Source organism: Diadema setosum, chromosome 5, assembly GCF_964275005.1.
Source record: "Diadema setosum chromosome 5, eeDiaSeto1, whole genome shotgun sequence".
NCBI lineage: Eukaryota > Metazoa > Echinodermata > Echinoidea > Diadematoida > Diadematidae > Diadema > Diadema setosum.
Window position 1 is genome coordinate 15,714,217 of NC_092689.1, and position 139,283 is coordinate 15,853,499.

Consider the following 139,283-nt stretch of genomic DNA (forward strand, 5'->3'; position numbering starts at 1 on the left):
CTATATTTCGGAATCTATATTTTCGGTATATAAAACAAATAATGACTGCCTGATATTCAGGGCACAGTTAAAATTATGTAGGCCCTCGGTGATGTGAAAACCATAACCTTGGGCCCATAATTTTAACTGTGCCCCTCATAGCAGTCATTATTTGTATACTATTTACTGACAATTTATACAGTGGAAAACATTACGTTCTAACATTTTCTCTCACAAGTATACACACACCTTTTACAGAGGCACTATGTGGGATTGAATAGGCCACATGTGGGAGGTGACTTTCCATTCTTGCGTTAACGTACACATTGTATGCATGAGTGAAAGCAAAGGTGTAATATCACTCTACTGTGTAGTCCCACAAACTGGATCTTCCTGCGAAATGGTAACTGTTTACATGGCAGAATCAGCAGAATCAATCCAGGATATGTAAGCATGTGAAACCCCCGTGATTGCTCTTCTTGAAAATTAGTTACAATTTTTGGATACCAAGGGTCCATTTTATGAAGTCATCACATAAATATCTTTACATAAATCTCAGAATGGCCAAAGTTGCTCATATTATGTAGTTATGAGAAACTAAGAGGAGTGTTGTAAAATCCTATGTATGAGGTGTCTTATAAACGTGTCTACTAAGCGAAAAGTCTCTCATAAGACTTTCATGAAATGGATCCAAGGTATGAACAAGGGACAATGGAAGTATTTCAGACAAGAGATGTCATGATTATGTGGGTTGTGGTTCCATTAAAAGTAGGGAACCCCGTTTGCATGCCTTAAATGAAGAGTTGTATAAATACAGTGGTATGTTGAAGAGAGTATCATTTTAGAAACTCCCATAAAGTATTGAAAGTGGAAGGTAACATTTAGTACATTTTTATTGACCGTTAGATTTTGAAATGAATTTTTTTCGGGGCTCACCGTAAATTCCAGTACATTGCTAGGCTACCTTTGCAGACCCATGCACTGCATGTGTGTCCATCATGTATATTTTGTGAAGAAAGTTCATCAAAACTTACAAACATTTCTTTATAATGTACATTCTTGCCACACACTCTATTATGTTATTACATCAGCTCTTATACTTTTAGATTTGTGTTTATAGATGAAAAAAATACAGAAGACTGCAACAAAAAGGCTTAAGTGTGGCTGACACACAGAACTACTGAGTAGTTGAGTTTTGTGCATTATGCAAATTGTAGATAACTGTTGACTTCCAAATTTCTCAGCAGTGGCCTAAACAAGTCCCCTGAGGTTCATATTTAATGTTTTGCTGCATTTTGGGAGGTCTGTAAAAGGTAACCCCTACCTTTAAAGGGATGGTGTAGTTTCGGTTTAGAAGGGAATTCAGGTTTTAACATTTTGCAAGATAAATACATAGAAGCCATATTTATGAAATGTTAAAAGAGCATATAATTCTACGAGGAATCAAAAGTTTACTGATGAAAATCGGTTTTGAAATGGCTGAGATTTCAAAAACAGCATAAAACAAAGGGGTCCTAATAAAAGGTGGGTCACACCTTTTATTCAGACCACTTATTTATTCATCATTTTTTAAAAAATATCTCAGCCATTTCAAAACAAATTTTCATCATATAAACTTTTGATTCCTCTTGGAATTGTATGCTCTTTAATATTTCATAAATATGGTTTCTATGTATTTATCTTGCAAAAAGTTCAAACTTAAAAATAAAACAATTATTTACATTGCATTTCATTGTACTTATACACAGTGTTCTTCTAATGTGGGATGTAGTGTATTTCTAAGACCCTGGCTCTTTGTTACATTCACATTACCACAATCTGTACCTCTTTTCCTCTCTTTTTTTTTTTTTTTTTGTTAGCCTCTACTCTGGAAGTAGTTTTGATAAATAGTTTTAATAAATAAATAAACACACACACACCATCAACCGTTTGTGCAAGCTCAAACAGAACACATGGTGGAAACAACAATATATGTAATAAACAATACATCCTTTATTTTGAAAACTCTGATATATTGATGTACACGGATTTGACATAATTGATACCGTATGATTTGCATTTGGTGTTTTCCACACATCTATGAATGCATGTCATCACACAACAGTACAGACTTTAAAATGAGATCTTATGGAGTTATACATTACTAAGTATGTGACAGTATACACTGCAAAGCATCCTTTCACATGAATCAACTAGTGGGAATGAGTTAATCCCATTAATGCATTACTGAGTAATTCATAATGTAAGTGTGTGTGATCATTTACTTTGTATGCCAAGTACCCCAGCCTTCCCCGATGAACCAACCTCATGTACAGTATCTGGGGATAGCATTAAAGAAAAGCACCTGTTCTCATATAACACAACCTCTCAAATTAGGTTTAGAAAGCAGTACAATTAACTTGTCAATAGGGATAGACCACAGACCATAGATTAGACCACACTGTCTAAATGACAATAAAAAGGACACATTATCCCCACATTCGCATTAGTCCCTGCGACACTGGGAAAGTCCAGCACTGTGGGACTTTCTCCTCAAAAACAATAACGTGAACGCTTGCTGGGATATGTCCCCTCATCCCCGCTAACCAAGTCAGGTTGGTCTGGGTAAAAAGGGAGAGTGAGAAAGGATTGGTGAGGAAACAAGCTTCATTTCATTTTTCCAACATCAGGTACTGTATGTAGCATAAATTTTGCTGGGTTTTCATTTTGGCAAATTTCGCAAGTCAAGGGCCATTCAAGAATTCAGCAACATGCAAAAATACTGACTCTGACCTGATATGAAAGCGATGCGCACGCGAACATTTCTCCATTCATTACCTTCCTCCACGACTGTGAACTCAACCACTCGCAAAATTGTCGTGAAGTCCCGATTCATGAAAACTTTGACTCCCTACACACAGCACTTTACTGTGCTTTTGTTGCACTTGATCTGCAAGTAATGTTCATTCATTTTATTGTGTGGACTAGCACTTGACATGTAACTCTGCTTCAATCAACTGGAAGTTTCAGTCTATGCACATTCCATCTGCATGAATTTGGCATGCATATTCTCCATACAAGACATACGACAAGACCCCACATAAAGAAATATGGGACATTTGCACCCCCAAAGAGGTTCCCTAAAGGAGGGAGAAACAAAAATCCACAGTACAAGACATTTCCATGACTTACAGCACATCTGGTCAGCCTGCTTGACCAACACTTTAGACAATTAGTTGCTACACGAATTCCAGTTTCTTCTGTTTCTTTCTGTCCTTGTACTGTGGTGCAATAATTTCTGGTCAAGACAATCTACATATGAACTTCAATCTGTACTATCAATGCACATATGGTGCAGGAAATTGATACAGCTTTTGTAATCTCTCCCAGATGAACACCAAGCTGGTATGTCAACTAAAACATTAATAGTGTTCAGCTTTGATTCCAAATTGATCACAAATTTTTCAAGTCCTTCCTACCTGCCATAATATGTGTCAGAATCAATGAAATGCTTTGAACCCCTGCCCCAACAAGCATTCAAAAGGTGACAAAACACATCCAGAAGCTGCTAATAAACTAGCTGGACTGCAGTGTGAATACGGTATTCATTCTAGCAGAGATATTAAGCAACTTGTTTAAGTTGTTCCTTTGGTGTACCAAAAGCCTTTAGTGGGTTCAACTGCTGAAACAGCAGCCATGCTGCAGAAGGGTAGATTAAAGGCATAATTTACCATTTGCAGATGAAAGCATTAGTGCTTTAAAATAGTTCTAAAATGTGAGTTAGGGATAGAAACAACCACTGTCAAAATTTGAATCCATATAATCGATGTTAAGTGTTGTTAAATACACAAAATGTGAACAATAGTTATAATAAAAATGTTTCCAGACTAAACCGTATACAGTTACGGTTTACTGAGAAAAACCCTGATATTTCCTTATATTTTAGGTTTTATTGCAAATATTTCATATGGTAGGATGTTTTATGATACAACAGACCTACACATATGCATCAAATGTGATATCTTGAACATTTTTGAAATCACTGCTCCCAAAGGTAAACTGGACCTTTAAGTGATATTGCATAATAATTTCTTTTCCCAAAAAATAAAACAAAGTTGAACAAGAATGCAGTTGAAACTATAAGGTCCTTTAAATGGCAGACTGTAGGTTAGGATTTTGACTTTCATTGAGCAACAGTAATTATTTCAAATTTACTATATTTACACAAAAGGAAGGGAAAAAGATAGAACTGTGCATCCAACACACCGGCAAGCAAAATTTTTGTGTATTTCTGACATCTCGAATATATAACAAAGTTTCTCAAGCTGTCGGAACATGGTGTCAGAGGTTACATGCCTACATGTTCACTCACAGCTCTCGACTGTCCCAAAGTTCTGTCCAGGGAACAACAAAATGGCAACAATTTACTCTTTTTTCCACATGAAACACTCAACCAAACTTTTAACCCATAATCTCACCTTTAATTTTAGTACTCCACACACGCAGGTATAAAACATAAACAAAATTCTGAAAGTAATATACTCTGACAATTGATCAAACCTGCTGCATTCAAACAAAAATCAAAATGTGTGATGCTTTTTTTTTTTCTCTCTCATGGTGTTGGCACTGGCAAGCTAAAAATCTATTATAAACTTCTTGAAATATACTTTGAAATCTATTATAAACTTCTTGAAATATACTAGGAAATCTGCCTTTGAAGACATGATATTTGTTAAAAGCTACAATGGCAAGAAAGTGATATTGGCTACATGTGAGAATCCATGAAATACATACAAATGTGTGAATCGGTGCAAAATAGGAAAATCTCATATATACAAGCTCCATATTCATAGCAAACAAAATCCTTTATGACACAAGAACTCCCCTGTGTCAAATATACATAAAATTGTATTCTCAGTTATACATAAAAAAATCAACAAATGTGCTTCACTTTTCATGCAAAAATGACATCTATAAATAAACTCTATAAATGTTTTATACAGTTGGTTTCTCATGATCAGGAAAAGCATTACACATATACTATATTTGGCAATCATAGGCACAATTTTTGAGTGAGATTCATTTACAACTGCTATATCAGTTATGGCAAATTTTGAGATAAAAACACTGAAGAACATAGTAAGTATGTCATAAAACATATTGATTTTTGAAAGTTTTGGCAAAGGTGTAATCTCTCCACACACGGATATTATGTCCAACAGAGTGTAATATTTCAATAGGTAATGCACGGTTCAGAGTTGAACTGTGATTCAATGCCTTTCAACAATAGGGTGAAATGAATGGTCCCATCTGGGTTTTCTGATGTCTTTATATACTGTAAAACAAAATATTTTCGCGGCATGACATTTTCGCAAATGGGAGCCGATGGCCTTATTCACAGCATGAAATTTTCGCGAGTTGCCTCTAACTTCAATGCATATAATAGTGTAGACAAGATCTTTAGTGTGCATTTTAATTTTGTGAAACTCTGCATTCGCCAAATTTGAGAAATTACAATGCACGCCAACATTCCTCGTTTTACAGTACATCACGGAGTACTACCAGCAGAGATCATCTGCCACCATCAGGTAACTTTCACCCAGACAGACATAGAGCTTCTATTACAAGTTCATCTTCACTTACAAACTGAGGACCTGTGTCTTACATCACTTTTACTCAATGGGACATCACAAGTCATGTTCACATACATATAGCCCATATCGCTGTCAAAAGAAAACAGACGAAGCAAGTGTCAATGAGCACCGTGCGTACACCAGTGGCAGCAAACAAGAGAGATAACCAACATTACACTATTAAACACGTGCTGTCCTAACTGGCTGTATGTCTTCTACACGACCATTAACACCAACTGTACACAATGACAGACACTGTATTCCAGGCAAAGAGAGAAGTGTGATTGCTGCACTACGCTAATCACTACACTGAACCATTTCACTGCTCATGGAGGTCCTAAGCCAGGAGCTAATCTCAGCAGATTGTTTTATGTTGTAGCTTTGTGAGCTACTTGCAAACTCGTGATTCACTTTATCTTTCAATTTCTGCTATGGAGTCCTACATTTAATATACATACAAAAAAACCTAATCATCAAGTGCCCCCCCCCCCCCCCACAGAAAATGCTGACGAGCAAAAACTGAAAATCTTGTGCTAGGTGGGCAGAAATTCAGAGCAACCAAGTCTCACGCATTCTGCATGAGACTCATGCATTTAGGGTCTGTCTCACGATCTCACGCATGGCACCCATTTTTCTCATGCATCGGGTGAAGTCTGCAACTTGGGCCAAAAATAAGGAGCATAGCTCAAAGGATTTAAGTGATAGTTGCAATTGAAGGTATATTTCCCTTTTGTCTCTCAAAATAAGTAAAAAACAGTCACTTAAGTATGCACCAGATCGCATCAGTAAGAGCTAATAATAAAAAAAAGCTCCCTACCACGGGAGGGGGAACATCCCCCTCGTTCACGAGCACCGAGATGCCGAGTCATGAAAATCTCACTCATAAAACCTTTTTGAACTTGCCATCTCTGGAAATGTAGTCCACACTGTTAAACCACATTTTATCATTTAATCGTACGAGTCTCCATATGATTGGGTAAAATCTTTTTTTAAACCAACTCAACAGGTCTTTCTTGGAATAGATGAGGAAATATGACTACCAGTCACATGATAATACCCTCTTGAATGGGGGGGGGGGGGGGAGGAGGAGATGTATCAGCTTGAATATTTGAAGGGTTAGGCTCAGGATATACCATGGTTTTTTTCTGAGCAGAAGAAATTCTTAATCATGTTGCAAGCATGAAGAGTGGGCGGTACATTTCTGGGAATGAGTTTTCTCAATTTCCCATTTATGAGGATATGTATGTTTGTATATAATATAGTCAATCTCACCCCAGCTGACCTCACACAAATTGAAAAATTTGATTAAGCTGAAGAAAAATTCTATCCAGGATGGATAAAAACATGCATAAATCATATTGTTCAAGTAAAAATTCACACCAGTCGAAGAATTTTCTCCGGTTGCTTTGGATTTGACTTCAGGTGAGGTTGACTGTATATACACAGTGGCGGATCCAGGGAGGCGCCCACACCAGGCGCACACCCTCCCCTTATATTTCTTAAGAACAAAAGAAATAAAAAGAAAAAATGGGGGTAGGGGTGCATGTGCCCCATCTTTACAGAATTCCTGGATATGCCACTGTGATGTACATATTCTTTTTTTAAACAATTACATATAATTATGTGCATACACAGAAAACATCACTGCGTATCATTACACTACAATGCTCTTAGATTTTCAGGCACTTCTAGCATTTCCCATTGCATATATATGCCATCACCACCACAGGTCGTAATACAGTCATATAACAATCTACAAAATTCACCATGACCCCAAAAACTGCAACAGACGAGGAAAAACAAATAACAGGAAAGAGGGTTTTGACCTGTCATCACCACACAGCATCACAAGTGGTGTATAGTGACTGCTAACTCACATGACAACCAGAAAATATAACACAACCATACACTGCAAAGAAGTGTGTTCGTACAAGACACCATCCTCATAGATATGTAATAAACATACACCACAAAATAATATGTGGGCAGCTTAGTAGATTGAAGCATTGGAACTAGTCGTGCTTGCATCTCTTGTGGTACTGGTACTCCACTTTGCTTCATGTCACAAAATGCACAGTAACAAACACACGCACAAACGTACTACGGCAACTGCAACTGCAGCACATGGGTTACTCCAATATGATAGTGGAAGCTTTGTGAAATAGAAGTTTCATTTGCTCCCACTATCTTCACAATATGTGATATCATACAGATGGGGGCTGATCAATTTCATCCTCTTTCCCACTTTTTTTTTTCTTTCAAAAACTTGAGAATAAAAACATGCCATGATTTTTTTTTTCTAAAAATACAGCTGTTTGTTACTTCCTTTCGACTTTTTTTTTTTTTGCGAGGAATTACATCAGATAAAACATATAGAGTAAATTCTCACAGCAAAATAAGTGACATATATACACACACAACACCCCCCCCCCCCATAATTTGGGTATAATACAGTCAGATAACTGAAATGTAATCTTGTAAGTTTTCATACTACCTCTAAAGAAAAGGTTTCATACTTGTCAATTTGATGTCTCTGTGCATTATGCACAAACGGCTGACTGGATGAAACATAGATATCAACTTTATTTTACTTTGCACTGTTTTGTTTTGTTTGATCGTTCACCTCAAATATTTTATCCTAGGTTTTCTGACTGCCCAATTTATATTGTAAAATGAAATGCACAGCACATAGATATGTCAACATCATGTGCTTCACAGGCACTGTGCTACCATCAATATTGGTCCAGTCGAGCTTGTATGAATCTTTACTTTAGACTCATATGCCACTGCTCCTTATCTGCAATCTGCCTTGACGTAACTGACATGGATAAAAAAAAAGTAGATCTGGACTACTTCTTTTTGATTATGATCTATAGATATTAGTTCATTAAAAAATGCAGCAAACATCTTTGGATACTTAGCACTTGTCAGCAAGAAAGATCTTACCCTCACACCACAGCTATCATCACAGAAAGAACATCTCTGTGTTTCATTGTACAGCACTTTTTTTTTTCTTTTTAGGGGGAGGGGTTCTTTCAGAGTAACATGATAAAAATCTTGTGGTCATATATTCAAAACCATGGTTGTGAAGCAATACAGGGATATTTTCCAACTTTTACAAGCTCCCACTTCTGGTTACAATAGAGTCTACAGTTGTTCAGGGACACAGCGCATGTGGATTCTCTTCCATTTCCTCCTTCCTGAATTCATTAAAGGTAACGTCACCCTGCCCTGGCGAGCACATCAGATTTCACAAGATAGCAGAGCTGTAGATTGCATTTGGTATTAAAATCAGAGGTGTCAGTTTCAGAATAAGGTTGTCACTCAACCACAGACCATCCCCCTCCCCCCCCCCCCCAAAAAAAAAAAAAAAAAAAAACACCTACACTTGTGCACCAAACAAACAAACAAAAATAGAAACCCCCAAATCTGGCTGTGAAAAAAGATATACAAAAACAAATACAGCATTCTTGGAATTTCAACAAAGTCTCTCCAGTTGCGGCTTTTGACTTTAAGTAACATGATTGTGTAATCATGACTCTTGCTACTTTGCTATGTTCACCCACTATCCTAACACTGTGTGTTACATTTTGATACACTGAACTTATTTCAATTTAATAGTGTGCACTGACAAATTAGCTAGAAAAATTAAAGCTTTGTTTGTCTGTCTTTGTTAAAACCAAATAACTCTGAGAAATCATCATCCCACAGTCTCATTTTTGAATTTGCAATATTACATGCACCACAGGAAAAATGTAAAGTTTACATTACTTCAACTATGTGCATTCTCTGGCTAAAAGATGTGGCATGGGCTTTCCATTACTTTACCGTGAAAAACCTGCAGTTACATTCTGTGACGGAATGCATAGATCACAGTAACGAACCAATATCTGACACCGAGCGGTGCATGTGATGTGCATGTGATGATCTAAATTAACTATAAATATGTAGAGTGAAGCAAACTTATGAATACTGCATGACATTTGAGCAGGTGAGCTGGTACGTTCGGATCTTATGATAACAAGGATAACAATTTTGCTGCCTGAAACCTACTTTGGCCAACAAGAGACATTGTGACCACACCCACCTGAGGCAGAGTTTGTAGTCCCATGCTTTGGGATTTGTGTGTGTGTGTGTGTGTGTGTGTGTGTGTGTGTGTGAGCAAATGGCAATGCAAAAAGTGTCACAAATGGGTGAACTTTTCCATAGGCTAAGTTTTCTTTCTCTCTCTATACCTCCTTAATGAAACTCATCACTGACATTCTCATGTTAATGTAGCATTGAATATGGTGACACAAATATCAGATGACATAATGCATATGGTCATAACAGCTTGAAGAGGTTTGATATTAATGAAGTGAAACCTAACAGCATTACTACAGAAATACAAGGCAGAGGTACAGTGTACCAGTCTTTCATTGTCAACTTTGTAAACATGTCGGTGTTGGTCACATCCAAAGTGCGATGTGTCATGATGATTCTGACTATTTGAAAGACAGGGAAAAAATTTGTCTCCTGTTTGTCTGTTTGTTTTTTGTTGGGGGGGGGGGGAGGGGGGAGGGCTGTGATTGACCGTCAACCATAACGAATTAACACATACAAAATTTGCAAAGACATTTCAAAATATTGACCACAAATCCAAACCTATAATCAATGGTAAGCTCAGCTTGAATTGGAATTTGAATTCCGACACTCATAATGTTCACAATATTCATACAATGCATATAATATCGTTTCATAGATTGCCCACGGTTTTATGCAGTCCCTGCACCATGTAAGAAATGCCCTAAGAATTCCAGAGCATAGATCCCAGGATTAACAGAGCCAGAAGAAGGAAATCAAGCGCTGCTGAAAAATTTAGACTGCACACATCCTTGTGTACCCAATGCATTCAATTACACCAATCGATTGCTGGTGTGGATAGCCAAGACTGGCGGCAGCAATTGCTATCAATTCCTTGTCCAAAACTTCCTTTTATCGAATCTCTCCGCTTGCAATAACCACACCACAGGGTGAAACGACGAGCCTCAACACCTGGTCCCGTTTGGAAATGACATTTCACACCCTCCCATCCCCCCCCCCCCCACCCCCACGACCTTTGCATGTGCCAGTTCCAGGCAAATCTCTGAGATTCGCATCAACTGCCGTACAGCTGGAGAATGCACCGCGGGTCGTGGGCGAACACAAGATGAAGAGCTATTGATGGCTTGCATGCTGAACAGAATGGACGACGATATTTGCTCGTAAAAAATACAGCTGGGATAAGTGGCTTGCCATACTTTCGAGGGTAGTCTGTTTTTCCGGCCATAATTTCTTGTTATTCTTTTCATTTGCCGAGGTTTGGCAGTTGGGAGTGCTGGGCATCATTTGATTATGAAACACATGTTGAGGTCTGTGTACAGTGTAAATGCTATACCTGGAATAGAGATCACTGGACACATATACTGTACACGTATGTATTCTGCTTCTCAGCCTTTGGGGGAAAATGTACCCATAAAAGTCTCCAACAACCATCTCATTCCTACTCGTAATCCCGAAACCATTGAAATGATCAGAAATAAACAAATTAAACCTGCTTAGATTGATATTTCAATGTGGTTGTGTCGATATGCAATATGATAGCAATTACTTTATGGAACACAATGTCTACCTACATCACGATCAGTGCTTTATTTATCTATTTTTTTGTATGAAATACTGTATCATTGTTCACTAATATTAAATACAGCGCACTCCCATTATAACAAACATGATTTGAACAAAATTCTGGTTACAACGAAGTAAAAATTCGGGTCGCAACGTTATCCACTCTATGCATTTTTATCGTTTATTTGTTCGGTTATAACAAAATTTTGATATAACAAAAGAAAACTGCCAGTCCCGAGGACTTCCTATTAACGGGAGTCCACTGTAATACAATAAAACATACTGCAATTCCAATTATGTTTACTAATACAACTATTATTGTCATCATCATTATCATAATCCTTATCGTCATTATCATCCAGAACAAGCCAATCACATTCGTTATTGTTGCATTTTTTTTGCAAGTTTGTAAAACTTCAAATCATTCTGACCCTTCCACGATGTGGGGGGGGGGGGGGGGGGGTGGGGGGAGCGGGGGAAAACGGGGATTGGGCAAAGGATCGCAAATCAGATCTGGGTGCAGTCTCTCTCCATGTACATGCACTGCATCCATCGACTGCCCACCAGTCATGTCCCGACATCAGACTCCCATCATGACAGAGGAGTTCTCATGATACCACAGCAGTGGCAGATCCAGGAGGAGCGCCCCCCCCCCTATATTTTTTGCTGAAACAAAATAAATAAAAAGAAAAATATTGGGGGGGGGGGTGCATGCGCCCCCCTCTTTACGGAATTCCTGGATCCGCCCCTGCACTGGGCATCTCTCCAGTACATGAAATACTAAATGATTCAAAAGTATTGAAATGCTTTTCAACTTCTACTGCTGAATGATCTGTGACATACAGTGGACTCCCATTATAACAAAGTCCTCGAGACTGGTAATTTTTTTGCGTTATATCAAAATTTCATTATAGCGAACAAATAAACAATAAAAAACATAGAGCAGATGACGTTGCGGCCTGAATTTGTTGTTTTTTTTTTGTAACTAGAATTTTGTTATACCGGTAATCGCGTTCATGATAACGAGAGTGTACTGCAATTTCATTGGCTATTAGACATCAACACTGACGGAGCTACTATGCAATGGTACTATATTTATAACTGTCCCTCTGGACTTGTTTCGATCAAATATGAAAATGTATCCGATTCATATTTAGTTATCTGTAATCATTAAATGACACTTCCTTGTTTGTTTGTCCCATGTTCACATGCTTTTGCACTTTTCAAGACAAAGCAGAGTTCAAATAAAGTCGAACCATCTTGCCACTTTAATGCAGTTGCAATGTTGCTATCAATATTCATATTTGATTACTGTGGGCAATACTCCAGTTGATATTGAATGATTAGATTTACTTTCTGTTGCGACAAAAGAAAGTCCTTAATTCCATTTTTTCTTGTTCTTTCTTTTCTTTTAATTTTTCAATATTGGCAAGTTCTAATATGTACATGTAACACATATACTACACACAAAACAAAAAACAACAAATGTCCTTTGAGCAGTATTTGCCTATGACTTCTAGATTAATCTAAGGATCCCCTAAAGACTTCAGGATGAGGGAATGAGAACTGGCTGCTGAAGTATTTGCACTGTGCCTAATTGAAAGATTGTACTCTGTACAGCCGGAACTAACATCATAGCACTCAAGGACATGCCTTGAAAACTGTTTCTGACCAGCATATCAGTTTCGATGTATGACGGGGCTCATTGTACCGACTGGCTGCAGTGAATGTTTGGTAGCTATAATTGTCTTTAATGGATCACTTCTTTGTGGGGTACTCGGCACAGTACATATCAAGATATTGGAAGTCATCTGCCTGCATCACCAAAAATACAGGTATTTCCACATTCTGTACTTGATGAAGATGATGCACTATTCCTCAGCCACCTGATGGTCAGCAGTAGTTGAAAACACAGGAAATCTCTTCCTATATCCTGTCGAGTGATGGTATATTAATTGATTGGCCTGTTTTTGAAACGATGGTCTTAAAGGTGAGACTAGCACCACATCTCCCCCCCCCCCCCCCCCCTCCTCCTCCTCCTGCCAGTGAAACCGGAGGACTTGAGTATCTGTGGCATGCATCGACTCCAGGCAGGGAAGAGCTAGCTGGTAGCTCAGCACCAGTCCATAAATACCTCCCGGAACGCTGCATTGCTACCGTCGTCATCATCACTGACTACACCAAGAGTGTCTGTTACACTGCACATGCAGTCAGATGTGCCTCTGAAATCCAATCGCTACATAACAGCAACAAAAAAAACCCAGCATGTTCTCATTTCTCCCTAGTGGATCAACACTCCACTGTTATCGAACAGCAATATTACAAACAGGGTATCAGGTTACCCCTTGTCCCCCTGATGTTTGAGATGGTGAAATAAGAGACAACAAAATGAGAGCTAATGGTTACATTCTAAGTTAACAGCCGGTAGTAAAGCTTAAGTCTGCTTGGTGATGCTGGGATGCTAATTATTCTCTTAAAAAGATAATATGTAATTGAAAATACAACTTAACCCAAGATGAACCACACAAGAAATTCAGTGTACATGTCCACCTTTATACATCTTGTTATCTATTCATGCATTTGACTGAACTTAAATACTTGTTGCCTCTAATATCCTATTTCATATATATGTGTGACATGATTTGAAAGTTATTGCACTATTCAATCAAATTCTATGGTATGCTTCTGACACAAAAGTTGTTTTCCCCTCCCACCATAATAATTCCAATGATAATGATACACATGTTTGTATGACAATGATACTCACACTAAATGCTCCTGTATGCATTTAAGTAGTTTAAGGTATATTAACCACATTTTTTTTTTTTTCCAAATGAAAAATCTTCAAAATAGTGGGAGGGGTGTGATTTTTAAAATTATTATCATCCATATAGGGCAATAGACATATTAGAAAGATATACTAGCAAATCTCAAAACCAGCAAGCCATCTCTGTTATCTTACACACAGTTTGCAAGAATGCTGATATACAATGACTGTTTCACTGTAGAATCCAGAGTATTCTATTTTCTTATCCAAGCATGGAGCCTTGTGACACACAACATGTGTTAGAACTATCACTTTTCTGCTATTTGATTCAAATGCAAAGAGCCACAATACTTGACTCCGAGCAGGTCATGGCAGATGGAGGCAAAATTTCGTGACAGAATATTAGCAGCAAAATCTTACAGTAAAGGCAACAGAGTATCAAAGTGAGATGTCATAGCCATTTATCACCATAGAAACTGCTTCTAAACAACCTTATCTGGGCCCCGTTGCAAGAAAGTTGCAATCAATTGCAAATAATTGCTAATTTTGAAACAACCATTCTGATTGGCTCAGGGTCTGCCCTATTAAAAAGACATGCATGCAACAATGATTTTGATTGGCCAGTGACAATCAGTTGCAAGTTGCGTTTAAATGCAAAGTTTCTAGCAACGGGGCCCTGGTCTGAATATCTGTGAACACTATTGTTGCTAACCAAGCTCGCACCTGGTTCCAACCCAAGCTATAACAACAGACTGTGACATCATCACTTTGGTACTCTATTACTATGGCAACAGTCTGTTTGCTTCAGAAGTATTTGTGTCCATTGTCATAGTAGTGGTACTGTATTTTACAAGTGCTACATGTCACAGATGGCCAATTTATTTCCAATTGAAATAACTGACAATACCTGCAATCAACAATTTCTTGACAATGGCACAAACTTTGAGAGTGTAATGTGATTGTACAATGAAAATAATTGCAAAAAAAAAATACAGATTTTAGATGCTGTCTGTTCATTTGCCTAGGCAGCTTGAACAAGTGAACACGACATGATACAAAACATTGCTTTGCTTTACCTCTCAATAGAAAGCAAGGAAGACAAGACGTAAGTCGCATTACATGCTCTGTAGTGCACAAACCTTATCACGTCACATGATCTCACATTCTGAGTACATCTTCTTCTTCTTTTTTATAATGACTTCCTCTATTAAAAAAAAGTTCATAAACTTGGCCATCAACATGATTGCACAGCATAAACTCCTATCACAAAATGACACTTGTCCACACAGATACCATATTGTATATTTGCAACAAGTGAGAAAACACAATCTTCTCACTGCAAAAATTTTAAACGATGACTTTTTTTTTTCTCAATGACAAAATTATTTGAAAAGATTACAGCACGAAATAAAAATTACACCATTCAAGGGTGATTGTGGTGTTGTGTTTCTTCACGAAGGTTCAGCATTGCATAAATCAACTTATTATAAATGTTCCAGCTGCCAATTTGGCACATCTTAATCATTTAAAATACCAGTCTGGTTGTTCTTTCTCATCCCAGGCTGACCCGGGAACGTCTCTGGGTGTGTCCCTTGGAAACGGCTCTGATGCGAGGTGAGGTATCCAAGCCTGCTGGTCCCCTCACAAGATGATGCAGCGCCTGCTTGAGTGGCCCACTTTATTCTTCTCCGGGATGGGGGGATTCTGCTCCGCCTGGAACTTCCTGCAGATTAAACAAAAGCATCAGAGGTTGTTTTCACACGTATCTAGAAAGGTAGATTGTAATGCCGAATGACAAACATGATTGCAAATTATCATTTGAATCATCGTGTGTTCACACAACTGAGGAAGCTTCACAGATTTTGCGGTTTTGAATTTTGGAGCTAGGAGGGGAGGTGTGGCTTCTTTCCGAGTTCCCATCAATGACACATGAGCGGTATGTAACATGCACTCTGACTGCAATGTGCGTATTTGGGGAGTGTGGTCTTTTATCTGTAGAAGTGGTTGAAAGATCACCATAAGCTCAGCCCCCCAAAACACTATTGGAGATCAATCCATTCATACTACTGTTCCATTCTGTAATTCTGACAAAGCGTGACTATAGAAAACACCTCCGTACCATCATCTGAAACATGATTAGAATTACAAATCAAATCACCCTCTGCAATTCAAATTTGCATTAACACGGCAAGAATACTTAATTTGAAACACTATTCTAGTGATGCATTATTACAATTGTGTTTCATATTAAACACTCTTGGTATGTGAGAAAATAAGGAAAGAGAGTTCGACCTCAGTGCGTCTGCCATGACATAACAGACACCCCTTCTTCTGGAAACCTCTGGTTCCTAGTCAGTCCAAGCTCGGGGGAGAGTAACAACTGAGCTGTGTGAGGACAATCAGGCTCATTTTGCACTGATCCGTACTCTTTGCAGCATTGTGTTTTTGCATTTAATTACAGTCAAACCTGCCTTAGCGGCCACCTGTCTATAGTGGCCACTGAAAAATCCCCCGAGAGAAAATCCCTGTTAAAGACCCTGAGTATGGCGGCCACCTGTCTAACGCAGCCAGCAGCCACAAATTTTGTTTCCTGCGGTACAGGTTTTAACCTGTCTATAGCGGCTAAAGAGCCGATAATTCAGCATGTTTTTCTGCTTTGTAGCCGTGCCAGTCATTCATGGGCAACGTTTAGTGATCGCCAGTATTATTCGCCATTGCTGCATTCATCACTCATTCAGCCATAATAATGCATAAGTGTTTAGCTTTCTTCATGACTGTACACATGCTGATGTGCAACAATTTCATAAACACCGGCATTGTTCAATGCATGAAACACAAGTGTGCAAAGTACTTATAGATGTATACAACGATGATACATGTACATGTAGGCAATGCACACAAAGTTGGATGACCTGTCTAGAGCTGCCACATGTCTATAGGGGCCACTTTTTTCGTCTCCCTTGCGTGGCCGCTCTAGACAGGTTTGACTGTACTGGCAATCTGTCAGGATGTGAAACTCTCACACCTGAATTTTACATCTAATAATTATTCCAGAAGTCTACCAAAAAAAAAAAAAAATTCTCTCAAACATATCTTTGAGAAATATCATCAGCTACACAGCAGTGTTGGTATCAATCAGTAAATTCTGAAGATGCTCATTAGTCGTCTTCACCTTCCAAGGACTGATGAGAACAATTTCATAGTTGTTGCCATGGCAGCTGCAATTTATGTCAGAAATGATTCTCTGCTAATCAGAACCTCTCTCTGATTTTCTTTTACGCAGCTATAATCTTTGAGTCATCAAAGTGACAGTTAGACCATAATCAGATAGGCCTACTCATTTGGAATGGCAGTCATTGTCATGTGAAGGAAAAATAAAAGTGGGATTTCAGGAAGTAAAAAAATTATGGTCAAGAATTCTCTGTCTGTCACATTCTCCAACGTATAAAGATCAACACACTTCCACTGAAGGTCAAAGTATTTGGAACAATACTGCCCTTTGAGAAACTAGCAACTGAAATAAAAAAAAAGGTCCATCAATGTCATAATTTGAATCCTCACGAACTCTTCAAAAATGGCACAGCTCCAGAGTACCCATGCATTTCCTGATTTTCTTTCACGGTTATCATAATCAATCAGGCTGGGTAGGTACGCATCCTCTGTGAAGTTATTGGTGTCTTTTATTGCAAGGAAGATGCTCGGTGTGGAAACACATGGTATTTGACTCATATTCCTTATCTTCACTTCATTACAAATTCTGGCTAAGCGTTGAACTTGCTCGGTTTACATTCCTGACAATTCTCTGATAAGATTTTATAGGAAAGAATAAGTTATCAGGCTGCCAATTAAAGGCAAATGTCATATTTTGGCTTAACCCGTCGAGGACGGGCTGATTTTGCTATTACAACATGCATTTCCCATGTACACCTGCCCGAGAATACTCCGGGCATGTCCTCAACAGGTTACCAAAAAAAAAAGAAGGGGGGGGGGGGGGTAAGAATAAATACACATCTGCAAACTGCATCATTCCCACCTGCCAGCATCGAAAACTACCTCCAAGCGGGTCCATACTAACCTTATTCTCCTTACAAGCTCGTAGAAGGAGTTCTCTACATTCATCCTGGTCTTAGCACTGGCTTCCAGGTAGTGCAGTTTGAGTTCCATCCCAAGCCGCTGTGCCTCGTCTGCCGATACCTGAAACATACAGACACGGTTTATTGCCACTTGGTCTAACATCAGATGGTCTACTTCCTAGTTCGTGTCACACCACTGCGGCTAATCTCATGTGGTCTATACTATCAATTTCATCTAATGCCTGTTTGGTCTAATCCTCACTTGACCAGTTTGGCTAATTATCATTTGGTCTAATGACCAGATGGTCTAATTGCAATTTTGCCTCCTTGGAATTTTTCCAATTTAGTCTAATAAACTGTGGGTATTAAACGAAAGACCAACTGATAATGAGGCTAAGTGGCAATTGGACTAAATGGTCATTGGACGAACTGGATGTAGACAAAACGGGATTAGACCATGTGGGTTGAGACTACGCGGCTATTAGACTAAGTGCGAGTAGACCAAGTGATAGATCACCCCAGACATGTATACGGATGATCCTGGCATTCCGCTCCACCAGTAAAGAACTTGACTTCTTTTAAAACTATTTTTCTCCTATAATAATCCTTATAAAGTGAAAGTGACTTTTGTGAATGGGGTACAATCCAGCTAGTGCGTAACTAAATAAAAAAAAACCCAGAAATTTCTTTATGCTCACTACAGGGAAGTTGACACAGAATTTTAAAGTTTCACAAGTTTTATGTATTAAAGCGGTACTATTCGCAATGAAAATTGAGATGATACAATGATGTCATCATCCCACAGTCTTCTGGTAAGTTCATAAAAATAAATATGTAAGAAAACTAAGTTTTGGTTGACAATCTAGAAACTATGTCCCATTTCCTCCTAAAAGTTATAATTGGCAAGCTGCCACAACTATTTGACAGTTTGATCTGAAGGAAATGATAAATCTTTTTCATTTCATTTAAAAAAAAAGGAAGTTGAGTGCAAATTTGCATGCAAACTAACAACAGTGTGGTGAGGCAATGGCATTGACACCTCATATGATTGATATTACTTCTTTTGTGGAAAAAATGAGAAACTTCCAACATCCCATTACATATGCACTTTTTTACCTGCTTTATATCCAATTAAAACAAACAAAAACACAAGCAGACTTGAACCACTCTGCATGTTTGATGAAATTTTTGCGAATTGGAGCTGATGGCCTTTTTCATGGCATATAATTTTCAAGAATTGCCACTAGCATTCAATGTATATAGTGTAGAGAAGAACTTTCAAGTGCATTCTAATTTCACAAATCTTGGCTCTCGTGAAATTAAAATGCACGGGTACATTCCTCGTTTTACAGTATTATTGAGCACAATGAAGATGGAAAGGTTTTCATTTAAATTTTCTCTGCAACAAAAGCACGGCACGGCAAAATCTGACCCATTATGAAGCTTGCAGCCGAGTGAGAAGAGTTTATCAAAGTCTATTATCGACGCAGACCATGAAATGACTTACATGTCTGTCAGGGGCATTTCTTGGGTTTGTTTGTTTCTTCAAGTCATACTGCAAACATGGCATACTTCAGCGATAGGAAGTAGGACCGACATCGAAGGGCATGCATATTTACATGACATCTGCCAAGAATGTTTGAGCCTATCCTTTAACTGGAATAATCCACCAAAGACACGTAATATACACTGCCTGCCATGTGGTTGTGGTATTTCATCAGTCTTACAATTTCAATGTCATCTCAAAAATATCTACAAAGTCTTCCTGGCTAGGCTTACTTCAGGGTCCAGCTTGATTTCAGACCTCTGCATACTGACTTACACCCACACACGCAATCACATTAAAGAAAAAAAAATAGATATGCATAACACCCACACATATATGCATGAGAAAAAGGCTCAATGACACAGCTCTAAGCTGATAATACATGCCAAACTGTCATACAGTGTTACAAGGAATATAAGGAGAAAGATTTTCCCCCGTATCAAGCACTCATTTCGAAAGAGATACAAAATACACATGCACACACAAACACAGGTTCATGAATTATGAGCAAAACAAAACATTACAAGGAGTTTGGTGGAAACAAGCCAAAATAAATCTCATTTAAGATTTTATTCTCCATAAGCAAGTGGATTCCCATGACACTGGCCCAGAGTAGAAGTTTATAGATAAGAGTGCCTACTTTCGTGGCCTAAAATTCATGTTTCTTTGTGTTATAATGCCCAGAAAAATGGGTTTAATTAAAGGATAAGAGTTTATTCTATCACCATAATCCATTATGCTCTCTTCCTGTTGGAAAAATGTGTATACCACAGCATTATTACGTTTTCTCTGATTTAGTTTGCGCCTGCTTTGCTATAAAACTCGTATGAACATGTACATAGCGATTGAAGCTGAGCTAGAGAAGATTTCTGTGTAAATATAGAACTTATCTTAAAACCACCCTAAATAAAGAGGAACGAATATCAACTCTGATAATTGGAATGGGAACATGTTTTTACTTGTTTTAGCTAAAGATAAAAATTTTTCCAAATTTCATGCAAAACATACATGAAAAATTGTGAGGATATGACATCATCAACTTGCTCATTCCAAATCCATTCTATCTAATTCCTCTCCAATATGAAAGAGGCAGTAAACTTCAGAGGTACAAATTCAATGATCACAAAATGATGATTTCTGCAGAAAAATCACCTTCAGACATGATGAGTTAATGGCATGAATATAGGCATCATTATCTCAGTCAGTGCCAATGAGACAAATATGCAAAAATTCACACACACACCTATGAAAAGACCTGTGATTAATGTGTCACACAGAGAGTTAGATATTACACCCATCTACTATCCCACAGTGACACACAGAATGGATCTTAATACAACAAATAATGACTGACAATAGGAATAATAATGTGACAAGTGAGTCTGACACGAAAGACTACACACCTATTTAAATACCTAATAAGAGAGAGTACTCCTATAAGCAGAAAATGTTATATAGTCAACAGTGGCGGATCCACAGGGGACGCAACCCCCCCCCCCCTTTATTTTTTCGTTAAAAACAAAAGAAATAAAAAGAAAAAATGAAATGAAACCAAGAATTGGCACCAGAAATATTAGTTGCGCCGCCCTTTAAATAATTCCTGGATCTGCCCCTGGTCAATATGCCAAGTTCACCACAGAATACAGTTATTTCCTGATTAGACTGTGACCCGTTCTCAACATAAACAGTTGTTAATCATTGTGACGAGCATAATCAATTATGGTTAGATGTACAGTAAAAAAAAAAAAAAAATGGGCTACTTACCACTCTGCCCTCTTCCAAATCTGCCTTGTTGCCAATGAGAATCATCGGAAACTCGTCCCTGTCTTTCACTCTCAAGATCTGCCGGTGATATTTGTAGATCTCATCAAAACTAGAGGGGGGAGGGGAATAGAAAGAGAAAGAGAGAGAGAGTGTAAGACTGGTAGGTGCACAAAGAAAAAAATGCAATAAATATTCCATGGAGAATATTGGGAATAGAAAACTGGAGCAGCTCAACCGCAGTGAACAGTTGACAGAATGCCTTTGCTTTCACATGCAATCACGATAGTTTAATACCTCCGCCAAGGAAGGAGGAGGTTAAAGGGGAAGGCTAGTAACTGATCAGTGGGAATCAGTGGAAATGCTGGGAGGTGATTGTTCCAATCCTTATGGGATTCATTCAAGAGTTCATTGTATATCTATTGTTGTGTGAAAATGATTTGCTTCAGAATGGTCTCATATTCAAGTAATGTGCAGTTTAATGCTTCCAGGTTAGCGTCCCTGGTCGGTGACGGAGCATTAATCTGCACATTACTTGAATATGAGACCGTTCTGAAGCAAATCATGTTCACACAACAATAGATATACAATGAACTCTTGAATGAATCCCATAAGGATTGGAACAATCATCTCCCAGCATTTCCACTGATTCCCACTGATCAGTTACTAGCCTTCCCCTTTAAGTGATCATTGGTGTTGGTTTGTGTGTTTGCAAAATAACTCAAACAGTTGTGAACAGATTCGAATGAAACTTGCACAAAAACTTGATAATGACACAGTGAAGGGAGGATTCAATTTTGGTAATTATCCAGGAATTTTTATGGATTTTTGAAGGATTTTTTTTTAAATCTCTTTGCAGATAGGGTCAATGAACTTGGGGGTTCAAGCTGCGCATATTTGAGGCTTGCATGCACGCTCTGAAGTGTGTGCACTGCTTGGGCGAGGCGGGGCGTGGCTGCAAGCTGATGATGTAAATGAATGGCTTCTATTATTGGACATTGGACGATTTTCAGCATGCCTGTACAATAATGGGTGAAAATGAGCTGCTTGGCGGAGGTCTGCGCTCTACGAGTGCTTTTCTAGTTCATTCATTTATGTTTCTATGAAGTTTATTTGGCATGGCCACCAACCAAGCACTCACTTGCAACTCTCTCTGTGTAATGTAATTCATCCCAAATTGATTTCTATCCATCACACCAAATAACATTGTGTAAAACTAGCAATTACGTTATTACATTGTACCTCCTCTAAATAGCATTCGTTTTGTGAAAACTGATGAAAGTGTAACATTTTATATAAACGTTACATATTTCATACATGTATGTAATTTTGTGAACAGGATATTAAAGGAAGAAAAGATGAGGACACCTTTGCCACATGGCAAATGTTGAGACTACAGGCTTTATAAGATCAACAGAACAGAAATTAATAGCTTCTGTACTACAACATCACTACTCAACTTTAACACTCACAATGAAATTACTATGTAATTAAGGCTGGTTTCTAATGAACCACTAGTTGAAAACCACAACAGATATCCACATTAATTGACACATTAAAGGCATTTCAGAAAACTTTGTCACGCGACAGACGCACACAGCAAAAGGCATCTTAGTTTGACTGGCCATGTCACGGAGGGCAAAAAAAAAAAGTTTGGAGGTCTGTTTTAAACCATATGAATTGCCAAATATATCTAGCTGTTTAGCTGATATCCCCTTGACCTCTCGACATGAAAACCCCAAAATGTTCTTTAAAAAGAGATAGAAATTGATAGAAAATGAAAGCCATTATTGTTAAGTAGTCTAGTGCTTTTAATCACAGTTATTACGGCAGTTTCTGAAGATTTCAATCAGTTTCATTAAATCAATAAAATAGGTAATACTCCCCCAATCCATTTCAAACAGTACATCACAGCCAGACATGAATGAACCCATGATGCAATGGAAACTTCCAGTTAAACCTAGAAGTGAATCCAGAGTGCAGTTCATGTGATGGGAAGAAATAAGTCACAACGAGACATGAAAACTCGTCACATTGAGGACGAGTTAGGTGATACGCTTGTGGTCATCAGATGACGGTCATCTGTGATCGACAAAGAAAAGAATGTGATATAGGCACCTTGAACTTATATTGAGCGTGCATGCGAAACCGTTTCTGTAACCACTCGGCCACGGGTCATCCACGGAAATGGTAAGACAAAAAAAAAAACAATGTATAGATATAACAGGGGGAAAGTCAATGCCCACTCAACTAACGTGGCCTGGTGAACATCTATTGCATTGCTAGACGGAGAAGCGGCCCTGTAACGACTGAGGTCACTATGCCATTTCTGGCAACTTGGGAAAAATACGTCCCGCAGACATAAAACCTATAATCGGCTGGTTTTGATACCTTGCCTTTAATCACAATTTTCAGTGTAATGACGTCATCAAATTACAAAACAATGACATCGTCTTGAAAGACAATTGTTCAAAGTACAACACCTCAGTCGTCGTCATTACATACTATGATCGGTTTGACAAAGTCAACCTGCAAAATGTTGCTGCAGTCGAAGCAATGTGGTCTCCAACACACAAAAAAGAGGGATATGGCGTGTGTGTGTGTCTGTGTGTGTGTATAGGTGCGTTTATATACGAACGTGATTTCTACATGGACGAATATGAAATACAAAATTGAAGAAAAAAAGTAAAATAAAAAAAAAATGTTTCGTGATCTTGTGGGGTTCGAACCCGCAATCTCACGTCTCTGAGACGGCGCCTTTAACCACTCGGCCATACGTCTCGACGAGAAAATATGGGGAACGTAAACTTATGTATGTGAAAGATACATGGGGAATCGTTTTGTCCACATTCCATTTTCATTTTCAGTTTTAAACTGCAAAATTGTCAATCTGATGAGGAGATTTCAAAGAATAAAATGCATGATTACTGCAGCTTATTGTCTCAGCTACAACATATTAAAGTTTCAGAGGAAATGAAGCAAAATCAGCTGAGATAAAGGTGCTTAAACGTTGTTAAGTCAATTGATGCTTTAAAAAAAAATCACCTCCCATAGACAATAAACGTAAACTTGTCCGATTTTGCGTCTTTACCTTTAATCACAATTTAAGGTATGATGACGTCATTAAATATCAAAAGCATGACATGGACTTAAAAGGCAAATGTTCAAAGTACAACATATCTAAATTTGGGATAATATTGAGCTTAAACAACAGAGATACGAGCAAATGAATGTCAGAAACAGTACCTTAAAAAAATTAATTCCACTTTTTTGATTTCAGATGACGATATGATGACGTCATATTTTAATTATGGAAATAATGATACTTGAAACGTTATTTTCAATTCATATGCTTTTGTAATATGCAATAAAAACATAGGGTCACCTGACGTTTTAAAGAGCTATGGCGAAATAAACAAAGACATGTTTTTTCACTATATTTGCACATAGATGCGCACGCGAAATTTCAACTTTGACGCCAGTGCATTGCTTTGTTATTTGTCAAAATCTATCAGAAATCAATGGATATTGTTACTCAAAGTATCAGGAATCCAGATCAGTCAAAAAATGTGCATTTTCATGTTACTGACGCGCTGTGCGCGCGAAAATGCGCGGACGGACGCGCACGCGCAAAATTGTTTGAAACGCTTAAAATTGTCTGAAACTTCGAGATTTCCCATTGGAAAGTTGTTTTGAGCCTTTTAAATGTTTGACGCGCGCTTACGCGTCCTAGATGACGTCCTAGGTAATTAGCATCTGAGAAAGAAAGATAGAGCGTGACCTGAACTTTATGTCCACAAAAACTGATACAGAAAGGACCTTTAGTTATGAAGTTATGATCGATCATGTAACATGGTCCGAAAATCACAAAATGGCGCCTAGATGACGTCATAGATACGTTACTGTCATGAAAACCTTATTGTGGCTAGATATTGTCATGAGACATGTTGACTGAAAATGTCATGTTACTCCGTAATGTCATTCTTGAGATATTGACGACACAAAATAGGCCAGAAAGAAAGAAGAATAAGAAAAAAGACAGATTTTGACAATCACAATAGGTGATACGCTAAAAGCGTATCACCTAATAAATGCGGCTGTCTAGAGAAAATGTGTAGGTGATTGGCTAATCGTTGCCAACAATTTACCATGGTGGAAACTGTAGTGCCAACGGCTCTATGACATAAAGCCTAGGACCATTGTCATGATTGAAGAAATTACAACTACAAAACAGAATACTGCTGCTGGACTCAAAACATCTCAGGGATGTTAAAGGACAAGTCCACCTTCATATACATGTGGATTGAGTGAATGCAGCAATATTAGTAGAACACATCAGTGAAAGTCTGGGAAAAATGGGACAATCTGTTCAAAAGTTATGAATTTCTAAAGTACAGGCCTCGAATTACCTGGGGGCAAAAGGCAATTTGCTGCAATGCCCTATCTACTTGCCGCAATGCCTCTCTCAAAATTACCATGCTTACTGCAACTTTTCCTTGCTGCCCTTAAAAAATTTTGAGAGAGAGTGCCCCTAAAACCAAAATTGCCTGTCCCTAAAACTGGCGAAATTCGAGGCCTGAAAGTATCTGTGTAGTCACTGCTAGATCAGAAGACTACTATAGTCTATGATGTCACATGCATAGAACAAAAATATAAAGATAATTTCAAAATATTTTATCATCAGTTTTTTTAATATAGTGCACATTTCCTCGACATATCGCTGATGTATAGGAAGAATGATATTATTCCCCCTGCCTTCTTGAAGAGGCAAGTCAAGCATTCTTTTACTATACGTTGAATTTTCTTTGGAATGGATTGTCCGATTTTTCTTAAACTTTCACTGATGTGTTCTCATACTATTGTTGCATTCAATCAATCCACATGTCTATAACAGTAGACTTGTCCTTCAACCCGTTGAGGATGAGTCCCGGGTATACTCTGGGGTCTATGGGAAATGCATGTTGTAGCAAAATCAGTCCATCCTCAATGGGTTAACAATTACCTCGTCCTGTTGATGAGGGAGAAGACAAGAAGGAATCCATCCCCTGTCCTCATGTACTGCTCTCTCATTGCACTAAACTCATCCTGGCCAGCTGTGTCTAGAACTGAAGGCAAGAGAGACAAAAAAGGAACGATTAAAGAATTATTTATACACTCTAACCTTTTGAACCCTAGTGCTGTACTCATTCAAAAAAAAAAAAAAAAAATCATATCACAATATCCACAGTCACATCTTGACCAGTTTGCTCATGCTATGATCCTACATGTCATTGTGTACACCTGCTGAATAATTAGGAATTAGAGTGGAATCTCACCCCCTTTCAGATGAGTGTTTTTGCATCTAGATGTATAGATGTATAGATATACAATTTTTCCCTCAGCAACAAGCAATCAATGTGACCTTTGAACCCTCAACCTCAAAAATTCAAACTTAACAAAGAAAACCCCCAAAACAAAACAAAACATTATGACAGAATTGTGCTGTTACATCTTGCTCCAGATTGATATGTGGTATTCTCTGCAATGGGGGCACTTTTATTTTCAAACCTTATCCTCTGCTCCTGAGACATCTAGGGTCAGGAACCCATCTTCCCCCACGCCTCCTTTTCCTTATGTTGATGCCCTATCCCTCGACCCTCGCAGACTACGATACAAGTGTATTTTATGTATTATTAAATTAGAGTAATTTTTTTTTGTTGAAGAAAAACAAAATATGCACTTTATATATGGTTTGTTAAATGCTGATCATGTGATAAAAAAGGCATGAGTCAAGATGGATAAAAACCATATGTAAGTTGTAGCAGAGCTCAGAAATTATACATACATACATTGTAAATTGATATGTACATATACCCACACATACATAAATATGCTTTACGTACATACAATACATACATACAATAGGGGGCCTATAAATTGTACATGCTGCAAATTATACATTTAACAAATAAATACTTATTGTATTGTATTGTATTGTATTGTATTGAAATATGTGCGCTACATGAATGTATGTATGTGACCCTGCACCACAAAACAAACAAAAAGTCGCCAGACATGGATTTTTAGTTAAGAGCATATTCTGAGAGAGCAGACTTCAAGCTTTAAATTGATGTATAACTCAAATCATACGGACTCTCCCAAACTATCTAAATATTGGAAAGAAAGCACACACTTCAGAAAAGTGAGGCTATAAAGCACAGGGTCTATTCAAGCGTTTAAGGGCAAGTCCAAGATATCGCGCACCTTACGTATGGGACATTCAGAGATTTCAAACCTCTGAAAAGTAATGAAGGAGCACTTGGATTTTACTGTTTATCATCAGGAGGACTGGTATCCCTGAGAAGAATATTGTGTTTAAGTTTGATGTCATTTGACCTTGGGTTAATTATTTTATTAAGAAAAATATGGCAACTTACGTATGGGACCAGAGAAAAACTGGATTTTTCAAAATAAAGTTTGATTTGAAAATTCTCTGAAAGTACCTAACTGATCAAGTTCTGTTTAGAAGTGAAGAAAGGTACAATACTGAAGTATCTTTCAGCAAAGTTTCACTGCAAAAGAATGGCGCATATTTTTATGAAGTTCATTCAATTAACGAAAGTACACCTTACGTATGGGACATGGCTCAACTTACGTATGGGACATTTGTCTTTAGTGCACAAGTGTATTGATGGGAATGACTTTAAATTTCCCCATAGTGTCATATTCAGTTCCACAAATCATGCTACAACATGTAACAAATGAAATAGACTTCTAAGTGGGTACTTTCCCCGTTCAGATACATGTACCTAACAAAAGCTAAAATAAGACAAAAGTAATTACCAATTTACAATTAAATGTCTTAGATTGGATTCCGTCATGCATTAACACTGTCCTCATGATGTCTACACATACAGATACTGTATACTGACACTCTATTTCTAGCCCATTTGTAATACTCTGATCAATATCTTTTATCAAATGACAAAAAAAAAAAAAATGTGCGAATTCCAGCTTGCGACCTTGATGTAGCATACATGCACATGTGCCATGCCTAATTTGTAGTCTTGATCATTTCAACTGTAAAATCAAATGTCATGTACAGTGTAATTTGCAAATACAGTTTGAAGTGGGTACTTTCAGTAGTTCTAGGCTAACCTTGCAAGTTGTCTAAGTTTTTATAGAGCTTTATAATTGTTTGAGATGCAACACAAAACAAAACAACAAGAAGAGTGATTAATTTTGCTCTGTAATCATCATGTTTTGCCATGTGAATTTTAGCTTCAGCAAAATCAATCTAATTTTAATGAAACTTTTAGATTTTAAAAGCCGTGGTAGAACAAAGAGATTGAAGAATGTATGTGCCAATGCTGGCTTTTTTTTTTTCAAATTGTTTGGCTTCAGGTCTATGAAACTAAAGACGATAAGATTTGTGTTTATACTTTGTACATACAGTATACATGCTTGTGTAGTGATAAAGGAAAGATTATCATTTGTACATTTAAATCTTAAGAGAAAATGTAATTCTAGATTTGAAACACTTAAGTAACTCACTGATCTGAAACTTACAATTTTGATAAATTCTAATAACCTAATTTGATCATACACTACGAGATTGCAATGCTTGTTGATGATTGTGTAGATGTGGGGTACAAAGTAAGTATGAATTGATGAAGATGTCTCAGAGCACATCTGTCTCTTCAAACACAATATAGATAAGAAAATTAAACTCACTATTTGTTTGTGTAATTTGTGTTATTAGCACTCCAACCACAGAACCAGTATTGATATTGTGGTTCATGGCAAATGTAAACTATAGTCTTCATTTTACAGGATTTTCAGAAATCATGTTCATGACCTTGATAAGTCATGACATATTCTGAGGGTGTGAAGTTGAAATATGAAACATCATATCAAAATAAGAAATATTCTCGTAGGGTTTTTCCTTTGCTATCAACTCAAGTAATGACAAAGTTACCTACTGTCACCTCAAGTGATATTTCTTTTCAGTAAGACCTGTAATGTTTTCATTGATGAGCGCCACAAGCACAATTGTTTTGATTTCCCTTTTTAGACTGTACAGCCTGTCAGCCTGTAGTACATGCTGAACAGTGTACTGCACCTAAAATGACACTCAGAGAATCCCATTCTCTAGGACAAAGTCATTTTGTAGAGAGGTAAAGTTGAAAATGATAACTGAATTAAGAAAATGTCCAATATCAAAATGTTAAAGGGAGGAATGTTAATTGAAGACCAGCTGCACAGCCTGTAATGAAAATAAGAAAATACAAGTATAAATGAATATTCTTTATTTTCCTTTCTTAATCATAGAATGACTCAATAATGCTGTTCTTACACTCTCCCTGAGGTCAACTAAGTAGGAGAGGTAGATATATAGACATATCCTTTAGAGTAGGTGCAAAGATAACCATTAACCAAACAAATGTAAGGACATATAGCATCCATGTCAAAAGGCGGTTTTCCCATTCACTTTGCATGTAATGTCCCATACGTAAGGCATTTGTCCCATACGTAAGCAAACTTTAATTAGTTATAAGATGAAGGACTAATTAAATTTCCACATTTAGTTTTGCTAATCTGGAGTTAAAATGAATGAATTAGAACTTCCTAAAGTATGATTGGTCAATGTTACAAATCTTCAGAAAAAACTTAAAAAAACATACTCAAATCCTTACGTATGGGACACTTCGTTCTGGGAAAGAGCATAATTTGCATAATTAATGTACTGACCTTGTCTTACCTATTGGAAATTATACTAGCTCATACAGGGGTCATGTCCATGAAGGAACTAGGTCAAGGACAAATTCAACTGATTTTAGATGAATATTTTTAATTTGTCCCATACGTAAGGTTTGTTTTTAATTTATGCAAATTAAGGCCATATTTCTTTCATAAATTTGCATAATTCAATATTTTCTTTGCTGGAAATATATGATTTAACTCTTTGGCTACAACATGATATCAATAACTTCTTGATTAAATAAAGATGAATTTTGAGCATCTGAGGGGACATTATCTTGGACTTGCCCTTAATCTTCACCAGGACCCCATTTACAGTGCGAGGCTCGGCCGTGGCCGAGCCGCGGCCGAGCCCAGCCCCGCTTCAGTGTAAACGCGCCAAAGGCCAAATGCGAGGCCAAAATTGGCCTCGCATTTGGCCTCGCTCTGGAGGTGGTCTCGGCCGCGGCTTGGCCGCGGCCGAGCCCTGCCTCTCCTTGGTGTAAACGCAAACTGGGCCAAATGCGCGACCAATTGCGCGGCCAATTTTAGTCTGGCTTCCAAACCCTCTGCCTGTATCTTTCGCTATTCAGGATACTAACCCCCTCAACGTCGAAAACTAGTATAGTTTAAGGTGGTTTTGTCCTGCAAAGGATTTTTTTCCTTCGGCAAAGGCCTTTGCCCGAACGGCGACTTCGTCGCCACGGAATTCATTTGGCAAAGGGTCTGAAAACCAGACAATACCAAATTGCGTTTGTTTACAAGCAGAGCGCCACTACGACAAAATATTGAAAGGTTCGAATCAAAAGCGCGGCCGAGCCCAGCAGTGTAAACGGACAAAATTGCGAGGCTCGGCCGCGCAATTGAGGCCGGACTCGACCACGGCCGAGCCGCGGCCGAGCCCGGCCCCGCACTGTAAACGGGGTCCAGGTTGTGCTACCTGTGCGATGAATGGGACGAAAAACAGGATGAAAACCACCGGTTTAACAACAATGAAGGGATTATCAGATTAAGCTGACATTACGCATGTTCTATTAAAATATTCTGTCCATGATAAATGCCAACTTTAAAAGCAGAAGCATCATCCTTTCTATAGTTATTAGAGTTGAAAGTGAAGAGTGTGTACAGGGTTTTTTTAAGCAATGAAAGGGGGACTCTAAAGACACACCTAATCACACTACTTAAACAAAAAAGTGTTCAAGATAAACTGCTAAAAACACACTTTCCTGTTCATTACGTGATACCAAACTTTAGCATAATGTAGGAGAAGACTTGCTCTTTCAGAAAATATAAAAAAGTCAAGATTGACCAAACTGACCCTTTTCAACTATTCCAGTCCTCATACAAATTCAGTGCGTGCGACTTTTTGTTCGTTTTGTGATGCACGGTCACATATGTAAACGTACGTAATATGTATGTCTTGGTAATTTGACAAATTGTATAGTAATGCATGTATACTATTTACACACACACAAAATTCTTAATATTCAATATTTGTTGATACTTGAATACATCGATGCACAAAACAAATTGACGTCATACTTAACCCTGATAGCATCTAATAGTTAACCTAATTCATGGAAACTCCATTAAAAATCACAAGCATGTTTTGATGAACACCTACAGTGTATTTGCATTTCCTTGTGGTATTTGGTAATAACAACAGAAACACATTATTGGCTAATTGTGAAATTACATTTGAAACAAGAGAAACACAACATGCAATGGAAGAGAAATAAATGAGAGGAGAAAAAAATTAGTAGAATAGCCATGATGAAAAAAAAAATAGTATCTTTGTGCAAATGTGTTTGGCACTTACGCAAATGAAATGGACCCATTTATCATCTTTGCTCATAATTACTAATTGCCACTATAACCTCCATCAAGAAATCATCAAAATACAATACTCTAGTATCAATATGAGAGCATTGGGTAGTGTGTGTTTGTCATTATGCTGGCAAACAGCATTGACAAAAACATAATATCTAATTCTGATGATCTGTTTGTGCCACTCAGTCAACTTGTTTATAGTTCCACTGACTTTTCCCAGGGTGCATATCCCTATTCCTGTACAGGAAGGGAAAATATCTCATTCTATGGACATTAAATTTCTATGCTCGCCAAAAACAATCAGATTTCATGGAAATTGTATCTTTGATATATGTAAACGGCATTTTGTTTCTTACATCTTCATTGTTGTGTCTTAAAAATATGTACAAAGGCCACAACAAAAGAATTTCTGTTTTTTACACAAGTAAAAGACAGAATCCAATAGACATCCAAACTGTCCCTAATGATCACATCTAGATCAAAACAGTCATATTAACATTAATTAATAAAGCCTGTTCACTGAGTTGGTAGTTGAAACACTAGGTTTGTTTTTTAACATGGATACAAGCACAATATGTTTCTGTTAATAATACATTTAACCGGGGGGGCCAAAACCTTAAAACAGAGGTCGAGTTGCACTCTCTCTACAAACTAAGTAGACCATGCTTATTTTCAAGTTTTTATTGTAACAAACAACATTCCACTGGTCTACCTCAAAAAATTTGTTGCGAAAGCCTCCAAATCCAAGATGGCGTCCAAAATGGCCGCCATATTTACTGAATTTGTTATTTGAATGATAGAATTCGAGAGAAACATCAGATTTCAACAAATGTGATGTCATATGAAAGAGAATAAAATTTTCTACAAGTTGATACCATTTTTGTGGGTTATTGTGCTAACTGGATTGAGATTTTAAGGAAAAAACACTAATTTTTTGATATTTTTCTGAAAAAAGGAAAATCATGAAAATGCTTGATTCGGCATAAATCAGAGAATGACTGAAGGATTATCTTGAAACGTTTCAGGAATTTTGTTTGACATATAATTAATATTTGGAGAAAATTAGGGGTCAGTACCGCTTTTTGTTCAGGAGTAATAATGTCTCAAACTTGAAAACTCACTTTGTAAAAATGGGCACTTTAGTTGTGACAAGACCTTGTTGGTCATAAAACAAGTCTGCGCGTGTCAAGACTACTACACGCACCACTAGCACTGGCGCGTGTAGCAGTGCCAGTGGTGCGTGTAGTAGTCTTGGCAAACGCAGACTCTTGCTTTGACAAACAAGGGTTTGTGCCTGCAAACTAACTTTTCGTACCAAGTGGTAGCTCAGGTGACGCTGGTCGCTATTATTTCAAAGTAGATTGTTCTGAAGCAAATGAGATAAAGCAATTTTTTTTTTCAAATAGAGGTAGTAGCTTGAAACTTGGCACCAATCTTGTTATAGATAGTTTAAAGGACAAGTTTTCCCTCATAGACATGGGGGTTGAGTGAATGCAGCAATATCAGTAGAACACATCAGTGAGAGTTTGAGCAAAATCAGACAATCTGTTAAAAAGATTATGAATTTTTGAAGTTTCTACTTAGTCATGGCTGGATGGAAAGACTACTATAGCTTGTGATGTCACATGAGTACAACGATATAAAGAAAGAATAAAGAAAATTCAACATATTTCCATTTTTCTCGCATAACAAAAGAACACATGACTTCTCTCTTTCAGAAGGCAGGGGGAACAATATTACCATTAACATACGTCAGTCGCAAGTCGAAGAAATGTGCACTTTATTTAAAAAGTAAAGTCAAACTTTCACTGATGTGTTCTACTAATATTGCTGCATTCTCTCAATCCTTATGTATATGAAGGTGGACTTGTCCTTTAAGGCAGAATTCAGATCAACCACAAAAAAAAAAAAAAAAAAAATCAAGATGACAGCCATCAAAGTTGACATAGTTTATTGTGCCAAATTAAATGTATTATCATGATTTACATAAAATTTTGTCTGTTGTACTATCTATTTATATGTTTTTACATATTTCAAACATTGTAACGCTATTTCAAACCGTCTTAGATTTTTATGGAGACATTTTTAAGACCAGTGATATTCTACTCTCCAAAAAAGAGAAAAAATCGAGTGGAAGTATTCACTTTTGAAGGAGTGAATAACAGAAAACAGTGAATTTAGAGTGAAATTGGAGTGAATTTTGAATGAAAATGCTCATTTTCACTCATTTTAGAGTGACCTCAGGGAACACTCGTCATTCTTCGAGTGATCCCTGAGGTCACTCTAAAATGAATGAAAATGAACATTTTCACTCTCAAGTGATTCTGATATCTACTATGGGAAAGCATAAAATGGCCTAAGTTCAGATCAATAATTGTGACACTATAACCAACATGAAATCAGCCTAAAAACAATGTAGGAAAAATCTTATAACAGTAAATACAGTTTCAGCATGCTTATTTGTAAATGTGAATATACAGCACGAAAAATACATTTGGACAGTTTTATTCGAAAAATATACTGAAAAATGATTTCGCACAAGATATTTAAAGGCAAATTTGAGAAATTGCCGCCATGTTGGATTTTCCGGGGGGGGGGGGGGGGGATCAGAAGGGCTTTCAAGGACAAGGATCTACGGACATTATTACACATAGTACAAGCTTGTACCATCATTATTCACGTTTCTGCAACAGCAGAGTAGCATACAAGTAAAAAAAAAAAAAAAAGCATATCTTTGATACAGAAGCATTTCTTTTTCATCAAAGATTGGGCCTTATGTGACCCAAAATGAGTTCCAAAGGAATGAGTTCCACCCCCCCTCCCCGCAAAAAAAAAAGACCCTCAATATGGTTTACACTATACAATATCGTTCGGATGTATAGAAACAAATAATAGACAGCAATATAAGATGATTAAAAGAATAAGTTGAGATTTAACTTTGACGCAACACACATAATGTATTGTTTACCATTGGGATATCACATTCGATTTATATGTGCAGGTTGGTTGTATCACAAAACATTCTACCATGTATAGAAATTAAAATAAAGACTAAATCATACGAAGATATCACCATTTCTTTACAAGAAACCATTAACCATGATAACTGTTGACAGCTAAGTATAAAAAACCCCGTTCTTATCAGATCTATTTAGTATATCTAATAATATTTGCAATGATTATACTGATTTAAGTTTGTACATTAGTTGTTCTATCCCTAACTCACAGTTTAGAACTAGTTTGAGGAATTAACTAAAGGTGGGTTTTGGTTTTACGTGCACTTATGGTAAATAATGCCTTGAACGACAACCTCAATCAATTACTGCCATCTTGAATTTTGTGCTGATACTATTTTTGTCGCTAAATATGACACATTGGCAAAATTTGTGCCAAATTCCAAGCTCCTATCTCTTTTTTGGAATATACTTTTTGTTCAATGTTCAATCTACCATGAAATGCTACAGTAATAGCGACCAGTGTCACCTACCTGTCCACTTGCATGAAAAGATAGTTTGCAGGCACTTGGAAGTCAATAGACCATTACAGTATTACATGTGACCATGTATACATGTGACCATGTAAACACATTGTATGCAAAATTTATAATGCATAGATATATCTTTTTTTTTAAGTTTTAGATATTAACATGTCAACAGTGTATGATATTGCTTGTAATTCCATAAATATGAATTATGTCTCCTCTCAGTAGATCTCAATCACAATCGCAGGTTTCAAAATAATTATTCGGTTCTTCTTTGATAAATACTAAATCATGCATTTTTACATTTCATTCTTTCTTCAAAACAATATAAAAATATGAATTTCCTCCCCCCCCCCCCCCCCATTTACCACAATACACAGCTAAAGTGGTATCAACTTTTAGGAAGCTTTTATACTCTCCTTCACATGACATCAAAGTTTCTGCAATCCGATGTCTCTATCAATAGAAATGTTAAATCAATAAAAATGGCGACCCTATTGGACCGTATCTGTACTTTGGAGGTTTTTGTAACAAATCTACTGAGGTGTAATTACGACACATTGCTTAGTACGCTTAGTAACTTTATGTATGGTCTTATTCATAGAGAGAGTGGAACTCGAAAAGTAAGCACAAACTTGGATTTGACCCTCTGTGACATCTTTGGAAACAGATGCGTGTAAAAACATGATATTATGTAAAATGAGATTTCAAGTTTGAGACATTACAACTCCTGAACCAAATACAATACTGACCTCTAATTTTCTCCAAATATTGATTATATGGGAAAGATGTTAATTTCTACATGGTTTTCGTAAACATTTTTAATTTAATTTTTTTTTTTACTTTTTAGAGAAATATTTACGGTGCATTCTGAACAATGTCTCCATAAAAACCTAAGATGGTTTGAAATAGCATTACAATTTTCAAATTTATATAAAAACCATATAAACAAACCATATAAGCAAAACAGACAAAATTATATCAAAATGGAAATGATACATTACTCTGGCGAAACACACTATGTCAGCTTTCATGGCCTGCAATCTTGATTTTTTTTTTTGAGTGATTGATCCAAATTTTGTTAGAAACTTTCTAAAGCCAGGTTGTTTCAAGCTTCTACCTCTATTTGAAAGAAATTTTTGCTTCATCTCATCTGCTTCAGAACAATCCACTTTGAAATAATAGCGATCAGCGTCACCTAAGCTACCACTTGGTATGAAAAGTTAGTTTGCAGGCACAAACTCTTGTTTGTCAATGCAAGAGTCTGCGTTTGCCAAGACTACTACACGAACCACTGGCACTTCTACATGCGCCAGTGCCAGTGGTGCGTGTAGTAGTCTTAACGCGCGCAGACTTTTTTTATGATCAGCAATGTCTTGTCACAACTAAAGTGCCCATTTTTACAAAGTGAGTTTTCAAGTTTGAGACATTATTACTCCTGAACAAAAAGCGGTACTGACCCCTAATTTTCTCCAAATATTAATTATATGTCAAACAAAATTCCTGAAACGTTTCAAGATAATCCTTCAGTCATTCTCTGATTTATGCCGAATCAAGCATTTTCATGATTTTCCTTTTTTCAGAAAAATATCAAAAAATTAGTGTTTTTTCCTTAAAATCTCAATCCAGTTAGCACAATAACCCACAAAAATGGTATCAACTTGTAGAAAATTTTATTCTCTTTCATATGACATCACATTTGTTGAAATCTGATGTTTCTCTCGAATTCTATCATTCAAATAACAAATTCAGTAAATATGGCGGCCATTTTGGACGCCATCTTGGATTTGGAGGCTTTCGCAACAAATTTTTTGAGGTAGACCAGTGGAATGTTGTTTGTTACAATAAAATCTTGAAAATAAGCATGGTCTACTTAGTTTGTAGAGAGAGTGCAACTCACTCATTAAATAAGCGAGTTTTTGGGGTTTGGCCCTCCGGTTAATTACACTGATGTTTGGCAGGCTACAAAAATAAGTATTTATTATAAAATGTTACAGCAGTGGAATGCACTTTCACAACTCCCAAAGGCACAACAGAAAAATGGGAAATGTGAATTGCATCAACATTGCAACATGTTCAGATCCGAAAAGATTGCGACATTTGTATTTGTGTACTTTTCTTTCTTTCCATTTTATGGTTGTTTCTTTTTTGTGGTGGGGGGGGGGGGGGATTGTAGAGACAGACTTGTATACAGTGTGCCCCAAATTTAAAACATATCTAGGGTAATTCATATTCCCCTGTGAAAAATGGCAACATTAGAAAAATTGTGACATATGGTCCAGAAGTTGGTAGGCAACTGTACCAAATGCAACCTGAAACATGGACTGAAACTACTCACGGCAGCGCTCCACATTCTTTTTTGTTTGTTTGTTTGTTTGTTTTTAAGGAGAAACCATTTGTTTTCTAAATTAGAGCTGTTTAGATAAAAGCTGAAGAGTATATTGATATATGACAAATCTGCAACAGCTAAAGAAAAAACAACTGGAAGAACATTTGAATTTATTACTTGACATAATCACCTAAAATATAATACCTTGGCTCATTGTAGGCAGTTTAGAAATACCAGATGTCTTGCTAACAAGGCATTTCTAGGTAAACCTTTCATTCTCGTTAGTATGCTGAATGCAGAGTACAATGTACTCCAGATTCTTTATTAGTACAGTAAAAGACAAGAATACATTCTATCTATCAAAAGACTAGAGTTTCCTCTTTATAAACTAAACTGTGTCATGAGGAAAATGACATAATGACATGTAAGGAATAATACATTTTCAGCTTGATACTGATAAGGAACAAAGTGTCGTGTACATTAGCACTCAGGTGATCATAAATGTCGTAGCATGACATATTTTGTCTCATTTGAAGGAAAAAAAAAATCAATGATCTGTTTTCTATGTTTCCATAGCTCTCATTGCCACTTGGGATAACCTGCTATTTAAGGTCAAATTTGAATTTTTGTTGCTATATCTGTGCGATGCTGGATCGGCTTCTTGAGACTGCATTTTTTTAATCCCATGCTATTGGTGAAAATGGAAGACAAGAACACTGTGATTGGTACAACCTCCTCTCCTAAAGGTACCAGCCAGGCATTCAATGAATGGCAATCATTGCGAGAGAAAACAAACTGACTGAGTAATGCATGAAGATAAGCGTGCCATTAATCTCTGGAGGTGTATGACATTCCAATGGCACACCTACGTCGTGCATGCACATGTCCGCTTGTGTTTTGAATGTTTGACTTTCTCCTATTATATGCCAATTTATTGGGATATATCTCGATGTGAATAACAATTTTTTTTTCTAATACAATCCTTTGGCAAATAAATCAAAATTTGCTTGCTATTGCAACAATCAGGAAACTTATGTTTATTTATCTGCTTCTTGTTTTAATATTTTCTGGAACATGTGGAGTATGGGACAGTCATATAACCAGGTATCTAAAAGGAAATTCTGCACTCACTTTAAAGTTAGTCTGATAAATCTTAAATGGCACAACTGTGAATATTTGATTAAAATCAGATGAAAATAAAGGAAATTATGAAATTATGCTGATTTCCATACAACACTCCTTGAACAGTCAATATATATGTAAATGAGTGAAATGGTGATTTCACTGCCTCCAACTTGCTCCATAGTTTGAATACAAAATCTTGAAGTTTATTTTATGATTTTTTTTTTTTTTGTTGTTCCAAACACAATTACATGTATGCTCCATTCTCAATTCCTGATATGAATCTGAATCATCAATATTTTGAACTTATCCAGGCAGGAATAACACTTTGTTTTACACTTTTATAGCAGAAAATAAGATTTTTATAACTTTTTTTTTTGTACATGTGCAATGGAATATCAGCTCACTCATTTGCATGTTTATATCAACTGTTTACAAACTGTTATGTTAAAGTTAGTGAAACCTCACAATTTCATAACTTCCCAAATCTTATCCAGTTTGATAAATTTTTCACTGTTCACAATTTTAGTTTTTCTTTTCAAACTAATCTTTAACTAAGTCTGGAATTCATTCAGCAGAGGGTGAGCAAGAAAGACTCTAGTTTTTGTGATGGGTTGTTGATTTTAGGGTTCTGGCCTGGTATATGGATGGCTACCTAGCAAGCCAAGTCAAAAAGAGTCTCAGGCTTTATTTTGGTGCCAATGTCATCATTCCTTAAATCCCAAAGCAGTAAGCATCATTTGCAAAATACCTTTGAAGGTCATGAACAGCTCAGTCTTCTCAGCAGCTTTATTGAATACGCAACCCCTCATTTGATTCCTGGTGACAACTTCGCATCCTATCAAAACTCAATTCCATCTGCTCACAAAATACAGAAAACGCCTTGACAGAAAATTCCCTTGATAGAATATTCCCTGATACAATTAGTGTACAAATACTTAAAGGAAGGAGGAATTGCTTCCATCCAAATTCAACATTTTAACACTTTCATTTATCTTCAATAATTAAAAAGTAAGGCATACTGTGATTAATGATACAGCTGTATGACACACTGCTATAATTCATATGAAGACAACACATAAGATTAAGAAATTACAATTGCATCCTAAGAAAGGTATTTATGTCAACAACAAAATATGTGTATGTATACCTCCTGACACTGGTCATACTTGAAAACAACTTCTAATGGCGTATACCTACAGCAGATTGGAGCTCATGTCAATGTCTTTATATCACAATATCAGCATAAATCATTTGGTGTATGAATTTCATTGAAAAAGGTATGCCTTCAACTGAAGGTACAGGTATAAGTGAGAAATATTGGAGAAAATTTTCAATTTTTCATAGCCCAGTGGCAAAGCTGCTTAATCTTTTCGATTCACCACTAATCATTTTGATTTGCAATTTTGCACTATAAAGTACATGCAGTTGGGGGCAGAGGGCTACTACACATCCCCCATCTCTTCCAAGCAAAATGCACTGAATTTTGACACACACTATAGCTGCTCATGGGAGTGAACCTTGCTCTTGCACTAAAATGGTATACCTGTGATGAAGTGGCTGGGCTGAGCGAGCAGTGCATTGCTGGATGAGCCTAGTCACTACGGCTTTGCCATGGCCATAAATTCTCATTATTTTTCCAGTTTCATAAGTGGGAAGTTGTATCCAGTGTTTTCTTTTCTCTTTTTTTTTTTCTTTCTTTCAGTAAAGCTACCCACTATGTAATAATGTTGATAAAGATTATAAGGTCAGTATGGGGTTCTGCCTGCCTTAAAGACATAATTTACCATTTGCAGATGAAACAAAAACCGAGTATTAGTGCTTTAAAATAGTTCTAAAATGTGAGTTAGGGATAGAAACAACCACTATAAAAATTTGAATCCGTATAATTGATGTTAAGTATTGTTATATACACAAAATGTGAACAATACAACACTGTAGTTACAATAAAAAGATATTTCCAGAACAAACCTTCTACAGTTATGGTTCATAGAGAAAAATACTGATATCTCCTTATATTTGAGGCTTTAGAACAAAAATATTATATGGTAGGATGTTTTGTGATACAACAGACCTACACATATATGTATGCATCAAATGTGATATCTTGAAAAATGATTAAATCACTGCTCCCAAAGGTAAACAGGACCTTTAACCAGTTCTGTTCTTTATCAACCGTGGGTGTCGTTTCCTTATTGTCAAATATATTTATACATTGTACTTTTGTACATATTTTTCTTTTCAAAAGGGTGTGAAAAATTGCTCATTTTATCCCACATAGAAAGAATGAAAATGAATCATGCTCTGTTTTATGTTCAAACACTACCCTCAATACAATTCTGTCAGCATCCCTTGAGAGTGGTAAGTCACTAGCTGTGTATAAGTGTCAATCACTGTCAGTTATGATTTTGAGTGTACACATGAAGACTTTTAAACCTGACTTGTATTTTCCACGGGAATAATGAACCACAACACTGAGAGTAATAAGTATGGCCTCTTGAGAACATTTGCATGCGAAGGATCGACATTTGTGAAAGAAACTCCACTGTTTTTAAATGGACAAGTCAAACCTGTAATCATCAGTTTTGTCCATTTTGTAACACAGAAACACTCAAATTATGTAGAAGGCACATTGTGATATGAAGTTATGATAAACTGTGGGTCTATCAGTAAGGTCTAAAACACTTCATTCCAAACCTATTGTACATTATGCAGGCTCCCAGCCACACATCATAAATCATGTGACATTGGTTGCTTCACAATAACGAAGCTATCATACTCTGAATCTCGGGTGTTCTGGAGCTCTACTATAAGCATTAATTAAGATTAATGATCAGTTAAATGTGTATCGATGCAAGCTATTGGTTGCGTAAATGATCATTCAAACCATTAGTTTTTCATGATACAAACAAACTTGGTTTTAATAGCTACTGTGTACACTTATAAATTCTTTGTGCAACAATGTAAATATTCTGCACTTACAATTGTAAAGTTGTGTGAGGGGGCAAAAAAGTTCCGAGAGGTATGATTACAATGAAATATATTCAAATATTTGCCAATATTTAGTGTGCAAATGATCTCAACCTTTCATCCCAAACCAACCGCATGTCACAACACGCAGGACTTCCTCTTACACTTGAAAAAAAAAAAGAAAAAAAAAGAAAGAAGAAAAGACAGCAGAGACTAGCCGCACACACCGCAGATTGATTCCCGGTTGATCCGTAAAGGAAACATGAGTCACGGGTTAGAAATCATTTGGGAAGTGTCAAGTGATACATGCCCTCAATGTCTTTCCATTGTTGCACCCACGGCAAATTGCTGGTAAACCAAAATTGATCAGGACACACTCTGTAACAAGCATTTAATTTATGTGGTTAAAGGCATAATTTACCATTTGCAGATGAAACAAAACCCAGCTTTAGTGCTTCAAAATAGTTCTAAAATGTGAGATAGGAATAGAAACAAGCAATGTAAGAATTTGAATCAGTATAACTAATGTTAAGTATTGTTACAAATACAAAATGTGAACAATAGTTCAAAATCATTTCTAGATTAAACCATCTACTACTATGGTTTATTGAGAAAAATACTGATATCTCTTCATATTTTAGGCTTTATTGCAAAATTTTTACATGATAGGATGTTATGTAATACAACTGACCTAAATCCCTGTACACATGCATCAAATGTGATAGCTCAAACATTTCTAAATCTCTGCTCCCAATGGTAAACTGTACCTTCATTAATTAACTGAAAAGTCACGAAAGTAATTATGCGTAGGCAGCAGATACATCATTATGATGGGAGTGAAATCTTTAATGGTCACACCAGTTTCCAGGAGGCAGAGGTGAAAGGTAACAAATTTATGTGACTTTGAACCAAATCTTGTGTTGGGATCAGCTGTCTCAGTCAGTCAAAAGTAGACGCTTCATGTGGCTCCAATGCCATCCACGAGATCTTTCATGGTATAAGACTGCTTTAACTACTGTATACGCTGAATATTTTGCGAGGTTTTTATTTTCGCGAATATCATGAGTCAGGTGCTATTTGCGAAATTAAAGACACGCAAAAATATTGAATCTGATCCCGATGTGAATGTGACGTACCCGTCTACACTTCTCCATTCAGTACAGGACTCAACAATTGCGAATTTAACCACTCGCAAATTTGTCGGGAATTCGCGATTCGCGAAAATTTAGACTCGTGAAATATATGGCGTATACAGTACTTCAAACAAGTCCCTACCATGCACATTGCATTGCACACTTATACTTCTAATACCTTCATTCCATCAGTAAGGATGCCGATGTACTGTAATATGCTTCATATATCAAACACTGCTGATGATATGATGATAAGCAATTTCTTTTCACGACAATCTAGAGGACACTTTACTCAAGAATACCTCTAATTGAGCATCCCTCTTGAAGCAAGAGCACCTAAACTTTTGACTTTTCTGCTCTGTTTAGTATTTAATTCATACTTCTTTTTTTTTTGAAAGTGTAGGGTACATGAGAGTTGATTAAAAAAATGTCTTTCTTTCGCAGCATTCAAGAAAGCACATTATATAGGCATATTTCACACGAGGCAAGGTGGTTTCAAATTACCAAGAGCCCAGACTAAACAGTATACTGTGACTACTTGCATGAAATCGCGGATACAGTATCTTCTATGTACAGTACCTCACAAGTCACAGGAGAGAATATTCCTTAAAGGCACTAGGACTGCATGCTCTTCAATAACAAGTGAATGCCAATGGCCATCTCTTGTACCCTTAAAGGGAAGATAAACCCCAAGAACAATGTGGATTGAGTGAAAGCAGCAACATTAGTAGAATACATCAGTGAAAGTTTGAAGAAAATCGGACAATCGATGCAAGAGTTATGAATTTTTAAAGTTTTGATGTTGGAACCGCTGGATGAGGAGACTACTAGAGGTTATGACGTATGAGTGGACAACAATACCAAGAAAATATACAGAAAATTCTGCAAAAATCCATTTTTCATGAAAATTACAAATTCCATCAACTTCATATTGATATATGTTAAGGGTAGCAATTATTCCCCCTGCTTTCTGAAAGCGGTTGGTCCATTGTTTTTTCATAATTCTAGAAAAGTGAATTTTTGTGGAATTTCCTTTATATTTTCTTTGTATTGTTGTCCACTCATACGTCATATCCTCTAGTAGTCTCCTCATCCAGCGGTTCCAACACCAGAACTTTAAAAATTCATAACTTTTGCATCGATTGTCCGATTTTCCTCAAACTTTCACTGATGTGTTCTACTAATGTTGCTGCTTTCACTCAATCCACATTGTTCTTTGGGTTTACCTTCCCTTTAAAGATTTTCTTACTCAGATATAAATGACGGCAAAGATAAATGGATTGATAGAATATCTACATGTAGCTTTTATTACACAAATACACTTTGTAGGACCATGGACCTGTACAAGTAGGTTCCAGGGTGCTGTACTCTATTAAAGTCAATGATTGTTAACTCTTTATGTGCCACGTTCGCACGTCCGACTCAGTCGACGGCTTGCCAACTTCGCATACTGTATTCTGCTCAACAAACAAAGCCGCCAAAACCGATCGATAAATCGGCTAATCACTGCTAATCCCGCGGCACAATGAAAGCGTTTCTCGTGCTTTTGTTCCTCTCGTATGCAGCTTGCATTGTATATGGTGATTGACTATCAAGCGGTGTTCCCAAACTACAATATGTAGATTTGCTCGTACATTCTAAGTTACTGTCACGGTTTTTTGTACAAATGTCATGGCTTTACAGTAATGTAGCAAGTGGTCAATCAAAAGAAAAATTGAAAATAGATTCGTCACAAAATTTATATCGAAACAAAGCTCGGTATTCCTCCTTAACTTTGCCTGCTATTATGTCCATCTTAACAGAAATTTGTAGAAGTTATACAAATTGGAAAAACATAATTCTTTCTCAAAGCATGACTACCTTCCTGTCTCAGATTAACGTGGCACACAGGGGGTTTCCACCGTGGCACATAAAGAGTTAAACATCGCATTGTAGTACATATCTCCTGACCTGACACACAACAAAGAACACACAAGATATCTGCCCTGGTGCCACTGTCTCAGAAAAAAAAAGAAGGAAAAAGAAGCATACATGATAGAACATAATCTTTTTTCATGAAAACTTAACTATGCCACGCAATCAAGAAATTACCATGATCTCAACTATACTGTGCTGGTAACTTTGTACCAGGATCTATCATTATGGCATGCACATTTGCAGGTTGGTTCACAACTTGATACTCCAGCATGTTGCATGGAAGAGCACACAGTCGCCTGCCTCGGAAGCTCCAGAGTTCTTGATGCTAGACTTAAACCATCTGACCACAGTGAATGAGCTCTAATCCGAGGATTAAACATAAACCAGAATGAGATCTTCACAGATAAACTGGACTTAATCGTAAGCTCACTTTCAGCGGTGTCATCAATTATGGGCATGGTGCTTAAAGAGATGGCATAGTATCGGTGGAGATGAGGATTGGGCTTTTAACTTTTGCCAATATACCAAGAAACTGCTTGTGAAATAATACAGACCATACCATTCTAGAGGAATTTAAAGTTTATTAGATGAAAATCAGTTTTAGAATGGCTGAGACATCCTAAAACAAAGTAAAATAAAACATTCCTAATAAAAGGTGAGTCCCACCTTTCATCAGGATTGCTCTGTTTTGGATATCTCAGCCATTTCATAACCAATTAAATGTTGAATCCCTCTTGGAATTACACACTCTTTTATATTTCATTTAAGGGGTTTCTAATTATCTCACCAAAAATGTTTATAGAAACCTCAAATTAAGTCTGGCCCAAAACTATACAATCCCTTTAAAATGGGCTTCAAAATTTGAAGCATGTTGCTGTGACAAGGTGCAATCTCTTCTGAGCCACCCTGAACATTTACTGTATGACACTGGATGTTACCATACTATGTAAACCTCTCTGTCAAAGAATGAATGAATGCTAAAGCTATGCTAACACTTTTGGCACCAAAATTGCTACTGGCAGATGCACACAAAAAAAGTGCCACCTCGCTGCTGCAACATAAAAGCTATGTGGGAATCATATTCCCACCCCCCCCCCCCATTTCTAATTTTGCCTACCTACCCTGATTCTGTTATCACACAGAGATAAAAATCAATTCAGTCATTTCCATGGAGGAGTCATTTCCATGGAGGCGTCTTTACCATTGCAGGTAGTAACCGCTAGTGGAGCTGGTTTATTATCTGTCAGTCATCATCTGAATCAGTTTGGTTTTCCTGAATGTCACTCTTGTAGTAAGTAATGGGCTCTCATCTACTCATTTGTATTGCCTCGCTGCACAAAATGCAAAAATCTGTTGTTGTTGGGTTTTTGGTTTTTTTTTTGCCAATCACATGCTTCTAGTACCATAGATTTACACCCTCCCATGCATACATTTGTTAGTCTACAACACGCCATGGACGAATGATTCACACATGACAGCTAGCATCCATGAATCATATCAGCTGAAATTATGTTGCCTCATCTTAGCCCCTTTAACACACCAGATGGGCAAAGATGTGCGTGCGCCTGCTGGCTGTGATCCAGCTCAGGTGCAAACATTGGGTGCATGGTACTCGTAGTTCGCACCTTCACTTTACAGGAGTCCTTAACTTGTGTTACATCCTATCGGACATGCATCAATACAATAAAACATGATACAACAGGTTTACTAAAATGTGTTATAGCTCATTCAAAGCAAACTTCAGACATCTTTATCAGAAGATCCTTTTTATGTCTCAGGTCAATGTGTGATATCTTCTGCAGTTTTGCTCCCTGGTAATATTTACCCAACTGAAGACTAATCCCAAGTATACTCGGGAAGGTGTTTATGGAATATATATGTTATAGCAAAATCAACTCATATTCGATTGGTCAGAAGTCAGAAGTTATAATGCTTTCAGCTGCTGCATGCAAATAATGTGAGGTGAAGATGTCACAATCTCCCACAAATCTTTACTAAATTCACTCTTTTCTTTCAGTTTTCTTTTGAAATGAAAGAAAAAAAAAACCCAATAATTCTGGCTCCTTCACTTCAAGCTAGTTTAGTGATGTAATAATCTACTAATGCCAATGGAGATTTATAATAGCAGTTACAGGTTTGTAGTTTATTGAATGCCAAGAACATGATTTTCATAATTTCTCATGTATACAAGCTTAATTGGTAGTGTTCTGAGGTACTGACTTCATTACCTGGTAGCTCCTCTTATTTGAGGAGGACACACAAAGAATATATTACTCCCAGAATACCAAGAACAGGTCTGAAGCAAAATTTTCTCGGGAGAAAACTAAAAATTGGTGGATTTTTGTGTACAAACTGAATTGAGAGCTACTCTACACCTTCATCACACGGAGTTGTCAATTTGTCTTGGAAGTACTCTCTAAATTTCCATGATTTATAACTTTTTAAGTGTTTGCAAATTTCTCTGATTTTCTTGTTTTTATTCACAGGTTTGAAGAGCTTATCTGAATTGAGTTATACATCATTTTAAAGTACAGTACCAGTTGAGGTGGGGATTCATGTTTTGAACATTCCTAAGTGAGATAATGAGAAACCTCTTATGAAATATGAAAGAGCATGTAATCTTAAGAAGGATTCAACATTTATTCCATGAAAATTGGTTTTCAAATGGCTGAGATATCCCAAAAAAAGTGATAATAATAAAAGGCGACAGGCCACGCCTGTCTATGACCCCGTTTACAGTGCGGGGCTGGGCCGAGCCGTGGCTGAGCCCAGCCTCAATTGCGAGGCCGAGCCCTGCAATTTTGTCCGTTTACACTGCCGGGCTCGGCCGCGCTTTTAATTCAAACCTTTCAATATTCTGTCGTAGTGGTGCTCTGCTTGTAAACAAACGCAATTTGGTATAGTCTGGTTTTCAGACTTTTTGCCAACTAGATTCTGTGGCGACGAAGTCGCTGTTCGGGCAAAGGCCTTTGCTGAAGGAAAAATCCTTTGCAGGACAAAGCCACCTTAAACTATACTAGTTTTCGACGTTGAGGGGGTTAATATCCTGAAGAGCAAAATAGTACTGGCAGAGGGTTTGGAAGCCAGACTAAAAGGCCGCGGCCGAGACCACCTCCAGAGCCTTGCATTTGGCCTTTTGCGCGTTTACATTGAGATGAAGGCGGGCTCGGCCGCGGCCGAGCCTCGCACTGTAAACAGGGTCTAATTGTTTCACCTTGTTTTTTGATATCTCGACCATTTCAAAATCGATTTTCATCAAGTAAATTTTTGATACCCCTTAGAATTGCATGCTCTTTGACATCTCATACAGTGGTTTCTGAATATCTCGCAAAACATTAAAAGCTAAATCCTCACCTCAACCAGAACTGTACACACTCTTTAAAGGAGACATCCGGATGAGTTTCATACTTTTACATTTGAACAACTATAAATTAGTCATATATACCGAGTACAGAATTTCAGAATTTTATATAGTGATTGGGTTGAGGAATTAGAATGTTTTCAAAATTTACAACAAAGTGCAATGAACACGGATGATGACATGGTAGCCTCGCCATAAGAATGCAAGAGTTGGGGCTCAAGGAGGCAGAACGCTAGTAAGAAGAAGGCATGCACAGATTTTACACAGGTGAACTTGTTACATGTATGGAAGCGGTATTGTAATGAAATTACACTGTTCATTTCTGTAAGGCTCCCATAACACTATTCAGTGTATTAGATTTGTTACTAGTATAGGATTTTTCAGGCTATTGGTTTCTCTGCTCAAGGACCACAATAAATTCCAGAAGTCTATACATGGAGCTGTCAATTTATGTACTACGTACATGATGTGAAATTATAGAATATCATCCGAATGCCCCTTTAAAGTCTGCTCTTTCAGAATCTGTCCTTAACTAATAATCCATGTCTGGTGACGTTTTGTTGGTTTTTGTGGTGCATGTGCATGGTCACACTTGATAGAGTGCCAAATTGAGATCCCCTTTACCAAATAACAACATCACAGGTTTTCTGAATTTTTATCTACGCGACAACTGTACCATCAATTGGTCTATTTCACAATGACCTTGTTTGGGGAGGAAAAACAAATAATTCATAATTGACATCTGTTATCTTAAAAAAAGAAAGAAAGAAAGAAAGAAAGAAAGTGAATACTCTTGAATCTAAACCTACTATGCAAAGATGCCTTACTTCATTCTCGCACTGAATGATGCACAGATGTTTTCTGTATTAAAACACAGAGCAATGGAGTGTAACTTCAAGTATAGAAATGTCTTGTTTCGTCTTTACATAGTATAATTCTATACAGTACACTACAGTAAGATTTTTCAAACTGTCTTTTCAAAAAGACTACTGGTATCCTGGTTTGGCTTGTATTACTAGATGTCTCAAGGACATATCCGCATAAATTGTACAGATACAATGTACGCTCTGTAGGCCTATATTGTATGTTTGAAAGGATGTGAGATAGGAGCAGTTACAGTAAGCGATCTTGATAATCCAACGACCGGAACATTACACTCCCATGCTCTTCTGGGCTGCTGTAGGGTTCAAGGATCACAAGAAAAATATGTGCACATCCATGGCCAACCATCAGTCTGTGCAATAATATTCACACGGACTCCATACATATCCTATATCAGTGTTGGGGTACTACTGGCCTGCCATTGCACAACATTGGTTGGAATGGTGTGCACACATTTTCAATGCAACAGTACAAAGTGTATAGTCTGCAAATTACAGACAGTGAAATACAATTTGCAGAAATGCACTTCCCTATTATGCAATGTGGATGCACTGTACAACAATGTACCTGTGAGCCACTGTTCATATGAGTTGAAATTAGGATGGACTCCCTGTTGATACATTTAAATGCAAATAAAAGAAAACTTTTCCCATGTATGTATGATGGTAATAATCAACGTCAACTGTCATATTTGCTGCGAAGCATAGGAGTAGTTCAGTCATCGAGTGTTAAAAAGAAAGATAAGAGAATATAATCCACTGCAGATCATGATGAAATTTATTCTATTCTATATTCTATACATGTCTACCTTCAGGCAGTGGCAACTATAACTGAGGTGTAAATACATTCCTGATGTCTCCTGGAGAAAACATCTAAGGTATTAGAATAGTACTGTGCAGGGAATAATTTTCCTGGCATTGCATAGCAATTTGCTATGCATTTTTGTACGAGTGCTATTACACAAAATGTTATTTGCATAGCAATTTCATTACATAGACTTGTACACTATATTGTTCGAAATGTATGTCCATCGGCTAAAAGTGCTATTCAATTTCAAGAAGGAAAATTATTCCCTGCTGTGTGTGCTTCTTTCCTGCTAGGCAATTGGAAATGCTGTTTAAAAGGTCTGTCAACTTCCTTGAATGTCTGTGCAATGCTTAAAGGTAGACCTCCTCGATCACTTACTGTATATTTATACCAAATATTTTGGAGAATATTTTTTTTAACAACTTTCCCAAGTCATATGGCTCATAGTAGTATACAACTGTATGACTTTCAAATGTACCGAACTACAAATTGCTAGCATTACCTGTCAAAATACACTTCATACTATAATATTAAATATCACTGGGAAAGAATGACACGTTCATCATGGAGAGATTTTATAAAGTGTCCCAGGAATTTCCCTTTACTACCTGGTGTGCATTATTTAAACTGCCACATAATGACCAAGACGCGTGGACGCGGAAGTTGCAGGGGTGCTGTTGGATGATAGTGCCGATCACGTTAGCATTGATACGAAGATTGCCAAAGTTGACCTGTCATCAAGAGTAAAGCGCGTAGGTGTTGCTAGGTAATGTTGCCTTTGTTGTCTTCCGCGCGCATTACCCAGTCTTTAGTGATGCCAGGGTGCGTGCTTCTTAGTATGACTGCGGCATTTGTTGTTGTTCCATCTCTCAATGTTTCTATGCCCATTCTCTGTTTATGATAATCTTTTTGCTATAATTTTAAGTGATAGCTATCCATCACTCATGACCATTTACAAAAAAAAAAAAAAAGGTACCAGTAGGCTTACTGCACTCAGTAATTGTCAATGCATTCTTTGCATCTTAGCATCTGTCGGTCTTTATTGCCTGCATATTGTACTGTACCTTACTTCCTACATCAGTATGATACTGATTATTTTATTTTTAACTGACCGTAAATGCTCAAAAATGTGTTTCAGGTCAGTAGATGAAAGTGCTAGGCTGTAAATAACAGTAAGAAAATTTACTTGATCCTTTGCTCTTGAGTGGTGATGAACACCAATAATTCCTATATAATCAAATAAAAGGGAAGTTAAGATTTAAAAAGTAGATACATTGTATTTTAACGAATATGACCTTTTATCATTGCATGCAAGGCTCAGGCATATTCTTCGGGCAACAAAGAGATCACATTTTCAACTATCTTTTTTTTTGCTTTTTGCTTTCTTTTTTTTTTGTATTTCATGAATTACTCAGTGTACATACAGTAATGTGTAACCAAAAGTGGTAAGCTACACAGAGTGGAAGCATGGGACGACTAGCATATCATTACAGGAATACACCACACATATATATATATTTGTTCAAAAGCTATACCTAAATGTACTTTGAACTTCTTCATAAAACCAGATAATGTTTACAATATTCATATCCTGCCACAGAATCGCACTGCACTCAAAACAAACAGCATGTCAGAAAAAAAAAGGGGGGGTGGTAGATGGATAGGGAGAGAGGTAAACATATCAGTTAAAGGCATAATCTACCATTTGCAGATGAAACAAAAACCCAGCATTAGTACTTTAAAATAGTTCTAAAATGTGAGTTAGGGATAGAAACAACCACTGTCAAAATTTGAATCCGTACAATGTATAATCGATGTTAAGTGTTGTTAAATACACAAAATGTGAACAATAGTTATAATAAAAATGTTTCCAGACTAAACCATAATATACAGTTACGGTTTATTGAGAAAAAAATGCTGATATATCCTTATGTTTCAGGTTTTATTGCAAATATTTCATATGGTAGGATGTTCTATGATACAACAGACCTACACATATGCATCAAATGTGATATCTTGAACATTTTTGAAATCACTGCTCCCAAAGGTTAACTGGACCTTTAATGTTATAGATGCACAAGTATGGTCCTGTGTGCTTTGTGATCAATGGCAGGAGTTTCACTTGGTGACAATACATTATTGTAACATTTGTCATGTGCACAATTTTGCATTATTTAAAGCTATACATTCACCCAGGGGCAGAAAAGATTAAAGTACTAGTCAGACACTAATTGTAGTGTTATAAAATCGACAAAACATGTGTAAGAAGTGTTTTCCTCAAGTTTTCTGAAGGTATCTAGAAGTTGACAATGACTTAAGCAGTTTTCTGGTGGCCTAAATAAAGCATTAACGGAGGATTATCAGGCAATCATAATACAGTAGCTAAGAAATGTTGGTTTACCTCATCACAAAACCAAGCTTCCAAGCTTTTAAGGTATTACAAAATTGTACTTCCATACAAAAGTGTAGTGCTACTACTATTTATCATCTTCAGGTCCATACAATTAGCTTTTAGGGCATTGATATAACCTGGGTGTATTTGTAGTCTTATTGGAAAATTTGTGTGTTTTGTACATGTAGGAGTTTATACACTGCTGTAATTTTGGTACGATATGGAGAGATTTATTCATGTATTTATTTATTTCTTTATTCTTTATCATCTATTTATTGTTATTATCATTATTATTATTATTATTATTATTATTATTATTATTATTATTATCATTATTATTACTATTATTATTATTATTATTATTATTATTATTATTATTATTATTATTATTATTATTATCATTATTATTATCCTTATTATTACTATTATTATCATTTCATTATGTTATTTTTAATATTCTCTTTCTTTCATTATAGACTGTACAGTATATTGTATTGGTAGAGTAGAACTGTATTGATGTTATTTTTCTATATTATGCAGCATTTTTACTTCAATAAAAACAAAAAATATGAAAGAAACAGTTCACAGAGAAACATGGAAACAAACTCAGGAATAAGGGTGTTAGAATCTAACATTGTACCTTGCTTTTAATAGTGTTGGTGCATTGTCTGTTGGTACAAAGTGTTGATGATCTGAACTGAAGCAGAGAAATACCAGGAAACTGCCTCTCAGCAAAAATGCAAAGCATGTGAAATCTACATTCCTGTATGAGTGGAACTCACGACTGGGCATGTATGTCAGCCGAAATTATACTGTCAAATCTCACTGCATGATAAAGTGAAAGAATTTGCTGAGGTCAACGCCCTATCCAACATGAGCAAGGCCACTCTACAAGAGTTCAATGTTTTCATTCTATTTGTTGCCCCTATATAGAATATGACAGAAAAAAAAATGGATAAAACTTCTATGAAAACGAAAGCAGAATGACACAGAAAAGTTTTGTATCAACCATGTTGTACAATTGTGGCATACCAGTGAGAACACTGCTCTTGAAAAGTGCCAGCCCCAGGTATGTGACTGACTTGGTGAAGAACTATATATTGTAAGCCCTACATCCAGTTCTAATGTTCTTGTTGGTTCCCCTCCATCACATAATGCTTGCACCTGACACTTTTGTTGAGCATCCAGCTAATTATAGATGTTTCAACCTGACTTGGTATTCGACCGCCCTGACCTACCCATCCACGACTGCCAATGACAGTAATGAGTCCGAAAATTTGTCTGCATGAGTAATGCCATAGGAAGTTTGATCTGGTCCTGGAGCATGGCCAACTTTGGGCCGGTCTTATTTTCTTCTTTTCTATTCTTTTTTAATGCTCAAGTGCTGCTGTATTCACAATCTGACACATTATACTACCCATGAGTCTAGACAAACAGGTGTAACATGGATAACATAGGAACATACCCTTTGCAGACTTCACGCATCAATATAGCTACTTACCCTGTTCCACAAGCAACCCCCACAGGAAATCAATGGACTATATACCTCTTTATAGGTGTGTGTTTTTCTTTTCTTTTCTTTTTTTTTTGGGGGGGGGGATAGTCTTTCACTGATAAATCTTTGGTCTACATAAGTAGGACACAATTGAATTTACTTCCTAATAATGTCTAAAATTTTGCTATCAAAAAATCCATACATCATGATCTTGTATTGGGAAAGTGCACTCCAGGAAACATCAAGGAATACACTAAAACTCATTACCAAGCTGTTCCAATGGAGTTCTTTCAGTATGACATTTTAAGTAGAGCTCCATACTGTGTTAAAGTTAGGTTTGACAAGTACAGATAATTTTTTAATTGATACAAACAGTGTGGAAAAGACTTTCATTCAAACTGGAGAATGTGGAATTTCTAATCAAAGCTCCACATACAATGTATCTTCACAAAACAGTGATATCTGGGGGCACCACATACATGTACAGTACTGTAAAATCAGAAAGAATTGTGGCATGAAATTTTTATGAATTGTCACTGGCATTCAATGCATATAATGTAGACAAAAACTTTTGCGTGCATTTCAATTTGGCAAATCTTTGTACTCGCAAAATTCCATGCACATGAAAATTTCTGGTTTTACAGTATTCAAATTAGATGAGGTGCCACCCAGTTGAGGAGTGGCTCCACAAGTCATCATTTGTGCACCAAAATCAACAATTTCCTTTTTTTCAGGAAATGAAAGAATCCCTTCGAGTAACTCATGATGTGTTGTGATAGAATAACAATTACAACTTTAAAGCAGAAGAGACTGGAGTATTAGTAGCTAATAGTATCAACCAAAAAAAAAAAACTTTTTCTTTCTTTTTTTTTTTTTTTTTTTTTTTTGGGGGGGGGGGGGGGGGGACAAACCAAGAAGAAAAATTGTGAGACATTAAATCATCACCTCTCCTACTGCCATGCTCAATAAGACTGAAAATTCAAAGTCCCCAACCTCTTCTTTTATTTCAGGTCCACTCTTAATGAATCATATACAGTAACATTATCACTAGATGTTCTGCTACACTCTAATCACACCTGACTTGTGAAATTTAACCATAGTTATTAGGCCACATTATAAAAACCCAAAATAATAATAAAAAAAAAAAACCCAAACAGACAAATCCACCACCTACAACTGTACTATTGGAAACAAAAAAAAAAAACACATGAACATAAAATATGTAATTACTGTATGCTAACAATATGCTCCAGGGGTATGCTCCTATCTGTTTGTTTATTTGTTTGTTTTTGGCTGTGTTTTTAAATTTGGGCATTTCTATGACAAGTTGCTGCTGGATGGCAGGTTGTCCAGAATGCCTGCCTAAGATTCAAATGGAAGTGACCATCCCTTACCACACACATACCAAGATGGGATGAGTAAAGCAACCAAATAACAGAACTCACAGTGTTTACAGTGGCAGAAAGGGAAAAAAATACCTCAGGGATGGGTTTTTCACTTCCTTTTTTCCAGAATGTATAGAAAATTGGAAAACAATTCCTAGAACATGAAAAAAGCTCATGTCTTTCACTGACAAAAGTAAATGCCCAATTTACAATTCCTTGGGTGTGCAGACAAATCACTTTCGGAGAGATGGAAGAAAGGTTTCAGAACAATAGGTCAGAGTAATAAATCACAGTTGCATTGAACTTCATGGGTATTTTTCTTTAAAGGTGTAGAGGATACCTTTTACAGACCTCCCAAAATGCAGCAAAACATTAAATATGAACCTTTATAGGGGACTTGTTTAGGCCACTTCTGAGAAATTTGGAAGTCAACAGTTATCTACAATTTGAATAATGCACAAAACTCAACTACTCAGTAGTTCTGTGTGTCAGCCACATTTAAGCCTTTTTGTTGCAGTCTTCTGTATTTTTTATCTATAAACACAAATCTAAAAGTATAAGAGCTGACGTAATAACATATAGAGTGTGTGGCAAGAATGTATATAGAAATGTTTGTAAGTTTTGATGAACTTTCTTCACAAAATATACATGATGGACACACATGCAGTGCATGGGTCTGCAAAGGTAGCCTAGTAATGTACTAGAATTTACGATGAGCCCCGAAAAAAAATTCAATTCAAAATCTAACGGTCGATAAAAATGTACTAAATGTTACCTTCCACTTTCAATACTTTATGGGAGTTTCTAAAATGATACTCTCTTCAACATACCACTGTATTTATACAACTCTTCATTTTAAAGGTAGGGAATCCCATTTGCATGCCTTAAATGAAGAGTTGTAAAAATACAGTGGTATGTTGAAGAGAGTATAATTTTAGAAACTCCCATACAAAGTAGACACAGTCTTTGCTACATGTACATTAGTGTAGGGTAAGGGCACCAGTATTCGGTCAGCCCCCGGTATTCGGTCACTTATCACTAGTCACCAGCCAGTAAGTTCAACTGTCACAACACACGCAAATCACATTTAATAATTCACATACTTGCACACTCATTCACAACAGGAAACTCCCTTAGCCCCCTCTAAAAATCCATCCAAAATCCCAAATTTTACCGTCAAAAGTGCAGAATCGGCGCTACTTTCCAAAAGCGCGCGCGGATAAGGCCCAGTTTTAAGAGTACGGGTCACCGAAAAAGCGCTAAAAATCGAGAAATACGCCGTTCTCTCACGGGATTTTTTGCCTATCGCAAGCTTGGAGTGTAATGGTATCCTCAAAAACGCAAAAGAAAAACAAAATTTCCGTACGTGCCGATACAGTGTCCCAATGTACAAGGGTTGAATGCAAGTGCCAAGGCCCCAGTATTCGGTCACCAACAGTCGCCGCAACGTCCCCGATGCAATTTTGCGCCAACAAGGTAGCGTGCGCGCACATTTTTCAGCTGCTTTGAACACGCATTGACTTTGAACACGCACATCGCGTGACCGAATACTGGTGCCGGTGACCGTATACTGGGGAATTTTCAAGGTGATATATTTCGGGATTTTGTGCAATTCTGTGAGATATTTAACAAAATGAAAGTTGAGATTAAAGAAATTTGATATATTTCACATACATTGCTGTAGATATGATGTATGTATGTATTATCTTAGTTTGAAAAATATTGCAAAAAAGCTTAAGTGACTGAATACTGGGGATGTTACCCTATAACAAAAAAAAAAGATATGCACTTAAATTTATGTGCGTGTTCAAACTGGTCTATTGAGTACCATGAGTCATTGATGTGTCTACCACACAAGCTCTGCCCAACTATTTGTTTCACTGAGGTCATTTCTGTCTCAGATGCCCAATGACTTTTTTTAAAGAGTGACTATCGAAGTGAATTATTTTCACATGTATGTAACAAGAAATCTAAATATATTTGTTGAACTCTTTGGCATGAAAACTGGACACAAAACACCACATGGAACAAATTCTACAAAATCATGAAACAGAGCCTTAACTTTTACACTATAAACAGACACATCTGTTTCACAGTCATAAATATATGCCACAATAATTCATCACACTTTACACTTGCAGTTCAAATAATATAATACACTGTACATGTACATTCTCTTTCAACTTCTTTGAAACAAAAATGCTTGATGCATCTGCACTGCATTTACTTCAAGTTTTTCACTTTAAATAATGAATGATTTTGAACAATTGATAGGCAATGATCTCTGGTCATCCCAGCAGATAAAAAAGGTGAATCTTTAAAGGGAAGATAAACCCCAAAAGCAATGTGGATTGAGTGAAAGCAGCAATATTAGTAGAACACATCAGTGAAAGTTTGAAGAAAATCGGACAATCGATGCAAAAGTTATGAATTTTTAAAGTTTTGGTGATGGAACCGCTGGATGAGGAGACTACTAGAGGTTATGACGTATGAGTGGACAACAATACCAAGAAAACATAAAGAAAATTCTACAAAAATCCATTTTTCATGAAAATTACAAATTCCATCAGCTTGATATTGACATAAAGGGTAGCAATTATTCCCCCTGCTTTCTGAAAGAGGTTGGTCCATTGCTCTTTCATAATTCTAGAAAAGTGAATTTTTGTTGAATTTCCTTTATATTTTCTTTGTATTGTTGTCCACTCATACGTCATATCCTCTAGTAGTCTCCTCATCCAGCGGTTCCAACACCAAAACTTTAAAAATTCATAACTTTTGCATCGATTGTTCGATTTTCCTCAAACTTTCACTGATGTGTTCTACTAATGTTGCTGCTTTCACTCAATCCACATTGCTCTTTGGGTTTACCTTCCCTTTAAGCAGTAACATATCCATTGCAGTGACCAGTTCCGTCAGACTAATTAATTGGACTGCTGACCTTTTTAATAGACTGCTTTATCTCTACAGGGTAAGAGACACATGTAGAGAATGGTGTGTCGTATCTACGTACTGTACTTCAGCAGGCTTATGAGATTACAGACCAAGACTTTGCACGGGGTAGTCAGGGCTATGAAACATTTTTACTGCTCTCTCTCTTTCTTTCTTTCTTTCCTTTTTGACAGCCCCTGCTTCTGTTTTATGGCTCCTGGTAATCGAGTGACCCGAGTCTGGTGATTTCTGCTGAACTTTTATTCTTTATTTTTTATTTTTTAAAGAATTCAACGTGCAAAATTTTCAAAATCCTCTTCATTCCTAAATTAATAAGCCATCTTTAAATTGGCAATACATTTTTATAAAATTACAGTTCCTGTTTCTCTGGAATAACTGGCAAAGTTAGGTGAATTTTTCTTTTTTTTAATTCATTTTGTGAAGATTAAATGATTTTAACCAATTCCATCTAATTTTCTCCAATAGAAGATATTAAAGTAAAATTAAGAGATCTTGCCAATTTAATGAGAATGATACAAGATTACTACAATGTTTCTTTCTTGATTAGACTTGCAAAAAATTTGAACAAATTCGAACAAGTATTTCAAGATGTTACTTGCAAGTGTATACAACTGTAGTTTGTGAATTTTGTAATTGGATTAATTGGCATAAGATTGGCTACAGTTTAAACCCATACATAGCTTCTGTGACCTGTAATTGATATTAAACCAAATTTCAATTCTTTAAGAACAAGGATTCATTCAACAAAATAGAAGCTAAAAGTTATGTAACAATTCTATTACCAAATGGGTACTTAGTCAAGACCACAGGAAATGAAAAGGTTATGGTAAAAACAATACATTGTATGATGCTGTATCACAAACACCCGCTGAATCGTTCTCTCCAAACACAATTTATCAAGAAATTTTATCAAGTGGTTAAAATTTCATTACAAAAGCAAATACGTCAAAAATCATGTCATCAATGTAGGTAGAAATGATGATGGTGTACTTACTGTCTAATTTGCAGACGATGTTATCTATGACACACTGCTTGGTATATGAATCCTCTATCGTTGGGTCATAGTCTGTGACAAAGTAGGACTGGAACAAAAATGAAACTTTTGTTAAAAAACTTTCAAGTCACAAATGCAAATCAATGTTCACAGTTCATAGACTAGCTCAGCCACTCTGATGCCTGACACAAAATTTACAGACCTTAAAACTAAGTGTCATAAAGCACAATTCATCAATACATACAATCACAAATGAGAATGCAGAAATGTGGAATCAAAATGGAAGTTACCATACTGTAAAAGTGCAAATTTTTTTTTGTGTGTTTTCTGCGCTGTCGGGTAAAATCAATTTTGTGTTTTTTTGTAATCAAGATATATGTACATGTATATATATGCCAAGAACATTTTTAGCGATTTTTTGCACTCTGTCAGGTAGGATGAATTTTACATATTTTTAATCCTGTGGATTCTATGAAAAGATATTACCTACAAGAAGAAGAAAAAAATGTGCATGTTTCTAATTTCATGCTAGCTTTATGTTCCATGAAATGCATGAAAATTTCAATTCTACTAAAATTTCCACTTTTACAGGTTTGTTGTTTTTTTTTCCAAAACAGCAGAATGGTAATGTAAACTTCCTATCGGGTTGTGAAGAAATCATTCACATAATATATTAATTATATGAAAATGATTAAAAAATATATATTTTGGAGCATGATTTCAAATCATTGCTAACTTTTCATGTGCGTTTGTGTTTTTGCTCGTGGTGTTTCTTTATTGTTGGTGTTTTCATCTCTGGCTTTGCATTGTTTTTATAGTCCTGTTAATAGAAAAGTTTCAAATGACTGGATATAAAACATTAAATGTCTTACAGTCCCAGTCCGGCTCACATTGTTTGGCATGATATTCTTACACTTCCTCCTCTGTTTCCTGTAATCAATATGTATGCCGACATAGAAAAAGAAAAAAAAAAATCCCTGGCAGCATTCATCATCCAGTGTCTTTTCACATTGTACCCGGAAAACACATTTACCCTGTATACACAAGTTCTAACACTTCAGGACACTACAAGATGATAATGTAAGTACTTCAATTGTTAAACTCTGAAAAAAAAAGGTGGAGACTGATTTGAAGTTTTTATTTGATTGATTCTAATGTCACCCATATAATATATTTTGAAGTGGTGAAACAAGAACAACTGGACAGTTATTTGCATGTTTGAAACACACTGTATTGAAGAAAAGGAAATTTATTGTTTATAAAAACCCTGCACAAATTGTTTTCGAATGTCAGCATTACGTGACTGAGCACTTCAATTATTACACATATTGGTGATGAACAACATTTTTGTATCAGCAAGATGTGCCATAACTTGAGGTGATCAAACAAAATATCATACAATCCTTCAAAATTCTCACTGAATGGATGGATTCTCATCAACCTCAAACTATTTTGAAATATATTAATAGTCAGGACTCACGCAAATCACAATGTGTTTAACACATATGACCAATACTGGATTGATGGCATTTGTTTGTTTGTTTTGTGTTGTTGTTGTTGGTGATGGTATTTTATTTTGTTTTGTTTGTTTGTTTTTGTTTGTTTGTTTGTTAACATTTGTTGTTGTTGTTGTTGGGGGGGGGGGGGTTCTCTCCAACCTGATGCTAGCAGTGTGCTACCAGTTGTCAATCTAACAACTTGGCCTAGACCAGCTGACATGTTTGAACAGCTGGGAGGCTACCAGCTGAGAAATTCCCTTCCCCGGTCTCATTTATCTCAGCTGCACCTCATCTTCTCTACCGGTACCAGAGGGCGTGTCTGTCTGTGGGAAAGAATTGTCATGTCTTCGTGAGGAGCCAGGTACCTGCAGGTTTCATCGAGATGGTGCATCGCAGACGTTCCCATCATACATATTTTGCATAGATCTCTCACTAAGTATGCACAGTTCACTTGAAGTTCATTGTCAGATGCACTTTAGTGTATCTTCTACAGGTGAAATAGAAATTTCCACTGCTCCAAGCTTACAGGTTTGTTACCATAAATATGCTGGGGTGCCAAATGTATGATAGGCCATATGCAAACTGTAAGACATGTTTGTTAATAATAAATGTGAAGATGAAAGTGTGTTGATGATACAATGTACCAATTGATTAATGATAATTGTGTAGAACTCATGTACTACAATTTGTTAACATCAATGTATATCATGCCACTATCCCTGATAACTTAATGACAGCAAGTCTTCAAGGACGTTTATGCATTGATAAAATATGTTTTTGATAACCATTTATTAAAAAAGAAGCATATTTCAATGCTAAATCTACATTGTACATATATTAGAAACAATTTGTGCACAAAAAGCAAGTACTGATCTAGATTTAAATCATTTGAGAGAAGCCCTGATTTCTGGCATACTGTTTTATAATTTGAAGAAGGTTTCATTCGTATTGTAGCCTCTAAACATGGTTCAAGCTGTCCCATGACAGTGACACTTTGCCTTATCGTAAATGCCACTTTCAGATCTCACTTTGATGTAATTTAATGCGATAACGTGGTGATGTTCCGAAAGAGGCTGAAATCGTTTACCAATCTCTCCATCTAATTTTATTCTTACATTCATCATATACATGTAGCTGACATGAGTATAGTGTAGAATTGCGCTTTAAGTCATCAATGAAAACTGAAAGGAAATTCAGCATTTGACTTTCACTTTGTTCTACACTGGTCATGAGGGAAGTTTGAAGCAAACAGTGACACCGATATTCCGAAACCAAATGCTCTCAAGATCACGACTGCTTTGATGGACAAAGCCTGCTTGCTATTACAAAGGAGACGAAACTTCACACATTGGTCACATTTGTAATTTAACACAAACCCAACCTTTTCGGCTACCTATGTATGCATCCATATCACAATTAAAATTTCAAAAGGCCTTGCTCAGTGAGGAGGCACAATAGGGTGTCCTTTATTTTGGTCACTTTCATGATTTCCTTCACTATACCTTCATTGCACAATAAGATAACGCTACAGGATATTTCCTTCCATTTGTCCTGTAAATCCAAACTCGTCAACAGGGGAACTGTTCAAGAAACTATGTACATTTAAAATGTTTTGCTGGACTGCAATTTCACATTCTATCTGAAGGTCAACATCTCCATTCCAGCACGCCAGCAAACTCGGCTCTTCATATGGACATCATGTACCACAACATTTAGTTGTAACTCCTTGGTATTATAAAGTGGTACATGTGCAATTCTTAGACACACACACAGATACACACACACATGTCTAGGAAGTGATACTATTGTAGCTCTATAAATACATAAAATGACTTTCAAATGGCCACTTCTGCCTGGACTCTCAATTTTTTTGAGGAGGTATCAAGGGCACTTTAATGGGGGGGGGGGGGGGGGGGCATCAAAGCCAAAATTGATTTAGACTCATGTTAGATATGACTATCACTTTCACCGACATTGATTTGATTGCGGTTTCTTTGTCTGGCAACAAATTTTACCAAAGTGCCATTGTTTTATGTAATACCTTGAAATTTATGTATTGAATGAAAATATCAGGGAAAATATGAAATCTTAGACCATGCCTGTTCTGGAAGAAAAATGCATGTCATGTGTGCAACAATGTAGATTTATGAAAAGATGGGAAAAATTTGTTCTGTCTTCAAACTTTTAAGATTTTCTGGTCACTTTTACAAGAAAAGGGTCATGGCCAGTTTATAGTGGCCTTAAACTCTGAGAATTTGAAGGGCATTGCTGCCAGTTGGTGGGGCATCATGGTCATTGGCCTCATGGCCTACATGTAAGTGCTTACAATTTGAGCCCTGCACATTTAATAAAGGTACTGTTCTACGGCACTGGAAAAGCCTTACATTCTGTTTGACCAGTAATATTAGCAAATTCCATTTACATATCAATCTATATAGTTTTCCCTCATCAGATAGAGAAAAGCATTTTCTTAGAATATCATGTGTGATCATATTTTATTAGAATATAAAGAATTTTCCATAACATAAATTTACAGACTATCTTCTTGGACATGGTTGAGAATCAAACGTGATGGAAACAAGTCAGTTATCCTGCCCTTCCCATAACAGTATAGGATACAGGTAGATGCGATCAGCCCGAATGTGAAGCACTCCCACAATGTAGACAGTGGAGTGCCCTGGAGTTACAATATTGGTACAGGACTGCTCTTGAATCACAATAACTACACGCAGCCGCTCGCGACAGCGCTGCACCTCTATTCCTTCGCGGACGTTGTTATCGTTCACTGTTTCCTTCATGAATATCTTTATTAATCGTGGAAAACTAAAATATAAGGAATAATCGTAATCTATGACCATCATTCAATAACCGGTATGCGATTTTTTGTTTAATTACGTCTAAAACTTACCGAAATCTATGGCTGAAATCAGGTCTGTAAACGTCCTTACTGCTTCACTCCTCATCTGCGTGTTATATGAATGGCATTCACTCTCGTATACTACAACGTAGGTAGTCGGAGATAGTCGGATGACCCCGACTAAAAAAGGTCAAATCATTGCCGGTGCAGCACGCGCGGATCTACTACAAGTTTTACGTAACACATGAAACGCACGGGTGCACGGGCGTAGGTAAAAAGCAACCACTTCTGAATGCGCATGCGTGGTAGTTTGTTGATTTTTTGAAGCTCTCGAAGGAAAAGATGCCACCGCACGATCTATACTCCGAAAAATTCAACAATAAGGTCTGGATACCAACAAAACGCCGAATTCAACTCAACAATCAGGAAAATATGCTGTAGGTAAGTGTTGCAATTATATTACTCTTAAAATCATACAAAATAAAAGGTATTTTATGTGATTTTGCCGTCAATAGTGACGGTCGTTTACAACGTTGAAACACTAACACATGTCAGACCCTGTGCGCAGCACAGTGTCTGGTCAGGCTAGAATCACAATAATGGTACACACAGAAATTGTAGGACAGTTAGGCCTACCACTAAGCAGTAGATCTATGCAGCTTTACTTTAGTTGTAAATTCTTCCAGAAGTCATATCCATTGCTCCCCAAATCATGTCAGTTGAGCCTGCCGCACACTAAACTCACGACTACTGACTGTAAAACACGATAATATTCGCGGCACAAAATTTTTGCGGATTGGAGCCGACGGCCTTTTTCGTGGCATGAAATTTTTGCGAATTGTCACTGGTGTTCAATGCATAGTGTGGACAAAAAAATTCCGCGTGCATTTTAATTTTATAAATCTTGGAGCTTGCTAACTATACACAGCCCAGTCGCTGTACATGGTACGTTGCGACAGGGCTGTACGCGCGCGACCACCAACCACTAGGAGAGCGACGTAATCGTATTACGATAGCTTTGAATTTTGATACTTAACATCATTTTTGTCACCTCAAACTCAACGAGTATACTTTTCAATATTTACTCTACATCTGATGCTATCAGTATTCAAATGTACGCAATGAAACTTACCGAAATTGATCATCATATCCAGCATGTCCACACGGTACACAATCTTTCACGCCAGGCCTAACTATACACAGCCCAGTCGCTGTACATGGTACGTCGCGACGTACCGACGGTCAGGAATTGCGCCAGAAAGTGTCATTTATTTGTTCCACGGACTTATCGCAAGTGGTCTCCATGGACCCAGTGTGGCGAACTATTATTCTTCTGTAATAGAAACATGCATTTAACGTGAGTAAAGTATTCTGTTTAAAGGAGAAAAGTATACATTTTCCTAAGTTTTGTAGTGCTAGTTGTGTTGAGGTTCCTCACTTTGAGGCTGCATGCCACGCTCGTCAGACGCTGTTTTCGCATAGCGTAACAGCGTCTGGTCGGGCTAGGAGCTCGCGAAATTAAAATGCATGTGAACATTCGTTTTTACAATAGACGACTGACAAACTTTGGATCCGAAATTAATCAACATATCCTCAGAATCGAATAAACACGCTTATTTAGTTCTTTTTCAGATCCAAAGACTGTCAATCGTATAGTCATGAGTCACACATAATGTAGATCTGAAGTGTGCAGTAAAAATTAGGGTGTTAGGGTTAGGATTGTTAGGATTAGACTAACGGTTAGACTTACCCGAGTTCATGATTTTGGGTATGGTTAGGATTAGGTTCAGGATGTTCTAACACTGCGTTTAATAGGGTCAGGGGGAGGGTCGGGGTAATTGTCCAGGGGGTAGGCCTAATTGCCCTAGACCCCTTTAAACGACCAATACCCCCCCCCCCCCTCCCATTTACATACACTTTAGGCATAGCCAGGGCAAACAAACAGTAACGTGAGGTCGTGAACAGAATTAGATGTCATTGACACCCAGCGGGCTGCTCCTTGCTCTTCACCCCGCTGCGGTCGGGGTGATGTGGGTCAGCGATGCGGACGGACACGCGCCTAGCAGTTGTTCAATAGTTGGAAAATACACAGAAACCAAACAAGGTACGACTGACAGAGATTCAAACGACGATATTTACCTGGATAAACTGAATAGTTATGGCACTTTTTCCGACTCCTCCACCACCGACAACGACAATTTTGTGCATTTGCACATGATTATTGCTGGTGGCATTCGACGACATCGTAGCGGTATGATCCTAACTGACTCCTCCAGAATACTTCACACGTAGTGCGTACGTATGAGCCAGCACGCTAGCAATAATACAAGCGGTCAGCAGACAGAGCTGAGCTATAAAAGCTCGGTAGCTTGTTTTCCCACTAACGTATTTTAGTGCCCATATAGAACCTCTTTGGTTCTGTCTAGCTGCACCCACAGATATAAATAGGTAGATTGATCAAGCCCATTCACAACCCACGCGTAGCTTTATAGCCAGTTGCGCGCACATTACATGCCGCCATTTTGATTAGTCTTTTGTTACGTCACGGCTTGCGATGAACAGGGGGAGGTAAAAAAGAAGAAAAAAAAAAGTCAGCGAAGGCCTGCGCGCGCTAAACTGCAACTCTGCAAACCCTGTTCTGCGCACGCTAGCCGTGACGTAACAAAAGACTAACCAAAATGGCGGAGATCGCGTGCACTGGCTATGCTTTCAGACCCCACTTGATCATTCTACCTATATAGTTCTGTGGCTGCACCGTATCCGAGCCGATTGACACTTTGGCACGTGAGGGCGTAATAGAACGTGGTCCGTAAATGCACTACGCATCATGGTGCATTCATCGTAGCCAGAAAAGACTCCTACTGTACATTCATCCATCTATCCAACCAGGGCATCCCTTCGTTGATTCCTTTTGAGTAGTAGTAATTCACTTCTTTAATTTGAAGAGAGATAAAAAGTGGAACCAATTCACGGCTGAACAATGCCTTACATTATCAGCAGACTTTCATTGGGTTATCGGCCAATTTTCAAACAATTCAAGGGCTTGATGTCCTTCCTGGTTGACTTTAGAGGGGACAGAGGATGGGTCCCCGTAGCGTCGTCCAGGCGCGATTTTTACCTCCGCCAAGGGAGGAGGTTAATAGTACCGTTGCGTGTGCAAAATAACTCAAAAAGTAGTTAACGGATTGGGATGAAACTTGCAGGAAAGGTTGAGAATGACACAAGTAACAAACGATCAACTTTTGATAGTGATCCGACAATTTGGGGGGAATTTATGAAGGATTTTTGATATTTTGGCAGGTATTGTAGGGTCAAAGAAATTGGGAGTTCAGGCTGCGCGTATTTGAGGTTTGCATGCGCGCACTAAAGTGCGTGCTCCAAAGAGGTTCTATATATAGAACCTCTGTGGCGTGCTCTCATTGTGCAGCTAGCTAGGGCGAGGCGCGCAGTGCAGCTGAGGGTTTATGACGTAACAGAGGCTTCTTGATTGGGAAATCGGGCGACTTTCAGCACACAATAAGTACGTATGGGTGGAAATCACTGATATCTCTATGTAAGAAAAAGATCAGTGGTGGAAATGAGCTGTATGCTTGGCGGAGGTCTGTGCTCTCAGAGTGCCTCTCTAGTTTTTTTTTTTAGTTTTGTTTTTGTTTTTGTTTTTGTTTTTGTTTTTGTTTTTGTTTTGTTTTTTTGTTTTTTTTTTTGTTTGTTTGTTTGTTTGTTTTTTTTTTTTGGGGGGGGGTTGTCCCCTTTGCATGATCTTGTTGCCATTTTTAATGGATTTCGTGATCTGCAAACACAGTTGCCTGCAAAAGTATAAAACCCAATATTCCATCCAAGATGTGCATTCCTCGTGCACGAGGGGAAACCCCCTTTCACACCTTCAGCTCCGATCTCCGCTCGGTCGTTGCGCTCTCACCTTGCGAATATGCTGTTCACAGGACGGGGCGTATTGTGATGCTGTAACTGTCATGGGCCTAAATAGGTCCATTCAGGTTTACAATAGGCCACTCTACATGCATTACAAGCACAAAAATGAAGTATATTTGTCTTCATTACTTACAAATCCAAGTGTGAAAAGCACAAAATTAATTAATTCATTAATTCGCATTCATTCATTCATTTCATTATTAAAATGTGACGAATCACACTTGATCCCACATAAAAACAAAAGAATAGGAATACATGCATGCACTACCATTACTGTGAGGTTTGACTACTGTTTTATAGTAAATGTCACATACACTGTTCATTTGATATTGTCTTTTTGACAATATTCCATGACAAAGTGAATAATGTATTGCACATGTGCGTTGTCAGTGGCGGATGGGGGGGGGGGGTGCACCGGGCACGCCGGCACTCCTTTGTATTTCCGTTACATAAAAGAAAGGGTTTTTGTTTTTGCTTGTCAGCCGATGAAACCCGGAACTAGCACGAGAGACGGCACGGGAGCCGCCCCTTTTTTTGTTAGTGTTTGTTTTGCTTGTCAGCTGATTAAACTCGAAAGTGACACCAGAAATATATTTTTTTGCGCCCCCCACCCTTTATATACGGAATTCCTTAAAAATGTGAATTCAAATAAATAGGCCCATCAAACAAACAATAAACAAACAAATGTTTTGATAGTGGCGATTAGGCCTACTGAGAAAAGTGGGGAAAGAATGAAAAGTGATGATTTGCTGTGATAAAATCTATAAATCATTCCGAACATTTATATTTTTCGCTTATGAACTCCGTTCCTAGATTTATAACGCTATCAGTAACTGTACAAGTATATAGGCCTATTTCTTAAAAGTTCAGTGTTTTTACACAATCTTTGCTACTAACTTTTAAATGATTACATAATCATGATTGCTCCATATGCAGGGTCCGCACGCTCTCTATTTGTTTCTCGGCCAAAAGTAACATACAAAGTTATGGGTAATGAAAGACCACAACCCTGCCCACGAAAAATGCGCTACATTTTGTAAGTTATAAAGCATCTGTACTAAAATGTGCTGTAGTATATGCAAGTAACTGATCTTTTCATAGGGGATACTATAAAGAGAAGACTATAAACAGGTCTGTGATAGAAGTTTATATAAGACAATGCCATATTGCGAGAGCCCGTTCACATGTACAGAAACCACAAACTGATCATTTCTCGACTTCCAAAATACTGTCCGATTCTATCAACATTTCTACCGTTCAATATCATGATTTTGTTCTGTTACCCTTAGACCTTAGGCCTACAAAAATGTCACTGAGAGAGTATGCATGCATGCCTTTTGTGAACTAAAAAGAAAAAAAAAATGAGTGGCCTCTCGCTGAGTAACCAAATTTAATTTTTGACTTGTCATATTCTGCATTTCTTTGGCAACTACTAGTAACCGGTATACTCAGAACTGTAAAAGCTGACTTTTTTTCTCTTTCTCTGACCCCTCTCGCAAAGGATTTTTCGTGAATTTCTCGAATGTTGGACCGCGAATTTAACAACTCGCGAAATTAATGTTCCCATACTAAACTAGGCCTCCTGCACTTATCGCTACGGTGTTAATACGTGAAAATGCCCGAAACCTCCTTATTCGCGAAAATGTCTGTACACGAAAATAACAGCTTTACTTATACAGTACATCTGTATAATGTGAAATTAAACTATAACTAAATTTTGCCTTTTTATCATATTGACCGCGAGGCGTGCATACGACTACGGCAAATACGGGCGATTTTCGTGCAGTAGCGGGTTGACTGTGCGTCCCATGCTCGTTGTCTACGTCTTATGTCGCAAAAACGAACCTCTTTAAAGGGCGCCCCCTTGTGTCAACTTGTTGGAGAGGCGCTAGGCAGCTAGCAGTAGTAACGTACGTATGTAGCGAATGTTGACAATAGGGCCGGTCAGTTGGCAGAGATTGTGTTCTGCTACGTATCTGGCTAGAAATCTTTTTACCATGCAGACCATCTACTCTTTGATGGCAGTGCAGTTTAGATAACTTCATGTGATGCCTTTATGCCTTAGGATACCCAAGAAACAAGCTAGACATTCACTAGTGTGATCTTTCGTCAATGGATCAACTACTTCTGTGACTTAGGAGAATAATTATGTGGACACAACGTTCATTGCACCTGCCGTATGTCCGTGGAAGTGCCGGTGCGCAGCGGTGGTAATGCATGTGTGTTTATCATCCCGAGTAGATCTACCGAAACCCTGCAGAACAAGCAATATGCAGTGCCGGTAAAATGCCCCTGGCCTGACTGGAGCGAATAGCTGGACGAACGACCCGGACGCAAGTAAATTGACCAGTCAAGACACGTATTAGCAAGGAATTGCTCCTTTTTTTTTTATTAGCATTATCGCCGTACTGGAACAGCCCAACGTACACAACGGGGTCTGACGAAACTAGCTATCGCTGTGTCGCAATACCAATACTCGATAGGAAGTGACTGGAGCCCTGTGTGTTGGTCACCATGTGTTTGTTGTTTGTTTTTTTGTACGACTCTGTAATAGTTGTACGAGTAATGATCCTGAAATAGATCGTTGTGTAATGAATAACGAGCATGCACAATGATTGATGGGAGTGCCTAATTGGTTTACATTTGATGGGACAGTACCATGGCCACTCAGAAGTGAGCTTCCATTACATCAGATTCAGACAATGATTTTTAGCAGGGTTTATACTATAGCTATATAATCACACCTTCCAGTGCAGTGTCCAGTGCAGTGAGAAGACCAAAAGCCAGTGATACTGTTTAACAGATGACAAATTTGTACAAGTTTAACGGTCATTGACATTGACATAATCTTGTCATTTTAGCATCATCTCTCGTACATCGTACTATCAGCAGTATCTGTCGTCTGCTTATTGAACTTTGTGACTTTGATTCCACTTGGAGCTCAGATCTCATTCAAGAATTCACAAGTGCAGGTGTTGGGGGAGTCAAAGAAGTTGACCCACAATTATATTATTGATTCAGGCTTGCCGTGAGCGTCACTGTCTTGAAGATGTCTTTCAGGTAAGAATTTGATGAGAAGTCTGACTAAATCACAGCATTAAAAAAGAAAAAATAATATTTCTAGTTTCTAGTCTTTCTATTCAATTCAGTATTTGTTACATTTTTGTACTTGTAATGTAGGATCCAAATGTTAATGTCCTTGGAACAACTTGTTAAACTGCAAAGTGCAACACTGACCTAGCTCTAAGCACAAAGTGATCATTCTAAATCTTTGATCTTTACCATACGGTAATAAATGGCAAGTTGATTGTGTGGTCACTATAACCCGGAAAGAAGAATGGGCAAATTCTTATGTCTTTAGCCTTTGTCTGCTGCAGTTACGTTTTCTGTTTTCTTAAAAAAAAAAAAAAAAAAAAAAAAAAAAAAAATTTCTTTACTCCATCCACTAGTTCTTTAGGTCCACATATTGCTCCTTTATTTTGACATCATTGATACACTCTAGATTGCAACCATTAAATCTTTGTTTTACAGTTCAGGTCTTGCAAATGAAGGCAAAGTCTACAATGTGGTTACATTTTGTTCGATTAATTTTGCAATTCCTTTGATTTGTTCGTAATGTTTTGATTTTCAGGTTTTTTTTTTTTAATCATGCCTGCGCACATGAATTTGAAAGCAATCAAGAATTTAAATAATAAGCAGTTATTATAACCTCAGTAATTTGGGCCAGAATTTGAAATCTATGTTTTGGAGTCCTGCCCGACCACAGAAAAAAAAAAAAAAAAACCAACCCAAGTCAAAAAATTTTCTTTCAGTATGTGAGATTTTAGAAAATTTTTACATTATTGTGATCTGTTTGCTGCACATTTCCATGTCATATCAGACAAACAGTGACCATCCAATCATAAATCAGTATAAGCAGCATGAGTTGGGAAATAATACACTAGTCTTTCACATCAGAACATTCATGCAGAAGCAATACATGTACCTGGCTGTAGCAGTTTACTAACTAGAGAAAGTGTGTATATTGGGTAAAAATATACTGTGAATTTAGCCATCTGCCTTTTGATGGTATATTGTTCACTTTTTTTTTTTTCAATCCCAGTGCATTTTGCGTATATTTCTCTTATGAAAGGGCTTCTTTGTACGAGTTAACTTTGTACATTTTTCAATCTTCTTGTGGTAGTCAAAGAACTGATTACATTGTAGATTGTTTCTGCACTCAACAAATCATTTTGTAGAGACATGGCATTATTTTTATTCTGTGGAATACAGTGAAGAATTCTGCTTGATTGGTATTTAGTATGGTCAGTGCATTTTGCATATATATTTCTCTTATCAAACGGCTTCTTTGTACGAGTTAACTTTGTACATTTTCCAATCTTCTTGTGGTAGTCAAAGAACTAATTACATTGTAGATTGTTTCTGCACTAACAAATCATTTTGTAGAGACATGGCATTATTTTTATTCTGTGGAATACAGTGAAGAATTCTGCTTGATTGGTATTTAGTATGGTCAGCGTAAGGAAACAACCAAACATCTTTTGCTGCTACAGGCGTATGCTGAAAGGAGCTGGTCGGCGGAGTTCAGTGCCCCGGCAACCAGATGAAGATTCTCAGCCAACAGACATCACAGTTCATCCTAAAACAAATTACCCTCATCATGTATGGGACACACTGAAGAGCAAACAAACAGTTGAGGTGGTCACGCCTGTTGATCCAAGTACCCCCAAACCGAAAGGTAAGTTTGTTTCTCTTGCTGCGGGAAACTTTTGTTAGACAAGTTATTGCAATCTGGAAGTTTAAAGGAATCATATAGTTTTGGTTGAGACTTAACTTCATGTTTCTAACATTTTTGGTGAGATATCAAGAAACCTTTTTACGAAATCTGAAAGAACATGTAATTCCAAGGGGAAATCAATATCAATTTGATGAAAATTGGTTTTGAAATGGCTGAGATATCCAAAACAGAGCAATCCTAATAAAAGGTGGGACCCACTTTTATTACAATCGCTTTGTTTTACTTTGTTTTTGGATGTCTCAGCCATTCCAAAACTGATTTTCATCAAATAAAGTTTGAATTCCTCTTAGAATGGTATGCTTTCTACTATTTTGTAAGTGGTTTCTTGTACCGGTATTTCACAAAAAGTTAAAAACCTAATCCTCACCTCCACCAATACTGTACCCTCTCTTTAATCTGTGCTATAGGGTAATCTATGTCTACACAATGGCTCCAGACTTTGTGAATGAACTGTCATGGTATCAGCTTTGTAATATATTAAATGAAAGAACATTTGAATATCTTGCATTTAAAAGTGTAGATCAAAATAACATGCTTGTTAAAGTCTGTATGGACATTTGTCCCCCCCCCCCCCAAAAAAAAAAAAAAAAAAAAAAAAAAAAGGTGGTCAACCATAAATGCTTGTTCCAGATTCTTGGAGACTGGCCACTTGAAATGTACTGTAAACATTTCCACACCACAAAAATTTCAAATTTTACAGTATCAGCCACAATGTTCCTGGTTCCAGTCTCTTGGCTGCTGCAGTGATATCCATCACCTAGTCCTTCAGGGGGATTGGGGGGGGGGGGGGGGGACATACATTGTAGTTTCTGTGGTGGTTTGCTTATAATACAGAGAATTTAGTGCTTCCTTTTAATAGTGGTCATATAAAACAAATAGATCAAATCAATGTCGTTCAATATTAATAACGCAAATGACTTCAGAAATTACATTGTATTCTGTGGCAACTCTGAAACTTTGTGTTCATATTTTACATGAAGTTGTGTTATCAAATATATTTGAAAAGATACCATATGTGCATGTTGTTCCATCATCAAATTTAGTGCAGTAATTGTAACTTTCAAGACTCTTAGTAGGACAACAATTTACTTTTTTCTTCATATTTGCTTGATATGTTTATACTTACAATAGCATTGTAGCATTCAAGTTTTGCTGTGATCAATATAAACAATTTTAAAAAGAAGAATCTTGATTGCTCTGCCAGAGACATGTCACAATGTTTGTGTTTGATGTATTCAGTACTTCTGATGTATGAGTATCTCTCATGAGTATCCAAAAGCATGCCATGAAAATTGTTGAAGGTTTTTAATGACTGCTGCAGTGATTTCTACATGTAAACAAGTGATCAAATTTTGTGGCTCTTTACCCTATATGATGCATGTACTGTATGCATGGTTGTTATTGTATTAGATTAGTCGTAAGATATCGTCCAAATATGAAATCTGCTAAAACCCAAAGATCACGTTTACATGTTATTTTAAGACATCTGCTCATGATGTAGCATTTCCAATATTTTTTTGTTGGTGAAATATTTGATTTGGGATGCCACATCAAGCTGATGGTAAAGTTTTATAGCATTAACTGAAGTATTATACATTGTCTTCTTTGAATCAAAATCATTCAGATCCTCTCATGACTTGTGCAGTGTACAGCTTGTGCCAAGTACTCTATACATGCTGCAAAACCAGTTATTTTATGTTCAAGAGAGACTGTGTGCGGTACCAGTGACTCCCTTTAACATCAACAAAAGAGGACTAGAATAGCAGTGCTTTACATACAGTACAGTATTTTGAGTCATTAAAGTTTTACTGAACAAAACTTAATTCAGATACTGTGGAAACTGACAGTTGATCACCCAATCAGTGCAACTTGTTGTCAGTGTCTCAAATTCAGTTACTGCATGTATTTATAAGTGAAAAGAAATATAATCAAGTGAATTTGAACTACAACATTGTACATGTACTGTTGTAGTGTTCAAAACCAAAAAATACAATAATAAAGGTTTTTTGCAAATATTCAAGTGAATTTGAACTACATGTACAGTTGCAGTGTTCAAAACCAAAAAATACAATATAATATTTTTTTTTTTTCAAATTGGAAAAAATATTACAAATTGTATTTCCAGTTGAATTTGGCTATGTTAAATACATAAATTTGTATATTCTGTTATTGTACCATATTTGTTCAACTGTCTTTCTTATGTGACAGTAGCAGTACCCATGCAAATGATAACTTTTGTTATAATGATGAAATGCTAATGGCATCCATTTCAACCCCAAAAGAAGGACACAAGCTGTATTTCCTCACTTAGTCTGCTTTCAAAAGATACTAGTATCAAAACTGAAAGGAAGCCAAAGATTAGGGAAAAGTTGATTCGAGTGTCATAGTGCAATTCTTATCAATACTCGGTACTTTTACTGAAGAACAACTTGCATGAATGAACATGAATTCACACTTAGCTCTGAAAGACAGATGAGCAGCTTTTTGAAATAACATGATAGTGTACAAGGTTGTACTTTAGGAATTAAAGTACAGTGTAATAAAGTTCATTGCATTTGTAAGTACAATGTACAGTTTTTGTATAAAAGTTTGTAACATGTTTGATTGTTTTGTCCATGATATGATTTGAATTTGTTAGCCAATATGGAAATTGTTGATATGGAAAGCATGAGTATTCTGTTGAATCTGTGTCTAAATGTCAATGGAAAGCCATTTTCAGGACATAATATGCATGCCATTGAGTGCATCATGGTAGTGAATAGTGCAATCTATTTTTCTGTTCTGTTACTTGTGTCCGTGGTGTGCATATACGTACAATGTATATGCAACCCCCCTCCCCTGCAGATCATGTCCGCTTTGTATGCATATCTGACACGCACTCCCTCACACACCGAATGAAGGAACCGATCCCAGATGGTGACGTTTTGATCCATGCTGGTGACTTCACCAAAATTAGCGGCCCTCAAGAAGTGCAAGGTTTCAATGAATTCCTCGGTGAGTGCTGCTTTGTGACAAGACAAGAATTTGGGTGTCCCTCTGCATGCGAGTATGCTGGTTCAGTCTTTTTCCAAATCCCAGGTCACAAAATATTTGATTTTGGGGGGCAAAATTGGTGCTTTACAAAGTCCGAACAACTCCTCTGTCTGATTACTTTTTCATTTCTTGTACATTGCCACTCTGAAAATCGCATGAAAACGTGACGAGATGCAGTTTTGTAGCTTGTACAATGTAATTCTATGAAGCAGATGCGATTGTATCAGATTCGGTGTCCACCATCTTGTTATCAGTAAAACGTTTGCACTCTACGCAAAGTGTATTGAAGTGCATTCCTTCTTGCATCTTGTATTTAAAGTCTTTGACCTAATTTTGCTCATGGAATGGGAAATCACTTGCAAGGTTTTGCATAGAAGCCCTAGGCCCAGATATCTGCATCTTTTTGCAACAGAGGGAACTGACTGCCATCATACAACTTGTATTCCATGCTGAAGTGCACCCAAACTTGAAGTCCCCATGGTTGCATGTCCTATTAATGTATAGTTGTACATGTGTGCATGTTGTAAAGTGAACACTGACGTTGTGTACTGTACGTCTCTTGGTCGCTGTGGTAGAGTGTGGTAGAGTGATAAAAAAAAAGGTTTGCAACCCAATAACATCAGTGTTGAAATGAAGAAAAAAAAAAGATAATCAGGTTATTTTCTTCTTATTTTTTTTTTTACTTCATTCTGTCCATCTTGCCCTCATGAATTGCATCTTTCGTGGGATGTCAAAGGGCGCACAAGATTTGTGTGCATATCAGACACGTTATCAAAGATGAGCTACCTCAGCAAGAGTGTGCCACGTGGCGATGTTCTGATCCATGCAGGGAGTTTCTCTAATGTAGGGCTCCCTCGTGAGGTCAGTGCCTTCAATGACTTCATGGGTGAGTGTTGATGGCAAGTTAAATGCATCAGCCAGGCTCATTTTTTTATTTTATTGTTGTGTTTTGGTTTTTTTTTTTTGTTCCTTTCCCGGGAGGATTTGCTGTGTCAGGCACAAACACTTCTTATGATCTCTCTCACCATCACTAGGCACACATACAGTGTAAATGCACATGAACCTACATTACTGTACATTGTATAAAGTGGATGTACTTGCGTGTTTCATGCAACATGAAACTAGTGTGAAAAATAACGGCATGCAGATATATTTGCTTCTTATTACTTGTATGTACATGTGGAGTGTGGGTACATGTAATAATAATTGTGATGTGTCAATACAAAAGTCATACATGTATGATATCAAGGAAAATGATATAATGTTGATTTTGGGCTGATCGGTGATCATTTGTTGTTAGATGCAAAGCTTTAAATTGATATTTTAATAGAATTTGCCCTACTGTGTACTTCATTTCACAAAAAATATTTTAACCCGTTGAGGACGAGTCCCGAGTATACTCGGGCAGGGGTCTATGGGAAATGCGTGTTGTAGCAAAATCAGATGCGCACAAATTTCAAATCCATGAACGGATAAGATGTTTGTGTGCGCATGCGCTGGCCGTAGTATTCAGTGTATGTAGCTCTCCCAAGGTCCTCTCGACCGAGTCACATTCAGTCATCAATTCGAACAGAAAGGGACTATTGGCAGAACCAAACGTTGCCCGAAGTCTGTTTTCAATACTTCAACTTAACTGGTAAGTCTTCAAATTGAAGAAATTTTTGGATTTTAAGTTGATATTTACCCGCGATACTAAATCTGTCATGATCCTGAATGCTACAATGCGAAGCCCCATTACGCTATGCGTATGGGGCTGCTGGTTGCAGTTAGCTATGCGTATGGGGCTGCACGCTGCTGGTCACAGTTATCATGCAATAATGGTTTCGTACAATAACGTGTAACCTCGCCGCCGTACGGCGGCGGCTCTGGTACGAAACCATTATTGCATGATTACTCGGACATGAGAGCACTTTGGGGCGAGTAAGTCTCACAGTGTTAGTTATATGAAAGGTACTTTAATCTGAAACACAAACTAAGAGAAGGAAATTCAGGGAAACTTTTGAGGTACCAAAACTTTATATTATCTTTAAAAGTGGGTTGTACATACAAATTGTATGATAATTGTACATTGACTGACTGCAACGTGATGTTTTCTCAAACATTGGATCCGTTGCAGCTGGCTTTGTGACAGAAAATCCAAACCATTTCTTATGTACACACTGTACATGTATGTACATAGAAAGAGAATGTGCTGTGCATTAGCTCTAGATGGGAAATTTGCCTATCATTTCATTGGGGGAATGTTTTTTACATGGCCCTTATATAAAAGACATGTTCACGGCATAGCACTCGAGCTAGAATTGTCCTCATTGACTAGTAAGTTTGCTGAGCAATCGCTGCACTAGTGCTTGTTGCATGAATTCATGCTCAGACATACAATTTGCTTAATTGCATTCTCCATTGATTTTGATTTTAACCAGTCATATTTTGCACTGAGAATGATTACACTGAAAAGGTACCACATAGCTGTAGAGTCTCCATTATTGTTAAAAGGTTTCCTGCATATTAAGTGAACTACTCATAATTTTTATTGAAATTTCTTTTCAGGATTATCAAACAGAAAGTGAAACAGTTGTCCTGTCTTGATACAACTTCAAGACGTGGTACGGCATCTTGGTCTGTTTCATGGCATGATAAGGATTTCTATGAAAACATCATCATTGTTATATACACAGGATGGTTTTAATATGTTTTAGTCTGCACACTCTAAATGACACTGTATCTAGACAACTGACTAACATGCCAACTATCATTAATTGCTCGATTTTCCTCAATATTAGATTAGTTGTCCGGCTTTAGTTTTAAAGTACAACTCTCTCTTTACATGTGAATAATAATGCCCAGTTTCAACTTCATGATATGCTTCTAGAATTTTAATTTAATTGAGTGGTCAAAATGTTCAGTTGCTTTTGATGGTACAGGGAGCAAAGTGATGAATTGTGATCCGCTACAACGAAAGGATCCTAAAGTCACTGAGCCGAGAAAATTGAGATTGAAGTCACAATCGGATTTCTGTTTATGGCATAGTTTTGTAGTATAATGTTTTGTCTATCATCTGTCGAAATTTCGAAGCTAAATGATCAGGAAAGACAAGAAATCAGCGTTTTTCTGGGCCATGATTTTCCGACTTTCAACGTATTAGCCAAAACAGAAACGTGTCCGAAGATTTGGATTTAGCGCCGCAACTAGACTCCGCCCCTAGCAAGGAGGGAGTGATCTCATTGGTCAGTGCGTGGCATCCTAATTACTGATTGGTCATGCGTAGACCGCTGGTGCTAAGCTTGAATGAACATCGCGGAGGTCGCTAGGAACAACCCTTCTATTGTCAAGCGGTGAAAACTGTCTCGCCTCCCCTTGATCATCATAGCGTCGAAAGGAAAACTTTCAAGGTGTTTTTCTCGAAACTCTGATTTCCTCAACCACTTGACATGCGCTAATAAAATCATTGATATCTCCGCAACCGAGTACTTTTATGAGTTGGGCTATATATGAAATTATAGTAAAAGAGTATGGGAATAATGTCATGCCATTTTCAGAAAATTGTCCTCCCGCGGCTTTAGGATCCTTTTGTTGTAGCGGGTCACAATTATTTTACAAGGTTTTACAGCATACTTCATGTTCAGATCTAAAGATGCTTACTCCTTTATCAAAATTTTCTGATTCCTTTGTATGTGTGTGTGTGTGTGTTTGTGTTTGGGAGAGAGAGAGAGAGAGAGAGTGTGTGTGTGTGTGTGTGTGTGTGTGTGTTTGTATATGCATGAATAACTGTGGATTATTATAGCGTCTGCTGTCAAACCCAATGATTTCCTCCAAAAACTGTGTTCAAAATTCTTTGATACTGCACCACTCAAATAGATAAGGGCGTGCGTATAATGTGACATCTTTTTCATTACTTTTTTCCTGTTTGAACTTTATGTGGTAGATCTGTATTTAAGTACATTTAATGTTGCCTAGCAATGAAACTGGGAGAAAAAAAGTATGCAGTATTATGAAATGTCCACATCTAAAGTAGATATTCACCCTCTCCATTACATATGTAAGAAGAGTAACTTGCTTGGATGCTGTACAGTAATGTGATGTTCATGATTGCTCATTGTTGCAAACAACTGTTACGCAAATTCATCATTCAAGATGAAACTTTAAAATGTACAACATTTCATACAATACAGCAGTACAAGTACTGCTGAATTTCTTTTTTTTTTTTGGTTCTTTTTTGTATTTTAACAATGCAGAGAGGATGGGAGAGGCTGAAAAGAATGTATTGCTTTTTGAGGTTTTGTTGGTATTACATTCCTCAAAAAAAATCTCCATGGAAACAAGGATATGTTTCAAATTTCTGTGATGATCTTAGTCAATGTGCTGTCATTATTAAACAAAAAGAAAATGTATACTATCTACTTCAGACATACAGCACTTGTTGTAATACATTACTGTTGCTTATGATGGAAAGATGATGAATTTTACATACTGATATAAAGATATATATTTGAGGAAACAAATAGCTAGTGAATTTTTCAACATAAGCTTGCTGTGTTATTCTAGAAGCTTAGGTGGGCGGGGGGGGGGGGGGGGATTCATTGAAGACATGTGGTTTAACAGACGGGAGGAGGAATATTTTAAGAGTTTATTCTTTCTTTAAAAACCATCAAGGGAGACACATTGCTGCACTTTACAACAATTCAAAGATGCTGTCTCCTGATGCCGGAAGAAGAATTAGGACTTACCTGACTGCACTCTCTCCTTGGCTCCCCGAGGATGTTTTCCCAGGGTATGGGCTCTTGACTTTACCTTAGAAATCCCCTCCCCCCCCCCCCCCCCCCATTGCCGCCTTCCACACATCATTAATCAGTTCCATGTCAGCCCCACATTGTACTTGTAGACTGCTTAAACTTCTTGGATGTAGGGGGCTAAATGAGTAGGCAATACAGGTAAACCGTACCGCTGAACAATCTGTAGCATGATAAAGTATGCATTTCATGTCAAAGGAGCAGTCAGTATGTGTGTGTGTTTTTGTTTCCACCTCTAAAGATAATCGTAGTAAGCACATACATATATTCATTCACTACATACACTCTATGCAGGTTTTTCTTTAGAATAAGTTAGGCAGTTTATAACAGAATATTCATTTGTTAACGATTTCAGTGTTGCTGTCATAAACGACACTTCTGATTTGTTTTTAGTGGCATTTGTCATTCTGTGCATGCAAAAAAAAATTTTGGTGTATAGTATTCTTCATCATTATTGACACCATCATGTCGTCATCACCTTCATCACCATCATCATCATCATCATCGTCATCATTGATCTACATCTTGCATCATCATCATAACCACAATCTTCTTCTTAATCATTGCCATTATCATCTTCATCATTATCATCATTGATCTCCATTCTTTACCATCATCATTGTCATCACCATCATTATCATCATCATCATCATCATCATCATCATCATCCTCATCCTCATCCTCATCCTCATCATCAATTTCATCATGGTTACCAGCACCACTGCCCTTATGCTTGTATCGTTAGCAGGGTCCATGTACCATTCATAATAAGAAGTGTTTAAGGCAGACCAGACATACACATTCTCTCTGCTCCGTCTGGGTCATTTGTCTCTCCAAGCGGAGATCTTGGTGACCTGCGTCCCTGGGAAAATGCGGCCGAACTTCCAGGGTATGAATATGGAGGATGGAGTGGTGTTTGCTCTGGTGTCTCGTTTGGATGGATGAAGTGGGGAAGGCATCCAGCGACGGCCGTTGCATAGGCTGTCTATGTACGGCTTCTCCATAGATGAATTCCTTTGCTCTTGCTTGATGCATTTCATCATCATTATCCACTGCCTGAACATACAGCTGAAGTGTATTAATGGAGCATCAACAGTGCCACGCTACCATAGTGTCAATGGCATGGACATTACAGTTACCAAAACACAGTTGATATTACTGAACATATTATGTGAATTTTTTTATTCATATGCCTTTTTTTTGGGGGGGGGGGGGGGGCAAGAGGGAGGGTGCAAAGTCAGAATGCCCACATTATGAAGCGTGAAAATATGTTGTTAGAATAATTTGTGGAGCATAAGATATTGCATCATTGCATAATACACCAAAATGTGCCATTATTTATATTGGCTGTATGCAGTATTTACTGACGTGAGCTGTTAAAGAGCGGCATAGCTTTATGAACATGATACATTCGTATCATGTGAAACTCAGCTTTACTATGCTATTAAACAAAATCCACGCTGTGAACAATAAAACTGATAAGTAGGCCTGATCAGTCAGATCCGCAGATCATTTTTTTTTTTTGCGTTTTGTTTTGGAGAAAGCTACATTGTAAGAGCATGAGTAGACTCGAAATGATCTGATGCACCTCATCCAGGTATACAATCTATTAGGTGTATCTAAAATGACACAGCAGTTTAAATGGCTCATCAATAGAGGAGAACCATATCACATCTAATTTATTCTTGAAAATTATGATGAACCAAGTAATAACCATCAAGTCTGATCAACACTGCAGCCCAGAGCTTCATTGTAATTCTTATGTTGACCCATGTCAGGAGGAGGGGACCCCCCTTCCTCTCCCCCCTTTTCTATTTTCTTTAAGAATTGAAGAGTCAGAGCAGTCTGCTCTCTCTTGAACTGTAGCTTGCAGAGAGAGTTGATGCCGACAGAACCCTGGGACTTGTAGTCTGTGCAGATTCAGACCCAGCAGTTATCTTGCCCAAATATGCCCTAACATCCACGAACAGTTTAATGTACGAGTCCCCTGTTGACATGTACATCAAAGTACTGCCTGCATCTGCACAGATATGAGATCAAGTAGACATGATATACATTGTAAGAGAGGGTGGTAAAGAGTGACAAAGGTTGCAGAATGAAATTTAAAGACGTAGTTTAGGAGCCCCCCCCCCCCCCCCTTTTTCCCCCACCACGAGACAGGTATTACATGTGAGTCTGAGTGATGCAGTGCTTATTGTAGATGAGAGCTTGGGATGGGTGTGTGCATACATACTCTATCGGGGCAGTGGGTGCAGTGTGTAACAGTCCCAGGGTAGTGCCCTGAGAAAGGAGGCATGAAAGTGCCCTGCTTATAACATGATGTGATGTGCTTTGTCTTTAAAATGAGACATTTTGGGTTTTTTTAATCCACATCTTGAATTATTCTCCAGTTGAATTAAGCTCTCTTTATAGTCCATACCAACAGAACAACTGAGACAGCACTTATGGTTTGTATATGTGATTATTTAAAGTAAACGTTGCTGAAAAAAGGTATGCCATGAGATGTGATGGGCTGCTGATGGGTGCATTTGTTATCCAACTTTGAAATGAAAGTTTCATGAATTGCCACTGGCATTCAATGCATGAATAGTGCAGACAGGAACTTTCGAATGCATTTTAATTTCAGGAGTCTTGGATTTTGCTAAATTCACAAAATTAAAATGCGCCGCGAAAATATCTGGTTTTACAGTATCTTGACAGACGGCCGTATTGATACGAACATCAGATAAACAGAAGAAGACAAACGTAGAAATAAATGAAAAGAGAAAGGAAGAGACAGACAGAGAGGGAGAGAGAGAGAGAGAGAATTGGGAGAAAAGAGTGAAAGACATGCATTTATTACATTAATGAGATGCATTCCCTTCCTTTATTTTTTATTGAACACCAGACAGATTTTATGTATAATGTGGAGGTGCTGGGTCGTTACAAGGAATATGCCCCAGTCTAGAGCACATGAAACATGCCATGCCATGACTGCATGCATGGATACTCTTTCCGCTCTGTCCTTCGAGTGGCCACATCAGTCATCCATTACAGAGCAAACGAGGCATTCTCATTCCCAATCTTCCCCAGCAGAAGAAAATAACTGGGGCAGCCTAGGGAGATAGTTATGTCGTAAAATGGAGGGAAACCTACTAGGGGATTTCCCCTGATGGAGCCTTTGTCTATGGCATTTTGCTGTCGTGCAGTAGTCTCTTTTCTTTCTCTCTCTTAAGACCTTGAGGGGGTGGGGTTAGGCATTTTCAGTTACTAAGCAGTTCCAGGGTTGAATTGATTCTGAATTTAAGTGAAAAATAGAATTTAACAGCTACCCAATTGACAATGGATACAGTGTAATATCAGAGAACGTGTAGGGATCTTAAAAATGGGAGATCTCCAAGTCAAATATTTTAATGTCTGAAAATTTTGTAATAGTTCAGTAAAAATGTTCAGCCTATGGAATATGGTAAACATGTTTTATTTTACACAGAGTGATAATTGTTCACCCATTTTGTGCCCTTCTGAATTAGAGTGAAAACAAGAAAACCCAAAACATTTTTTTTGGAGGTATCAAAATATCTACAGAAGTTCTCCCATAAGTATTTAAGATTGTTAGATAAGTGGCCATTAATGAAATTTGTGAAGTGTACAGTTAATTGCACGAAAGTTTTCACTTTTTATGGGGCACATTGTTGATTCTGTTGATGCCAGCACATCTTACGGTGTTAGACTGGGCAGTGATGCAAAGAGCAAAGAAACCTGGAGGCATATCTGTTTAAATAATGAATACTCAATTCTCAAGTTCTGTGCAGCTACCTGTCATATCTAGACTGTTTTGCACCAAACCTTTGATTCAAGCTATGTAGAGTTATGGCTACAAGGTAGAAGACATAAATACATATATACAACTTGTACTGCGTTTCCTGCCATTTGCTTTCAGTGATTTTCAATTTATTTTCAATTCGTTTTGTAGCATTTTTACAGATTTTCTTTTATCTTTCATTTTCGAAATGTTTGCGCACTGCATATTGTTCAGTAAGGAAAAAAAAAAATTGCTTCAACTTCGTACTGTTCTTGGTATGTCTTTCTGAATATATTGAAGGAGTGTTTTGTTTGAAATTTTCTAATTACATCCAGGTATTAGGATGATTATTTCAGTGCGTACATTGTCAGGAACGGGCCTTGGTGATTCTTTTTTTTTTCTGAGGAAAGCAATTTGTCATTAGAAAAAAAATTATATCATCTTTATCTTATTGTCATATTCTGGTTGCTTGTACAGTATATATCACTGAGGAGATGCACTTTATAGCAAAGTAAACAGCAACAAAGTATAGTCCTTCAAATTTGACTGAGCTTCCATGCTTTAGCTACATGTAGGCAATTCATGTAGTACAATGATACAGTTTATACTGAAGTTCCATGTTCATATCATATTGGCAACAATTGTTCAAATGCCAAATGTGCTAGTTAAACTTGAATAGCTCGTCATTTTCATATTATATGTATTCTTTTTTTTCAGTAGTGGTGGAATGTTTGTGCTACTTATTAAAATTCAGTTAATTTACTGCAGCATTTGTGCCCACATATATGTGGATGCAATTTGACCAGAAGCAAAAAGTACTGCTCAATCCAAATCACTCTGTTAAAGACAAATTTTAATGATTGTAGGTACATATTATATCAAGACCTCATTAAAATCCCCACAAGGAAAGTGTGTAGCAAGAACCTTTGCGTAGCAAACAACTGCCAAACACGACCAGCAACTATAAAGGATTTTATTTCCACCACAATGGCTCATGCCATTGTGCACACCAGACAGAATAAGTCACTGCTCACTATCAGAATTAGATGTGGATTTAGACAATAGAAATGTAAAACTTGTTTTTTTTTTTTTTTGTGGCTGGAGGGGGAATGGAATATTTTCTTTAGAATATCATACTTTTATGCCTTGTTTGATTTTTTTTGTTGAACAGGCTTGTGAAAACTGTTTCACTGAAACTGTGTTTCCTGTTGGTTTGAATTCCTGTTGAAAAGTGTGCTCTGAGATTTTTCTCGTTTTTAATAGAGGAATTGGCCGAATAGAAAAAATGAGACAGACGATAGCAAGAACAAAAGCAAATCACTGGCTTTAATGATGGTAAATACTTGACATGGTGAGTTGGCTCAGTCGGTAGCGCGTCTACCTTACGATCACGCGGCCCGGGTTCGAACCCGAGTCTGGACTGAGCAATTTTGTGTGTAAGCATACAGTCCCCTCTAGCAAGAGGCAAAACACTCTGTCCCTCGGATAGGACATAAAATGGAGGTCCCGTGTATGAGAGAGTAACAACTCATGCACGTAAAAGATCCCGCTTCATTCATTCATCGCAAAGAGCAGGGTGTTTAACCCGGTGAAGTGGTTCCACCTCACATCCAACTGGACCCCATGGAAGACCAGCTTAAAGGACAAGTTCACCTTCATAAACATTTAAGGATTGAGAGAATGTAGCAATATTAGTAGAACACATCATTGAAAGTTTGAGGAAAATCAGACAATCCATTCAAAAATTATGAATTTTTGAAGTTTTTGTGCAGTCACCGCTGGATGAGAAGACTACTGCAGTGTATGATGTCACATGAGTACAACAATACAAGGAAAATATAAAGAGAATTTCACAAAATTTCATCTATTGAAAAAAGTACACATTCCCTTGACTCTTTACTGACATATGTTATGGGTAATATTATTCCTGCCTTTAGAAAGAGGCAAGTCAAGTGCTCTTTTATTATGCGTAAAAGTGAAAATATGTTGAATTTTCTTTGCATTTTCTTTATACTGTTGTAACATGACATCACAAGCTGTAGTAGTCTCCTCATCCAGCAGCTCCAACACAAAAATTTTAAAAATTCATAACTTTTGCATAGATTGTCTAATTTTCCTCAAACTTTCACTGATGTGTTCTACTAACATTGCTGCATTCTCTCGATCCTTATGTTTATGAAGGTGAACTTGTCCTTTAATGTAGCTGAATATGGGCTATCCAGCCATCTTCTCACTGACAGATGGAAATGAACAAAATGAACAAACATTTACACAATTGATGGGTGAATGAGACAAATCACAGTAATCTAGACAAATTCGAAGTTTTTTTATGTTGAAAATACTTTAAGCAATGCAAGAATAACATAAAGATATAATAGAATGATAGAAAAGACAACATGGTTATAACATGTTCATTTCTTCTTTTTTTTTTCCTTCATGTAAATGCAGGGCTGGACACTTACCCATTTTTTAATGCTTCCCTTGATCTATTATTAAAGACAGGTTTAATGGCATATGTGCGTGTACACGTGAGTGAGACCTTATTATATGATATCTAGTACAGCTTCAAATAAAGTATATTGATTGATGGACTTGTTGACTCCTGGATAGTTGTAGCACTTCTGCAATTGTATGTCTTCATTTCTCAACTACCACCACAAACAGGCACGCTCCCGCACAGGCACAAAATCGTCATCGCGGGAAACCACGAAGTCACCTTCGATGAGGAATTGATGAGGGAGAGGAACAGCCACGTGTTCATGAGCTTCGCGTCAGCTTTTCAAGGTTCCTAGAACTCTTCCATCCTTCTGTTGTGGACGATATTTTCCTTTTATGAGACCTTGCTCTGCCCATGTAATTTCTCTCTGCTTCTGTTTTTGTAAATCTCCCCTCCATGGGAAGCCACCCCTGATCGAACTGAAAGTGGCTGTACCAAGTAAAAGTCACTCTCGCATAGTAACGATGATAAAAAATAGAAGAGAAAATTCAAACCTGCTCAACATAAGACTTTGTTGAAGATTTCTCCGGTCTCATGATGTATCAATCAGTATGTGTATAATTTTCATGTATTTCATGCACAGTATGATTCACATTTACTTACAAAGAATAAGATGATTATTGTTTTGTTGTTATTGTTATCATCATGATTGTCATGATTATTATCATTACTGCTAACATCATTTTTATAGATACACCCACTTTGCAATCCGGAAAAAAAAAATATTTAGAGTGAAGCATTGTGATCAAAACAAGTAGTAAATATCAAAAATTATAAACAGAATTACCATGACATGTAGAGTATTTTATCATTGGTTCCCCCCCCCCCGTGATACTATGTGTAGACTTCAAATGCAAACAAAAAGTTATGCAATGTTCTCTGAAGGTCTAAAAGAAGACGACTGGAAATCAATCAAATCAAAACTGACCAACTGCATCTATCTGGAGGATTCTGAGGTCCGAGTGATGGGATTCAGGATATATGGATCTCCTTGGTGAGTTATAAATAAATCATTTTTCTGTATCTTGTCTGTGTTGTCGTCTCCAAAACAGTTGTTTGATAGGAGGTATTTGCCTTTCAGTCATCCTATCAATAGTCATGTTTCTCTCAATTATCAACCAGGCATTTTAGTTCCCTATCTTTTCACCGTAATTTAACCTGTTAAGGACGGTTTGGTTTTGCTACAACACACATTTCCCATAGACTGCCCTAGTATACTCGCGACTCGTCCTCAATGGGTTAAGGAACTTAAATCCGTGGTTGTGATTGGCTTTCACCTAAAATTCAAATTTACTTCTGGTTACACCTAATCTTCCACATCCTGAAACAAGAAATCTACACTTCATAGTTATTGTGCCAGTATTAACCGTTTCAGAGATGAACTGTTGTAATTTTGGAACATTTGGTTGTTTTTTTTTTCTCTAAATATTCACATGAAATCTATTCTAAAGAATTTCTGATCTGTCCTTATTTTTGGTTCGGTGGATCATTTTCAATGTAGGGCTGCTCATCCAGTTTTGTCCTATTTTGTCAGTATGACTTCTACTGTTGTGTTACATGTATGTAAATTTAATACTCACCATAATTTATTTCAGACAATTTCAGTATTGTGTGGCTTTGTGCTGTGAATCCAGTAGGCTTTTTAGCTCACCTGAGCCAAAGGCTCAAGTGAGCTATTGCGATCGCCCTTCGTCCGGCGTGCGTCGTGCGTCGTCCGTCGTCCGTCGTGCGTAAACTTTTTACATTTTCATCTTCTTCTTGAAAACCCCGAGACTGATTTTCATCAAACTTGGCAGGTAGCATCCCTAGGGGGTTAGGAACTCAATTTGTTAAAATGGGCACCATGCCCCACCTAAGGGGCCCCCAGGGGGGCCCAAACCCCCCAAAATTAAGGAATCTGTAAAAATCTTCTTCTCTAGAACCAACAGTGATAAAGCTAAGTTAATACTATGAGTTAGTACATTGATGACTGTAGTTTCAAGTTTGTTCATGGCAGAATCAGGGGTGCCCCCCTTGGGACTCAGGGGAGGGGGTGGGGAGGGGTCCTAATGGGGCCTAAATTGTACATTTTCATCTTCTTCTTGAGAACCCCATAACCAATTTTCACCAAACTTGGCAGGTAGCATTCCTAGGGGGTTAGGATCCAATTTGTTAAAATGGGCACCATGCCCCACCCAGGGGCCCCAGGGGGGCCCAAACCCCCCAAAATGAAGGAATCTTTAAAAATCTTCTCTAGAATCAGAAGTTATAGAGCTAAGATAATACATGTACTTTGAGTGAGCACATTAATGACTGTAGTTTCAAGTTTGTTCATAGCAGATCCAGGGGTGCCCCTCTTGGGGGCAGGGGGGGGGGGGGGGGGAGGGGGTTGGGAAGGTCCCAATGGGGGCCTGAATTGTACATTTTCATCTTCTTCCTGAAAACCTCATGATGGATTTTCGTCAAACTTGGCAGGTAGCATCCCTAGGGGGTCAGGATCTCAATTTATAAAAATGGGCACCATGCCCCACCCAGAGGGCCCCAGGTGGCCCCAATCCCCCCAAATTAAGGAATCTTAAAAAATTGGGCCCTTATTGTACATTTTCATCTTCTACTTGAGAATGCCTGGTCAAATTTTAGTAGAGCTGTGAATAATTTAGATTAGTGACTACGTGAAAGGTGAACTTGCGATACTCAGGTGAGCGCTAGACCCGCGGGTCTCTTGTTTTCTGATGGAATTCTCCCAAAGCTGTTCTCAGTGAAATCAAATTCTATGACTCTGCCAATGAGATGTTTGAATTTGCTGCCTGATTGTCATACTTTGCAAGATCTGTCTTTGTTTCCTGAAAAATATGTTTTTTTTTTTTCTTCAGGTCCTGTCCTGCAGTGGGCAGCACACAAATTTTCACATTTTCATGAACTACTAGGATGAAACACAAAGCAACACCCCCCCCCCCCCCACCATGGGGTGCTACATAAGCTGTTATTTTCACAAGGGGTTAATTTTCGCGAAGTTTGCAAATCACAGTCAGATCGCGAATTTAACAACACACGAAAATGTTGCATTATGCTAAGGTAATACTGCATTTACGATACCATTGGTGTCAATTCGCGAGAACAACATCTCACGAAAATGTCTCAGACCTCCTCATTCGCAAAAATATCTTTACTCGAAAGTAACACTTTTTTCAGTATCTGTTGTTTCTTATCTTTGACCTTTGATTATCCAGGCAACCTGTGTTTTGTGACTGGGGCTTCAACCTGCCCAGGGGACAGGCCTTGTTGAACAAGTGGAACAAGATCCCAGAGGGCGTTGACATCCTGGTCACGCATGGACCCCCTCTAGGTAGGCACTGTAGACTCAACTTATTACTTTTGGCCATTTGACAGAGAAATCTGTAAAACTAGCAAAATAAAACAAGTGTTAATACGTTGGATCGAATTTAGCAACTGAGCTGTGTGGTTACTGTAAAGGTTGATATTTTTTGTGCGCTCGACTAGTAAAGATGAGTTCACATGTTTTTAATTCTGTGAAATCCAGACATGAACTACTGGAACATATAGGAAGCAAAAATATTATTGTGTGCTTTTATGTTTTTTAACATCACAAAAATTTCCACTTTTACAGTCATGTCCAAATAAGGGAAAGTCAAGGATGACATGTATTAAGTTTATATGCTCCTCCTCTTTTGAAAGTCAGACTTTTTGGCCCGAATTCATGAAAGTGATTTAGATTTAGACCATTGCTTAAATAGTCTATAGTCTATATAAATAAGCATGAAATAGGGTACTATTGACATGCGCGTATTAATGCATGTTTGGTACTTGACATGTGTAGGCATACACAATCTGTCACTTGTATTTACACAGCAGAAATTTGCATTAACCATGGTCTAAATTTAAACCACCTTCGTGAATTGGGGCTGTTGTGTTTGGAAAACTAGGGAATTTTGAGGAAATTATTACTTCCCCTTAATTTTCTACCAGGTAGGTAGTGTTGTATATAGTACACCTTCTTTCTCTTCAAAATCACTAAAACATCACAACTGTGTATCCTCGCAACTGTATGTGCTATTTAAAAAACGACATTGTGATTAGGAAGTATTCTTTTTATATGACACCATTAGATTTATACAATGTATTTCATTAGATTTTTGATATTGAAATTCTATCTTCAAAATGCACAAAAGTCTATAGATTTGGTAAAAAGAGGTAGTAAATATTTCACAGGTAATTACAGTGTAATAGAGATTGGCTGTTTCATTCGAAGTGATGGCATTAAATAGATCATTGATAAAACTACTCATCTTCATATTATTTGTCTCGTTGGTATCAGGCCATGGCGACCTCACACGTGACGCTACGCGAGTTGGATGCGTTGAGCTCCTCTCCACGATCCAGCGCCGTGTACGACCCAAGTACCATGTCTTTGGACACATTCATGAGGGTTACGGCATGACGACAGATGGACACACAGTGTTTGTCAACGCTTCGATATGCGATGTGCGCTACCGTCCAAACAACAAGCCTATCGTCTTTGATCTTCCAACCCCCCGAGTCCCAACAGTGGAGGCTGAGAGTTCAGTGTAGCCAATCATGAAATACTCACATTTTCATGAACGACCTTTGACATTGATCCTTTTTATCCCAGTTTTGTACCTTTTTTCATGTGGAATTTTTTTTATTGAAATCGTTGAATGCATCTTTTTGTCTTCGTATCATGGTTGCTGGAGGTAGTTTTTCAACTTGTTGATCCTCACAGAGGTGTTTACAATTTGACTGTTGAAAAGTGACTGTGGTTTGTGTTGAGGATGCCCTCAAAACAGTTCTCCGTTATGGGAGAAAAAGACTCGAGTTGCCCAATGAATATGACGTCAACAATTGGTCTTACCATTGCCCAGGATATAAACGAACCATGGGTAGGTTTGGATCAATTATCCTCATTGGATCCATCTTGCAAAGAAACTACTCTTGTAATCCTACAACAGTTTATTTGTTTTTCCAGATGTTTTCAGGTGTAGGCAAGGGGATGGCATGGTAAACATTGCAGTAGGAAAACCGATTCTCTTTTTTTTGTGCGTGTCTTACTTTCATTTTTCTTTTAGAATGGAGTTACATGGAAGATGCTCCTGGATGAAAGCAAATGCCAGATTTTATTAATCTCTGCCTATATGAGAGCAGTGACCAGAGGGAAGAATTTTACATATTATGCCGTCTTAATATTTCCGTTTGCTTTTAATTGATATGAGAGAGGTGGCCACAAAGCGACCGAAGAGCTTGTTGAAGAAAGTTTGAGGAAGGGTTTGTTTGAGTGAAAAATCTCATCACGATATCATCATGGAGGCAAAATTAATTGTAGCATTCAGAACAGGTTGTTTGAGATTTGATCATGTAGATGACAGATGCTTTCAAAAGCTGCATTGATTGAACTGGAACTGTTGCCCAAAGCCAACAGGACTTAAACTGTCTGTTGGAGCTTGCAGACTGTGTGTTTTGGAAACCAAATCGATGCTTTTGAAAGTTGTATCTTTACCTGGAGAGAGATCTGTGAGAAAACATTACTTGTTGCCGAGTATGGAGTGGACCAGTGCCGCAGCACAGAGCGACATTGGTGAAAAATCTACTCACAGAAACAAAGCGAGAATGTCACTTTTTCTTTCTACCTCAAGTACCGTGATGTCAACTTGACACAGTTGCTTCACATTCATTGGAAAATTATTTATTACAAGATGTGATTTTTTTTTTCCACTTGAATCATGAAATGAGAAGGGCTATTAGTACAGCCAGAGATTGCAGTCAGGCATCGTCTGATGTGCTGTTACTAAATAAGAAACCATCACTTTTATTGAGGAAATGGATGGCAAGATTTAGTACAATGATGCACCATGTTGACACCAAACACCTGATGTTGGTTGCCAAGCAACGCTTAAAATATGGTGTGGTGAGATGCATCATTCTCTGAAATGCTTGCGTCATCGTCATAAGTTGAGCAGCAGAAGGATTTTTGCTGTGTGTGCAGCATTCGCACTTTTATGGGTTCCATCTGTGACGAGATGCGCAGTCAATCATGGTAATTTGCCATCATTGCAATTGCCCTTGTAATGACTGTAATGCAACTCCTAGGTTGTGCTAAACAAAAAAATTCCATCATGAAACTGCCGACATTGATTTTGAAGTACATAGTTGTAATCTGCTGTATTAAAGAGGACCCTGGATATCTACTGACAAAATGCTGACATATGCATTATCTTGTTTTTCTTATTTTCAAAGTCATGCCCCTCGTTAGGAGGTGAACGATTTAACCACTCTGAAGAATTTTGAGTGGATTTTTTTTTTATTGAGAACACTAAACAAAGTGACTTGTCCATATGTACACTCACTGCCAATTCTCTTCCTCTGCACCAAGAATGCCGGTTACATGGCTGCTGATTTTTTGTCAGTCTGTATTGATGTATATTTGTCCAATTATTTTGTTCCTGTGAGAAAGCAGTGATGCATTTACCTCAAGTTTTGTGCAGACGTCAAGTGAGGCCGGCCAAATCGCCAATTAGAATTAGATCTTGCCTTGTTAAGAGAAGATATGTTAGAGTGCTCAACTATTCATAAGGTGTGCTGCTGCAGTGTGACTACTGGAATCCTTCTTGTTTTTTGTGTTTGAAAATCACGTCCCCAGTCTTCAAGTCTTCTGGGTACTGCTTTACTACAAACTCTCAAATGCCATTTATGTTGTCGTCGTGTTGCAATCAATTGCTTCTTCAGGTAGCTGTCTTTCATGTAGAAGTGCAATATGATTGTAGAGAGTGCAGAAACACAAGAGGCTGCTATCTGTATATGATTATCTTCTGTGGCTGGAAGTATTTTGATATTTGCCAAGGATCGAATGCTATCAGTTGATAGCACCAATGTTGTTGAGCTTAGTTATGCAGGTTGTGATGTTTGGACAATGCTAAAGACCGGATAAAATGAAGAATCTCTTAAAATCAGCATTATTCCAAAAGGTGAGAAACTACTTACAAAATGGTATGAAATGTATAGTTGGAGATATTTGTGAAAGCACTTCTGTACTTACAGCTGTATGTGTGAAGTTTACTTGTATTATTTCTTTAATGTTATGCAGAAGCAACTACCTAATGGAATCCAATAGTTTTGTTTCTTTTTATATACAGCTGTATACGTATACTGAAGTATTTTTACATTGTACAGCAGTGTAATAGTGTGCAAATGTAATGCTGTGAAACATAACTCAAGAGTAGGTAAATAGTAGATGTTTTGTAATGGAAATTGAATGGGACCAATATCACTTTGAGCAAATATGCTGTCCTTTGACTTCCATAAACATTTGCAAAGAAGTCAAAGGGATGATATAGATTTGGTTGAGATGGGACTTCTGGTTTCCAACCTTTTTTTTGATGATGATTTTTTTGAGATAATGAGAAACCATGAGAGGGCATATAATTCTAAGAGGAATTCAAAGTGTATTTGCGAAAATCCATTTTTAAATGGCTGAGAAAGCAAAAGCAGAGCAATTCTAATTAAAGGTGGGACCCACCTTTTATTAGGATTGCTTTGTTTTACTCTGTTTTTGGTTATCTCAGCCATTTCAAAACCTATTTTCATCAAACAAACTTTCAACAGACCTCTTTTATAGAATTGTTACATGCTTTTTAACATTTGATAAAGTGGTATTTAAGTATCTCACAAAAAGTGAAAAGCTGACTGCCCATCTCAACCAATACTATACCATCCCTTTAATGCTGTGTGCACATGTTAGAGTGCTGATTATCCCAAAAGGGAAAACATTTACTCCTAATGACTGGTTAGAGAGAAAGAGAGAACAAAAAGGAATGTTCCCTCTAAGAAGTAGAGATGCCAGGTGGTCGTAGGTCCTGAAATGACGCTGAGGGACTGAACATCCCTGAGACAGTATTTCAAAGCCATTGGTGAGCACATTCTGCTGTGGTTCCCCTTCAATAGAAGTGATTTTGTGGTTTAAATATGTGGGGTTACTCCTGAGAAACGTGACTATGGACCTTTCCTGAAAACCTCCGCTGCACATGAATCCAAGATTGTCTGCAGACACTCCAAAGTCTAGTGATTTCTCTCAAACAGTCTCCTAAAATCACATATCTGTCTGTCAAGCGAATGATCAGTTGTATGTTTTTGAGATCACAGTTATTCTGTGGGGTTTTTTTAAAAGAAAAAAATATGTGGTTCAAAAGCTTATAATCAATGATTTGGCAGGTAAAGTTCAGTAAAGACTATTGACAATAAAGAAGTGTTACCCATTTATCACTGAATCGCATAATTGATCATCTTACCTCTCAGAAGATGTTGATTTATTTGATATAGAGGTCAATTTTGTATCTGTCATAATTTGTTCAATGAACTCTTGTCCTCCTCCCCCTTTTTATTGGGGGGGGGGGTGGAATCAATTTTAGTCCCTCTTCGTACTTTGATATAAAGGCCGTATGAAATATTGAGATATATGAACATTTCTAGAGCTGAAGTAAAAATTAAGAAAAGTCTGCAGGGGCACTGTATTTTTACTAGGCGTTTTCACATCAGCCCGATAAAAATCCAAGCTCGAAATATTTTCCGCGATTGCGAATTAGAGCGCTATTTCATTTCTTATTCACATCAGCCCGAAGAGGGGGTAGCCCGAATAGTTAAAAATTATAAAATAGCTAATTCGACAGCTGAGTATGTGCAAACAGCATCAGTAATGTGTATGTCCTCTCAAAAATTCCTCATGACTTGTGTGCAGTTTGCCTCGATTGATTGGGTCACACACGCTAGGCATAATGGGATTCATCGCGCTAATTTCTCGAGTCGTTTTCACATTATCAAATAGCGCGCTACTATCCCGCTATTTCAGAAATTTCCCGAGTTGGAGTCGAGAAATTTTCTCGATCAGAGCGATACAATTAGCGCGGTAATTTGTGTTCACATTATCAAATAGCGCGCTATTTTGCTATCGGGGAAAATTTCCCAAGTCAGAAAATAGCGCGCTATTTGGAGACATCGGGCTGATGTGAAAACGCCTACTGAGGTATATTCCAAATCAAATATGACATCACAATAGCATATATGCAAATGTGCAATTTTTGGTATGCTAAACAGCTGTGTTTTTGTACATTTTTGTGTTTGAATGCTGCCGAGAAAGGAAAATGTTGGCATTTTTTGTTGCAGTTGTTATTGAGTTTGTATGAGCTTTTGATACTTTCGTCGGATATGGTGAGAATATATATGAATTTGGATAATTATGTGTAGTAGCATTTTGTTGACTGTGTACATGAGAGCATATCTGTATTTCAATGTGTATGTCAGTATTATTCTTGTATGGATTAGTTTGCCTTTTCCACTGTTTTTACATAGATTTTAAAGTGGAACACGTGACAGAAAGTTAGAGATTTTGCCTCCCTTGCTGGTGCATGAGACTTTAAATAGAGAGATGAAGGTGTTTGCATTTCTTACCTGTTGCTTTTGTATAATAAGTTTTCAAAGGATATTTACATCTCTTTTGCCTATGTTCATATACCTCATATAGTGACATGACATCTACCTTTAATACATGTGTGCCAATCTCTCGTAGTTGTAAATTAAATCAGATTTAGGGTTAGGGTCAATGTGCTTATTAAACAAAAAGAAAATAACCCACCAAAAACTCCACACAAAAGAACAACCCAGAGGAATTTGTGCCTCTGCCTGTGTGGGTAACTTTATACATATTTTTTGTTTGTTTTGTTTCGGTTTTGGTCTTGCATTTGTCCCATGTCAACTTTTCAGTCCCGTTGTTCACAATATTATTACAGTGAGATTTCTTCAATGATTTTGCACTTCAGTGCATTCCTTTTATAACATACATAGATATAATGAAATTTCATTACAATTTCATTGTGATGAAGTAAAAATTCAGGACCGAGAACTATTGCCCAAGTAGACATTTTTCTTATGTACTTCATTTATCCTCACCTGTTTGGCTGTAATTAAATGTTGATACAATGAAAGAAATCTGCCAGTCCCGAGGACTTTGTGATATAAGAGGAATTTGCTTCAGTTCGCCTTTACTTTATAACTAGAATGTGGACCACATGGGGCTGTGACAAACACAGCATGCCACTGAAATGATTGTATATGACCTGATGACACAGACTCTGATAAAGCTGCATAGCAGGGATTTTCTGAGCCTGGTAAATTTTGGTGTGAAGGTCTGCTTCATCACTCTTTATAGCTTTCCAAGTCTATATGATACGTGCCACTTACTTTCTTAGTCCACCAAAGAAGCTATGAATGTTCGCCAACCAGGTAAACACATTATTGAGAAGGTGAACTTTGAAGTTCAGGAGCAGTCAAACTTTGAAAGATTAGATGTTCAGACACAATGGGTCAGTTTAACATGCTGGGAGAGTACCTGGTAGCTTAGAAATTACCCTCAAACTTTGAAATTAGAACAGGAGGTAGTGTTAAACTTTCATAGTTGAAACACAAACCTCAGTTTTCATGTTTTTCATTTACGCTACATTTTCTTGACATCAGGGTTTGAGATTTATCAGGGTATATGTGGTGATTTGCCACATATTGTGATTTATTATTGTACTTTAATATGATTGCAATGACTTGAAACATGTAGTAGTATCTCATGGAAACATGGAATATTTGTGTGTCATCGCACAAGAACGTCCTATACTGATATATAAAGGTTCAACGTGCAAAGATTTTGCAATTTTGTCGAAGACAGCTAGACTGCAGGTTTGCATGTAACTCTAATTTGTTCCAGCATGGACTGTGACTGCAGTTCAGTATAAAGTGTGAACGTTACTGAAGCAACTGAAGTATAAGAATGTAGTTGGCCAATGCTATCCACGATATGATACAGAGACACTGCAGCTGCCCCACTCACCCATCCACTGCCAGCTGTTTTGGTGATTGGTAAATTACCTTGATGTGCAAATTTGAGCCAGAATGTGGCTTCATTGTTGATGATATGAAAGAATCTAAAATGGCTGCACATTCCATTGGTTGCAGTAGCAAATTAACATTTGTTTTGAATTACCAAGTATGTCTTTGGTGATATATTGCATATGTCATACATATATATTCATGAGTGAGTGTAATATTTCGTAAATGAAAAACGACAGTGATGAAATGAGAAATAGGAGTTATCCCTTTTCTGGAGAAAAGGTCCAATCTTGGGGATGGTACATTTTGCGTAACTGGAGGGAAAATTTTTTGTGAGTTTTTAATTCACCCAATGTCAGTCAACTTCCAAAAGTAGCAAACTAAAAGCATTGCAAAGTTCACAAATATAGAAGCATTGCAAAATATACACTATGCCATTCTTAGGCCAGTGTATGAAAGATGTAAATGATTTATGGTGCATATGCAAATTATGGAAATATTTGAAGGGAATGCACTGTCCTGTCTTGAAAGACTTGCAAGTGAGAAAGAGTTAGGTGCTCTGCTGAGTGCATACTTTGAGATGCCACTAGGCTACTTCCAGTCTGGTGGTATCCACTTCTGAAGTGATGCACAGTGACTGACCTGTTGCCTCCGTTTAGGGGTACATGGGGTTTGAACCCTCCTTATCTCACGAGGAGCAACGTTCCTATCCCTTTTATTGTCATTTGGGCTTCAAGCTGTCGTGGGTGGTTTGGAGTGTCTCCCACTATCCGTTGCTTCATGTTTTGGATGCAACTTTGGCTGATTTACATGCAACTGAGGAAAAATCTTTTTCACCTGATGCAGGAGTCCCTTTTGGGTGCCGTTTGGTGAATCTTCCATGTATGCAAAACTCATTTTGTGACCAAATACTTCAGACCAAACTGGGTTCATGTTTCGAGTTGGTTTTGAATGGTACAGTGGACTCCCGTTATAACGAAGTCCTGAATTTTTATTTCGTTGTAACAGGAATTCCGTTTTAACCATGTTCGTTATAACAGGAATGCACTGTTACATTTTTTAAAATAATTTTTGTTTTTTCTTTGTATGTAACTATAATGTTGCCCAGATGAAGTGGACTTCCAACTTTGGATGGCAGAATTTTTCTACTCTGTTTTGATATACTGACATTTTTGTAATAGTTTTGATGTTCATTTTGACATTTGGGATGATCATTCCAATGTTTGGGATATTCCGTCTGATGTTTCATGTTTACACTACACCAGTGCATGTTTTGATTTATTTTTTTCTCAGTGTTGTGTGTGCAGTATTCTCACTCACCAGTGTGATGTTTTGACTGCCACCGAGGCAAAGGCTGCCGACAGAAAAGGTTGGATAGATAAAGTAAAGAATGAGGGTTCGGGGGTACATGTTTGTCCCACAAGTGAGTGAAAATTTTTCGCAGTTTGCAGAGTCGGGTAATAAGCAAGAGACTTTTCATGCAATGTGTGCAATATATGCTTGCTCTGATATGAAGGGAGCAACCGACCGGGCTAAATAAGCATATAAAGCAAGGCTCAATGAGGATGTGAAACAAGGACATCAATGCCATCCTTGTGGTTGTGCAGGCCAGTGAAATCTTCTTTTAGGTGTGTGTGTGTGTGTGTGAGTGTGTGTGTGATAGATACTGTGTGTGTTTGTGTGTATGTGAGGCATTTGTTGATTTGTGAATAAAAATGCAGACATGATGTCATGACATGGATTTGTATTATATTCATGGGCATTTTTCAGACTGCTGGTTATGTAAAGAGAGAAATTTGTCGTTGCTTGGTGTACAGTGAAGACACCAAACTTGATATCTCCATTTTGATCTCTTCTTTCTGCCAACTGTGTGCTCTGAAATTCAAAAGGAATGTTTTAATGGTTTCAATGCTGGCGTGATAGGTGCTTGAAGATATCAGATTAAGCAACCTGGGGAGTATTTCATAAAGCTGTTCTTAATGTTAAGAACGACTTAAGAACGACTGGTGATCAGTTCTTGTGTTGAATTATTGAAATTCTGATAAGTATAGCACATCAGAATTGATCACCAGTTGGTAAGTCATTCATAACTTTACAAACAGCTTTATGAAACAGGGCCCAGGTTGTTATCTTTGGAGATTTTTCAGTGTGGTTATACAGGGTGTTCTTTGGATATTGTAGAGAGGAATATGTGAACTGTGGATGAAAGCACGAAGGAATGTAGATACCAACTTTTGTGCTGGCACGGCGTTGCAAGTGGTTTTGATTGTTGTTTTCTTTATTTGTATGTTAATAATGATCAATTGTTTGAAGCCAAAGAATTCATCAATGTGCATTACGTGGCATGTTTTTAAAAATTTGAAGAGATCCAAGATACAGGGATGATATCGAGGTTTGTTGAAAAAAATCAGAAATCAAAATTTTCAGGTGATTTTGAAACATGGAAAAGGCAAAATGTGTATAGACTTTCGAAAAAAAAAAAATCTGAAATCAGATTTAAATCTACAAAATATCATGTCTGAAGATACACATACCAATGTTGGTAAGATGTACTTGTACATAGTGAAAGAACTGAAGTGGTGCCTTTTTACTAGGCTCATCTCGATCTCCCCTACACTACTTTTATTGTACAAGTCAATAATGGTTACATGCTCTGGTTGAGACACAGCACCTGTGAGAACCCTGATGTCTTTTGAAGGAAGACAAATGTTCTGTTCACATGAAGGATCATCATGTAGGTTGAATTTACTGCATATTGCAGAGAAGTTTTTATCTGTGTAATTTTCTAGCAATCATGCCGTAACCACCCATTTGAAAATATGGTATTGTCTGGAATACTTACTCATGGTTGCATGGCATTTTATTAATTTCTGTATTTTGTGGGCAATAGATAAAATGTATGTACATGTATGGTTTCAGAGCAGTTTCAGTGTGTTTAATGGACTTTGTATCATCATTGCTGGTTGAGTAGAATTTTTATTTATTTTTTGTCTGCTGTAGTAGACGTTTGTTTTCACTCATAATTGCCTAGGGAACACATGATACGAATTCTATAGTTGTATTATTAAAAAAAAAAAAAAATGATTTCCTATTCTGGACTTGCTTAGATATGTCTTAGGTTAACTGCTGCAAAAACTGCACTGTACAGGGGCAGATCCAGGAATTTCATAAAGGGGAGGCATCTTTGCAGAATTAAAGGGGGTGCACACCTACCATATTTTTCTTTTTGTTTCTTTTGTTTTAATGAAAAATAAAGAGGGGGCGCATGCCCGGTGCGCCCCCCTCTGGATCCGCCATTTCTGTATGTCTTGGATGACTACGAGACGGTTTGTGCAATACTAGATTATAAGTTCTCATATCACGTCCTAGTGGCCATATACAAGCTGTACCCACCACAGTTTCAATGTCTAGAGTTCAGATATAGTCACATCAGGATCAGCAGATGGGAGTACATTTCAAATTTCAGACATGATGATGATGATAAAATAGCATTAATATAGGGCCATTCATCTGCAGAAACATTCAGATTAGCACCCAAGCCTAGGTAATGAGCATTTTATGTACCGGTAGGATACCCATATGTTAGGATGACTTGAGTGTGCCCCTGCCCTTTTTATGTCATTGGATGTTGTTAATTCTGATAGGTATAGCTTCCCATATTCCCCTGGTACAACCTTAGTTATCTCTTGCTCCAAGGTGAGCTCCTCTCCCTTCTTTGATATAGCTTTCCGTGACCTGCAAAGCTATACATTTGTATACACTGGCTGATTTATTCTCCTTTTTTACGTGGTTAATTGTTTGAATTTTTGTACACTTTCAGAAGCTCTTTATCTAAATTCCCCTGTCACCTGCTCATTTTTTATGTCATTTAGCAACTCAGGAAGATGTCTGAACTCTTGATGTTAAAAATTTCAAAGGTAAATTTATTGCTTAAGATATTAAGATGGGATATGAGAATTTTTGATACACTAGCTGAAAATATGTCCTGCCTGTGCATGTGCAAGTAGTATTAGAAGACACTGACCTTTGGGTATTGTGTTATCTGTCCAGCTCTTCATAATTCCATGTAAAGACATTAATATTCAATGTTTTAATTCAAGCAAACATGAGAAATACAGGTCGTAACTTGCAAGGTGTGATATGTCTCTACATACAACTGGATAATTGCAGCAAAAATAACCTGCTCAAATAGTGGCTTACAAAAAGATTCAGTGTAATGGTTTTCCTGTGACATTTTCCTGTTTATGTACAGTAGACCATTTGTCTGTCGGTGACTTACATGCTTGATGCTTTGAGGAAAATACTGTAAACCTTGCAGGAGTCTGTGCTTAGAACTGGAGAAAGTGCTCTGACAAGTACACTTTGTAGTATGTAAACAAGGAGAGCACATTGGAGGTGTGTGCGGTGCTCATTTAGTGTGTTGCATTGTGAGATTTGCGAGAATACTTGCCCACTTGACTCAAATGATTAAAGTGTTATTCCGTTTTGAGTGAAAGTGACAGGATTTTGTTCACTGACTATGATATTCGACTGCACCTCAACTCGGCTAATTTTTGTTGTTGCACATGTATGCATAGTAAAAAGTCTGGACTTTTTTTTTTTTTTTTGGGGGGGGGGGTTTGAGTTGCAACTTGCACTCTTGTGGAACTTACTGTAAAATAGGGAAATAGAATGCATACCTCTTCTTTCTCAGTGGTAGGTTTAGCAAATAAAACAGATGTGATTTGAATATTTGATACAGTCTTTTGGTGAAAACACGGTAAATGTGGGAAGGATTTGAATGAAAGGCTATTACAATAAATACCCATTTGGATTGAAATTTCAAAGTACATGTATATTTCCATGTTGGGAGTGAAGCACGAGTATCAAAATCTAATAGAATTTTGAATCAAATTGAACTGAGTTGAATATCCCATATAAACAAATTTATTTGCTGCAATATGAGGTGCGAAACCTTCAGAGTGCGGAAGAGATGGAACTGTGGTGTGCTGGATTTTTTTAAAGATCGCACAACATGTATGTGTCAGACATCAGAACAGGTTCACACAGTCATTTTTATTGCCATTCACTGTACTCCACCCTTCAAGTGTGTTGACAGGAATGTTGGTATATGTATTGTACTTGTATGTAATTTTGTTACTGAGAATTTACAAAAATAATGACAAAGAAATAAAAAAAAACAGCCTGACTTATGTGTTTCATATTGAGACGTCTGTGTGTATGTAGCAGTTTTATAAGTGTGTAAATGTCTTGCATATTTTGGTGAGTTTAACCCCCCCCCCCAAAAAAAAAAAAAATGTATATAGATACTAAACACGACAGGATTTGCTTCTACTAGGAACTAGTATATTGCATTGATATACAGATATCTACTAACAAGAATGTTTCGAAAGTCCTCTTCCCTTTTCCCACATGTATTTGTAACAAGTACAATCTACAATTACAGATGTAGAAAAGATAAAGATTAAACAAATTGTCTCAATTTCAGGGGGAAGGCCCTAATGATACCCTGGCAGTGTTTAAAATAGTGCAGCAGACTCCTCATGTACCAAATACTTTTGTACCGGTGACTCCCACTGCTCTAAAGACGAAGACCTCGGGACTGGCAGCTTTCGTTATACCAGCGCCAAAGTATATCGTCGCTGGGGCGATAAGACCTCGTATCTACAAAATGTCCAATGTTCAGGAGAGCCAAAAAACATGGCGGCCAAAGCACTGTGGCGAATGGGATAGCCTTTCCTTTGGCATGCCGTGGTGGCTTCATTTTTGGAGTAAGACAGTTGGGATTTGGACAGGACATCACTTAACCCATTATTTGACCAATAATCCAAAAAAGTCATTTTCACCAAAATTGCAGATACACGGTCTTATCACCCAGCGACAATATACAATATCATGTAAAGACAATAGATCATTATGGGACCTGAATTTGTGCTTTGCTGTAACGAAACTTTGTTGTAACCGTGTTCAGTACAACAGGACAGCACTGTACATTGGACCACATAAAGCACAAATTTTATTCCTCACATCCTCTTTGTACTTGTAACTGCAAATACAGCCCATGAAATGAAATGATATATGGAAAATTGAAATCTGGGGGGGGAAAAAAATTGAGAAGTGACAAGGAAATATATTAAATTTTCTGGAGTGGAAATTGTTGCACATAAGCTGAGTTTTCCCATGCCCCCAATTGATCCATGTGTGTATTCAAAGCTTCCTGTTTCTGTATCTTGGAGTGATGCTTAATTCAGTGGTACCAAAAAAAAAAAAGAGAAGAAAAGGACAAATGAGGCTTAGATGTGATACATATAAATGGAAATTTTTACTATCAATATAAATAATAATGTCAGAGAGATGATAAGACAGATGACACTTTTATTTGTGTCTCCTTAGTAAAGATTTGGCTATCATTGATGGAACTAATTTTAGGTAAAAGACAAAGAAATTATTAAAAGATGTAACATATTTGCATCACAATACACCACACCATTTCACATTCAATGGAGTGTGATATCTTGATATCACAGGATATGACACGTGGGATAAGGAAGTTCACAGTCATTTCCTTTCGTGAGATACGTACGCGTACGTTAAGGACCCGGTAGCGTGCGGATATGGAGTGGAAGAAGGCTGGCCTGGCTAGGAATTATAATGTATTCGAGAATCCCCGTAACAGATTACGTACAAGGTTGTACATCGGTATCACTGCTCTCTACGTACTATTGTAAGTACACAAACAGCCGAAGAATCTCAACTTGAGTTGATTGTTACTGATGAGCATACGCTTCAATGCACATATTCGCCGACTAGTGACATTAGTGGTTTTCGAATGTACCACATTGGGCAGCGAATGAAAATCAATTCAATTGGGCCACCAATGAATCCATGCTACTGGGTCTTTATCAAAAATGGATGACTACATGTATTAACCTTTCAAATGATTGCTTAAAATGAAACGCCTTCAGCAAAGGCCTACAAATTATGTTGTGTAAAGGCCAGCTAGGGCATGAACAGGCTACGACTGATGGCAAAGAAATAGATAACATATTGTAAAATATTGCATCTACTAATTCAAAAGCTCTCATCATCTTCTTTAAGTGGTAATTATAGTTATTATCCAACTCTTCATGCATCTTGTAAAATGTACAATATTTACAAGTGACAAGAATATTTACATGTTGCAATAAGGTAACATAACTAAAAATACTTTCTAATGCCTTCATTTCATTTCCCCCAATTGTTCCACCTAGTGAAGATGAATTGAAGTACCAGGGGCGGATCCAGGAATTCTGTAAAGGGGGGGGGGGGGGGGGGCGGACTAATATTTCTGGTGCCACTTCCGGGTTTCATTTCATTTTTTTCTCTTTACTTCTTTTGTTTTTAACAAAAAATAAAGGGAAGGGGCGTGCGCCGGTTGCGTCCCCCCCCCCCGGATCCGCCACTGAAGTACATTCCACAATATTCTATTCTGTACTAACATCCACAATGGAATTAGCTGCAGTTTACTGCAAAATACATTTGTGATCAATGGGTCAACTCTTTGTACCTAGAGCAGTGAGCATGTATGCTTCAAACATGATTTAGATCTACATCAAATCTGATTGATTCTTTCCCACAAAACCCACAATGTTTGCCACAATGCAAAGGGTGAATATTTTGAAGAACATACTGGTGGAATAGAGACGAGAATGCTCCTGTTCAAAGGTTCAAATAATCATGCATACAGTGTACCTTTTACAATAGGAGCAACATTGTAGGTGCACACTGTATCATGTACTGATATCTACATTTGCCTAAGATAGGCAAGCCTCTTTTTCATTTTTTGCATGATTATAACAATGACAAGTCTTCATTTGCCGGAGTAGCCTCTCAAGTTTTGCCATTGATGTACCAGAGGGCCCTGCCATTATCAATACCTTAGCATTGCCAAGTCCTCATTACACCTGGGTCAAGAGGGACATTGTGGGTAGAAACATCTTGTCCATGGACGCAGGCAATTGACAGGATTTGACCTGGGGACCTCCCATTTAAAGTCAAGAGTTTTATCCACTATGCCACAGTACCCCCTGCACAGACGAAGTGTTTCAAATCCTTCAGAAATCTTTACAACATAGTTTCATGACATTTTCAATGTGAGTTTGATCTCGTATGTGCCATTACAGGTGATACAGAACTTTAATAACAGACCTAAAACTACAAGAATCAAAAAGAAGGCAAGGTCAATTGTGGTTACATCTTCCTTCACTTACAGATACAATACTACAGTGTTTTGAATTCAACTCCTTACAGGTAACTAGTATCCATGATTACATTCAATGTACAAAAGACCAGTCGCCTCACGAAAATCTCAATCCCGTAAAGAAATATAAGAATAGTAGTCCTGTTTCAGGTTCATCACACAGTAGGGTGAAAATTATTTTTAGGAATCAAATTAAAGGAATGACAGCTTGATTTATATAAAAAAGAAACCCCCATGTGGTTCTTGCTGATGAGAGACAGCATATTTGTTAAGACTTGGAAAAGATGCACTTCTTTATGGGGTGAAAATACATATTTGCTTTAAATATTTCAAATATGTTGTCTACAGACACTTTTTGAATAATGCCTCCATACAAAATTTCAGAACGAAGGAAAACAAGTCTGTTGTACTGACTCTTAAAAGTACGAGACCAATTCCATCTTTTGTGTATTACACAGAATTTCTAGTTCCTTTCCCCCCCCCCCCCAACATTCAATATGAAAAGTTCATTGTGAAAGCTGTATTCTATTTTCTGCATCTACTCCTTTGGTTACTACAACATTGCATATCAATATGCTGAACACAATGTGGGAGGGAATCTTTTTAAAGTTCTGAATTCACATAACATGCTTTCTACAAATAGCAAAAGGCACAATGGGTCACTGGATAAATTAAACCTCATTTCAGCCCAAATATAGACCAAAAGCCAAAGTGGGGATACAAATGTACTCACAAGCAGCTGGTGAGAATGACTAACAAGTGATGTAGCGGAAATCACACAGAAAATTGCTTCAGTATTTTGAACAAATCTACTCAAAGAAATGCAGCATGCAGCATGCAACATGCAATTTCTTTCATCTCCCTTGCTGTGTAAAATAACAATATGGAGCTACTCGGTGTTATCATGATACACGTGTAATTTTTTTTTTTTTTTGTAAACATTGCCATAAAAAATCAGCATCCATTCAACAGAACACCATTTTACATATTTTTATATCTTCATGATAGATTTCAGTCCACTAAAACTTAACTCCTGGCATTAAAAAAAAAACAAAAAAAACCAAACAAGCATATACACTGGTATGACAGCAAATATGAGAGTGGGAGGTCAGAAGCGAGAAAATTTTGTTTGCGACTGTCCCTGCAAGAGACTGAGAGCTGTCTGTTTGTGGTACTTCAGCATCAAGCAACGTTCGATGGATCTGCACTGGTGAATGTCCTACCCACACTCCTACTCTCTCCTGAGGTTGTCCAACCTGGCTTGTAGATCAGCATCGGCGTCACTGAGGCCTTCAGCTACGGGTGTTTTCGCCGCATCCTTGTTCTTGGATCCCAGTGCACCTCCCGTTGATGGAATTCCTGAAAATATCAAACATGAGATAATTACACAAAACATTCTCCAGTTATATTCATTGGATAACCTCAAATTTTATTAAAGATTTAACCCCCCCCCCCAAAAAAAAAAAAAATAAATGAATAAATAAAAATAAAAATTACAGACAGTCACTTTTTAGTTGACATGGAACACACATACACAGAAATATAGAAATGCTGTGCTCTGTACAGTATAGCCTATTCAGTATCTAAAGACAAAAGAAAGTCAGGAGCTGTAAACTTGCAGTGTATTTCAGGCTAACAGAACCATGACATTAATATTGTACAATAATAATAATAAAAAAAAAACTGAATATCATACCGACACCAAATGTTTTATAAAAACAAAGGCTGTTAATTACTTAAAACTTTCTTTGGGCAGACTTTGTCCAGAGTTCATAACCACTCTCCTTTGTAAATATTGTTCAGCTGTTGAAAGTTTAGAGAACATGATTTGCCATTGAAAATAAGACATGAATACATAGATACATGTATTTGATTTTTCCATCTTAGAATCATGGAAAAGTTTTCATTAGTTTTAGAGAAAACAAAATAAACAAGCCGACAACAAAAAAAAAAAGAAGAAGAAAAAGAAGAAGAGAAAGCGGACTGTAATGAAACTCACCCATGAGATCATCTGTTAATGAAAGACCTAGTTCATCCAAGACTTGTGAGACAATGGCATCACTGTGAAAGATGGAAATATGGTATATCTCATGTTAAACAACTTGTGATTTAAATGGTATCGAATCTCATGGTAAAACAGGCCATTACAATACACTGCATTTGGGAATTCTGAAACTGACAGTTTCGGAATGTCGCTACTGTCACTCACTAATGACACAAATTGAATACAAATATTTTTCAACAACATTTTAAACATTTTTATCTCATTCATGTCAAAAGATGTAATTTCCTTCTTGCATAGAAGTGTAGATGCACTTTTATATTGGTAGATGGACTCTTGAGAAAACAGAAGGAACTGTTTTGAGATAATGCACACTGAAGTAGGAGAGAAATATATGTTTTCCTTCATATCAATTCTTCTTATAAAGAAAAATATGACAGGTGTGATAGATATACCGGTAGATTTCATTCCATGTCTTCTTCACAAGCATTCACAATTGACAAACATTCGCTACAAAGAACGGTGTAACACCATCAACTAAATACACAAGCGGAATGAAACTCTACACTTCTTCATTAATCCCTCGTGTAAAACTGTTTGGAAATACATTACAGTTTACAGCCAAAAACAAGAAAGTAAAGCTTATCACTGAAACAACTATCACATACTGTAACAGCAGGAATGTTTGCATGCATTTTAATTTCATGAATTTCACGAGAGACAAGATTCGTGACATCAAAACTGCACACGAAAGTTCTTGTCTACGTACACTGTTGCACTGAATTCCACTGACAATTTGCAAAAATTTCATGCCGCGAAAAAGGCTGTTGGCTCCAATTTGCAAAAATTTCATGCCACAAAAATATCTTGCTTTTACATGTAAGCAATTAACACAAGAATAACCAGTAGCTTTGAAAGATGCATTTTGATATGCTACAGTGCACTCCTGTTCAAACGAACACGGTTATACAGTAACGCAAGAACGAAAGTGAAGCAAAGGGTTTTAATGATTATTTACACATCTCAAAAAAACAACAGATAAATTTCTACAATGTTTACAATTTCATGACTTTCCATGACCTTTTTGCGTGAAAATATCAGTTTTCCCATGATTTTCAAGGCCTGGGAAAAGACTAAGCCAAATTCCATGACTTTCCGGGTTTTCCATGACCCATACAAACCCTGTGATAAGGCAGAGGAAAGATACAAATTATGGTAGCCACTTACCTCTCTTCCTCGTCTTCATCGCCCTCCATGACATCATCGATGGCATCATTCATCATCTCCTCCTTCATGTCCATGATCTCTGACTCTCGTTCAAACTCCATCATGATCTTCTGCATCTGAGGCAGCTTCATCTGCGGGAACCAGGAAGGAAAATCAAAGAGGCATCAACTATGGGGGTTAAGTAACACAAATTCATAAAACTTTCACACTGCAGCCTTTGGTGAATTTCCCTTTGGTCTTCCTCATTCACAGCATCTGCCATTACCTTGAGAGCATTTTGATTAGCTACTCCTTATTGAAATATCATGATGGCATGTCCTCATTTTTGTAAATAATGATGTAAAAATCAAAACTGAGGACTTGCTTTCCTTCCCTTTTTTTTTGCCTGTCTTTGGTTGTAAATGAAAACCTCCACTGACAGCACAGACACATTTTCAACTTTCAACATAGCCATGACCATTTATTTACAGACCCATTAAGAATGTGGAACTATGAAGGAATAATCTTTATTATGACAATTTTGCGTTCTTCCAATACCTTTCTCCGTACTAGCATGTCCAGCTTAATGAATGGGACACTCGTTAAGACCGTCATTCCCATCAATCAAACTTTCATGGGAGCAGCCTCATTTTTAGAAGTACAATGATCTGTCGGGACATCACACTACTTGGCCACCAATACTCACTGCAGTACAGCAGCCCTACAAGATCTCTGGACATCTTTCATGAACAACTGCTTACATGGCAGACACCACAATACTGACAATATGAAGGTCCCTCCTCCCTTCCCCGGTTGTGACTGAGTTCTGCTCCCACTCTCCCTCACCCCCAATACAGTTGCATGCAACCTTTGACCCTGACCTTTGAGTTCATTGACTTCAGAGCCTTGGACACTCCCTTCATGGCGTTGGCCATGGCTGCCTGGGATCGCAGAGTCTGCAATTTCAGGGAAACTGCCTGGATGTTTGCCCTCATCAGCACGAACCTCTTGACAAAGTTTCTCGTCCTCACCAGGTCCTTGGCCATGATCTTTACTGCATCCTGAAGGAAACCCACAATTTGAGGGGTGAAAAATGGTGTTTACATGATGCAACATGCCAGTAAGCAATTTCATAAAATTCCACAACACTGGCACTGATCACGACAATAAACATGAAGTGGCAAACCAATGCTGCTATAACGGAAATGACAGTTTTGCCTCCGCATAGCTGGAGAAAAGTATAATTTCACCTTACATTTGTTACAAGCTTTGTGCTGTCATTTTGCATGAGTCTGTCAATATACAACATAATGTTGACATCAGAACTTTGACTGGTTTCTTGATACATTGCGACCAATTGGCATTCAAATGACATGTCACTGTATATTGAAACAGGGACCCATTTTGAGTGAGGGAAGCATGCTGCTGACTGTGCCTTCTTTCCACCCAATGGATTATCAATACGGCAGGACACAGCTATAAACTAATGAAGGACATTGACCTACCATCTGGCCCTGTTTGGCCATCTTCTTGATGTCTGCAATGACCTTCTTTTCCTGCTGTTCCATGCGGCTCTTCTCCCGGTCCAGCTCCCGGATGGTCTTGTTGAGGGCCCGCTGGTTCTGCTTCAAAATCTGCTCAGGTGTCTTCCTCTTACCAAACAGAGCATTCATGATGATGCTTTTGGATGCTGCCGATTAACAATGAAGACTTCTAAAAAAACAAAGGGGGAGTCGGTGGTAGGGCCCCTAGAATCTGTGGCTGATTGAAAAGATATGATAAAATGTATCACTAACGGAGGTTTTTAGAACGTTCTACTTGACTCTAATGAGAAGCTACGCCAGCAGTCACTGAGTCATGCTTACCATATACAGTGGAGAGGAAGAGAGGTTTGCGATAACACTGTGTATAACACATGCACTCTAAGGGTAAACATGCTATGAAGCATACATGTATCCTGTGATTAAGGTGCAATTCAGTGGACATGCAAAATATCAACATGGAGACATTTGACATGTGGTCATCGTGCATTAGTATCAACATTGACTTTCATGTTGTTGCTCAAAACAACTAGCTCGAGCCAATAGGGAGTGATTGCGGTGTATGCTGCTTGCACAATCCGAAACTGAAGTTAGCTGTATATGTGACCCGCTACAACAAAAAGGTCCTAAAGTCGCGCACGGTCGAAGCCGTGAAAATCAAGTTTGAAGTCAGAGCATTAAAATTGGTCAAAACTTACGATTTTCTGATTTTGATATATTATTGGAGTCTAACATGTCTTCTATCATCTGTCGAAATTTTGAAGCAAAATGATTAAAGGAAAGACCAAAAAATAGCGTTTTTCTAAGCCATGTTTTTTGGCGTTTCAACGAAGCAGAAACTGGTTCGAAAATTTGGATTGAGCGCCACAGATAGGTTCCGCCCCTAACAACGACCAGAGTGATCTCATTGGTCAGTTTGCTGCTTGCTGCTAACCGAAGTGTGAAGCTCGCACACTGCCCAGTCGACTGGTGCGTGCGGGCGGGGTGCGCTATGCTCAGCCGCTTCTCACATCCTGGTCACTGATTGGTTGGTGAGGAGACCGCCGACGCTGATGTGCTTGAATGAACTCTTCGGGGGTTGCTAGGCTTACCTTCTATTGTCCACAGGTGAAAACTGACTTGCATGTCCCTTGATCGCGATTGCGTCGAAAGGAAGACTCTTAGGGCGCTTTTCTCGCAACAGTGATTTTCCAGATGTCTCGACATGCTCTCTTTTAAACATCGCTATCTCCGCAGCCAATTATTTTTATAAAATGTGTTATATATCAATCTAAAGCAGAAAGATTAGGGGATTATATCGTGCAATTTTCAAATAATCGACCTCGCCCGACTTTAGGATCATTTTGTTGTAGCGGGTCACATATGTACATTGTATGTGATGAATCTTTAGTTAATGGGAGAAAAAAAAAATCAATGTATCACAAATAAATTCTGGCAAGTTGAATGAAGTCAAATTAGAAACACATTTCTGACCCCCAGAATGCACATGATCACACAGACAGACAGACAGACAGAGACAGACAGATACACAATGCAAACACACACTTATACATAATTTGCATTTCTCAATAACCAACTTGTTTCAACTTGCCACTATCATTGCACATTGATTTTGAGCTCCTGCATTGAGTTAATTGAGCCTGTTTGCATATTTATTCTGACTGCTAACTTAAGTTCTAGATTGTGCAAGCAGCATTGTATGCTGTGATCTCTCATGAACAGTGCTTTTGCTTTGAGCGACGACTTGAGAGTCGATGCCAATATTGACGCCTTCCGACGACCGATATGGTTAACTTCAAATTCATGTGAATGGTGTAAAACTATGTGGTACAATTTGCTCTGACGATGAAATTCGAGATATAAGGTCATGGATACGAAAGTACATTAGCGCCATCCATAGAGGTATGTATTTGTACAGTGGACAAACAAACAATAGAAATACGTAGAGCGGTTAGTGTTACCACTTGAATTTTTACTTTGTTGTACAGACTGTAACCGGACTTTCGTTATAAACCGTGTTCGTTATACTTGTATGAAATGGGAGTGTACTGCTACTGTATCAATGACCAAGTCGCCGAGATAGAGATGCACATCTCCCCTCCACTAGATACTTTAATGACAGCTTGCTATGGAGTTCATTCTGAATCTTAGTCAACCGAAAGATTGATCAGTCTGTACTTGTATTTTATCGTCAGGGATACATGTGTGTTCCGCGGAGACTATGTCTGGCTTCATAGAATTCTCTGCTGGATCTCCCCTCTACTCTGGAGGTCAAGGAAGACCATAAAAATAATAATAATTAAAAAAAAAGGAAAATAAAAATGTAAAACTCCTCCGGACAGACATATTTTTCTGTCTAATGTTACTTGTTACTGTACATCTTTTTGTAGGTGGGTGGTACCAAGTGCTAGTGGTATTGCAATGAGTACCTGTACAGGGAATAATTTTCCTGGTATCGCATAGCAATTTGCTACTGGATGCATTTTGGTATGACTGCTATAGATACAAAATGTAATTTGCATAGCAGTTTCATTACATAGACTTGTACAAGTTGTAGACTCTAACATTTACCGTAGGCCCTAACCATTTTGTTGAAAATGTCCATCGACAAAAATTGCTATTCAATTTCGAGAAGGAAAATAATTCCCTGCTGTAGATGTCTAAGCCCCTAATTTAGTCTATTTTATTACCACATCTATGACAGATTTTTTGAGACAAGAACAAGCCTAAAAACGTTAGAATTTTATAACAGCGTCTGGTCGGGCTAGCACTGTCCAAGCTACATGTATAGTAAGGGTTGGTCTCGCGCAGGGACTTAATGATCGCGCATAGCGTAACTGCGTATAGCAAGCAATATTACGCGTAGGACTAAGCACAAAATTTGCCGATACGGCTTTGGAATAAACATACCTGACAACCGCTAAACATGAGAAGGAAGCAGGTAAGAAATTTTGATTTCAAACAAATTTTTCACAAAATTTCCAATTTTTTGAAACAAATTTTTCACTAAATTTCCAATTTTTTACCTTATAATTTACCTACCTTAGCTTAAAATCTTTTTAAAGGATGTTGCAGCCTAGACGTGTCGTCTCGCTTGTCTCGTTCGTATGATCGTAGCCGATAGAATTCGTAATTTGTTCGATCAATCATTTATAATATTCTACGAAAGCCGAAGCACGTTACAGCCGCAGAGAGGGGCAGACACTTTCACGCATGAAACTACATCTATAGGGCAGCTGCGCGACCTTTACATACCCGGAGAAATTGAACGCATAAAATTAAGTCCGACATATAACGGCGACAGCGCACTACTCCATCATCGTATCATTAGGAGATTCTGGGAGGTGATTTTTCTGCATTTTCGTGATATTTATTGAGAAATTCAGGTACGATTGTGGAATAATTTTTATTATAAGAGCATCACAAATTTTCGTGCGCGATATCTAGTTGTAGTGTCTAGACCCCTCAACGTACAAACTTGGTCTATAAAAGCAGATAGACATCTAATATAGAGTACAGCTTTTCTAATTCTAACGTTACATTTACATAGCAGCCACCACCAGAGTAAACTTTACTGCAGCTGTAGATGTGGTCTACATGATATATAAATAAAAGCATTAAATTTAGGCCTACCTTGTATTTACTGTATCAACAAAACTACCGTAGTGCCAGTAACGTTTTAACGTTAGCATGGTTAGTGTCTTTTAGTGTGCAGTAAATCCGTGATTTTCACTATGAACATCCTCAATAACAATGGAACCAGCGCTCACCTTGTATTAGAAACGGCTCCTGGGTTACAATAATGTCGTTTCCATGCACAATTCGAACTTCGAGAATTAGAGCCGAATCGAAGACTCTTGGGTCATATTTGTAACACAATTTGTGTGGACGTCACGATACGAGTCATATGGGCTTGACTCGACTCTCGCTATACATGTATCGTATCAGTATGCATTGAACATTCACAACACACACAGAGTAGGTCTGGAGGGTCAACTCCTGTTTATGGAAATGATGTCAAGATATCGGTATAGACGTGTATACCATGCGTTTACTCCCGTAGTTCAACCGCAGTTCAGCAGCACTCGTAGAGCTGTATAATACAGTTCTATGGCAGCACTCACCATGGTCGAACACCCCTAAATTTGTACGTGAACAAACAGTCTGGAAACAAAACTAGACTAGTTAGCGAGGTTAGAACCTCTTTGGTACACACGCCTTAATACTTCAATAGTAGACGGCGATTTGTCACAATATTGGGGTGTTCTTAAAATTTTCTGTAGATTTTGATTTTTTTGTGCTATTTCTCCAATTTTGGGGGTGCTGAACACGAAACCACTTGTTGCCATTTTTCTAACCAACGTCTTCAGCCGTTGCCATGGCAACGAATTATTTTCTTTAAAAGAACATGTATTCTTTATTAAACATCATAAAAACATGCTGTAAACACCATAATAAGTCAATAGAAATATATCTTTAATCAAATTGAAAATCACAATTCTTATAATGCCATGGTTACCTTATAGCAACGATGGTTGCCATGGTAACAACTATTTTTAAAAGAAAACTGATACTTTCATGAAAAAGCCAGAAAATATGACAAGATCGAGTGGAATATTGATTACTAACTGCTATCATGATAATTAGCTTTTTTTCCCCACTTATATGTCCATTTCATTTCCTTTTCGTTGCTATAGCAACAACATGACAAAAGGCGCCTTTTAAAGAAAAAATAGGTATTTCAATTAAAAGGAAGAATGCAAGAATGAAATAAATCGGTAGATAATACATTTCTGAAGAGTTAGATTTTTTTTTTTTGTGCTTGGTTTTCCCTTATTTTGGGAGTGCCGTACACGAATCCACCTGTTGCCATATTTCTAAATGACATCTTTAGCCGTTGCCATGGCAACAAATTATTTTCTTTAAAAAACATGTATTCTTCATTAAGCATTATAAAAACATACCGTAATTTCCAACAGATGTCAAAATAAACATATTTCTTTAATTAAATTGAAAATCACAATTTCCGAATGCCACAGCTGCCTCATAGCGATGACGTTTGCCATGGTAACAGCTATTTTTAAAGGAAAATAATGATTTTTTCATCAAAAAAGCATGAAAACATGAAAAGATTGAGTAGTTATTCAATACCAGTTAGGGTCCTATCATGATTATCAGTTGTTGCTTTTTTTTTTCACTTTGATCATCCCACATTATTGTCGTTGCTATGGCAACAACATGAGGAAATTTTTCTTTTATAGAAAGAAGAACTGTTTCATTAAAAGGAAAGAAAGAATAAAATACACAAATTATCAATTTCTTGAAAGTTAAAATCTTTTGTGCTTTTTCCTCTATTTTGGGGATGCTGAACAGGAATGTACGTATGGTCATTTTTCTAAATGACGTACCACGTCTTTAGCCGTTGCCATGGCAACAAATTATTTTCTTTAAAAGAACATGTGTTCTTCTTTAAACATCATGAAAACATGCTGTTAACAATGAAATGTGTCAACATAAACATGTCTTTTTTGATTTAGTAAAACATCACAATTTTCTAAGTTCATGGTTACCTAATAGCAACGACAGTTGCCATGGTAACAACAATTTATTACAGAAAATAATATTTTCATGAGAAAACATGAAAAATGACAAAATTGAGAAGCATATCTATTACAAATTACTATCAGTTCTTTTTTCACTATATTCATCCCACATCGTCTTTGTTGCTATAGCAATGACATGAGAGAAACAAAAACGTTAATAATTAGATTAGGAAGGAAAAATATATAAAACAAAAAATAAGTAAAAACACAAAAGTTTCGACAGCTTCCTGAATTTCTGATTACATTGCACCTTCAAAACCCTAGATATCAGTAATAATGGTTAATATTTAACATGGTTGCCATGGAAATGCATCAATCTTTTTGAAAAAAAAATCGTCAAGAAAAAAATCTTGAAATTATGGCCTAAATTTTGAAGTATTATGAGCAAGACTATTAAGCATACGTAATTCCGTTCATGGAACATAATTTCTGTTCCTATTCGCAACATCATGTTAAGAAATATATATATATATATATATATATATATATATATATATATATATATTACCATAGAAATACCTAGGGAATATAAAATACAAATAACAAGCAATACAAATGTGTAAAAACCTCCACAAAAGTTCAAATTTTCTCGTCATGATGTACTCTGTTTCAGCATTAATGTCTCCAAGACATTTGTAAACCTTAAATGACTGTGATACCTCCCCTATAGCAATTTCAAACAGATTGCTACAGAACTTTTATCCTTGAAAAAAAAAATTCTCATGTTATTGCTATAGCAACAGAAATGATGTGAATGAACGTGAAAACAAGAGCTGATAATAATATGTAATGAATATGCTACTAAATCTCGTCATATTTTCAATTTTTTATTAAAATATCAGTATTTTCTTTTTCAGAAATGTTAAAATGGCAACTGTCATTGCTATGAGGTAACAGTGAAATTGAAAAAAAGGATTGTCTTTAATTAATCGAAGAGAAATGTATATATTGACATATTTGGCCTTAACAACATGTTTTTATGATGTTTAATGAAGAACACATGTTCTTTTAAAGAAAATAACTTGTTGCCATGGCAACGGCTGAAGACATCATTTAGAAAAGTGGCCACAGGTAGATTCCTTTTCAGCATTCACAAAATAGAAAAGAGCCGAAAAAAATTAAACTCTACAAAAATTGATCATTTTTCCTTTTAATGAGATACTTCTCCTTTCTGGGGAAAAAATAATGTTGTTACCATAGCAACGATAATAATATGGCATGAACATATTGAAAAAAAAAAACCCTGATAATAATCATAGCAATTCATAATGAGTATGCTGCTCAAACTTTCATGTTTTCATGCTATTTGATGAAAAAAAAATCATTTTCTTAAAAAATAGCTGTTACCATGGCAACCGTCATTGCTATGAGGTAGCCGTGACAGTCGGAAATTGGGATTTTTAATTTGATTGAAGCGATATGTATATTTACTTATTTTGGTGTTTATAGCATGCTTTTATGATGTTTAATGAAGAATACATGTTCTTTCAAAGAAAATAATTTGTTGCCATGGCAACGGCTAAAGATGTAATTTACAAATATGGCAACAAGTGGATTTGTGTTCAGCACCCCCAAAAATAAAGGAAACAGCACACACACCAAAATATCTCACTAAACAGAAATTTATCATCTACCGACGTATTTTATTCTTGCTTTTCTTTCAATGCTTTCTTTAAAAGGCAGCTTTTGTCATGCTGTTGCTATAGCAACGAAAATGAAGTGAAATTAACATGGTGGAAAAATAAGCTGATAATCAAAATAGCAATTTGTGATAAATATTCCACTCAATCTTGTCATGTTTTCTTGCTTTTTCATGAAAATATCATTTTTCTTTATAAATAGCTGTTGCCATGGTAACTGTCATTGCTACGACGTAACCATGGCATTACAAAAATTGTATTTTTTTTAAAATTTGATTAAAGAGGGTTTATAATGACATATTTTGTGTGTTTACAACATGTTTTTATGATGTTTAATGAAGAATACATGTTCTTTTAAGGAAAATAATGCGTTGCCATGGCAACAGTTGAAGACGTCTGTTAGAAAAATGGCAACAAGTGGATTCGTGTTCAGCACCCCCAAAATAGGGGAAATAGCACAAAAAATCAAAATCTACAGCAAATTTTAAGAAACGTACAACTCGCCGTCTACTATTTAGTGTACACCACAGAACTCTACTGTGTGTATCAGTAGAGTTCTGTGGTGGACACACGCCTAGTGGTGGACACACGCCTTAAAATTAAAACAACAACAACATGTACAATAAATGTCAAACGTTTACGTGATTAATTAAGACCACAGAACTCTTTTGCTGTTAAAAAAATCTACGACTTTACGAGGGTTCTACAAGAATTTTCAGGAGTGAAGGAGACAGGTTAGGAAAGACAGAAAGAAAAAACAAAACAAAAACAAAAGGAGAGAAATTTCCAACCCGAGGTTTTTTTTTTTTTGTTTTTTTTTTTTGTTTTTGCATTAGAAAGGTGAAGGACAGCCTCATAGCCTGGATAGAACAGTTGCTTTCCATATAGAATATATTAGTAGGGTCTATCAGTGTATCTTGGCTCAGGTAGACCTACTCGTTAGGCTAAAGAGTTACTAGTATAGGGAAAAATACACCTCATGAAACGTTAACATCGATACATAACAACATCTAATTCTGTTGATAATGCTTGTCTCACTGTAGTTCTACTCTCTGAAAAAAAGAAAAAATCGAGTGAAAATATTCACTCTTAAAGGAGTGAACACAAAAAAGAGTTAATGTATTGAAATTGGAGTGAATTTTGAATGAAAATGTTCATTTTCACTCGTCCGTGACCTCAGGGATCACTCCAAAATCTTTGAGTGGTCCCTGAGGTCACTCCAAAATGAGTAAAAATGAACATTTTCATTCAAAATTCACTCCAATTTCACTCTAAATTCACTCTTTTTTATTCACTCCTTTAAGAGTGAATATTTTCACTCGATTTTTTTAGAGAGTAGGGTTGTTTCTTGACCTCCTTTGAATTATGGTTTGATACAATAAATTGATATCAAATTGTATTGAATTGATGAGGTTTATTGACTGAAAATAGCAGCCCAGAGGCCGAAATACATTATATAAAAGCACAAAACTCACAACACTTACAGTTAGTATTCAAAATTCAAAAACTGTACATGCGAAATGGGACTATGCATACATCCGTCCGTTTAACGAACAATACGTTATATACCACATATGAAAACAGCAATCCGTCAGATATTCATTTATATTTTAAACCAGTTATAGTGTCAAAGGGAGTGCATTATATTTTAGAAACAAAATCTTCAACTTAGACACGCTGTAGACAGTTACCTGTTGAGTTCCACAAGATAGCATTCTCGATCCTCTATCATTTGTTCTTCCCATGTAAATGATTATGAGAAAAAAAAATCTTCTGACGTTCTTTCATTCTTTTCTCGTTCTCTTTGCTGATGACCCCGATGTTTTCTTCACAAATCATGATCCACATTCGCTTGTCAACACAATGAATGCTGAACTTAAAAGGTAAAATGTTATTGGATGAAAGCGGATAAACAATCACTGAACTTGCGAAAAAAAAACCTCCTACATACCTTTTAGTCCATCATTGTCACATCTGTAGCATCAAAATAGTAGTCCTGAAGGATTACTACTGACAGTAAAGAAGTACAAACGACAAAATTTAGGTCTAACAAACTATGAACATCCCTTAATAGCAATATTTGCAAAATGTACAACAAGATATACTGGATTATACAAACTAAAAGAATTTGAATACTAGCATTTTTTAAATGTTGTGGTCGTCCTATTGTACATTAATCCTAATAATGGGATTCTACCATGGGGAATTGCTACCCAAACAAAACCTTGATAACTATGTTTAACTGTTTTAAAAATAAACGGGAATACGCGCGCTAGATTACTAATGGATCATTCCGTTTAAAAAAAAAATATTCTTAAAATAAATGACCTTTATCGCCTACTTTACATTTAGAGTAATTCATATATCCGACTGACAGAAAAAATATACCTAATAATTTGAAAAAGAAATGAATGAAAATAATTCTTTACATGTATACAATATTAGACAGACAGACTAGACAGATATATGACTATCACTTACTTAAATATTCAAAGCAAAACAATATCTTCTGGCAAAATCTCATTTCCCCAAGACCCCGGGAGCCTACTGGAAGACTTCAGATTAAAAAAATGAATAAATAAATAGATAAAAGGAGGCAGCTACTCTTAACTGATTAAAACACTTGTTGAAACAATATGTTCAATTTTTACTGATTGATTTAGATATTATATCTATTTTGTTAGTTTTCCGCGAACTGGTGGCAATTAATAGTGACTAAAAATTAATAATCAGACCGTCTGTTATTTTGTGAATGTGCAATGTATACACTATGATGTTACATGATGTTTATACTATAGATGGGTGTGGTGACTCGCTATACTCAATCTCTTTCGTATATCATTATTACATGCTGCCCTCTACATGCAGGATTGTGCTATCAGGGCCGATTGTGCTTTTCAGCAGCGTCCATAAGCAACCTTGTAAGTTATAGTATAATACTATATATTATCGTACAATGCATGGAAACAAAGAAAGAAAAATGGTGAAGAATATCACTTTATTAGCCAAGTTGACTCCGGGTGATTTCAAGCAGAACAGAGATGGACAGTGTTTGGTGTAAACAAGTGGTGAAGTGCATATTTCCCATTATGAGGACACAACAGCAATTTGCTTAGGAGTCGGCCTGTATATAAAGGGGAAGTCCAGTCACAAAACAAGTTAGTCTGATAAAAAAGAGTGAAATCTTACGAGTTCAAGGGGAAAAATTTGACTGAAATCGGATGGAAAATAAGGAAGTTAGAAATTTTGATATTTTGCTAATTTCTGCAAAACAGTTTTTGTATACAGTGGATATGAATATGCAAAGTTAATGACTGAGCTAACCATGTCATAACCTCATCACAATTTACCATTGATCGTAAGCAAAAAAAAAAAAAAAAAAAAAAAAAAAAAAAAAAAAAAAAAAAAAGACAAAAATTCAATGTTTCTGTCATTGAAGTCTGAAACATGATGCTATTCCTGGTTTAAATAACTTCAGAATAGTGATCAGTAAGATATATCAGGATTTGAGCCTCGAGTATAACTGCGAAATTTCATAATTTTATGTACAAACTACAGGGCAAGTTGTGAGGGAATGACATGCTCACTTTGCCATTTGCATATTCATATTGACCATTCAAGAACTGTTTCCTAAAAAAATAGCGAAACTTCAAAATGTCATAACTTCCTTATTTTTCACCCGATTTCGATCAAAATTTTACCCTTGAACTCTTAATATTTAACTCTTTCTTATCAGAGTAACTTATATTTGGACTTGATTTCCCCTTTAATGGACTGTTCACCAGTGTGACTTTATTCAGAATATTGCACATAAATGTATGGCGTATTCTAAATCGGACATGCAGATTTATGCGTTATTCATGCGTGATTTATAGGTTTTCATTGTGTCAAAAAGCCTGATATATAGCCATTAAGACGAGTCAAGTGATATTTTGGGGAGTTCCGTTAAACAAATTACAAGAAATACGCTGTGTTGGATAATTCTGGTCATTACTCAATAATTGTAAAGTGTTTTCACATCACGGATCTTTCTTTGACAGGCCACGGAATGGTTAATTTAAGATATACAAACAATGCTATCGTACTGCCTCATTTTGATTCGACGGATCTTGATGAGGTTTTGGACTTTACATTATACAACACATTTTTTTTTTTATTTTTTATTGCAACCAATACCAACAATCGAAACGCTCAAACAAGACAACATTGAGCAATCTGATATCAAATCGCCATTGGCAGCCAAAATTTAAAAGGGCAGAATTAATTTTTTTTTCAGTTTTCAGTCCCTATCGTATATGAACATATTATGATACTATGAACTATGCATCTAGTTTACCTCTTTTATTAAAATTTGTTTACCTCTTTTATTAAAAATAACAAAATGCAGTGAATATGCCGATTGAAAATTTGATATCCTAATTCATGTTCAACATTCAAAAGCAAGAAAGCATGAGGCTTGTTCTCTGACGTAACTGTTCATTGATTCATTGTGTTTAAATGCCTATGATCGTTTACGTTATTGCCAGATGATATTTCACAATAATGGCAAGAAGCTCCCTATATACACACTTCACCTGCTTTTCACATAGACGGTTTTCTCAAAACTTTGATTGTTGCTAATGCGTTAGAAGAATACATTTCAATCAGGCCGTGCCTACAGACATACAACAGAAGACCTTGAAAAAATAGTTTTGTTGATTATAGTATCCTTCGCTTGACGAAGCTTCAGAAAGTCGAATATATGCGCCATCATGTCTCATCGCAACCTTCTCACCCATGTCACCTGTTTCAATATCTTAGTATACGTGACAAAATAACGCGTGGACTCCAGGTTGTATATTAATTGTAAACGTATATTCGTTTATTCGTGAGAGTATAATCATGAACCCGCAAAACCCAAGAATTTATACAAACAAAAGGAAAGACACATTCCACGAATGACCAAATGAAATATTTATTGTTAAGTTATACACCATTCAAATCTGATTCTATAGCATACAGCAATTATAACTCACGATATCATTTAATTGTGCTATTATAGCACCAGCTACTCATGACAATCATGTCATGATCTTACTTTTGTATAACTGTTGGTAATCATAACAAGCAGTTCGTGGTAATTCTAATAACCATCATACCCTGAAAGAAAACAATTCTGACACTATACAGAGCTTAGACACGCGAGAAATATTTCGTGCAATTGAAATAATGAACATAATCGTTATGAGTGTTAAATGTAACTCCCTATACATGTCCGCAAAATCATGCACGAAACAGACCAGAGTGCTTTATAATATGTATCACACGAACAGAATATAGAGGAACAAAGTAACGTAAAATACAGCACAAAACAGAAGAGAATCAAATAGATAAAAATTCATAGTAAGAAGACGTTTCTCTGCATACACACCTTAAGCCAACGACACATGCAATCAATATTGAAGAACACAACAACAGTAATTAATTTAATCGTTTATGGATGAATGAATATACGCAGTCCGGCGGTCATGGTGGTATGTATGAAAGCGAATATAATACAGTAATGTTATCTTGTGAAACCTTAAAGATCTCTTGATCTTACACAGGAAGATTACATTTCCCTACTGAAGATATTCCAGGATAACATGAACTTGGATGCAACCAACTTCTCCTTATGGCAGTATAAAGCTTCAAATGAGACCTATGGACCGAAAAGCTATATAGGCCTACACTGACCGTCCAAGACATGGGCAGTCGGGTAGTCAAGCTTTTCCTCCATTATCAGCTGATTATTAAGTTCGATAACGTTATAAGTTCTTGCCCTGTTTTACAATGAATATGCAACAATAAGGATTACTGCCAACAAGGAAAATAAGCTCTCTTGCCCTTTTCAGTGTATATAGGAACGGTAAGAATTCACGTATAGGCTGTATACAAAATTCTCTACAAGCCATTAAACCAACATTATGATATCAACTGAAGGCCTATAGGCTCACTATACTACAGGCATAGAAGGAAATGCTCAACAATGTATAATTATGCAATATTATGTGACACGTAAAACAGGGAAACTAACAGCAACAAAAATGACAAGTTACTCACTGTATCGCGCATACACTTTTGGTACATATTTTGCAGTATTACAATATTACAACACAAAATTGAAGCCAATGGAGACAAAATTACTTTGCAAGCAACCAACAATGCATGTACATTTAGGTGAACGTACAATGATAATGCAGGAAGAAAATATAAACCAAATGAAGTCAATGCTGTCTTCAGAAAATAATTAATCTTACCGGTGATGATTCCTTTCTGTGAGGTAATGTCCAACATTATCTTTTCACAAAAAGCACATGTAAATGGCAACAGAGCATGCGGTCAATAACGTCTTCTTTTCCTGTCCACAATGACTAGGATAAAGTAACTGGCGTTCAGCGATCGCCAATGGGTAAACGTTCATGGCGGAGCAGAGGGGAGAGAGAATTTCCAACAAGACTAGAAGTTTGTGATGTCATGTATGTACAACCTTGCGTATCCGGGCAATTACCCCCAGAGGGCAATTACCCCCCGGCTAAATACTGGTTAGTGGTAAGGTTAGAGTTAAGATTAGGGTTAGGGTTGGGTTTAGTGTTAGGAGTTTGGGTTATGGTTAGGATTAGTTTCAGGATTAGGATTAGGATTAGGGACAGGGGAAGGGTCCGGGGTAATTGCCCAGGGGGTAATTGCCCTAGACCCACAACCTTGTACTAAGATGAAAATAAACCTTAAACAGAATTCCACAAAATTCATTCTTTTAATAAAAAGTAAGTGGGACAAGAATAAAAAAAGCATAGTCCCCCTGTGAAATTTTTCCCAAAGCAAGAGCAAATTCAATCAGATGCACCAAATGCATGGTGTGGGTCAATGGGAGATGTTGTGGACTCTTTGGCAGCCTGCAAGCAGTTAAAGCAATTTGTTGATGTTGTGTAAGAGATGTCACGAAATGTGCAATCCTAAAGACCATGGCAGGGAATACGAAACTGTAGAGAAGTTTTGCTACATTGGAGATAGGATATGCTGGCTACCAGAAGGAATAAGACAGCAGCTACACACAACTGACAGGATTTATGTTGCCTTCGGAAAAGGTTTCGTGAACCCCGTTAATGTTGAAGTAGCAGGTTTCATGCCTGCGTGACGAAATGGATGACTTGTATGGAATTGAGACACTGGCAGCAAAAATACACAGCGTGAGGCCAATGGCAATAGCTGAGATGATTATGGTATTATGAGTCGGGCATACACGTTGACAGGAAGGATGGTGATCTCCTTCAGTCTGATATATGCCTCGTGGAAATAGCTTTTGTTGAGAACAAAAAGGCTGGGCAGATATGTGTTTTGTTTTGTTTGTTTGTTTGTTTTTTGTTGTTCCATATTCCACATTTCAACAAATAAACCATAAACATAACAATACAAAAGCATGTAATTGTTCAATACAACATTATTAAGACAATTAAACATGTGATATATGAGGAATCTACATAGACGCATTGCTTGTATAAGGTGTTTATAGATATGGACATGGGGCTACGAGAGAAGAAGACGAAATTGGCTTTGGAAAACATCAGCTTTTCATCTGGCAGGCAGAAAACCTATGGGAAACAAGACAGTGCATGGAGGGAAACAGTTCAATTAAGACTATCTGGACTCACCAACAATCCAGTTTACAGAAAGTTTGGGGAACGGCCATCGAGGAAATAAATCGCGCAATCCCATAAAAATGTGGGAAAGTGATATTCATAATGATAAAACAAGGATTAATCAACGTGTGGTAGAAACACCCAGGGCTTAAAACGCCATAATATTTACATCACACGATGTTCCTCAAGGCACAATGAATTAAGTTGCCTTCAAAGATTCATCTTGCATGGCCGGGATGATTCCTTTCCGGAAGGTGATATCAAACAACTCTTCCACGTCACCGATGTTTGGGTACTCATAGATCGCCCATTTCAAGTACGTCTCAAATTCGTTCCAGTCTACCATGCCATCCTTGTCCATATCGATGGCGGCAAGGGCCTTCTTGGTGTCGGAACAGCGATAGCAGGAGAAGTAGGGTGCCATGAAACCGTTGTAGAAAGAGTCGAACTGCAGCATGTCGTCACTTTTCCCGTCCCTCAGATCCCATTCGTCCCACATCTCGCGGACTTTCGCCAGCAGGCTCTTGGCATGTGAGCTTTTCACTTGAAACTGATCTACGGCATTTCTCATCTTTTCGTCCAGACTTCCTCCAGCTCGATCGAACAGCAAGGCCAGACCCACCATACTCATGTACTCTTCCTTCCTGCCATATTGTGAAAACAAAAATGCATATGTATTTACTATACTGTGGATGCTATGGATATATGAATAGATATATATATATATATATACAATATTGTTTTATATACAATATATATGTATATATATTATTTTTATTATTATTATACTAATCATAGAATTATGTAATTATCAAGGCTCGACATCAACAAATTTTCGTAATCAAATTGCAGTAAAATCATCAAAATTACATTTTCCGAATGCCCGCAAATGAAATTTCGTGGCCCGAAAAATATACGGAAAAGCGTAAAAGATACAGTAATGGGATAAAACATCTAAAATGATATGATTAAACCATGATAATTATGAAAGAATTGAAAGTATGACAAAGTGCGTAAAATATCATGTAGGCCTACGGTGACTATTAAAGGAATACGAAATCAAGGGAGTAAAACGTCAGAAAGTGAAATGATTTGATAAAACAGCACATTACTATAAACCTAGATGTAATTATGACGTAAAGATTGGCAGGTACATTGTATGTCAAAGAGCTTCAAATGGCAGTACGCTTTCTAACTTTATTCATACTGAATTACGGCACTATAACACGATTTTACATGACACAACATCTTCATGAAATAATCATAATCATTTATGTAGGGTATAACTGTACTTCTATGAGCGCACAGAAAAGATCTAGAGGAAATTCATGATAGAAAACACTGGTTCTTCAATTAGACTGTAAAAATGTACTTCAGCAAATTGATTTTCTTCATAACTATAAACTTCGCAGTGGGTTCTCTCACCTGCCAGTCCTCATATCTTCAAGAATCAGCTTTTTCATCTTGTTGGCCAATTCCAAGGTGAACTGGGGATTATCTCCAAAGAGATTAATTAATCGGTGACGGATCATCTCCTTGCTGGCCATGGTGGTGATCCTCACGGGCGCCTTCTCACCAAAGAATCTGGCCAAGTCAAAATCTTCAGGCTGGAGGGTAAAGACGAAATCGATGGCGCGCGCTCCAAAAATCGGCTGCTTGATGTGTGGGTCTTTCCCTGTTGTGATTTTGGTGACGTTGATGGCGGCCTGGCGAAGGTAGGTGCAGTTATACTTCTTGAGGACCTTCTTGTTGCCGAGGCGAATGAGATTCATCAAAGTGACACAGGAGGAAGCATGACCAATTGCAGCACCCTCAGTACAAACGCTGGCCCAGACGCCGTTCGCACCATCCATCAGAGCCTTTAATTTGGAATTGGAGAAAATTCCCTTTTTAATCTTCATCTCATGACTGACAGAAGTGGGAAACTGTATATTATGTTATCATAACAATGGATGCACAAGGAAACAAATTCGCAGCACAATACTCTGATACTGATTTCATCTTTTCCATCTTTGTTCGGTCTTTACGAGCTTAAGATTTCAAGATGTGGAAGAAGACATCTCGACAGCGGCAGAGCAGTTGATTGTACAAGACGTGTTTAGTATGATTTATTGCGTTACAGTAGACTGGTGTTGAATGCAGAGCTATACTACAATATAAGGCGTTGATTCCAGTAAATTTTCATGAGGCCTCCGCATCGATATTGCTATTTACAAAAAAAAAATCTCTTCACAAAAAATTGTTTTTGTAATTTTCTTGCGCTACAGTCCTTTGAACGACAACGGGCCCTTTCAAGGATTCTACGCTGGTGGCGTGGGTGGGGTGAGCTTTATGCTTGTTTCCGGTTATGCTGGTTGACTTGGCTAAAAAAAAAAAGATGATTATGAAGGACATTACGCTACAATTTAGAAGCTAATGAAATTCATTATGGATAGATGGGTCTCGGATGGGTCTATGTAATAGACCCATTCGACGGATCAGTTTGTGTACGACAATCATGACTGGACTGCGGTATCTCGCGATCCGGCCCCAATAAGCAGATCTTATCCATGCATGTATTCACCAGAAGCGTATACCCAAGTTCAGTTCAGTCAAGTCGGATATCTACTCAAAACCAGGAAATAATGAAAGAAATGGTTAAGTAACCGTTACATGGAAATCGTCTTTTTGCTTGACTATAATAGATAGGCAGCCAACCAGTTAATAACTTGGCTTAGATGAGTCTAGCTGATGAACCTTGCTTGCAACATTTATTATTTAGTGTTAAGATTAATTTGTTCCTCTCAAGCATTTCTCCGAGAAGAAGTCTATCACACTTTCATCTGAAACGATTTGTTGAATTTCAACTCACCTGTAGCACAGATGTATCACAGTTGCCATACTTTTCATGGACGTGAACCAGCAGATGTCCCTTCCACCTGTTGTCGTCCATGATTTTGCGGATGTACCGCGCCCACATGCCGCACTCCTCCGGCAGGGCTTTACCCATGGGCTCCTCAAACACGATCCCAAAAGGACGTCGATTTTGCGGCAGTTTGGCAAAGAAGGATACCACCTTAAAGAGTCTGACAGAGTGTTTAGGCATCACGTCGCCTATATCTCTGAAATTGAACATCACCTTGGCCTTCGAACTGAGGTTCTCGTAGCACCAGTTGTTCCACTTGCTGAGCAGTGCGCACATATTGTCTATGGAGAACTTGTTGAAATCATATACAGAGTCGCCCAGGTCCACCTCAAAGATCACGTTGTACAGACCCGTTGGTTGCAGTTTGCGGATACCAAGAGGAATGTTTGTAGTGTCCGGTACCTTGTCTTTTGCGCCTATTTAATGTTCAAAGACCAAAGAAAAAGAATTAAGATTTTTTTTTTTAGCTTTAAATAAACATCATTAGAACGTATTAGTTTTTTGTTCTTACTATTTCTTATGAATATTTCACCCAAAGTGTGCAATTCTGAAAATGCAAAATCTCCCTCGCGTGAGAAGGGCACACCGTAACCCCCTCCCCCTTCCACACGCACCTGTTCAGTAACTTTCCACTTAGCACTTTTGAGATTGACAAATTTCATCAAGAGTGTACAGTATATATGTCCCCCCCCCCCAAAAAAAAAAAAAAAAAAAAAAAAAATTACAATCCACTTTTCGCACTGATAACTCCCAATATGACTAAACCGTCTAAACACTACTCCAGAGTCTTAAAATATAACATCTTTTTGCAAAAGAAAACCCATTCAATTGGTTAAGCGATCACAAAGAAATGTGGATTGTTGTAAAGCATGTCATGAGACTGATTCTTCCAAGTTTTGCACTTGGATGCTCTTGGAAATCCAAATTAACGTGTGAGCACAATAGACAGAACTTGGAGGGAAGAGACTTCTGACATGCTCTACAAAATTCGTCATTTCTCTTTGACCACTGAAGCAAATCGAATGGGGTTTTCTGTAAGATGTGGGCAATTGTTATAGTTTCATACCCTGAAATTGAATTTGGATTTATTTACTATTTTTAAAGCTACCGTTGCGGAGGGCACCGTTGTATTTTTTTTTATTTTATTTTATTTATTTATTTATTTATTTTTTTTTTTTTTTGGGGGGGGGGACATACGGTACATCACATCTGTCATGTCCATTCCACTAAACATGCAAAATATTCCCTCATTTGGGAGCGATGTGCCCTTCCAGTCTCTCCACCCCCCCCCCCCCCTTGCCAGTTCCCTTTTATTCGATTCGATTCGATTTGATTCAAAGTTTATTTCATTTTCCGACAAAACATAAGTTACACTTCTTTTGACAACAGAGAATAAGGTAAACAGAACATTATGTATTGAAAAGAATGTACAACAATTGAGGACCTTATTGTAATTATACATTGTTGTAAAAAAAGAAACAGAAGTGATCGAAATGAAGTACATGACCAAAACTTTGCTTAAAGTGTGAAAAATGGAGAGACCCACTAAAAAGACAGAGCTTGTAGAATGTGGGCCCCTCTGGAAAAATAACATCAATGGGAAGATTAATTGAAGCATCATAAATACAAAAGGAAAAAAAAGAAAAAGAGTTTATAGATGTAATATAAAGACCTACTTTTTTTGGTTGGCAACTCCCTAGATATTCCACCGAAAATTGTTCTAGAAAATTTCCAAGACATCCCTTCTATGGGAGAGTTGGGGATGTACGCCTCCCAAACCCTCCCCAACTTTTATGTCAAAAAAAGTATGGTTTCCAATATACTATGTCGATGGTAGTTACGAGTAACAACGCGATGTTTTGATTGTCGTTGACATCATTAGTATATCTCCATCATTTTCCCATCTTCTCATCTACTATTTCAATTTGGTAAGAAATAACATCGATGTTAAGGTTAGCTTCCATTCTATTGAATGAAACAAAATGTCACTGTATATTTATCTTGCAATTCACTCATATCCGTGTTTTGGAAATACTGCCCTACTTTGGCAAAAGAAAGCAAGTGACATACCATCCGAATTTGAGTTGATGTTTTTTATAATTTACATAATGAGCTCTTCTTCCAGGCCAAATGTCATGCAGAGACACTCATCCTACTAAGAGATATGTTGGATAAGCATCATGATAGTGCATTGACGTCAGTGTAAATGACAGACACATTTTGCTCTTTTACAAGAAATGTCACTTTTGTCACTTGCTTCCTTTTGCCAAAGTAGGGCAGAATACATTCCTCTGGTATCCTCCTTCTAGACTTAAAATATTTTACACTCTAATCGAAAGAAAATACCAGTTTCCCTGCAAAACTGACACCCACATAAGCGTCCCTGGGGAAGGACAGCCCGTGCATGATCACATAAAACTTTAAAGCCTTCTTTATCGGTATACACATTTCCAGAGAACGTAATTTCTTTCCATTATTCAGATGGGTCAGGAAAGTCCATTTCTATATTGAAGTACATTTTTCAAAAATCTTTTTGATCGAGTCTGCTCTTTCAGAATCTATCAGTAACTTAAAAAAAATATCTCAGGACTTTCGGTGTTTTTATAATGCAAGGATACAGAACAGTTCTTTGATTTGCCAAAATGATACTATGAATTATCATGGTGGGAAACCGAAGAAAACATAGCTTTTTAAGTATAGTTTTTTGTTTTTTTTTTCAAGTTGATGAAATTCTTCCGTTGAGTTGTTTCTATCGCAATTGATTCGCAACAATATGATTTGTTAATCAGTTGCAAGTATGGGTTTCTCCTATAAGTGACGTAATAGTGAGAGGTATACGGAAAATATCCATAACATAATATGTTAATATGATTACTTATGTATGGGCTATGTATGTGTGTATTTTTTTTTCTCATTGTAACTCAATAATTCAGAATACACTGAATACACTGAACTTCACTGGTGCTATGAATAACACAATAGAACTAAGATATTTAAAGCAACCATTGTAATAATTATATGTATTTAGTTATCTAAGAAAAGAAAGAAAACCACAATTCTTGCGTGGCTGTTAAAAAGTGAATACCTGCAGTTATCTCGGAGAAGGCCCAGAGATCTTCGGAATTTTCCCCTCGCTCCTTTATCTGCTTAACGAAGTCATCATCCACGCGGGTCATGTGGGAGAAGGAGGCCACGATGGTGTGTTTAAAGCCGCACTTCTTCACCTCTTCATAGATTTTCCACTTGTTCTCCAGGGTGTGGCCCCGCAGCTGCGCTACGGTGCTTTCCCGCATCGAGTTGTCCAGCACGAAGAGGTCCAAGTCGCGAAGAACTTGATACTTGCCAAGAACTTTGGCAACGTCCTTCTCGTACACTGTGCCCAGAGCTTCGACTTTTGATGCCATCTTGTCCGTCTACAGTTGCAACTGAAAATATAATTTTTCATTTTTCATTTTACCTTTTATTTTTATTTTTTTCACTTATTTTTCCCCGTTTTGTAGGGCCGGCGGAACTGGGGGAGGGGGGAAGGCTCGGCCCCCACTTTTTTCGGATTGTACATAGGAATATACATGTATAGGGTCTAACTACTTGCCTCCCCCCCCCCCCCCCACTTTGTTTCTGTTTGTTTGTTTATTTGTTTGTTTGTTTTTTTACCCCGGAAGTGGTAACAGAAAAAAAAAAAACGTGGTTGAGCTTCGTTTTGTGTGTGTGTGTTGTACAAGAGGGGCTTGAGGGCTTTGGGTTTAGAAGTGCGGGTAAAGGCCTTTTTGTTTTGTTTTGTTCTGTTTTTTGCTTGTAAGCTAGAGAAACCCGGAAGTGGCAGTAGAAAGTTACGCTGACTGGCTTCTTTTTTTTTTTTTTTTGCTTGTTAGCTGATGAAACCAGGAAGTGGTTCCAAAAATATAAACTGCCCTCCCCCTCCCCCTCCCCCCGCGACACACACACACACACACACACACACACACACATGCTTTCAAAACGTGGCGTCTCATCCTGAGTCCCATACTCTATGTTGCTGTGCCCATGATTGTTTTATTGTGTACATTATTCTACACTGATTCCTTGTGGTTTCTTTTTATGAGAATCTTATAGGAATATCTTGGAGAATGAACTTGAAGATAACTCCTGTTAGAATCTAAAACTGGTGTACATTATAGAGTGGATATGTATACAGCAGCCTACACTCAAGTACATAATAAATCTGAAATGATGCTTGTACTTTTGAATGAAATAAGTCTGTAAGCTTCATTACCCTCATGCGGTAAGATGAAATCAAAGAAAACGACTGTGATATAAGACTTTTGAATATAATACCTCAAGTGTGTGATTTTGATGTATAGGCCTGCCACCTAAGTCAAGGCTTGCTTCCACCGAGAGCGTGGATGGTAGAAAAAACACTTAGCGTGAAGAGTATAACACCACTGACGTGAACAGCAGCCGGTTTAACGTTCGTGTAACGACCACTTCAGCTTGCCCTCCTGTTCGGCGAACGCTCAGTTGAAATTCTGCAGGGAATAGGTTCCCAGTGCTCTACTACAAGTGCATTGGTATAGATGTGTCCTTGGAAAGAGAATGGGTATGGGGGTATCATCGACAATACCAGTCACACCCACTCAACCAACTACGTTCTATAGCAGAATGTCCTATATCAAATATTAATGAAAGGCCAGGGTGTACCGCATTGATAGTCTATTTTTGGCCCATTGATATCCATTCAGTCAAAATATCAAGCATTTTGTTTTCATTCGGCATCCCGTAAAAACGCATTGCATGTTTGTTTGCATATTTCGTGTTATGCAGAGGAGTTAAATACTGTGGATTCATCTATATCTCTTGAACGAAACGAAACGAAGCGAATAGTGTCAATATCAACTCAAGCAGTATATCTCAAGCAAACATGATAGAACATATCAATTCAATTCAATTCAATTGCGACTAATCAGACAGAAAGATATAATGCAAATACAGTAAGTTTATACATCATTAAATCATATACTATGTATATTGCTAACAATTTGCAAGTATAATGTAGACCATACGTTGTTTTAAATACATAAATCATGATACACATGAAACAATGAATAAAAAATAATCCATACTTTGCAATGCTATGCAAAAAGTTAATGTATCGATGGAACAGAGTGTTCTATACTCAAGGCGGAGATTCCAAAGCTAGATCACAAAAAAAAAAGAAAAAGCCAAAATGTACATATCACAATCTATCTACTCACTGCATGTACAGTTGGAGCATTTCACATAATTTTAACAGATTACCCCATATATATATATATATATATATATATATATATATATATTACAACATATAACTTCAACAGGCATGAAAATAAAGATGAATCCAAAGTATTTAACTGATAAGAGTTCACGAAATATATAAGAAACATTCGATGCATTCTAACGGGATGCTCACAGTGCTCGACATTTTGACAGGGGACCGATAGACCAAAAACCAACCAACCAACCAAACAAACCCCCAACCCCCCCCCCCCCAAAAAAAAAGTCATTCATAAACACCACAGGGCAGCCGAAATTGCACAATGGACATTCGAATTCGCCAAAGAGCAACCAAATGTGCAAAAACGTCTTTCATGTTCGCTATATGCATTCAAGGAAAGACACCTGACTAAAGTTCAAGAGTTTAAATTTGCCAAAAGGGATTCGCGCTCATATTGGTGTATTCACTATCCCTCTGCATGTATTCAGTATTGTACATGGAACTCTTATATGTTACTAGTTCAAAGATTCGTTTCTATATGAATGTTGTAACTTCTTTAAATGCAAATTTCACTTTTCTGGTTCTTTGCCTATACGCAAAGGGTGCTGCCGAAAACATAAACAAGAGATCTCCTTTAATGGTTCCCGATGGCGGAACCGCCTTAGTACGCTTAAAACAGTGCGCGTGGGAAAGCTTAGCATTTAGCGTGGGAAAGCTTAGCATTTAGCGTGGGAAAGCTTAGCAGTTAACGCGAGAAACGATCATTCTGTACGTGGATTTCACGGAGATAGCATCAATTCTGGGCTCTCGCTTAAAGGGGATGGCTAGTAACTGATCAGTGGGAATCAGTGGGAATGCTGGGGGATGATTGTTCCAATCCTTGTGGGATTCATTTAAGAGTACATTCCATCTATTGTTGTGTGAAAATTATTTGCTTCAGAATGGTCTCATATTCAAGTAATGTGCAGTTAAATGTTTCCAGGTTAGCATGCTTGTACAGTGACGGGGCATTAAACTGCTCAGTCATTACTTGAATAGAAGACCGTTCTGAAGCAAACAATTTTCACAAAATAATAGATATATAATGTACTCTTAAATGAATTCCACAAGAATTGGAACAATCATCCCCCAGCATTCCCACTGATTCCCACTGATCAGTAATACTAGCCATCCCCTTTAAATTACCCACCCCGTTGCACCCCCTACACTTCTTCCCAATAACAATGCATTGTTTATGTTTGCGATAGTCGTCGGTACACAAGTAAATTTGGAATTAGTATAATTAAATACCTATTGACCTATCGATGTGGTAGGTAATAGACATGGAGGAAAGTTGTGCTGTACAGCCAAAATCAATTACTGATTTGATATGATTGTAAAGTGGTGGAGTAACAAGCCCACTTTACTGTAGAGATTGTAATGGCGGAAGGCTGGAATATAGTAGCTTTCATGCCAAGACATGTAATATAAGTTTATGGAGCAACTTGCCTATTTTAGTGTACATAGTGTTTGTAGAACCAGAAAGCTGAAATCTATTCATTACCAAGATACAATAGCTGCTTGGTACACAGTGATAGTGCCACCACACAACCTAAAGGTTGAATGAGTTTATGAAATAAAAGAGGTACTGCCGCCCTACTTGAATAGTGGATCTAGTGGCAATGACTGAACAGTGACAATGACTGGACAGTGACTTAGAGATAGAAAACCACATAAAAGTGGCTGGTATTGTTCTACGTTACTTTGAAGTTTGCCACCCTGTGATGCCGTACAAAGAACCAGAGTATAGCATACATGTAAAATGCTTTGTATTAAGTCTCTTTCTCAATCTCCCCCTCTCTCCCCCTATCTCTCTCTCTGCCTCTTTGTCTCTCTCTCTCTCTCTCTCTCTCTCTCCCTTACCATTCATGGTCAGTTTTTGTATAAAGTTTTTGTATAAAGTTTCTTTGAGAAGGGTTAGTCAGGAAAGCTTGGGTACGATACCAGAGATAAGTATTATGGGATAGTAGGAACAGGAAAATATATATAGTAGGGCCTATATATTGAAAGAAAGACTTCGGGTCAGTCTCCCTCCCCAGGGAGGTGGATTCCCACCTCCCTGCTCTCCTCCTCAAGCCCTGTGAAGTGGAAGGACGTGTTCCAGTCTCTCCGAAACCGAGCTGTTATACTTAAATGCTTTAGTGGAGAAACTCAACCTTTTGCATCTATACACCGAATTCCGTCCTGACATAACCAAGTCATGTCTACTGTACATCAGTTCAAAGTTGATAAGATGTTTCGAATGATATTTTACGGACGCTTTGCTGTACATTCGAAACGGTCTGTTATAATTATGTTGGTCGATCTAAGGAGGAGTCAAATGACCACTTAGTGTTTTGAGGACCAGACATGCAGCTTTTAGAATGTGCAGCAATCCCGAAGTAACTTTCATTTGGACAAGGACCCCCCCCCCCAACTGTATAGATGTTTCGAATGATATTTTATCGACGCTTTGCTGGACATTCGAAACGGTCTGTTATATGTTGGTCGACCTAAGGAAGAGTCAAATGACTACTTAGTGTCTTGAGGACCAGACATGCAGCTTTCGGAATGTGCAGCAATCCCGAAGTAACTTTCATTTGGACATGGACCCCCCCCCCCCCAACTGTATGTGTGAGTCAACTCAACGCAGAGATGTCTTCATGTCATCATTCGCGGCTTCTCTTCACTTCATAAACTGAGCGCTCCAACGAGATTCGCCATCAGTTAGCATGTTAAGTCGACCGCGAGGACTGTATTTGTGAGCATTTTGCGCGAATAATGAATGGTAGAGACCCAATCCCCTTCATTGAATATCAGAGTAGACCAGGGAGGTGAGATGAGTAGACTTATATGTGAGTACATTCTTATCTCTGCCATTTGTATATGTATAATAACTCTTTTTATTTTTCATGGTTAAAAGTGATCAAACTGGTTGCTCTGATGCCTGACTTTGAATAAATCTCAACACCAACAAGGTGATTTAATGTAATCCAATGTGTACTACATTGTCTTTGTCACTGCTTTGACGCCCACATATTTAGTTTGCTTAATGTTTCTGTGTGATATATCCATTTGGATGAAATTATGTATTCGGGGTGAGAATAAGCCATCCTGACAAGTGACTTTATTCTACACTCACGCTAAAACACCCCCCTTACATGATTTTAATTTTTTGTGTGTCTTATAGTTCGAGATCGTTGTCCTTAAACAGGCGAGTACGGATATCGCGCTAAAAGCGGATTATAGGTCCGAGTGATGATGGATTCGCAATGCATGATCGTCTATAGGGGATCCCAGACAGGACTATCTTGTTGTCGAAGTTCCAGCTTGGCAGGTTGGGGCTTTTCTGCCATTTTTTCCTCAAAAGGTTTTTTTTTTTTTTGGCAGTTTATCACCCAATCCTGGGTTCTCATTTCCGCCGGGGATGCGCGCGGCTTCGCGCCGTGGGCGCGCGGCGGCGCTGGGGATGTGTTCCTCACGGTACGGTGGGCCCATGGGGTGACATCAGTTTGGGTGGCGTCGCTTCGTGTTCGGGTGTGGTGCTGCGCGTCCTTCCTGGTGGGGATTGGTAGAGGCGGAAATTGTTCATTTCTGGGCCTCTGCGCAGATGTAGTTTACACAGTACATGAAATGTTTTCCACTTGTTATGTCAAACTCGTAGGGAAGGTTGTATTTTCGGAATGTTTGTTTTATGAACAATTGTTATTATGGCCATTTCTGCATCAAGAGGCACCGTGGGGAAAGCCGGTCGCGTCACGGACGCGCCCGCCTGTGACTAGTGCCGAGCACTTTTCTGATGCAGGGGGCTTTTGTATATGGGTCTGTACGCGCTTGTGGGTTCCGAGTTGAGTGGCCTCGCCTGTCAATCAGAGAAGTCCATTGTAGTTGTACTCGTGGATACTTCTCGGATTACCATGTAGGGAGTCCTCCGACAAGGGCCCAAGAGGCAAGGCGGGATCCGGGGTGCTTGTCTGTTGGTGGCCCGTACGCAGAGAGCACTGCCATTATGTTGTTATATTCCACGATGCAGATGCTTGTCATGAGATGAATACAAATTTGCGGAGAGAAAACCCGGGTCCTTCCAGAGTAAGACATAACATTGGCGTGTTTGAAAGCATTTACTACTTGGATAATATTTCTGTTTGTCGATGTAAAATTACCGAATCCTGAAAACGGAAAGTACTAGTATAATGATGTATAACAAGCATTGGTATGATCATGTTATTATTTTCTCGTCTATAAAGTGTACAACCCTATCATGTCATCATGGGTAACTATAATGTAATGTGGTAAGCACTTTCTTTGGTAAACTTGTACTCTCCAATAAATCCACGAACATGCATACGGCATTCTCAGTTTGTATTTATGTCGGAAGTGAAGTGAGTGTTAATGTCCATGGGATTAGTAATAATCCATTACTGACGTTCTCCTGCATGTGCATTCGCTAACCTTATTCATGATAATACTGTATTATTCATCTATTCTTTCTGTCTCGGTTCCTTTCATAGGGCTTATGTTTTGTACATGTTCACCCACCCCTGCATACACTTGCACAGCAAGTCAGTAGGTAGATTGTATGTCTCTCAGTTCTTTGGAGCATGTTTGTCTCAATTATGGTCACCAAGCGTTTAGATGATGGAATGCGTATTCATTTACTGATGTGAAACCAGAGTGATTGTGTCTAGACTTATAAAGATAATTCTATTTACTATATTACTAGTAGAGGACTCGCTCAGCATTCAGCCAGTATGAGAACGGCGGGGGCCATTAATTTTGATGAGTGGCGCGCGAGCGCAGGAAGGAAGTAGACTCGTTATACAGAGGTGACCTGGCTGAACCCGGCGTGCACATAATGAGGCGTGGATACAGCTTCAAATGTAAAGTTGGATTAGCAAAATCACTCTGATTTTAAGGAAAAGAGCATTGTCCAGACTTTATTCCGAGATTTTATTAGAGAGATACATTCACGACATCATCAATGTGTTTTGACGAGCAAGTCTTTGCTCTAACATGTCTAATGGGTAGAATAAGAGCCTCAGCGTGAAGCCAAAAATTGTCAAATTAATACACACGTCAATTAAGATACTGCCGCTTAGGACATCTCTGATGACAAGTGCGAAATTTTATCATGTGCTGAACATCCTAAGAAGAGGAGGGGGGGGGGGGACAACGCCTTTTCACCTCTCTGAGTAAGATTTCATTAAAAAAAAATACTCGATATTCTTTTATTTCATCGAACCATTCACCTCCAGTTAATGATAGATATGTGGATGAAAGTAAAATGTGTCTTAGGGGTCTTTTGGTGGTAAATAGCACAGTCTGATGTTCAATTGAGCACGTCTTGTTTAAGTTTCTCTATATTGAAATATACCGGATCAAGCTTTTACACTATAACAACTTGCCCCATGCCAATGTTGAATATCATTAACAACTTTCAATTCCAGAACGAATTTTCAGTTTGGTTATGTTTTGTTATTTAAAGGAGGTCCAATTTCTAATGTCCCAAGGGATTTTTCGTAACTTAAGCTTACTGTATGTGCAAACATCATAATGAATTCAAGTATGCTATATTCAGATGCTAAAGCTGCACTCTACAATCAATGTCGTATCAGTAATTTGCATGTGAACATATAGCTACGTGAAAAACACTTGTATATTGCATTCTTCACTTGTGTATCGCTGTTTGGTACAGAAACCAAAACCCAAAGAGAAATATGGATTGAGTGAAAGCAGCAACATTAGTAGAGCACATCAGTGGAAGTTTGAGGAAAATTGGACAATCGATACATCGATGCCTGCACATAGTGCATGTTGCGGCACAATATGTCGCCTCTGCACAATTTGTCGCCAGGCAGAGCACATTTGGGGGTAATATCATTCTTGACATAGGCATTGGAATCCCAACACATAACTTACATGTACATCCATGCAAACAAATCATGTAAAAAGTCACCTTAAGGTTTCGAGGAAGTGTGTATGTGCGCTCTCACATGATAATTGAGTGTTCGTTTGTGTGTGTGAGTGTG

At 37.5% G+C, this 139,283-nt stretch overlaps 4 protein-coding genes across 6 annotated transcripts; 1 reads left to right on the forward strand and 3 right to left on the reverse strand.

Annotated features, from left to right (window-relative positions):
* Nucleotides 1–15,131: 15,131 nt before the first annotated feature.
* LOC140229138 (ras-related protein R-Ras2-like) lies at nt 15,132–65,894 on the reverse strand. The gene is made up of 6 exons (XM_072309404.1): nt 65,645–65,894; nt 59,150–59,237; nt 26,387–26,489; nt 21,388–21,496; nt 18,080–18,198; nt 15,132–15,727 (listed from the first exon to the last, which is right to left on the reverse strand). The coding sequence occupies exons 1-6, from the start codon at nt 65,747–65,749 to the stop codon at nt 15,646–15,648; spliced, it is 606 nt and encodes a 201-aa protein (XP_072165505.1). The 5' UTR covers nt 65,750–65,894; the 3' UTR covers nt 15,132–15,645.
* A 4,324-nt stretch (nt 65,895–70,218) lies between these two features.
* Nucleotides 70,219–90,900, forward strand: LOC140229139 (metallophosphoesterase MPPED2-like). Its single transcript, XM_072309405.1, has 8 exons — nt 70,219–70,495; nt 71,989–72,173; nt 75,078–75,227; nt 76,003–76,152; nt 86,499–86,618; nt 87,217–87,325; nt 89,541–89,656; nt 90,647–90,900. Exons 1-8 carry the CDS (start codon nt 70,485–70,487, stop codon nt 90,898–90,900), a joined length of 1,095 nt encoding a protein of 364 aa, XP_072165506.1. The 5' UTR covers nt 70,219–70,484.
* A 15,034-nt stretch (nt 90,901–105,934) lies between these two features.
* On the reverse strand, nt 105,935–114,098 carry LOC140228609 (charged multivesicular body protein 2a-like). 3 transcript variants are annotated; one of them, XM_072308847.1, is made up of 6 exons: nt 113,968–114,098; nt 110,162–110,369; nt 109,538–109,717; nt 108,678–108,808; nt 107,448–107,509; nt 105,935–106,807 (listed from the first exon to the last, which is right to left on the reverse strand). In XM_072308847.1, the coding sequence occupies exons 2-6, from the start codon at nt 110,327–110,329 to the stop codon at nt 106,680–106,682; spliced, it is 669 nt and encodes a 222-aa protein (XP_072164948.1). In that variant the 5' UTR covers nt 110,330–110,369; nt 113,968–114,098; the 3' UTR covers nt 105,935–106,679. The 3 variants fall into 3 exon arrangements, with proteins under 3 accessions (XP_072164948.1, XP_072164947.1, XP_072164946.1); XM_072308846.1 differs by having other exon boundaries at nt 110,162–110,411; XM_072308845.1 differs by having other exon boundaries at nt 110,162–110,417.
* An 11,199-nt stretch (nt 114,099–125,297) lies between these two features.
* On the reverse strand, nt 125,298–131,407 carry LOC140229140 (uncharacterized). The gene is made up of 4 exons (XM_072309406.1): nt 131,089–131,407; nt 127,950–128,419; nt 126,524–126,957; nt 125,298–125,742 (listed from the first exon to the last, which is right to left on the reverse strand). Exons 1-4 carry the CDS (start codon nt 131,405–131,407, stop codon nt 125,298–125,300), a joined length of 1,668 nt encoding a protein of 555 aa, XP_072165507.1.
* Between the last annotated feature and the right edge of the window lie 7,876 nt (nt 131,408–139,283).

Coding starts and splice junctions, on each gene's coding strand:
- LOC140228609 (XM_072308847.1), bottom strand. CDS start 110,329: ATGAATGCTCTGTTTGGTAAGAGGAAGACACCTGAGCAGATTTTGAAG. Junction 108,809..109,537: donor TGAAGTCAATGAACTCAAAG/GTCAGGGTCAAA, acceptor TGGTTCCCGCAG/ATGAAGCTGCCTCAGATGCA. Junction 107,510..108,677: donor GATGAAGACGAGGAAGAGAG/GTAAGTGGCTAC, acceptor CATCTTTCACAG/TGATGCCATTGTCTCACAAG.
- LOC140229138 (XM_072309404.1), bottom strand. CDS start 65,749: ATGTCGTCGAATGCCACCAGCAATAATCATGTGCAAATGCACAAAATT. Junction 21,497..26,386: donor TCCCTCATCAACAGGACGAG/GTAATTGTTAAC, acceptor TCCCCCCTCTAG/TTTTGATGAGATCTACAAAT. Junction 18,199..21,387: donor ATTTGGAAGAGGGCAGAGTG/GTAAGTAGCCCA, acceptor TGTATGTTTCAG/GTATCGGCAGACGAGGCACA.
- LOC140229139 (XM_072309405.1), top strand. Junction 75,228..76,002: donor AGGTTTCAATGAATTCCTCG/GTGAGTGCTGCT, acceptor GGGATGTCAAAG/GGCGCACAAGATTTGTGTGC. Junction 87,326..89,540: donor AGGATATATGGATCTCCTTG/GTGAGTTATAAA, acceptor TTGATTATCCAG/GCAACCTGTGTTTTGTGACT.
- LOC140229140 (XM_072309406.1), bottom strand. CDS start 131,407: ATGGCATCAAAAGTCGAAGCTCTGGGCACAGTGTACGAGAAGGACGTT. Junction 128,420..131,088: donor CTTCTCCGAGATAACTGCAG/GTATTCACTTTT, acceptor AACATTAAATAG/GCGCAAAAGACAAGGTACCG. Junction 125,743..126,523: donor GAAGATATGAGGACTGGCAG/GTGAGAGAACCC, acceptor ACAATATGGCAG/GAAGGAAGAGTACATGAGTA.